The following is a 140490-nucleotide window of genomic DNA, read 5'->3' as shown; positions in this document are numbered from 1 at the left end:
AGATTTACAGTCAAATACTTTGGTTCCCAAATGATGGTCTCTGAAAGGAATTTAAGAAACCTGACATTCACCCATGTTTCCTCCTCCAGCAGGTAAGCACGGCTGCTCAGGGTCCCCCAGGCGCGCGGAAGAAGTGCTCGCTAGAGCACACGCAGAGAAGCACCTAGCAAGCCCGTGACAAATTATGGAGACATAAAACTTCTTAAAGTGCTAAAGCCACAAAAGAAAACCCTATGTTTTAAACTTAAAAAAAAAAAAATAATAAAGCCAGTGTTAAAGAACTTACTAACTGTATTAGCATTATTTAAATAATAATGCTTTTCACACTTATTACAAAAAAACATCAATGAGAATTCAGAAATTGACAAAATGGACTTGTAGGGTTCCAATATGAGTTAGTGCAATTTATAAAGAAACCTGTTATACATGAACTCTATTTTTGTAGTAAGAAAATTCAAATACCTTTACTTCCTAAGGTTCTGGATTCTGGTCATGTACGCACACACACACGCACGCACACACACGCACAGAGGGAACGAAGGCCAACTTTAGACCAGTGAGTTCTTGTCTGTCCCTCACCCGCAAGGACCGCTGGCCCGTAGAGGAAGATACCCCCTGCCTCCAGGAAAGGGCATCTTATTCTGGTCCCCCAGCTTCTACCCTCATCAACACCAATGGCTGCTGTGTGTAGGTACAATCGCCAGTGGTTAGTAAGAGCTGGAGTATATTATTTGTTTGTTTTTAAACACTTACTCATTTTTGAGACAGAGTGTGAGCGGGGGAGGGGCAGAGAGAGAGGGAGACACAATCCGAAGCAGGCTCCAGGCTCTGAGCTGTCGGCACAGAGCCCCATGCGGGGCTCGAACTCACATAAGTAACCGTGAGATCGTGACCTCAGCTGAAATCAGACGCTCACCTGACTGAGCCACCCAGGCGCCCTTGGAGTCTATTTTTAAAAAGGTTGTGAACGATCCACTCCAAAACAGAAAACCAAGAACCACACACATGTCCCCACAAACGCAAAATGACCTCACGGTTGAACCCTTAGTTGTGTATTTTGATAAAAATAACGAACGCACACTAGCCATAACTGGTTTTAAAGGTGAATATTCTATTAGGTTGAAATATTAACTACAAAAAACACACACCATTTGTAACCTCCACTGCTTGCTTTGATAAAGAGGTGTTTCAGGCGGCCCCTCCCGCCCTCTCCCACATGAAGAAAATGGTTCAGCACAGCAAGTTCTCAGATTAACAAAGAATATATTAAAACATCTTACATTCTTTCCACAACTGCATAAAAAAAGGCATCCTGAATACTTACAAGGAATAATGAGCTTTCTACATTTTCAAAAATTAATTCTAATCAGAAAAAACATTTTCAACACTTTTATGAGCTGGAGATGTAACACGGAAAGACCCACTGGTCTCACACCAAGTATCTGCCTGCTGTCTGAGATCGACATTCTTAAATTGAGCAATTCACGTGTCTGTCATTACTCGGCTTCCTAACATTGAAAATAGTCACGTGAGAGGAAGCGTAGTTTACTCTCTGACCACCAAAATAAACTCTTTCTGCCTGACGCTTTGAAGGTACAGTATAAAAAGTAATAGAAAAACCAGAACGGCATTAGAAATGTTTTTGGTTCAAAATTTTATTTGAAATCTTACGCTCCTTGCCTAGACAAAAATGGGAACTAACAAGACAAAACACTGGCAATTTTCAAAGTCTAACAGATACGCGGAGCGTGTATTTAGATCAAAAATATTTTTTACTGATTAACATTATCAAAAAATCTTCAAAAATGTAGCATAGAGGTTCAAGTCCTGGGATACTGAATTTACAATGCCAAGATGATGTGTGCCGTGGAACTGTCACACGTACTCTTAACAGCCAGAAGCAGGGACTACTCTGAGGGAAACTGTCCTTTGAGGAAGTGACAGCTACCAAGGTGCTCCGAATGAGAAACGGCACATTACAAGGGGGACTCATTCAGTGAACAACAATCCATCCTGATGGTTCGCGTAAAAGCCTATGCTTTAGTTTTATCTTTCAAACGCATAGATTTCTTCCAGAAAATATAAAGATGGCAATCGTCGGTAGCTGTGACTTCATTTTATTTTCCTTTCTCCATCAAATTTAACTAAGAACAAAAATAGGAAGCGACCACTCAAAAATACTTTGGGACTTCGGACAGTTTTCCAATGGAAAAGGAAACAAAAAGGCAAAATGTCATACGCAATTCCTCTCATCTACAAGGTCCACTACTGTTGTATAAAAATGCTTGTGTATGGATAAAAAGTTAGGCGTATCTTCCCTCCCGCTGGTCCGGAACGTGGGTGACGAGACCGAGGCCAGAAACCTTCTCTGTGGCAGCGGGATACGGGGAAACACTCAGCAAATTGTTTCTCAGCCACAGTCTCTTTTTTATTTGAAAGAACAGCTTGCAAACAAAATGAATAAACTTGGGAGACTTCATCCGTAGCACTACCTGACAAGGAGCTCTTTTGTAGTTTCAATAGTATTTCCACTTGTTCGTACCTAAGTACCTGCGAGTGAGACAGTTTTCCCTTTGGAAACACCCACTGAATTCGGGTGGCCCCTCCCAAAAGCCTTTTAATTGCAACTCATACAAAATAGGAAAAAGAAGAAAAAAAAAAAAAAAAGGCAGCCCAAACCCCGTGGGCCTTATTAGGTAGCCGAAACTCATTTTGGACCCTTGATCGCGCTTTCACACAGATCCCTGAGACACCAAAAGCAGTGACTCAGAGCAGAATGACTGCACTGAGGACGTCTGACCACAATAAACTCCAACAAATTCTAACAGAAATCCTCAGGAGACAGAGGCAGGAAACCCAACGCTGTAAATACCGCCGTCGAGGGCGCATGGAGGCCGCCGTGTGGGGTTTCCCCGGCTCCCCAGCTCCGGAAGTCGATGCCAACTCCGGGCTCAGGGCCGCCGCACCGCACGGACCCCGGGGCCTGGGATCCACGGGCGTAAACGTGAGTCCCGACCCGATCTGTTACACCAACGTGGTTAAACTCAACATCAGTGAGCGCCTCGTGCCACCTCTGTTTCCTGTCCCAAACGCGCTCGGATTTTCCCTCTGTGGCAGCGATAAGTCAGAGGACGCCGGACGCTTTGTGTGCCCCGCGTGGTCAGAACGGAAAGCCGGATGTGCACACGCAGCCCGGAGCGCCAGCTCTGACCACAACGCCTAGCGCCACTGAAGTTTCTGTAAACTCAGAGGCCTTCTAGAAATCCTGTTTTCATTTCCCAAGTCTCCCGTCCTTAATTATACTAAGTGACCCAAGAGCAAGTTTTGTTACTTTATAAAAATCTAAGTATTACTATTGCTGATTTAAATTCCTCACAACTTTCGTACAAAAGAATGTCTACGTGACCACAAAATACCAAATATTTATTGTTATCAAGTGTCAGGATAACTTATTACAGTTGAGGCTTATCATTGTTTTATTGCTAAAGTATCCTAAGATCTAAGTCAACACTGCAGACTACTCTCCCCTTCCTCCTGATACACTGCGGACTCCAGGACGTGGCTGAGGCTTAACCAGAACTTAGGTGTCTGCTATAATCGAAAGAAATACTTAAGTAGTATTTCACGGGCTGCAAATCAGTAAAAAACCAAAACAACCTCCAGTAAAAGAGTATACTGACACCGTGGAATGAGGAACCATGCAAACAACCGGGATCGATCAGAATTTCAACATTGATGAAGTCCAGTCGTCGTGTGACCGTAAGGTCCAGAGCACGACGTAGTTTAGTTTTTCTAAGCTGAGTAAGGACTTTGCTAATTGATATCGATTTCCCTCGAGCTTCCATTCAAGCGTAACAATTTCCAACCTTTATTATTCCTTCTCTTGAAAAAATATTTTGTTTCTCATGCGCGGCTCACAGTTTGGGTTGAAACCTGGGGACCGCCTCCCCTTCCGTTAAGGGGCCGAAGGGGCCGGCCCTTCAGTTGTGGCTTTGTTCGTGACTCCAAAGACTGAAGGCGGTCTTGAATGTCCTGTGGCACAGTTTACACATGAACTGTCTTTTAAACGTGATTGCCGAGAGGGGCGGGGCGTGGTAGAACAGCGTGTCGGATTCCTGGGGCACAAAGAGCTTCTCGGCGGCGGCCGGCGCGGGGGTCTCGGCCACGCCCGTCGGGCTGTCGGGCTCCAGGGGCTGGATCTTGGGCAGCGGCGGGGGCGGGGGCAGCGGGGGCGGGGACGGCGAGTTTGTGGGGACGGGGCAGGCTTCCGGGTCCTTGTGCGCCGGCTCCTCGGCGGCCTGGGACATGTGGGACTGGAAGTGGCTCCAGAGGCGGAAGTTGGTGCGGAAGGCTTTGTTGCAAACGTGGCAGATGAAGGGCTTCACGGAGCACAGCAGCTCCTGGTGCCGCTCCAGCTGCTTGTGCGCCGTGAACGTCTTGCCGCACTTCTCGCACGGCCACAGGCTGCTGTCCTTGCTGGGGCCCGCGTCCTTGGCGGCCGCGCGGGCCTCGGGCGCCTCCTCCTCGGCCTCCTCGGCGGGCTCCTCCTTGACGTGGATTTTCAGCTGCTTCGAAAGGCTGAGGTCCTCGGGGAGGCAGGAGGAATCCTCGGAGTCGAAGTTCACCTGCTCGGAACAGTCGCTGAACGCGGCGTCGTCCTTGGCGGCCGCCGCGTGGTTGGCTTTCGGAGGCTCGGCCTGGGCCTGGGGCCTGGAGGCGGCGGTCGCGTCGCCGTTGTGGTCCAGGCCGGGCAGGGAGAAGTGCTCGGCCGGCGCCATCGTGTTCTGGTTGTGGACCTCGACCTGGTGCCGCCAGATGCTGAAGGAGGACTTGAAGGTACGCATGCACTCGAGGCACGTCAGCTTCTTGTACTCGCACTTGCCCTCGTGCTCCCGCTTGAGCTCGGGCGAGAAAAACCTAAGGCTGCAGTAGGGGCAAACGGTTGCGTTTCGGCACAGCCGCTCGTGGCTTCCTTGCTCTAGAAGAGAAGAGAGCTTAGCATTACAGAGGCGGCACTGGTAAACCTCCTTGTTCTCTACCGGGCTCTCCAGAGAAACATGCTCCCTGGGCTTAGCAGCTCTAGTGACGCCAACGGGCTTTTCTCCCGGGTGCATCTTTACGTGCTGCTTGAACTGCGAGAGAAAGCGATAGGCCTTTCCGCAGTAAGTGCACACGTACGCTCCTTTGGCTCGGGACCGCAAGTTCCTCTTGATGGCTTGGGCCTGGGAGCTAGTCTGCGCCTGAAAAGCGGGCTTGCTGCGCCTCAGCTTAAAGATCAGGGCCTTCTTAATCTCTCGCTCTCTCACTATGTCAATGAGCTTTCTCTGGAACTTCTCGTCCAGCACGGCGTGTGAGCTAGAGGCCGGCGACGGGTTCCTCACCACGCCGTGCTGGGTCTGGCAGTGCGTCCACACTTTGAAGTTCGTGTGAAAGCGCTTGTGGCAGATGTCGCAAGCATAGGGCTTCTCTGGGTTGTGGTACATGTTAATGTGCCGGTGAAGGCCTGCTGTGGATCTAAAGATCTTAAGGCAATGTTTGCATTTAAACTTTTTGTTTGGTCTCGTTCCCTCCAACTCACCAAATTCCTCTTTATTCAAGTCAGAGTCTGGAAAGTCGGCATCGGGGAGAGGAGGGCTCGAGCCCTCCTCCAAGTTCTGTTCGGACACCGGAGACCCGTGCTCGCCCTCCTTTACCTTCTTAAACGGCAGTCTTCGGTCCGCCTGGAACCTCCTTTTGGCCGGGAGTCTGCTCATGTCTCTTTGGTCGTCTTCGGTCTTCAGGGAGAGGTCTCTCGTGACGGACGACGCGGCCGCCGGGTCTCCCACGGTGACTCGGATGATGTCGGAGGGGTCCGACAGCGGGCTGCGGGGCTCCGTCTTGACGCGCACCTCGGCCACGGCAGGCTCGCCCTCCCTGTCCGTGGACTGAGAGGCGCTGAAGGACCTGAGGCGGTGCGGCTGGGGCGCCGGAGTCCGCTCGTCGAGGGCTGACGCGTCGCCGCACTCTTTCACAGACGGCTTTTGAGACAGAGCACAGAACACGTTGGCGGGCACCTCCCCGGACGCTGCCGAGGGCCCCTGGGAAGGCTTCAGGTCTATGGCGGGCGAATAGACGGGAACCTGGCTGTCCATGGACAGCGAGCGCCTGAGCAGACTCTTCACCAGCGGGCCGCTTCTGTCGATGCCTTGCTTTCCGGAACCAGAGCCGCCGGACGGGACCACCAACCCCAGCTTCGAATAGTACAGCAGGTTCCTGTCTTCGCCCGGGCCGCCTCCTTTGCCGGTTTCCTTCAACACGTAGGGGGTCTCCGACGCGCTTCGAAGAGACAGGACGGGCGGCCGTGGTCTCTTCAAGGCCAGCTCTATGGCTTTTCCTTTGGGCAGCTGGCCGCTCAGACACGGTTTCTCGTCCGTCCCCTCTCTGTCCTGCAGCGGCTTGCCAGGCGGCCCCGCGTTGCTCTTCGCTAAGCTGCTTCTGTGAGGGTCGTCCACAGAGCCGGGACGCTCGAGGGACTTCGCGCAGCCCGCAGGGCCATCTCTGGGCCAAGTCTTTTCGGCTACTGGCGACGCGTGAGGCGCTTCCGCTGGCTTTGGGACGTGGGGCTTCCCGGTGCCGGTCTTGACCGCGAGGCCGGGGGAGGGCCGCGAGGTGTGGCTCAGGTCGGGCTGATTCTGACCGACAGTCTTGCCTTGTGCTTCGTTTCGGCTTTGACACACGATGACACTTCTCTTCTGAGAACTGCTTTCGTCCTCTTCTACGAATATCTTCTTCCTGTTGGGACACGTTGGAAAGGGTGCCTGAGGTGTTTTCGAGACGATGTTCGTCAGAAAGGAAATCCCGAGGCTGTAGCCCAGCTCTTGGACGGCGGCGAGACTGCTTTTCTCGACAAATAAGGACGAAGAATAAATGTAGTTCAAAACATTATCAAAAGCATCGGGTTCACAAAAATCAAGTTGAAATACGGTTTGGGCCTCGTTCTCCTTATTCGTGAACAGACTCTGAAAATATTCGCTGCTGGCAGCCAAGACATTTTTATGAGCTCGAAACTTCTGGTCCCCGACGATCAGCAGCACGTCACACAGCTGCCCTTTGAGGCGCTCCTCGTTGAGCGCACTGAGGAGGGAGATGGCGTGGGCCGGGTTGATGTAATGCAGCAACCCCTCCATCGCGTGGGCTTATCTGAAAGACAAAGCGCAGAATCATCATGAAAAACGTGCCGAAAAGCTCGCCCTGAGACGGAAAGCTCCTCGAGGGCAGGGAACGCTAGCTGTCTTTTCCTAGGGGCCGACACTGCGCAGACCGCAGGCAGACCAAAGCTCTCCCTTAAATGCCACGGGAAACAGAAGCGAACCGGCCTCGTGGCTCCCGGAGACCAGCGATGGCTGAAGCGGAGCACTTTTAGGACCGAAGACCGTACCACCGTCGGAAGGCTGCTGGAACTCGGCAGCTACGCAGAAAGGCACCACTTGAAATTAAAAGTTTGTTACCTAGGGTTCTTCATCCGATGCTTCGTTCTATCCCTTTTACCTCAGAGAGTAAGTATGAAGTTATCAGGACTCCCGAGCCCGTGATTCGGGAAACAAAGTCAGTCTTGCTTTTGGGCATACTTATACACGACGTGAACTGCTACAACTGGGTCGCAAAGGGGTGGCCTTACCAGACCTTTAAAAATGGGCAAGAATCGGGGCGCCTGGGGGGCTCAGTCGGTTGAGCGTCTGACTTCGGCTCAGGTCATGATCTCACGGTTTGTGGGTTTGAGTCCCGCGTCAGGCTCTGTGCTGACGGCTCCCTCTCTCTGCACCTCTCCCCCCGCCTCTGTGTCTCCCTCTCTCTCTGCACCGAACCCACTTGCATTCTGTCTCTCTCTCAAAAATAAACAAACATTAAAAAATATTTTTTAAAAATGGGCAAGAATCTGGGGCGTCTGGGGGGCTCAGCCGGTTAAGCATCCGACTCTTGCTTTCAGCTCAGGTCACGATCCCAGGGTCATGGGATCGGGCCCCACGTCTGGCTCCTTGCCGAGTGTGGAGCCTGCGTAAGATTCCCCCCCTTTCTCCACCCGCCCCTCCCTCACGCGTACGCACGCTCACGCACTCTAAAAAAAGTTTAAAAGGCAAGAATCTGTAAAGAGGTAAAAAAGTCACTTACTGATCACTACCGTATCAGCGCTTAACAATGGTTAGAAATGTTAAACAACAGAAGAGCTTGGGTTCTGTCTTATGTCAAACACCCTACCGGCTCCCGAATACAATTTTCTTATCAAATCACATTTTCGACAGCAGCACAGAGGAAACTCTGGCCTGATCTAAACTTCATTATTACTAATTATAAGTTAAAAGGTCTGGATTCAGATCTCTCTGCAACTCTCTAACAACCTAAAGGTGAGACGAGAAAAGGCCCAGCGGCTGGGCGCGTGTTCGGGCAGAGACACGGGGTGAGAGGCCACCTCCTTCCTGGCGGTCGGCTAGCCCCTCTGAGCACCAGGTCCTTCACGTGAAACATGGGGGACCGTGCCCTTCTTTAGGGCTGTTGCGAAGGTTACGTGAGCTAGCATCTCCTACACGGTAACCATTTAATTCGGTGTCAAAGAAAAGGGCCCATATTTGCACCACCCATGCTCTCGATGAAGGGAAAACCATTTCATACACAGACAACGCAATCAAAGCTGACCCTTCACTTGGGCTTCTGTCACTGTAACACCTCTGTGGTTTGACGGCAGTGTCTTCTGTAAAACAGTTATGATTTACAGATGCTGGCGAGGATGTGGAGAAACGGGAACCCTCCTGCACAGCTGGTGCAGCCGCTCTGGAAACGGTGCGGAGGTTCCCCCCAAAATTAAAAATAGAACTACCCTATGACCCAGCAGTTGCACTGCTAGGAATTGACCCAAGGGATACAGGAGTGCTGAGGCACAGGGGCACATGTACCCCAATGTTTACCGCAGCACTTTCAACAATAGCCAAATCACGGAAAGAGCCCAAATGTCCATCATCTGCCGAATGGATAAAGAAGATGTGGTTTATGCGTACAATGGAATACTACTTGGCAACGAGGAAGAATGAAATCCTGCCGTTTGCAAGAATGTGGACGGAACTGGAAGGAATTATGCTGAGTGAAATAAGTCAGTCGGAGAAGGATATCCTATGTTTTCACTCACATGTGGATCTTGAGAAACTTCACAGAAGAGCACGGGGGAAGGGAAGGGGAAAAAAAAATAGTTACAAACAGAGAGAGAGGGAGGGAGGGAAACTATGAGACTCTTAAATACAGAGAACAAACTGAGGGTTGATGGGGGCTGGGAGAGGGGAAAATGGGCGATGGACATTGAGGAGGGCACTTGCGGGGATGAGCACTGGGTGTTGTATGTAAGCCAATCTGACAATAAGTTATATTCATAAAGATAAATAAATAAATAAACTAGTATGATTTGGGGCACCTGGGTGGCTCAGTAGGTTAAGCGTCCCACTTCGGCTCAGGTCACGATCTCACGGTTCGTGAGTTTGAACTCTACGTCGGGCTCTGTGCTGACAGCTCGGAGCCTGGAGCCTGCTTTGGGTTCTGTGTCTCCCTCTCTCTCTGGCCCTCCCTCGCTCGTGCTCTGTCTCCCTCTCTCTCGAAAGTAAATGAACATTCAAAAAATTAAAAAAAACAGTTAATGCGTTTATTTTTTAATGGATTCAGAGTAAGGCGGATTGTTTGTGACCGTTTCATCATTCTGCAGGGGGCAGGTTGTAAGTGTACCAAACCTGGCACGCAGCACACTGGCAAGTTCTCCTCTGGTTTCAAAGGATCAACCTCTGCCGGTCCACCAGCATGGGGGCTCCTCAGAAGAGCCCACAAAGAGTTCGCTGGGCCCCCAACCTAGACTCAGTGAACACGGCATACAAACTGCTTTACCGCTGTTCTAACCCCCTGATGGTGCTGGCTCAATATAATGGGCTCAGAGATGTGCCTGCTTCCAGAGACGGTGCCGGGTAAGCAGCTTGTCCCCAGACACATGCTTTGGTCAGAGTGTACGGAGTTTCCGTTCATTCCTGCCTTCCAACATTCTGTATCAACGGCAAATTTTAAGTCCTCTATCTGTGACTGCTTGATAGAGACATCTCCCTTCCTCTTTTCTGTTGGCCATTTTAATTTCTTCCCTAATCCTACTGTCATGTCTTAACATCATGCATTTGTTTACACAGACCCTTGTCACCTTTCACAAAGGTCAGCAGAAAAAGAAAGCAACTTGTAATGCCACACTTACCAACCCAGCTATGCAATGACCACGGTCTTTAGCGCTAATAGTTTTTGAGAAACCCAGCTCAGAAAAGCAAGATGCAGCATTAAAAGCACGGACGAGTATTTTTCAAAAGCGTTTCTTAAAATCAATTTAGTGGTTTGACACCAGCAATTAAAAACAGATAAAACGACAGGGACAGAGTAGAAAATGTCCGCGTGGCTCAAACACAGTAAGGCTGCGATCTCCTGACACCTGTGTTTCGGTCTCATGTGCTCACATCCACAGACGTAAGTATGTGCGATGTGCTCCTTCCCGCGAGTCCGGGCCAAGACAGGGCTCCGGGCTGGTCAGTCTCTGGGGCTCAGTTTCCGCCACTGCAAAATAAGGATAACAGCGGCTACCACACCATGCAGTCGTGCAGATTAAAGGAGAAAACGGTGGGGCGCCTGGGTGGCTCGGTCGGTTGAGCGTCCGACTTCGGCTCAGGTCATCATCTCACGGTCCGTGAGTTCGAGCCCCGCGTCAGGCTCTGTGCTGACAGCTCAGAGACTGGAGCCTGTTTCAGATTCTGTGTCTCCCTCTCTCTCTGCCCCTCCCCTGTTCATGCTCTGTCTCTCTCTGTCTCAAAAATAAATAAACGTTAAAAAAAAAAAATTTTTTTTTTAAATAAAGGAGAAAACGGTGCTGCCATTTACGGAGCACCTACAGCACAGTGCAAACTGTGCCAGAGCTCCACAAATCAGTCATTCACTCACTCGACAAAATGCCATCTGAGAAGCTCTGAAGAAGACAAGGAGCCATGGCAATCACCCAGGGAAGGGCAGCGTGAGCGGCACGGGGCGCAAGAGGCTGGAGCAGGGAGCCGCCAACTGCAGGGCTGAGCGAACCGCAGGCAAACTGAGCTTTCTGCCAGAAGTGAAACCGAGAGTCACTCCAAGATTCTGGGCAGAAAAATGACAATGACTTGAGTTATGTTTCAAAAGGATCCCTCTGGCTACATTGTCGAGAAGAGAGCACGGAAAACAGGAAAGGTAGAAGCTGGGAGGCCAGCTGGGAGCCCGAAGCAAGGAGGCAGGGGACAGGTGACGGCAGCCTGGACCAGCTGGCAGCCTGCAGCAGTGACCCAGGGGAGACAGGACGGTGGGGGAGTAGGGTGGTAGCAGGGGAGCCGAGGCAGTTAGTTACTAGGACGTCTAATGGATTGACTGTAGAGGGTGAGAAGGCGAGGAACTAAAGAAAGCTCCACGAATCCGACCAGAACAGCTGGAAGGGTGTCCTTACCGGAGATGAAGTTTGATAGAAAAATTGGCTCGGGTTTTTTCAGGAATTCAGTCTGATTTTCCAAACGTGAGCAGACACCTGTTGCCGAGTGTGCCTTCTACGGGCGCCCCTTCTCGCTCCTCGTTCCCTACGACCTCCTGTGCTTCCTGGGATCACTTCCCAAGCAAACATCCACTCTGCATTCCCGTCTCGGGGTCTGCTCGTGGGGGAATCCAAACTGAGACACCCAGGGATGAAACCACAGGCACAGGCTGAAAGGCTGGGTGAGGATGAAACCACGGGAGACTTCCATGTTCCTGGCCGTGCGGCAACTGCGACCCCACACCGTCCGTCCCCCACCACTGCATGCCACAAACGACGCGGTCCAAAAAAGTGTCCTTCTTTTGCTTTTCTCAAATGATCGTGATCGCTGTTTTTGTTCCAAGTCCCTACTTCTAATCCCTTGAACCACGGGCTCCCATACTCTTTGAGCGAAAACGTTCGGGAATTAGGAAAAAAATAAGTCACTCAGAGTGAGGCCTTAAGAGAAAGAGTCGCTGTCCCCGTAAACTGCTTAAACCATTCATTTGGCTACAGCCGCATTTAGAGCCCCCCACGAGACCACCGGCTCGGAAGGTGGCCGGGCACGCGCAGTCCTGGCACGCAGTGTGGGACGCAGCTGGGCATCTCCCGTCCCACTGCCCTGAGCGCTAATGGACACCCACGAGTGGCTCGGATTCGCGTGCCTGCTCTGCCACACATGGCGTCCACACGGCGTCCACATGTTTACGCCTTAACTGCGTACCTACAGCAACCCTGGGAGGTGGGTACTCGGTTATTTTAGAGACGAGGAAACAGGCCCAGAGGGGCAGTAACTTGGTCCAGGTCACGTGCACAATAAACAGCCGAGCAGGACTCACACCAGGGGACCTGGCTCCAGGGGCCACGCTCTTTAACCCCTACGGCGCTCCTGTCGCTGGTTTCCTCCCTTAATTCCCACACTAACATCTGAGCTGGGCACTGTGCAAACCCCTGTCCTATACAAACGAGGACACGGAGGCACTGAGAAGTCACGCACTGTACCTAAGGTGACTCAGCGAGAAGCAGGGCCAGCTGCGAGTCGGGTCCCAGAGCCTGGACTCCGTCATCACATTACCCGCTTCTCCTAGCCCGGTGCGTGTCCAGGATGTACTGGGCCCGGCGAGACGCGGAGGACGGAGGCCTGAGAAGCGTGGTCCCGTCTGAAAGACTGGTGTGGGACCAGGACAGGTCAGTCCGTCACCACGAGTCCGCATGCTGAGCACCACGCAGGACGGGGGCGGCGGTCCGGACGTGGTGCAGGTGCAGCCGAGAGGGAGGGCAGGGAAGGCATTCTTCAGAACGAGCAGGAGTCAGAAACCTGGGAGGAGTCAGGCAGGACGCGTGAAGGGCATTTCAAGGACAGGAGACAGAGCGCGTGGCTGGAGCACAGGCTGCCCGCAGGGAAGGCGGGTGATGGGGCTGCAGAGGGGAAGGAGGCACGAGGGCCCCGAGGGCTAAACGAAGACCAGTCAAGATCCTAAGAGGAGCCGGATCCCTTCTGTCCTGTCCAGAGGCCCGGGACAAAGCCTTGAGATGTGTGCAGCGCGGGCCCCTCACGGGCCGGCTGAAGACCTTGCTTTTACCTTTGCAATTACTGAAACTCAAGATCGATGGGCCCTTTCCCGGTCTAGCTGCAAACAATTAACAATTTGGATTTTTGTGTTTTAAGGACAGTAGGTATATTTATTCATTTACACCCTGTTTAACAACGTGACTGAAAATATAAAATGCTCCATTAGGAATGCAGGCAAAAGGGGGGTGGAAATCACAGCTGCTGAATTTCCTGAGATGACCCAGCCAGACCCTTTGTGGCTGGTGGGTGTGCGGACTGAACGTCCAAACCCCTTTGCTTTTTCGGCTCTTCAGCCCTCATAAGGCCAGCTTTGCTACTGAACGGACTGCCTCCTCCACAAATCTGCGGGCTCATCAGACTCCAACCTCTCACGTACGTTTTAATTATGAATGACCAGGACCTCGGACTCACCGAAGACAGCGCATCACAAATCTGAAAGCTCTTACGTGTAAATGCACACTGCCACCGCGTCCACCCCCACGCCCTTCCCATGGCTTATCTCCACCTGACTCATCGGTGAAGAGTTCCTGCTATCACTTTAGTCATAGTGAAAACCTGGCGCTCTTGAAAGGAAAGTGGGTGAAATGTGGACGAAAAGAGCCGTTTATGATGGACGGAAAGAGCTGAGTGGAAATCCCCCAAGGAAAACCAGATTCTGAAATAGGGCTGGCTCGCTTACCACTTGGATCCTCGCACACAAAAATCTTCCCAAACTCTGCCTGAACTGTTCCTATTTCATGCGGTTTCCTGCAATTTCAAAATGAGAATCTTTATGCTTAACAATTCATGGAAGTCCCAGCTCCTGGAAAAGACGTTCAAATCAGTTGGGTCTCCAGTCCTGGCTCTGCCACTGATCAGGCATATAACCTGGTCAAGGTCACTTGACCTTCCTGAGTAGTAGCTTCCTTAACCTGTGAAGTGGGGCTAACCCTGCTTACCACGTGGGAGTTTTATGATCAACAGAAGACACAATGTTCGCAAGCTCCCACTGTATGTAGTGCTTCCTACACGGCAAGCAGGCATTTTACTTCCTTCCTCTCTTCCCTTCCTGAATGTACGTGGTCCCGAGTGTTCTAAAGAGTCGCTGGCCTGTTGTCCAATAGCTCACGTTCCCACGGGAGGACAGAGACGTACAAAATTAAACAGGGTGACGGATGCCAACAGTGCTACAAGAACACCGATTTCAGGAAGCACTTAACTTGGCCGGGAGGTGGGAGGGTGGGTGGGCGCACAGTGGGGACATCAGAGAAGACCTGGGACTCACGCTCGACTATCGGAACGGCAAAGGTTCCGTTCTTCCCATTTTTACTACAGATACTTTTCAGAAACACACATCTGATTGCGTCAGGGCTTTAAACCCCTTATGGGGCGGGGAATCCAAGTTCCAACTCCCCAGCATGGCTACAAAGCACTCTGCAACTGAACTGCAGAAAATTATTTCATACCCATACCTCAGATTCCCTAGGTACTAAATGCCACGAGAAGCAGGGATTCGTATCTTAATAGAAATTGATTCAATGCAAATAATTTCCTCTTTATACCAATGTTAGCGGAAGGAATTAAGATCGTTAAGGGGATGGAGGGAAGGTAGATGACTTTGGAAGAGAGCATTCTTGTGACGTGGACAGAAGACAGCAAAGCACAACAAAGCACTGGTATAATGGGCACCAGGAGGTGAATGAGGGGCCCAGGAAGGGAGAGGGAAAGGGACCGAGATAGCCCACTGATTTTCACGTTTTGGAGACTAAAACTCAGGCTGGTGTCAGAGCTAATATACATTACAAATCAAACTCCCTGCTGGACTAGCCCATAAGAGCCTCGGTACCAGTTCTATAGGAAAATGTCTGTTTACACCCACACCCGAACCGAACTCTGGGCGCACAGTCCCTTGGAGCGTTGGGGACCGCTTCCACAGTCCCCACCATTATGGCAGAGAAGAAATGCACGTAACACAAAGCAAACAGAAGAGCAAAGCGTCTACGCTTGACTCTGGAACACGACGAGCACACACGTACCACGCAGCCCCAAACCTTCGCCGCTGGATTTAGGCCTGACTCCCCACGAGATTTTATTACTCGAAGGAGACCAGAAGTGCTCTCAGTTGGCTGTTATCACTCCCTCAGTGACCAGACAGGTGTCAGAAATCCTCCAAAGAGCCTCAGATTGCAGAGCCAGCCTTACTTAATCCGACCCTTCCCGGGCAGGAGTGCCGCTCCCTTGGGGCCCCCGTCACCCTGTTTTCAGTCTCTCGGGGAGGGGCTGGCTCTGGCTGAGGATGTGCTCCCTTCCACAGCACAGCTCCGGCCCGTGCGGGGCACCTCGGTCGGCGAGCAGCCTGTCTGCTTCTGCTTGGGCCTCCTGCTGGAAGAGGCCCGGCCCTGGGTTTGGCTTTGAAGACCCCCCCCCCACCCCGGTGAGTGAGTGTGCTGTGCTGCTCTGTCCCAGCTCACGGGTAGGCACGCAACCAAAGCCAAGCAGATCAGAAACTTTCTGTCTGGAATACGGGCCTGCGAAAACCAATAAAGGCAGCAAATGAGTGGAGAGGATTTAGCGCAGCAGTGACCTAAAAATGCAGTGTGCCAGTGCCCACTATGCCCATTCCAGCCAGTTACCTTCGTTTCCGTACTTCCTGGCCCAATTCTTTAGCTTTTTCTTAAACCTCTGGAGCAATCCTGCATCTTTACAATAAATTCCTTGTTCTACTCAAGCTAGCCTGTCGGTTTCTGTTCTTCTTCTTAAAGGACCCGAACTGATACATTTCCAAGTGTTACTCACTCTTCCTGCCGCACTCTCCAAGTCCATCCTTCACAACCCTGCTGCTGCACGGAGCTTCCTAAAACGAAGCTTCAAGCATCCATCAGGCACACGCGCAGCTAATGCTACTACTAATTTATTTACTGAGCTCTTAGTATGTGCAAGGCGTGTTTAGACAGGCCTGAAATATGGGCGCACACAACAGATGAGGCCTCCGGATTCTAGTGGGGTAAATCAGATAATGAGCAAGGAAACAAATGAAAAAGGTAACTTCAGATTACGCCATAATGTTAGTAAACAGGGGGCCATACCTGGGTGGAGAAACGGGGTTTGGAGAGGGAGTCTAAGAAATGCCTCGTGTGACATTTTAGCTGAGACCTACAAGTTGGGTGAAAATACGTAATGACAAAAACAATGGTTATCCGTGAAAACACAGAAATTTAAAAACACAGACTCTATAGCTCTGTAAATCTGGTTTCAAACCACTTTTTACATTTTCTTTCCCTTCATTTTTCCCGTGTGACAACTTCCTGCTTCAGATGCTGTGTCTCTGAGACAGAACCCGAGTGTCCTGCTTCCTCCACTACCAGATCTGAAATGTCCAAGGCACCCCGTGGAACCTTCCCCCGCATGCGACTCAGCTGAACATTAATCATCTTTCAAAGCTCAGCTCAAGTCCAATCACTCCATTAAGCCTTTGTCATGGGCTGGACTGTGTCCCCCTCTCTGTGCCCCATCACACACTCAAGTCCTGACCCTCAGAACCTCCAAATGCAAGCAGATCTGGAGATACAGTCTTTTTTTTTTTTTTTTATTCTGAGAGAGACAGCATAAGCAGGGGAGGTGGGGGAGGGAGGGAGGGGGGAGAGGGAGGGAGGAGCGGGGTGGGGGGGATCCCAAGCAGGTTCTGAGCTGCCAGCACAGAGACCCATGCGGGGCTTGAACTCAGGAAATTGTGAGATCATGACCTGAGCAGAAATCAAGACTCAGATGCTTAGACGACTGAGCCACCCAGGTGCCCCTGGAGACAGAGTCTTTAAAGGGCTCATCAAGTTTTAGCAAGGACTTTAAGGTGGACCCTAATCCAATCTGACCGGTATCCCTCCAAGGGGAGAGGAGGACAGGAGCACGTGAAGGCAGAGAGAACGTGGCCCTCTACACACCAAGGAGAAAGGCCTCAGGAGAAACCAACGCTGCCCAAACCTTGATCTTGGACTTCTAGGCTCCAGAACTGTGAGGAAATAAATTGCTACTAAGCCCCCCAGTCTGTGGTACTTTGTTTGGCAGCCTTAGCTAAGGAATATACGTTCCTTGACCACTTCGGTTTATGAGCAAATACCTTTCAACTCCTGTATCACAGTCGCACCATTTACATAACGTTTACTTGGTTTGTCTCCCCAACAGAACGGTAAGCTTATGTAAGGACTAAAAACCTATTTAATAGATCCTGATACCCTTCACAATGCCCAACAAAACTCCTTGCACAGGGGCGCCTGGGTGGCGCAGTCGGTTGAGCGTCCGACTTCAGCCAGGTCACGATCTCGCGGTCCGTGAGTTCGAGCCCCGCGTCAGGCTCTGGGCTGATGGCTCGGAGCCTGGAGCCTGTTTCCCATTCTGTGTCTCCCTCTCTCTCTGCCCCTCCCCCATTCATGCTCTGTCTCTCTCTGTCCCAAAAATAAATTAAAAAAAAAAAAAAACAAAAAAAAAAAACTCCTTGCACAATAATATTTGTTGATTTTTCTGTACTCTGACAATCCAACTACAGGCAGGAGTGGAAACTGTGCCTTGTATTTGTTTTCCTAAAGTAAAGCCGGTCCCATCACAGCCTTTTCGAATACTATACAGATTTTCCCGTTGCTTCCTAGATAAAACCCAAACTCCACAGACTGGCATACAAGCTTGTTCATGTTCTGGCCGTACTTTTTCTTTCCACCCCCCTCTGGACACTCCTTACCACCCACCCTACAAACCTGTGCACCCAATTTTCACCACCTGACACACCTTTCCAAGTTCCCTTGGCCAGCCTTCCCAGAAAGATCTCGCTCAAATGTCACGGTCTCTACAAAGCTCCGGTTGCTGTGCCCGTAGCCCGTGGCCCAGTCCTACCTGAACTGCCACAATACTCCATCCACATCTCCTGGGGTTAACACAACTATTTGGAATGATCTGTGTATCCCTAACGCTCAGCACAGGCCTGGCAAGCATCTCCCGGGTAAAGAGAGAAATCCATCCGTACACTCCAGGTTCAAGCCCCGCACCCGCTCACCTTCACTGCTCCAGCATCTGCTAGAGCTTAGCCCGTTGGCAGCCCCGCTTCTCACATGAGCTCTCGGGGCTTGAAGGCCCCCTGGACGAGGGCTGCCAAACCCGCATCTCTGCTCAGACTTGCCCTTGGGCCCACGGGGCTCACTGAATGAACACTTCCATCACCCACGTGCCCGGGGCAGTCCTCACGCCCCCCCACCCTCGCCCCTACCCCACATCTGCTTGTCCTCACACGTTCCTTATTTGGTCAGGTATGCTGACAACCACCAGGTCTCCCAAACAGGAAACCTCTCTCCTCTGCAGCCCATCACCGGGACCTGGCAAACCTCGCTGGTAAACAGCTCTAGAATCAGCTTTGGGGACCACGAGAATTGTCCCTTCAGTCATCCCCCGCTCACCCAGACACTCCCTGGTTACACATCCCCTGCCATAAACACTGTGAAGGTTCCTGAAGGCCTGGGGTTCTATCCTTTCCACTGTTCACCGCACACAATGAAGCCCGTGCCACCTTCAAGAGCGTTGAATGAAATGAATGAAACATGATGTTGCTTTCACGCAGACCAGTGCCCCCATGTCCACTTTCTTCCTGTTCTTTCACACTTAGGAATACTTAAATTTAACGGTAATGACAATTAGACGTTAGAGGTGGAAGAGGTTATTTACTCCAAGCATCAGAGGGGAGAAGAGCTGCCAATGGAAAATCCAAAACGGATCAACCCGCTTTGTCTTTTTTTTTTTTAATTTTTTTTTTTTAACGTTTATTTATTTTTGAGACAGAGAGAGGCAGAGCATGAACAGGAGAGGGGCAGAGAGAGAGGGAGACACAGAATCTGAAACAGGCTCCAGGCTCTGAGCTGTGAGCACAGAGCCCGACGCGGGGCTCGAACTCACGGACCGTGAGATCATGACCTGAGCCGAAGTCGGACGCTTAACCGACCGAGCCACCCAGGCGCCCCCCGCTTTGTCTTTTTAAACGAGGTGCACAGACCACAATGCAGGCCCCTTACTGATGACTCGGGGTCATCATCATGGCAATCACTGGACTATGCTGTAATACAGTGAGGCCCTCAGATGCCAGAGGGGAGCTCCTGCACTACAAGACCCCAGGAGGCTGTACTACGCGGGGGGTCTGATTAACCTCTGCCCTCATGGACCCCCGTCTGGCAATCCCGAGGGAGAACCAGTCTCTGAAAACACCCCACCTCCAAACGTGCCGCTCAAGTGGCATTCTCCAGAACCACGCAGCCCTGTGAAGGGCTCGGGCCGAGGGGCTCCCCCACGCTACAGGCGTCTATAGGGCGCTACTGAACTTGGTCGACCTAAGCGGTCCGGGCGAGAACACACGAAAAGATCACGGGGATTCCCGCCAGCGGAGGTCTCCGGGCCGGGTTCTCCAGAACCGCTGGTCCCAGCCCACCCCCCTCCTCCCCACCGCTTCCGGTCGCAGATTTCGGCCGGGGCCTGTCTCGAGTGGGAAACCACCCGCAACGGAGCAGAAACAGGTCCTCCAGGGGCTCTGGAGGGAAACGAGTGCGCTCCGGGGTCCACGCGTCCGGCAGAGGGCCGGCCAAGGAGGCGGGCTGGGGCGGGGCCGGCCAAGTCCACCCGGGCTACTGGCTGGTTTCGCCTGCGGTCGCCGGGAGGGACCCAGGGGCTACCGGGCGCTGGCCACGGCAGGTGCGGGGTCCCACTGCCCCCAGCTCCCGCGCACACTCGCGCCCCCCGCCCGTCCCCACGCCTGCACGGGACCGCGAGCACGTGCCCTCGGCCCGGAAGGCGTCCCAACCGCTCCGCGCAGGTGCGCGCGCCAGGGCCGGGCACGTCCGGCCCAGGGGGCACCTGGCCGGGCGAGGGAAGACCAGCCGGGGACGGAGCGTGCGCAGTGGCGAGGGCGAGGCCAAGTGCGGGCAAGGAGCATGCGCAGTGTGAAGGCACAATCGGCTACGTGGGAGCCTGGGGCATGCTCGGTGAGAGCCCGGACCCGGCGCACGCGCAGAAGCGCTCGGAACCCGCAACCCGCTGGTGGAGAGAAAAAAGAGGAGAGAAATCACCTCAGAGTTACGTCAGGAAAGGCCGCGTTTTGCGAGGAGGCTGTGGCCTCCCGCGGGGCCCCGCAGTTCTTCTAGGGCGAGGGGCGTGACAGTTACTCACCGGTCTCCAGCCCCGAGGCAGTCGCCGGGCCCCTTTCCGCTCACACTCGGCTCGCGCGCGCCGCAGCCGCCGCTGCCGCTGTGATTCCATCCATCTTGAATTTGACGTCATCCCACACCAGGGATGAGGTCATCGCAGGCAGCGCTCGTCACGTGCGCGGCGCTGTGATTGGGCGGCTGGCCCCGGGGGGCGGGGCGAGGGAGGTGCGCCGCGCCGGGGGCGGGCGAGGGCGGGCCTGACGGGCGCGCCGGGGGCGTCCGCGTCCTTCCGCGCCCCGCGCGCGCCTTCCGCCTGGCGTTCCGCGTCCGCCCGCGCCCTTCGAGCGCCTGCTCCGCGCCGGCCCCGCGGCTTCCTCGGCTCGGGGCGCCGTTCCACTGCGGGCCGCTCTGAGGCTGCGGAGGGAGCGGGAGGCGACTCGCCGCGGTCGGTCGCCTCTTTCGGCCCGCACGGCCCTCGGGGGCCGGTCCTCAGGCCGGGGACGCTGGGCGCGCGGCGTCTCCGTCGGGGCTTCCGCCGCGCCCGCGCTCGGCGGCCTGCGCGGAGGTGCGCGGGGTGCGGGGTTTGCAGAGCTGACCTTGATCGCCCACCTGTGCCCCAGCCGCCGCCCGGGCTGCGCTGCAGGGACCGCCCGGGAGTGAGCGGGGGACGGGCCTCCCGGTCGGTCCTGCGCTAGCGGAGGAGGATGCTGCCCTGGTCGCCAGCTTCACGTGGCTTTTGCTTGTCATTGCGTGGCCACAGACCGCCTGCAGCCCCAGTCGGTATTAAGTGATCGCTCTGCACCTAACTCCGTTCCTCCCAAGTCAGTGCCCATGTCAATTCGTTTTCTTGCACGAATGTTGTAATTGGGAAGCTCACTTCACTCGCAGTCTGGACCAGAAATTTGTTACGACAATTGCCCAACTCTAAACACTAACTCTAAAGAAATGTTCTGTTAGACAAGCTCAAGATCAGTCTGGTGTATTCCCCAAAGCCAGAGGGGAGGAGATTGCAAGGTGGGGGAAGGTTGCCTTCTAAAGCGGTAATGTTAGGACAGACTTAAATTCTGGAATTTAAGTCGTGGTTAATACCAGGGCACCTGGGTGGCTTATTAAGCCTCCGACTTTCGGCTCAGGTCATGATCTCATGGTTCATGAGTTTGAGCCCTGTGGTAGGTTCTGTGCTGGTAGCTCAGTCTAAATCCTGCTTGGGATTCTGTGTCTCTCTCTCTCTCTGCCCCTCCCCTGCTAGCACCCTATCTCTCTCTCTCTCTCACTCTCTCACTCAGACATTAAAATAATATTTTTATGTTTATTTCTTTTATTTTTTTAAATGTTTATTTTAGAGACAGCACAAGTGGGGGAGGGGCAGAGAGAGAGCTGGAGACAAAATCTGCAGCAGGCTCCAGGCTCGAGCTGTCAGCACAGAGCCGGCCTGGAACCCAGAACCATGAGACCATGACCTGAGCTGAGGTCGGACACTCAACCGACTGAGCCATCCAGGCGCCCCTAAAATAATATTTTTAAATAAAAAAAATCATGGTTAATACTTTTAAAATGTCTGTTAATCTTTTAATGTAATTTTTCATCTTTTTATTAAAAAATTTTTAATATTTATTTTTGAGAGAGAGGGACAAGAGTGTGAGCAGCAGAGGGGCAGAGAGAGAGGGAGACACAGAATCCAAAGCAGGCTCCAGGCTCCATGCTGTCAGCCCAGAGCCAGACTCGGGGCTTGAACCCACAGTGAGATCATGACCTGAGCCGAAGTCAGATGCTTAATGACAGAGCCACTCAGGCACCCCTGTAATTTTTTATTTTCAATCTTTAGTTTTTTTAAGATTTTATTTATTTATTTATTTTAACGTTTATTTATTTTTGAGACAGAGAGAGACAGAGCATGAACGGGAGAGGGTCAGAGAGAGGGAGACACAGAATCCGAAACAGGCTCCGGGCTCCGAGCTGTCAGCACAGAGCCCGACGCGGGGCTCGAACTCACGGACCGCGAGATTGTGACCTGAGCCGAAGTCGCCCGGCCGCTCAGCCGACTGAGCCACCCAGGCGCCCCTAAGATTTTATTTTTAAGTAATCTCTACACCCAACTAGAATTTACAACCCAGAGAGCAAGAGTTACACGCTCAACTGACTAAGCCAGCCAGGCACCCCTAATTTCATTTTTTAAGCTTGAGTTGATGCACATGACCCTGGCTGAAATCATTTATGAAATGTTTGAGGAGCATGTGTAACAAATAATCTTGCCTTAGCGTGATAAAAATTAAAAATTTGTTCCATTGTAACAGCTTTATTGCCAGTTATCTTAGTTTTCACTAGTTTTAAGAGGATGCCCTGTCTCAAAGAATGTTGCACCTGAAAATTTTCTCCCACAGCTATTTCAAACCTTTAAGAAGTGTCTGTATTTTGAACCGAATGGGTAGCAGAGCAAAGAGTGGTTTTGGACTTAAAAGAAGGCAGAATACAACAGTGATTGTAGGGCTTTCAAAGGGTCTTGAGTTTTAGGGTCCCCTGGGATTAGTGTGAGCGAGCACACGTAGCTACCCCCGTTTGGCGGTGAGAAAACCAACACCGTGCTAGGTAGCAAGAGCCAGAGCTAGAAGCCAAGTTCTTTGGTTACTGTTCTATTCCAAATACCGAAAGCGATCTCCCTCAGATTACCTTCCACTCTAGCTGCCTCGGGAGGACACGTTTTGGTGCCTGCACCCTAAGCCGTGTGGTCAGGCTCTTGCCCTCACTGCTTCACTGACCCCGGGCTTGACGGACACATCCAGCAGAAACCTCAGTCTGTCAGTTGACCTCCTAGGTTTGTGGCCCTGAACCTGACCCCGTGGTTAACGCTCACCCTCTGTCGACTCGTCACGTCTGTCCCTGGGACAATTAACCCAGGTGCCTGAGCCGGGAAGTGGGGCACCGTGTCCTCTCTTTCCTCAGGTCCAGGGTGCAGCCTATCACCAGATCTGATCCGTCCACCTCCTGAACATTTCTCTGATCACATAATGGCCTCCCACCCCCAATCACTTCTAGATGGCTCTCCCAGCTTCCGGATTTCTCCCTTTTAATCCACCCTCGATTTGCAATCCAAGCGATGTTTTTAAACACCAAAAGGTATTGCGCCACTCCCTTAAATTTTTGATGGCCCTCAGCTGCTCGGAGGCTAACTTTCAAACTCCATAACGTGACCCACGGGAGCACGACCTGGCCCTCCTATAATCCCCTCTCCCCCTCCCCACCCCCCATCCCCACCTCTAAACAAATCAGGCTCCGTCTCTCGCCTCTGGGCATCTCGTGTGTGTCGTCATCTCCCCCTTCCACACCACCCCCAGGCACCTCTAACCTTGAGCTTTTCATCCCGTTGGCTCAGATTACTTCCCGCTCCCTCCCCCGCCCGGGATTCCACCACCTCCGCCCTCACCTCCTCAGCCTCCCTCTGGGTCTGGGGCTCCCTCCGGTGCTCCCACAGCACCTCTGGTGGTTGTTACGTACCACCTGTGTATATTCTAGTGGGTCTGCCTGCTGGGACCCTCTTGGCCCCCAGCAGGCCTCTTCACCTCTGCCTGTCCAGAGCCTAGCACAGTGCCTGGCCTATAGTCGGAGCCCAACGTGTGTGTGTGTGTGTGTGTGTGTGTGTGTGTGTGTGTACACACACACACAACTAAAATATGGATATATATGTATAACTAAAACATATATATCAACTAAAATATATATCAGCCCAACGTGTGTGTGTGTGTGTGTGTACACACACACACAACTAAAATATGGATATATATGTATAACTAAAACATATATATCAACTAAGATATATATCAACTAAGATATATATCAACTAAGGTATATATCAACTAAAATATATATCAACTAAGATATATATCAACTAAGATATATATCAACTAAAATATATATAACTAAAATATATGTGTAACTAAAATATATGTATAACTAAAATATATGTATAACTAATATATACAGCTAAAATACATGTATGACTATATAACTAAAATATATATAACTAAAATATATGTCTAAACTAAAATATAAACTAAAATATATATCAACTAAAATATATACAACTATATATAACCAAAATATATGTATAACTAGTATAACTAAAGTACGTGTATGACTGATATATGTAACTAAAATATATATAACTAAAATATGCATATAACTAAAAATATATAATATATATATAACTAAAGTGTATGTATATCTAATATATATATATAAGTAAAATATATCTGTAACTAAAATATATAGGTAACTAATATATATGTATATGACCAGGCTCCTCTCAGACATCACCGTCCGGAGAGGCCACAGCTACCAGCCATGACAGAGTCCTGCCAGTCTGTCTCTCGGGCGCCCCTTCGGTCTGTCCTCACCTGCCCTCTTGCCGTGCTCCTGGCCGATCGTTGTAGGCGCTGCACCGACGTCCTCAGGTTTGCGCCCTCCCTCCCCAGGCCAGTCCAGGTGAGTCACATTTACGTCTCTAAACGCAGATCGGATGGGTGCAGCCTCGGTGTGGGCACGGCCGACCACGTGGCACACGGGTGGCTTCTGTATGTTCCTCCACTTGGCCGACTGCTCAGCCACACACAGCTGGCTCGCGTACTGGCAGGGATTCCCTTTTCTTTCTCCAGCTGCTGGCAGATCCCTGTCTGTCCTTCAAGAGCCACCCTCCTGCCTCTGTGCTTCAGCCACGCCGCTGGAACATCTATCTATTCTGTTTGTGGCCTGCTGGCAGGCCGTGGGCTCCTCTGATGCCAAAACCGTGTCTGTTAACCCGCGTATTCTCAAAGTTTGGGGCCTGTGTCCTGGGCCGTCTGCTTCCCACGGCCAGGTTTCCCTTAGAAACTGTGTTACGATGGGGGCGCCTGGGTGGCTCAGTCGGTGAAGCATCCGACTTCGGCTCAGGTCACGATGTCACGGTTTGTGGGTTCCAGCCCCTCATCGGGCTCTGTGCTGACCGCTTGGGGCCTGGAGCCCGCTTCGGATTCTGTGTCTCCTTCTCTCTCTGCCCCTCCCCCGCTCATGCTCTGTCTCTCTCTCTCAAAAATAAGTAAACATTAAAAAAAATGTTTTTTAAAAGCATTAAGCCTCTACACATTTGGAAGTGGGAAGTTTCAATCGGCCGCAATTCTCTTAACCATCTGTTGCATTTTGAGCATGCATCTAGAGGTCCAAATCTGCCCAAACTGTAGTTTAAAAAATTAGGTTGGAGGGGCGCCTGGCTGGCTCGGTTGGAAGAGCATAGGAGTCTTGGTCTCAGGGTCATGGGTTCAAGCCCCACGTTGGGTGTGGAGATTACTTAAATAAATAAATACGCTTAAAAGAAACATTAGGTTGGGGTAGAGGGTGACGTATTCATTTCCTATTGTTGCCGTAACAAATTACCACAATCTTGGTGGCTTAAAGCAGCAGACATTTATTGTTCCACGGTGCTGGAGGCCAGAAGTCCCAAATCTGTATGGCTGGGCTGAAATCGTATGCTCTGTCTGGAGGGTCTAGGGGAGAACCCTTGCCTCGCCTCTTCCAGCTTCTGGTGGCTACTGGTGCTCCTCGACTGGGGCCACGTCCCTTCACCCTCTATGGTCACGTTGCCTTCCGTGTGTGTCACCTGTCTTGATTCCCTCTTACAGGGACACTTGCAATGGCATCTAGGGCCCATGGGGGTAATCAAGAATTCTCTCCGTGTCTCGGGGTCTTTAACTTAATCACGTCTGCAGAGACCCCTTTTCCAGAGAAGCTCGAATTGCAGGCTTCCGGGATTAGGACCGGAACTGGTATCTCTGGAGGCTGCCGTTCAATCTGCTACAGGGGAGGGGTCCCGGATACCTGCCGGCAACAGGGGAAGTTCTTTGAAAAGCCCATGACGGAGAAAGAAGAACCAAAGGGAACGTGGCTGGGAAGTGGTCAAGTATCAGGATGCTGCATACACCATGCTTTATGACGGCCCCTGCCCAGCGAACGCTACGTCCAAGCCTCACGTCGGCCCAGAACTGGAGCGAGCCATAGCCGTCTGGTCGACGGGGTGGAAATTGGGCCAGGTGAAGTATCACTCCCATCGGGGGCTCACAGTGGAGGAGCCTCGTCTTTAAACATTGTCATGAAGGGGGCGGGGACGCTGAGCCGAACTTCCTCCCCGACCCGAGGCATCCGTCTGCCATGTGCTCGTCTTTTCTCAAAGGGTCCGCTTGCCTCCTCGCCTCTCTCCTCGCCACACCGGTCCTTGAAGACCTGAGACACCTCAAGGTCCTCCAGGTGGACAGACAACTGTTCCGGCTAGGAAGTGGATTGCATCCACACGGTTTCAAGCAGCCCTTTGCCTTAGGCAGGATTGGGGAAGGACGCGTGAGTGCCGTAGTAATTCTGGACATTGGATTATGAACTGCATACACTAAGGAAACGGATTTGCATGGGGTTTCTTTCTTTTTCTTTTTTTAAGTTTCTTTATTTGTTTTGAGAGAGACAGAGCGCACGCACAAGCGAGAGAGGGGCAGAGTGAAAGGGAGAAGGAGTGGGGCGCCTGGGTGGCTCAGTCGGTTGAGCGTCCGACTTCGGCTCAGGTCACGATCTCACGGTTCGTGAGTTCGAGCCCCGCGTCAGGCTCTGGGCTGATGGCCCGGAGCCTGGAGCCTGCTTCCGATTCTGTGTCTCCCTCTCTCTCTGCCCCTCCCCCGTTCATGCTCTGTCTTTCTCTGTCTCAAAAATAAATAAATGTTAAAAAAAAAAATTAAAAAAAAAAAAAAGGAAGGGAGAAGGAGTGTCTCAAGCAGGCTCTGCACCATCAGCACAGAGCCCGAAGTGGGGCTCAAACTCACAAACCATGAGATCGTGACCCCAGCCGAAATCAGGAGTCGGACGCTTGACTGAACCACCCAGGCGCCCCCAGAAGGGATTTCTTTTGTGCCTTTCTGTAAGTGGCCGTCATGAAAGCTGGTGAGGAATACAGGTCCCTTAAAATCTGCACCATGGGATTCTTTGGGTGAATAAAAATGGATCTACATCCCCAAAGCGTCACACTGGGGTGAAGAATGACAGCCTTTGTTGAACAAGTGTCTGCCCTCCGCTGTGATCTGACCTGCACAGCCACCCTGCTCTCCAGGGATGATAAAGCCGTCCACACCAGGAAAGCGAGGCTCATAGGGCCAGGAGGTGCAGGAGGGGGTTTGGAATCCCGTCCGACAGCTCTGAAAATATTCCAGATGTTTAGGGTAGAACTCCTTAGCTGTTCGGCCCTTTATCTTCTTTTTCACCTAATGGGAAGGGGTGAATCAGGAGCGCAGAGCTTCTGTCAGATGATTTGGGAGGGGAGAAAGGGGTGTGCAGATGGGGAATAATCTGGCGGGCAGCAGGAGGCGGAGGGATTCATACCCCATGGCCTGTGTTCGGTGAGCTACTTATTCCATAAACAGTGAGGTTATGTGGGGTGTGGATCAGATCTGAATCTTGGACGGCCTCCGTTTCTCCCACCCTGCCTCCAGCATTCTGATGTCTGTGCCTGCCATGACCCAGGCATTAGGACTGCAAAGATGAACACTCGATGGTCCCTGCCCTCAAGGAACTGTCATCCTCTCTGGGGAAAGAGACGGGAACCAAGTGGTGAATGCTACGAGACTTGTGTGTGCTCAGGACGGTGAGGGAAGGCGCTTCCGCCTCTCCTGGGGACCCAGATGTCGGATGGGCCTGATGGTGGAGGCAGCTCACCTCCATGGGCCCACGGCTCTTAGGAGGCCTCCTAAGAGCCACGAAGATGAACCTGGAATCAAGCCTTGCCCTACAAGAGCCACACAGCAAGAGGACCCAGCTTTACCCCTGACATTGACTGTGCTGATTCCGGGACAGGCAGGAGGGAGCTGACCGTCATTCTGGATTTGTAGGTGGAGATGCCGCCTTGGGAGAGCAAACAATGAGCTCACCAAAGGGTGTTATAGGCTGGGCCGCCCTTCCCACACAGCAGCTTATTCTGTGTGTCTGTAAGCACACTGGCGTTGCTTCCCACCACGACATTTCAAGACAGCCGGGCACATTTGTCCAACGTGACATCAAGCTTCACGAGGTTCTGTGCATGTCGTGAATACGCGGCTAAAACGTGGACTCCATCTATCTGACCCTGGAGCTATTCTTAAAAGAGTAGAGATGAGGGGCGCCTGGGTGGCTCAGTTAGTTGAGTGACTTCAGCTCAGGTCATGACCTCATGGTTCGTAGGTTCGAGCCCCGCATCGGGCTCTGTGCTGACCGCTCGGAGCCTGGAGCCTGCTCCGGATTCTGTGTCTCCCTCCCTCTCTGCCCCTCCCCTGCTGGTGCTCTCTCTCTCTCTCAAAAACATACACAAATGTTAAAAAAAAAAAAAAAAAGAGTAGAGATATGATTGACCTTTTTGTTGTCTTTTGTTTTTTCAATCTTGGAGACTTTAGAGATTCATCCCTTCTCTTTGGGTAAGAGTCAGCCTTGTTGACCCTGGTTCAGAACATGAGTCACTCTACTGAAAAAGAAATATGAACGTGCATTTAAACTTGATTGGAAAAGTACTTACTGTACTAAATCATCTCCGAGACTCATTTGGATGCTTGGCGTGTTCTGTGCTAGAAACTTGACGCCTGTCAACATCTTAATAAATATTTTCCCCCAAATTTATGTTAAAATATCGAGATTAGAACTAGACTTGGTAAAACGTTACAGAACTAGAGGTTTACTTACGAAGCACTCTGGTAAAAACTGGGTCAAGCGTTTTAATCTGTCAGCTCCATTAGAAAGCAGTCCCCCCTCCCCTCTTAAATGTGACTCAGTTGATTTGGGACACCGCCTGGTTCCCTGATATCTGTGAAATTACTACTTCTAAACATAGATGTCCTGTTCTTTGTAAGCTTTCTTTCTTTCTAAGGTAGGCAAATTATTGTCAGCGTTCTAACACTTTGAAAATGGATGGGTGGTGATGATCAGTGACCAAGAACCATCATGATGTCATCTGAAGTGTGGCCAAGACTGCATATTTAACCCATTTGACATATCATTGGCTATAATAAGCCTATGCTTTTCGAACATTGCTTGAGACTATTCCCAAGAGTTTTGACTTACGAAAATCAACTAAATTTAGAAAATAAGACGTTTGGAGTATGTGATAGGGAGGCCAAAGTGAAAAATTGTTTGGCTGTCCCTCGGAAATCTGATTTCCTTTTCAGATGTAGTTCTCTCCCCTTGTGACCAGTAGGCTGGAGTGATTGGTTTCATCACGATGGCAAGGCTATCAGGGTGATATTATAGTGCCACTGCATTGTCAGCAAGGTAATAGTTATTCTAAAACTCACTGGTGTGCTCTTTCTCCTGGGATTGAAGTTAGCTCATCAGGATTCTGTATTAAAGGGAAGCAGGTGGGGCTCCTGGGTGGCTCAGTCAGTTGAATGTCTGACTTTTGATTTCAGCTCAGGTCGTGATCTCTCGGTTCGTGGGATCGAGCCCCATGTCAGGCTCTGCGCTGCCGACGTAGAGCCTGCTTGGGATTCTCTCTCCCCCTCTTTCTCTCTCTCTGCCCTTCTCACACTCATGCACATCCTCTAAGTAAATAAATAGATAAATAAACATTAAAAAAAAAAAAAAAAGGTGTGTGTGTCCCAAGGCTGGCTTCAGTCAGTCATAAAGAAAAGTCAATCGCAATTATAAAGCAGCTTCAAGATTCCAAACTCAGTGGCATTTCACCATGTGGTTAAACTTGGCTTCTTACACGACAGACAGAGCAGAACAGAAGACAAGCCACACAACAAACAAGATAACAGAGGGTGAGAGGGTGTAGGAAGTTAACGAACCCAACTCGAAATCAGCCTGTGGGCGAGCAGTTGAGATAAGGCCTCTGTCGGTCGGTCGGCGCGGCGCTCGGAGCTCACTGTTTATTATGTCCAAGCAGCGGGGTCTCTGTTCCTGTTGGAGATGAACCAGGCAGAGTCTTTGGCCGCAGCTGCCTTTCTGAGGTGGTCAGACACAGAGGGGTCACGTCCGAGGAGGCTGACGGTTTGCTGCAAAAACCTTCCCTTTTTAAAGGGGTGTCATCAGCCTTGGGCCCCTGCAGGCCTCCCCTGCTCCTGCCGGTTATCAGTTCCGGGGTGTCTCCAGCCGGTGCTGGTCTTGCTACCATACCCCGAACTGCTTGCGTCATTGCTTGACCCAGGCCTCTGCTTGACGTGACTGACTCCATCTTGCTCTCTACAGGTACCCTCACTGCTTCCCCTGTCTTTTACTGGTCAGTAGGTGAGCGGCCTACCTTAAGCTCAGGCGCCAGACAAAAAACCTAAGTGGCCCCCACGACAACAATGTTTTAGGAAAAACCTATTGCTTCAGCATAAACTAGCCTTCAGGATAGCACTGCTCAGATAATGTTTTAAACAGGCCCAAAGATGTACAACAATGTAAAGAGACAGCAAGTAAAACTTGTGCCCGTGACCCGTCATCAAATGGAAGAACAGAAAGCCACAGAGCAAAGCTGAGCTTTTGCTGGAGAATGTTAATTGAAACCAAACGCCTTCAAGTCTGAGGGTTGATATTAATCATACAGTAGAGGAAGAAGCTTCCCTCAATGACTGAGAAACCATGGTTTAATTCTGAAGTTAGGAAAGATACACCGAGAAAGTTCCACGAGGGACAGGGAGTGTGAGGGCAAACTTGAGCCGTGATGGTAAACTTGAGCCGTGGTGGTTCTGCTGAGCCACAGCCACAAATACACACGTGGTGCTTATTTTCGATTTGATTTTTGATTCATTCTTATAAAGGTGGGCGCCGGGAGGCAGACGATTCGAAGCTGAGAGCAGGGGGGCGGGGACCAGTGCCAGCTTTTCAACTTAGTGACCGGGTGACCTCGGCCAAGTCACATCACCTCCGAAACCTGCCGCTTCCTCCTCCCCCCTCACGGTCGGTCGCCTCGGGAATTTCCACCTTCTGAGCTCCCGTAGGTCAGGTGTTAATAGCAAGTGAGATAAAGGTCAAGTGCTTGGCGCTACGTGGCATATGATAGGGATTCAGCAAGAATTAGAGGTTATAGCTATTTCCACTCCTTGCTCAAATAACTGCGTGGCAAATTGAAAGCCGTTCCAGAGAAACATAATCGGGTCTGGAGTAAGCACAGCCAGGAGTGGTCCTGGAGCGGCCGGCCTCGGGGACTTACCGTGATGCACAGGATGGCACCCCATCAGTCTGGGAAGATGCTGTCTGGGACGAGACTGAGTCTGAGCCGAAAAAATAATCCCGCAGATGGAAAGAAAAGGTTATAAAGTTAAGACAGAGGCCCTCCTGTGATGTGACCCACGTGACGATGCACTGATAGAAATAACTTGCTCAAAACTCTCCTATGTTCCCATTTGAAACTAATTATGGCGGTATGAAAGCCAGGGACCGTGAACGCTGGGGCAAACAGAAAGATGCGAAGCAATTCCGCGCACATTTATAATAGTTTAAAAATAGAATGTTGGCAAAGGTTGCTAATTAAAGAGCTACTAAATTTGGGCAAGAGGGAAAGTTGAAAAACGTGTTCTGAGCAAAGCTGTGTTAGGGAGCCCGTTGCAGGATCGACGGAACAGGAGGTTGGCGGCGAGGGCGCGGGGCCAGCCGTGACAAGAGGCCAGCCGCCCGGCTGCCGGTGGCATCCCGGGGAAGGCCCAGCAGCAGGTTTTGTGGGTCAGCAGTGCCCGCAGGAAACACTCCTCTAAGGCATCACCCAGTGAACCCCGTCACTGGCTCACCAAACACCTCCACGTTATTTTTGGTAGTGAAAACCTTACCGAGTTGTAGGAATTATAAAATCGACCATGGGGGAAACACAGATTTGAAAACAAAGTTAATTCTAGATTAGCTTTCAAGAGTTTTGCAATACACTAATGACCCAAATGCTTTTTTTTGTTGTTGTTTGTTTGTTTGTTTTTTATTTGGAGAGAGAGAGGGAGAGAGAGAATCCTAAGCAGGCTCTGCACTGTCAGCACAGAGCCGGATGTGGGGCTCGAACTCATGAACCGTGAGATCCTGACCCTAGCTGAAACCAAGAGTTGGATGCTTAACAGACTGAGCCACCCAGGTGCCCCTGGAGCCCATCTTTCAAAGGCCAGGTTGAGTGTTGCTTTGTAGCCGGGGAGCAGGGGTCCTAAGCAGACCAGCCTGGGTCACTCATTGCTGACAAAACCCAGAGACAGTGAATGAAGAAAGGAAGTTATTTCAGGGAGGCCAGCATGGGGAAGACGGTGGACGAGGGTTTCGAAGACCGTCCCCAAAGTGTGGGAAATACTCCAGGTTTGGGTCAGGAAAAGTGAGGCAAAGGTAGTAGGTCCGTGCAGGTGGGTCAGGTCCGTCACTGTCTTGGGGTCAATCATGCTGGGTCTCCCCAGCTCCCGGTGCTTGTTGCCTGAGGGGGTAGTTGGGGCTCCCACCAGGGGACACTTCGCCCTCAGGGTCTTCTGCCTGAGCCCAGAGACCCACTAGAGAGAAGAATCCAACCAGAAAGTTTGAGGTCAGAATGGAAGCAACCAAGCCCCTTTTCAGCCTTTCCGGTCATTTCAGTGGAACAACCCCTGGGGCCCGGGACAGGCACCTCCTAAGGGTCGGGTGGGAGTGTTGGTTTCCACCCCCATCTCCACCCTGGGGGTGTGGGCTCACACATCTCTGTCACTCACTCACCTCATTTCCCAATTCCCAAACACCAGGCAGGTGGGGACCTGGCCTCAGGTCGGGGCTCTGCTAATATTTGTGGATTGAATGGGGTTCTCTTTTCAATCTTTCAACCCAGCAGACTCTGGGCTTCCTTCTGAGCCTCCTTCCCTTCCACCTGTTGTGGGAGGAAGATCTTTCTCTGCCCTTCAAGGTCCTTGTGGCTGGGCTGAGAGTCAAATTGACACGAGACACGTGAGCAGGAGGAAATCAAATTGAGTTTGGTGCCTACGGGAAATCCACAAAGACGTGGACATTCCAGAGACAGTCAGGCAACAGGAGGCCAGTAGGACGTCCTGAGCCCGGGACGGGGTGGGCTCTGGGGGTCCCGAAGGGGGAGGACGCTAGCAGGAAGGGGAGAGGAGGTGTTTGGAGACAACGTCTGCCCTCCTGTGCAGACCAGTCCCTTGGGTGCAGAGGAGCCTCTGTGAGAGCTCGCTTCCTGCTCGGGCTCTGCCTTCCAGCGCGAATGTAGGCAGTTGTGGGCGAGGTGAGGAACGTTCCCGAATCTGCTGGGCTTCGATTGCTTTCAACTCAAAATAGTCTTCAGGTAAAAGTGCCCCCTCTTGGGGCTGCGTGCCCTGGGCCCCCGCACCCCCAGGCACTCAGAAGAACTATAGGTCTTGCCTGCCCCACCCCCAATGCCCTTTGATTAGCTAAGACAATGTGACTTGTTCTAGCTTCTGGGTTATGAGCAAAAGTGATGTTTGTCACCTCCTGCTTAGGCAACAACTTTATTCAGTAGTTCCACGAACATTTATTGTACATGTGCCAAGTGTAGGGGAACATTGTAAGGGGGGGGAACTGTGCTGGTGGGCCGTGTGCTGGGGGGACACTGTGCTGGGGGGGGGACCTGTGCTGGGGGGACACTGCTGGGGGGGACACTGTGCTGGAGGGGGACACTGTGCTTGGGGGACACTGTACTGGGGGGGACACTGTGCTGGGGGGGACCTGTGCTGGGGGGGACACTGTGCTGGGGGGGACACTGTGCTGGGGGGGACCTGTGCTGGGGGGACACTGTGCCCAGGGGGGAGGGCCCAGTGTTGCCGGGCAACCTGTCCCTGCGCCCCTGCCTCCCCATCCCCAAGCCGGGACTGGCTGGCATGTGAGGTCCAGCGCTGCCACCGGGCACCGCCCCGCTGGCCTCAGATCACGGTCTACCTTGCAGGAGCGCAGAAGAGCTGTCTGGGGGGTGGGGGTGGGGGTGGGAAGCAGAGGTGGGGAAGCACCCGGGAACCATCTGGAACAAGCAGCCTGGGGGTGGAACGTAGGCAGGGTGTGTGGAATTGTGGCAGTGGGTGTTGGTGATATCACTCTGACCTTAGCAGGACGTGCAGGGCTGGGCTGGTGTGGCCTCAGGGCCTACAGGCCGTGTAGCCTCCAGGTAGAGCTGACCTGCGGCCAGGTAGCTCGTGTCCCCTGTCCTCACCTTCTTCTTCCGGGAGCGCCCTCCTCATCCCTCAACACAGCCAGGGCGTCACTGCCTCTGGGGCCTCTGGGGAGCCCTCCTTGACCTCTGCGGACAGAGCTAGGGAGTTTTTCCTTGCTGTTCCTTTGGGATTCCCGTGCATTCCCGGCACAGCCCCGAGAGGCGGGTGCAATGACAGGTGCCTTCTCACCCGTTGCACGCTTCGTCCTGCTCGCAGCCCCAGGGATTAGCCTCGCGCCTGCACACAGTGGGGCTTCATGCTGGCTGAGCGGGCAGGTGGGGCACGAAGAGCAAAGAGGAGGGGTGGGACGTGAGGGTGGAGGGAAGACGGGTGGGGGCAGCATGGGTCCGAATTCCGCCCGGGAGGCCGTCGCGAGCCGTGGTGGCTGCGTGGTCAGAGACGTGGAGGGGACGGGGCGTTCGGCCACGGGTGCAGGGCAGCCGAGAGCGGGTGGGACTGGACAGAGCGGGGAGCTGTCGGGGCTTGGAGGCGCGAGAGGCTGGGCCGGGAGGAGGGAATGGCCGGGAGCGGTACCGTGAGCTCGGGACCGACGGTTCATGGTCCCGCGTGGTGACTGACCCGTGCTCGGTGCTCTCACTGACCGGCCGTCGGGGGAGTGAGCTGCCGTCTCTCCCTAGTCCTCACGCTGTGCCGGGCGGCAGACTCACCAGGAATAACGCCTCCTGCAGAGACCAGTGTGCCGAGAGGATGCTTCTGGAAGCGGAGGCTCAGATGCGGGCACGGAGAAGCCGCACCCGGAGCAAGCACAGAGGCGTGCGGCTCGTTTCCCCGAGGTCCCGGGTCACCGGCCATCTCTGCTTCCCTTGTGCGTGCTTGCGGGTGGCTTTGTCAGGTGCCCCGGTGAGCGGACCCCAGCCTGGCCCTCGGGGAGCCCTGGGGAGACTGCTCTGCTTCCTGCCCACTGGCCCGTAGCACCCCCGAGGGCGCAGCATTCCCAGGGACAGTTGAGCCCTTAGTGGGTGGAATTGTGTCCCCAAACATGTCGACTTCCTAACCCTCTGAACTTGGGAATGAGACCCGATTTGGAAATGGGGTCTTTGCAGACGTAATCGAGATGGGCCATGCTGGAGTGGGGCGGGCCCTAAATCCAGGGACCGGTGTCCCTGTAAGGGGGAGAACACAGAGGCACAGGGGACAGAAGGCCATGTAGTGACAGGGGCAGAGACTGGAGTGAGGTGGCCCCAAGCCGAGGAAAGCCAAGGATTGCCAGCAGCCAGCAGAAGCTGAGAAAGACCCAGAGGATTCTTCTCAAGTCCTCGGAGGGAGCACGGTCCTGCGGCCGCCTCGACTTTGGACTTCTGGCCTCCAGGACTGTGAGACAGGACATCTCTGTGGTGTTAAGCCACCTGACTTGTGGTCGCTTTTTACAGTGGTCCCAGGACATTGATGCAGGCTGTATCACTCAGTGCTTAAGAAGAAGGTTCTGGGTCCAAATTGAGTTCTATCTCGACCCCACCAGGGATGAGCTGTGTGTGTGGCCAGGAGTGACTCACTTAGCCTCTCTGTGCCTGGGTCTCCCCCCGGGTTGTTGAAGGGCCGAGTTAATGAGTCTGACGTATCAGACGGTGGACGGGTGCCAGCATGATGGAAGCACCCCAGGCGTACCAGCGATGGAAGGGGTCATGTTTCAGGATGGAAGTTTCCGTTGTGTTCAGCCCCAGTGCTTGCTCCTGGGGCACAGACTTGTTCTTGTCATTATGACACCTGTACTCACATCCGTAGGACCTCAGAGCAGGCGGCTTAGCCAGCAGCAGTTTACTTCCTCACAGTGTCCAGGCGAGAAAGCCCACAACCCAGCTGTCGGCGGGGCTGTGCTTCCCCTGAAGCCTCGAGGGGAGGGGCCTTCCCGCCTCTCCCAGCTCCCGGGGGGCCAGCAACCCTTGGCTCGTGGCCGTCCCGCTCCAGTCTCTGCCCCTGGCGTCTCCCGGCCTCCCCTCCCCTGTGTCTGTGTCCTCTTGTCATAGGGACACCAGTCACTGGACTGTGGGCACATCCTACTCCAGCATGGCCCCGTCTTAGCTCGATCACGTCTGCCAAGACCCTGTTTCCAGATAAGGTCCCGTCCCCCGGGCATCTGGCTTCGGACTTCAACGTATGTTTTGGGGGAACGCAATCCAAGCCGTGACAAGGTCTCTTACGAAAACTTCTAAACATTGCGGGGAGCATTTTCGTTTCAGACACTTGGGATAACAGGTTTTTAAAACCTGTGTTTCAGAAAGGAGCACGGAGTAGCCACGGAAGCACGTGTTAGAACGGGTGCTGAGGGCCGGCCGCCTCGTGAGGTCCCATGAGTCGCTCGGGAGAGTGAAAGGTTACAGCCGCGCGTGTGTGCGGAGGGACTCCCTTTATTTGACCTACAGGGATTCACTCACCCATCTGTTCCTTCAACAGATACTTGTGACGTTCTTTTGCATCCTGAGACCCGCGCAAGACCACGGAGGGGGTAAGGAGCCGGGCCTCACCCCAGCAGCACCTCCTAGGACTGCCGGTCACATCACACGATGGGGTGCTGTTTGCCCTGCGCTCGCCACACTTTTCACCTGGCGCTGGTCCAGCTCAGCTGTGGCGTGAACTTGTCCTGAGCTTTTTCCTCCTCAAAACCGCCCATCTTTTGCTGCACATCAGGGTGGCTTCCCACCCCCTTGTCCCTGTACCCAGGAGGGGGCTGCACACGATCTGAGCTTCTGTTTACTTCGTGGAAGCAGTGGACCAGACCCCAAGGTTATCGAGCCCTGGAATATGTTAGGGTTCTCCAGGGAAGCAGAATCAACAGGATGTGTGTGTGTGTGCCCGTGCACACACATACACATCTATGAATATTCATATGCATTTACAAGGGGAGAGAGAGAGAAATAATTGTTTTAAGGAATTATCGTACGTAATAATGGGGGCCGGCAAGTCCAGAAAGTTCAGGGTGGGCCGACAGGCTGGGGACCCAGGCAAGAGTTGCAGTTCGAGCCTCCATTTTGTCTTTTGAATTCCCTCTTCTTTGGGAGAAGTCAGTCCGTGTCTCTGAGGCCTTCAACTGATTGAACGAGGCCCACCCACGTCACAGAGAGCAACCCGCCCCACTCAACGTCCCCTGATTCATTGTTAATGTCATCTCAAACATGCCTTCATAGAAACATGTAGAATAACGTTTGACCGGAAGCGGGGTGCCATAGCCCAGCCAAGGTGATGATCGCATACAAAATTTATATGTGATGATGCATCACATAACTATCGCATATGGCCAATCTAGTTTCCAATTTACTTTTATTTAAACAAATCAGTTTTTCTAAGCCTCCAAATTAAAACGGTGTGAAAATGAGAAAAAATAAGACCTCACCATGAGAGCTAATGCGTGGGTTTCTCAGACTCGACGCCTGGAGAGCCGGCCACTGTGCAGGGGCTTGCTAGCCTTTGATGTGACAGTTGTAAGTCTGTCAGAGGCATGCTTATGTCTGCAGTCCCATTTATGTCAAATCGTTGGGCATATCCATTATTCATGCCTTCTTCATTTGTCTTTGCCGTTTTCCTTTTTTCCTGGTGAGGATAAAAATAGAATGGAACTAATGATAACCCTGTAGTTCCTGAGCCCTGCAATGACCCAAAATGCCACGGTGTTAGTGACAGCCAAGCACGAGACACGTCCGTCATTGAGCAGAATGCCCGTGGATCTGAAGCAGAAAGCGTCCGTGCTGTTGACCCTGGGGACCGGATCCTTCCTGGGTGTGGGGGGCTGTCCGTGTGTTTATCAGACACCGGACTAAAGACATGACCAGACATTGCCCCCCGTCCCCTGGCCGAAGGGTGGCAGGGTTGATCTGGCTGCACAGCACTAGCTCAGAGCATCGGGCGTGGGCACCAGCTGCATGGGGGACAAGGGGAGCCCGGGGTGACGACAGGCTGCCGCTAGGAGGCCACACAGACGGTGCACGGAGAAAAGACAAGCACCTTGGCGTAGGGTAGCGGCCGTAGCCAATGCAGACGGGGGCTCAGGAGCCGCGAGGCACGTCGCTCTCATGCCAGGAGCCTACGTGAGGTTCCAGAGCCCCGCTGCGATCCGTTCTGGGTCCAGCTCTTCTCTTCCCATCCAGTGCCGAAGGGTGACCTGGCCGCACGGCCCCAGTTGCCCTCGTGGGTGCATGAACTTGGTTAAGACAGACAAAATCCGGCCACCCGCAAGGGTCCAGCACCAGGCAGGCTTCAGATTCTGGGGAGCACTGCATGTGCCAGCTGCACGGCCACCACGCTTTGTCTCCCACTCAGGGCAGCTTGCAAATACAGAATCGGAGAGGCCCTATATGGAACCTTCCCTACGGTGTGGATCAGAAGACAGCACGTACCTCCCAGGGGACCAACGTGCTCCGAGTACCGGGATCTCTCACGTGAGGAAGCTTCTCAGGGTGCCGCGTGTGTCCTACAGGACCTCAGGGCCCTCCAGGGCGTCATTGGCGGTCCCGTGGAGGAAAATGATGGAGACCAGCACGTTGAGATGCCTCCCGCGTGCCCCCTCCCACCTCACGTTAGCAGCTGGGGCAAGAAAATGCAGAACCTCCATTTCTGAAAGTGTGCTGAGCCGACGCTTCACCAAACGAGAGACACGGACCCCGAATAAACACATGAAAAGATGCTCGACATCGTTAGTCATTAGGGAAAACGGACATTAAAACGATACCGAGATACCGCCACATTCCTGTTAGAACGGCTAACGTGAGAAGCACCAACGATATCAAAGGCCGGCAAGGGTGTGGAGCACCTGGAAGGCTCATCCACAGCTGGCGGGAAGCGGTGCAGCCACGTGGCAAACAGGCGGCCGCTTCTCATGCAGTCACACGGAGGCTTTCCTCTGCGACCCAGCAGCGCCCCTCCCGGCTCTTTACCCGAGACGGAAGAAAACCTCTAGCAGCTTTATCACCCAAACCGGAGACGACCCACATGGTCAGCTGGCACTTGGATGGAGGAGGGTCACGTCCACGCACTGGAACACCGTTCGGCAAAGGAACGGTGTCTGAGCCCGAAAGCATTATGCTAAGCGGAAGAAGCCAGGGGCTGAATGCTACGCACTGTGCGATGCTGCCCTTACGGCGTCCTGGAAAGGGCCAAACCGCAGGGACACAAATCGGGGGTGCTGAGGGTGGGCGGAGGTGGCTGACAGCAAAGGGGCACGGAGGAGCTTTTGAGGAGATGGCGCGCCCCGGGTCTCGATGGTGGTCGTGGTAATGTGGCTCCCGCATTGCCGACAAGGGGGGGGGGGCTGCACACCTAAAAAGGATGCCGTTTTTTTGAGGCGTAATTGACACGTCACCCTCTGTCAGTTGAAGGTGTACAACATGATAATTTGGTTATAAACAGACATGCTTTTATTGCGAGATGAGAACGAATTCATCATCTGTTCCTTTTATCTCAATAAATCCATCTTTTTTATTTTTAAACATTTTTCATTATTTAAAATTTTTAAACGTTTATTTTTAAGAGAGAGAGAGAGAGAGAGAGAGTGTGCACCACTGGGGGAGGGGCAAGGAGAGAGAGAGGATCCCAAGCAGGCTCTGCACTGTCCGGGCAGAGCCTGGCGCGGGGCTTGAACTCATGAACCGTGAGATCCTGACCTGAGTCAAAATCAAGAGTCAGACGCTTCACGGACCGAGCCACCCAGGTGCCCCTCTAAATAAATACGTGTTCAAGAGAAAAAGAAACAATGCAAAAAACAAGCTCTTCTTCAAAAGGGATTGAAAGCTTAAGTTTGCAGTCCTGAATCTCTGAAACCTTGCTGTGCTCCCCCTAGAAAGCTGAGAGGAGGGCAGAATTTCAGAGCGATCCTTTCTGTATCTTTTTAGTTCTGGGTTTTAGGCTTGGGGCATAACCCACAGGCTCTCTTTAATTTTTTTTTTTTTTTTTTAGTGTTTTATTTATTCTTGAGAGAGAGAGAAAGACAGAGCACAAGCAGGGGAGGGCAGAGAGAGAGGGAGACACAGAATCCAAAGCAGGCTCCAGGCTCCCAGCCGTCAGCGCAGAGCCCGACGCGGGGCTCGAACTCACGAACCGTGAGATCACGACCTGAGCCGAGAGATCATGACCTGAGCCGAAGTCGGACGCTTAACCGACTGAGCCACCCAGGCACCCCTACAGGCTTTCTTTAAAACTAAGAGGTGACGAATCTTTTCATGCCTCTCCGTCTTCCTTCACGCAAGGATCATTCTTAAGACTCTCTGCTGAACCTTTAGTACAGGACTCTTTCTTTTTCTACCCACAAAGATATTAGGAAACGGTATTTTTGGCGAGGCTTGCTTACGGAGACTTGTTTTCTCTGGAATATTTCTCTGAGCAGAAATGTGAATGGTGAGATGAGTCGCTGGTTCGGGAGAGTAGTTCTGAAGAGAAGAGTCAAAACTTTGACCGATGCTGCGATATTTATACCCCTTAAAACAAAACGTTACTTGGGATGCTACCTCCATCGGGAGGTCCCCCACGGGCCCCACCACGGAGCCCCCCGCGGTGGGGGTGGGGAGCAAGGTGGCTGTGATTGTGTGTGGGGGTGGGGTGGGGAGGGTGCTGTGCCTGCTGAGTCTCCCCGTGGGTTTGAGTCTTTGCCCACGCTCCTCGACACTGCCCAGCCCCAGCCACACGTGGGAAGAAAGGCCCATCGGGGTCACCCCTCCCCACCAGAGAGGTGCACCTGCTATGGTACTTGAGCCCCCACTGACGCACCCTCGGCACCCAGAGCCCACGGCTGACAGTGGGGCTCGCTCGGTGTTGCTCGTTCCGTGGGCCTGGACGAGGGCGTGACGCTGCGCATCCGCCATTATAAATGGTACAGATCAGGGGTGCCGGGCGGGGGGGCTCCGTTGGTTAAGCGGCCAACTTCAGCTCAGGTCATGATCTCGCAGTTCCCGAGCTCGAGCCCCGCGTCGGACTCTGTGCTCCCGCTCTCTCTGCCCCTCCCCTGCTCGTGCTCTGCCCCTCTCTCTCTCTCGCTCTCAAAAATAAATAAACATTTAAAAAAATGGTACAGACCAGCTTCGCGGCCCGAAAACTCCTCTGTGCTCTGCCTGTTCATCTCGCTGGTCTCCCCAAACCCTAGCAACCACTGATCTTTTTTCCGTCTCCATGGTTTTGCCCTTAGTTTCTCTTCTAAAATAGTGTTTTAGATGGAAGTCACTTGAACCTCGCAGGGAAGCTGGAAGTTACAGGAAGAGCACGAGGTTTCCCATGTGCCCGAGACCCCAGACCCCCTGCCCTGTCTGCTAGAACTTCTGCTACACTGCTCTACACTGCTCTGCATGGGTCCACATATGGATCTGAATTATTCGAGAGTACATTGCATACGTCATGAGCCTTGCTCCAAAATACCTCAGTGCGTATTTCCTAAAAATCAGAATACGCCCTCACAGAAGCCCTGGCTCGGATTCTTGGTGGGGGATCAGTGGAAGGCTCCTACCCCATTGGAGGACATGCGTCTCTCCTTCTCCTTTCTGCTTCTTTCCTCTAGGAACCTCGTTCCATTCCCAACTGCCTCTTCCGGGGTCTGTTCCGGTTCCCTGTTCTGTGCCTCTGACTTCTCACAGTCGGACGGCTCTTCAGCCTGTAGCCCTGCGGAACTGCCCTGTACTGTTGTGTAGTCTGCGTACTGCATAAAGGCTCCAGGGGAAGGGGGCTGCCTCGTTCTGCTCGTGGGCTAGATGCTCACGGAACTGCCTCTGCCCAGAGTGTTGGGTTTTGCTAATCCCTGGTAAGTCATCCTATGGGCCAGATGTGGTCAGTAACAAATTGCTCTAGAAGGTGGGAGTGATCCACAACGTCCAGTGCTGCAGAGTCAAGAGGCCAACTGGGGCGTCTGGTTCAGTCAGTAGAGCATGTGACTCTTGATCTCAGGGTTGTAAGTTCAAGCCCCACGTTGGGCGTGGCTCCGTCGGTTAAGCCTCCAACTTTGGCTCGGGTCATGATCTCGAAGTTCGTGGGTTCCAGCCCCGCATCGGGCTCTGTGCTGACAGCTCAGAGCCTGGAGCTGCTTCCTATTCTGTCTCCCTCTTCCTCTGCCCCTCCCCCGCTTGCACTCTGTCCCTCTCCCTCAAAAATTAATAAAACCATGAAAACAAACAAACAAATAAATAAAATCTTGAAAGAAAGAAAGAAAGAAAGAAAGAAAGAAAGAAAGAAAGAGGCCAGCTAAGAACTGAGCACTGCATGGAAGAATGGGGTTCTCACTGGTGACCTTGAAATTTGTTTTCGGGGACTGATGGGGGTGGCATCCTCATTAAAATTGGCTCAAGAACTCAAGGAAAGAAATTAGGACAGCAAGACTGTGCGCGTGCGCGTGCGCGTGTCTGGGGAAGAGAGAAGGCAGGATGATATCCAGACGATATGTGATGTGAGCGCCAAGGGTTTTGCGGTTTCCGTAGGGGAAAGAGCCTAACTGTTGGGTGATTATTTTTAATATTTTGACAACAACACATGAAAAGCACTTCGCGCTGCGCTCGGCCCACGGAGAGGCTGAGTGAATGTGAGTTGCTATTGTTACAACCACACCAGGAGAAATGTTGGCAGCTCCTTCTTGCCTACACGCAGCAGAGATCAGAGGGGCGTCCCCCGCTCCGCCCCAGGCTTCCCCTCTCTTGCTCATTAACAGCGGGTGGCACGGCTGGTGGCCAGCGAATCTTTCCTTTGGCCCACGGCCATGGCATGTGGCTTTTAGCCTGGAGGAGAGAAGCCTTTGTTCTTCAAGAGCCTCCGAGGTCGGGTTGAGGGAGCAGAGGTCTGAGCACCGGGGCCATCTGAAGAGAATTCTAGTCCTGCTGGGTTAAGGACAGAAAGGGGTCTTCCCGGAAGACTAAGCCAGGGGGCCCGAGAGACGTGGGCGCCCCCCTCCCCCAGTACCGCAGGGTGGTTTGAGTTGAGAGTTGAAACGTTTTGAGAAAATGCCCATAGTCTGTAGAACTTGGACTTCTTCCATGCCTCCGCCTCCACACCCCCCTTCACTTACTGGGCCTGCGGGGTGACCATAAACTCTGGGCACACAGGTGGTGTCGCTCATACGTCTCGCGGCTGAGGCTGTCCTTGGCGACACTCTCTGTTCTCAACCTCTGTTTCCAGACGTGATGGATGTCCTGTGCGCAAGGGTGTGTGGGGCATGACTCCTTGGGTTATTTTTGTCTCCTTATTCATTGTTAAACATCTTTTTACCATTTTAACTGTGCAGACTTAAATCCTTTTTCATATAATAATTGTCTGAGCTCAGACGAGCCAGTGGTGTTACTCATTGCCACCGAAACCCGGGAGGTATTTTTATTCTGTGCTCAGATTGGTTTCTGTGCCTCTTTCCAGGCCCTGTAAGCGCCTTAAGATTTCCATGTATCGGGTCAAGCTGTTCTTTAATCAGCCAGAAATTGCAGGACACGCGTGTTTCTTAGCCTCTTGCAAAGTGAGATAGTGTTTATGGGTTTTTTTGAAGCGTATGAATTTATAAACATTTTAAGAAGAGGCAAGAAAAGAGTCCTCTCTCAATAATACTCTTCGCGTAGCTCACATTTTGCCGAATAACTGTCTGCACATGGCTGAGGAAGACCGACGTGCTGTGAGCTGCACGTCTGGGCCTTTGCTGTGGGCGCGGCGGGGACAGGGCCCCAGTGGGACGTGCCGGCTGTGGGCCTCCTGGGTTCCAAGGGCACGGTTGTATCCCGCAAGGCTGGTTAGCCGATCAGGTCCTCTGGGTTCTCAAGAACAAGTCAGAGGCCTTTGGAGATGGAGAGAGCTTGAGCCCTTCTAGGTTTGCTCAGGTTTCAGACGGGGAGCCCAGTGCATGCGGGTCTGGACAGCGTCGGAGTCAGAAGTTAGGCCTTTGCCTCCAGGACTCTCTGCTCCAAGGATAGGAGAGGCCGGGGAGAGCGCTGCCTGCCTCCGGTCTTCTGGGCAAAGCCCTCTCTGCCCTGCGGTGAGGCCGTTGGTGACAGGTTTGAAGCAGGGACCTTCTCGTGGGAAGGTGATTCAGAGGGAGAGGTCACGAGGCCAGGTCTCGGGGCGTGGGCCAACCCCGTCCAGCACTTGGCTTCTCCCTCTTCCGCTCTGATGTCTTTGCAGACACTGGTCCTGGTGCCACCTGGCCCCAAGCATTTGGCATCAATGAAAGGTCCTACGGATGCTGGAAGCTTCAAGGTCAGGGCTACCTGCACGGAGTGAGTGCTGGTACACGCCTGGTCACCACCGACCAGTCAACGGATGGGGCCGTGGATGCAGAAAGTGAAAAGCGAAAAAGAAAGTCACACCCTGCAATGCTTCTCCCCACCTGCTCTGGCTTTTGCCACCTCCCCCCCCCCCCCATCTACCTTGGGGACAGTGCTATCATCACCAACTACGACTGACTCCCTCCCTAGGTTAGCCACGGAAGTAGAGGAAGAGAAATGCCACGATGGCCGCCTATAGACTTGCTTTTCGACAGGGGACTAAGTGCCCGTGTGAGACTGCTGGAACCCACCCGACACCCACCCTCCCCTTCCTTCTCAGTAACGGGAGTCTGATGGTACTCGGAGTGGCAAGGTACCAGTTAAAGGACTGCCCTTCCAGACTCTTGATTCCCTTGTGATGTTCTGCCAAGAGATATCTGTGGAAATTTGTCTCAGGAGTTCTGGGAAGTCTCCTTCAAAGGGAGGGGGAACTGTTCTCCATCCCCCTGCTTCTTTCTTTCCCTTGCCTGGAATGGGGATGTCATGGCCGGAGCTCCGGCAGCCATCTTGTTTCAAGAGGGGACTTGGAGGAGAGAAGCAGAACGGAAAAAAAGAAGCATGGTGTTCTGATGACCTCATGAGGTTGCCGCATGTGCCCTGGAATGCTGGCTTTCAGACTTCTTCCATGGGCGAGAATCCAACTTTTCTGTTGTCAGATCTTTACTATATTCGGTGGTACCTAATCCTAACCTTTTCTGTGGTTCAAGATCGGATGAAGACTTCTTAATACAGAGGCTAAAAAAAGTACATGAGTATACACTTGGTGACTACAAACACCTTTTCTGTGTTTGTAGGAGAACACAGTTCTCTGTGATCTCTGTGGGATCACAGAACCGTTGAATTATATGGCTCCGGTAAACTCAGATCAGTGGGGCACCCTTCCTTTCCCACATTCACGACATGACTTTTTCACGGTCCCTGAGGGAAAGGGAAGCCCTGGTGAGCAGCCTCAGTTGCCCCACAGAGGAGCCTTTGACACCCAGGCAGCCCCGCGCTCCGCCGAAGCAGTGAGAGAGCTGTTGCCAGGAACGAGAGGTAGCTTTTCCTTTCCTCGCGTTCTGGTTTCTTGGCTTTCTCTCCACTTTAATCCTTGTCGGCATTTCCACATATTTCTCTATAAAATGAGTAACTTTGGAAGTCAGTTGGAGTTTGGCGGTTTGGAGAAGCGAGTGGGGAGAAGGAGGAGAGGCGAGCAGGGCTCACACCACCCCTGCGGGTGGTCCAGGCGCTGACTCCCCACCCACCCCCAGCACGTGCAAGCCCCGGATGGGGTGCGGGGCCAAGGAGAGCCCAAAGGCATCCAGAGGGTTGGCTGTACTGCTCCCCGTGGCGTCGCAGAGGCTCACTGTGTATAACAATGGAAAATCTGGGGGAGGCTGGTGGGGGCTCTTGATTTCTGCTCAGGTCATGATCTCACGGTTTGTGAGTTCGAGCCCTGCTTTGGGCTCTGGGCTGCTGGTGAGAAGTCTGCTTGGGATTCTCTCCCTGCCCCTCCCCCTCACACTCTCTCTCTCTCTCTCTCTCTCTCTCTCTCTCTCTCAAAAATAAATGAATCAACATTAAGAAAAAAAAAAGGAGGGGTGCCTGAGTGGCTCAGTTGGTTGAGTGTCCGACTTCGGCTCAGGTCATGATCTCACGGTTTGTGAGTTCGAGCCCCACATTGGGCTCTGTGCTGAGAGCTCGAAGCCTGAAGTCTGCTTCGGATTCTGTCTCCTTCTCTCTCTGCCCCTCCCCACTTGTGCTCTGTCTCTCTGTCTCTCAAAAACAAATATGTGTTAAAAATTTTTTTAAAAAAAGGAAAATCTGGCCCCGTTCCAAGTGGGAGGGGCCCCTTGGCTTCAAAGAAGGGCAGGGCCAGAGCCGTGAGCCCCATGGGCACTCACTGAAGTGTAGTTGACTCACTTATGGTGTTTGTGGGCAAATTGGATGACTTCTTTCAAAGGGCAGCCTGACCAGGCACAGCTGGGCTTTTCATCCTCAGAGAGGCTCTCCTTCCCAGTCTCTGGGGGTTAACACTCTTCCAGGGCTTCAGGGACCTGGAGGCCAAGTTGATCCAGAGTTTTCCAGGGGATGCTCTGGTCGGGCCATGCCCCAGGGGTGGGGATTTGAGAGGTGAGGTCCAGGGAGGTAGTCCCCGGCCTCAGGTTCTCCTCCGGGGACCCCTGTCTTGGTGGCGGGTGAGCACTGGGGGCTGCCTCTATGTCCAGCCATCCCATCCTGCCCGGAACAAATTAGACCTCACAGCTTGCCCAGCACGGATGCAGGGGAGAAGCTCTCTGCTCTTGGGCGTTCCCGGGACTGGCATAACCTGACAGGTAGGTGCGGTGCCTTCGTGGGAGTGGCTCGCCCCAAACCTGCCTTCCTCTCCCCTGGAGGGCCGCCGGCGTGGGCCTCTGGCCTCGTCGTCCTTGCTTCCTCGTCCTCACCTGCCCTGCTTCAGGCTAACCACCCAGGCCTTCAGTTTGGGAGCTCATTTTAAAACACAGAGTCCTACAGAATGACCAGATGTCGCTGATTTGTGGAGTTCACACGTTTAAAAAAACGAGCGCACAGCCGGCCAGGAGCCTGCCGAGCACCTCCAGAAGCGGCCCCGCCCAAGCCAGTGGGAGTGGAGGCCTCGGGGCCGCAGTTCTGGGCCTCACCCTGGCAGTGATTAGAATCGCCCAGGAGCTTTCCCAAAACCTGATGCCCTGGCCTCGCCCAAGACTAGTCTTCCCCGTGGGCTGCCGGCTCCTGGCAACCCCAGGGCCGGGGCCTCTGCTGGACGGCGGCACAGAGCACGGCCAGGGCAGGTGGGTATTGGGGAACTGTCCCCCTGGCAGTTCCCGGCCCGCCCCTTCCAGCTGCCCAGCCTGTGGGCTGGGGTCTGCAGCCAGGAGCCCCAGGCCCATCTGGGGTCTGCAGTCATGAGTAAGCCTAGGTAAGTCCCTGTCTGAGCCAGGGTCCCCACCTGCACCCCGGGGGACAGGGCCCCTCCCACAGGCAAGTCCTTGTCTGAGCCTGGTCCTCGCCTGTGCCCCAGGCTTACAGGACAGCAGCCAGTGCACGTGAACGTGCAGACCACTTCCGTTGTGAGGCCTGCTCTGGCTTCTGGGTGAATAGCAGGTGCCCTCGGACGGTGGGGTCCCAAGGCCCCCTCCCTCTCTTATGTTCCAGTCTTTGCATGGACCCCCTGGCTCCTGGCAGCACTGGTTTCTTGCAGGAGTCCCCCTTTCCTCTCTCGGGTCTCCGTCCCTGTGGCCGTGCTCCTTCCGGCAGGTGTGGCCGCCTCCCAGCGCACGCCCAAGGCGCCTTGGCGGTTGTCTCTGGTGTCTGCTTTACCACCCCCGTTGACATTTCACATTCCCCGGCACTTAGATTTCCTTGCAAGGTCTTTCCCCAGTCTGCGCCCCTGTCCTGCTGCAGCGGCCAGCCCGTTTTAACTACCCTACTTTTCCACTGATTTCCTTCCAGACTGTTCCGCACCCCCCACTTTCGAATCTCTGGCCCACGTGACTTTGGTTTTTCTCCCTGCGTGGTTCCATCTGTGGGGCTAAAATACCCTAGTGGCTATGACCTGCTGGGTCACTTCATCGATGGTCCTCAGGACCCACTGCCCAAGGGTCTCTGGGGGGCCAGACAGACAAATCCGTGCCACACACGTGCGTGTGTGTGTGCGTGCACGCCCGTGGACGTGTGTGCGTGTCTGTGTGTGCATGTGTGCGTGTTGCAGTCTGTACTTTGCACACCGCGAGCTGTTTCTCCCCTTTCACCTGCCAGCGCTCATTCCCAGTGGGCTGGGTAAGGCAGTTTTCGGCAAGACGAACACCGATCTCCCAGCAAGGGAGCAGAAGAAGTAATACATTGATTTCAGTGGATTTGGCCCAGGAAAAGAAAGCACAAGTGAGAATTTTACATTACTCTGCTCCAAGGGAGGGAAAGATTTGCTCCAAGAATCTTACAATGATAGTGTTTGGGTGTGGGCACTGCACCCGGGAGCATAAATCATGATGTTTTGATTGGGGGGGTTACAAAACCAGTTCTTGAGTTTGCAGACCTTAATACTCTGTCCTGTGGGCCCTCAGGGCCAGTGACACCGGGGTCACGGTCAGGTCTCCTGAGAAGACTGGGTGGGTCTACAGGTGATCTGGACTGATGCCCAGGCCGTCGGTGGCGGGAACAGGGCCCCGTGTGTCCTCTGACCATACACTAAGCAGGGCAATGCTGGCCACAGTTTCCAAGAGCTGCGAGCCTTGGGGTGCTCCATGGGGAGCTGGGGTGCTCCCTGCAGCTCCTGCCTAGGGAGACAGAGAAGTGGTCACCGATGGCACCGCCTGAGCACTGCGTCCATGTGGAAGGGACCCCATCCCTTTGTGAGAAAGCAGAACTCCGGAAGGAGGGGCTGTGGCGCTCTTGTCAACAGCCAAGAGGTAGAGACGTGTACGCGCCCTTCAATGCGTGAGCGGGAGACACAGTGTGGTCTCTCGTACTGTGGAATATCATTCAGCTGGAAAAGGAACGAACAGCGACACCTGCAGCGACGCAGATGGGCCTTGAAAACATTCTGTTAAGTAAAAGAAGCCGGACGCAAAAGGCCCCCCATACCGTGAGATCCCGGCTAGACGAAACGTCCAGAATGGGCAAACCCACAGGGACGGAAAGTAGATTAGTGGTGGCCCAGGGCTGGGGGGCGGAGGGGGGGGTCATGGGGGAGACAGGGAGACAGGGGAGTGGATGGCGGAAGGCTGTCTCTGGGCGTGACGAAAATGTTCTGGAAACGACCGTGATGAGGGTTGCACAACTCTGCAGATGTGCTGGAAAGGATTGAACTTTACACTTCAAATGAGATCCCAGGCATGGGAATGGCTCAGGTGGATTGCCCAAGGCTGACTTGGGAGCCCTCCTGCTTCCTGGACCTGCCCCCTCTTCGTGCCGCTGTTGTATTTCAGAACACGTCACCCCTACTGGTTAGATTCTCGTGCTGCCCTGCGGTCCTGGGACAGTCCGTTGTGATGCCCTTTGGCAACAGCTCTCTCTGGCAGAACTGGGTGGAAAAAGAGGCCCCGGATGATGGCGGGGGGAGGGGGGGCAGGTCAAAGGTCTGCATGGAGCTACGGCCGGGTCCTTGCAACTGAATAAACCAGCAACAGGAGTGTAGACAGGCACAACATCTCAGCATCGAGGCTACTCAGGAGCGCGGATCCACATGCCAGCGGGTTTATCCCGAACTGATGTGCAGCTCGGCCGATCGCGTCAACTCTTGGCATGAATCTCATTCTTTACGTTTGGAGCCACATGTTCTGGACCTCAGAGCATGCAAACGGGTGTCATGGCTCTAAATGCTGGGAGGATTCTAGCCCCTTCCTCACACGGGATATTACTCCCGTCACCATGATGTCTGGAGAGATGACGGCCCAGTGGGTTGAGGCACCCTTCCGGAATGTTTTCTAGGTTGGAAAACAGAGGCTATGTGTTGGCTAAACCACGAGCCATCTGTCAGTTCTATACAGCTCCCCGCCTGCTGTCCCCTTCTGTGACTTTGGTATCAGGCTTCCCTGTCCTTGGGGCTGTGCTCTGGCTGTGATGACGGAGGCCCCTTGGATTTTCCTGCCAAGCCCGCTCTCAGGTCCCCAGTATTAGAGCTGAGGGACACTCCCCCTGCTTTCTCTGTTCCGCTCTCCCCAAAGAGGCCCACATCCTATTCCCTGGAGCCGGTGAATATGTTCCCTTCCATGGCAAAAAGGACTTTGCGTTATGTGATTCAGTTGAGGGTCTCCAGAGGAGAAGATTGTCCTGGATTATCCAGATGGGCCCTAAATGCGATCACGGGGGTCCTTGCAAGGAAAGAGGGAGGGAGGAGGGTGAGGGAAGGAGAAGAGGTGCTGTGCTGCGGGCCTCGAAGATGAAGGGGCCGCGAGCCAAGGACGCCAGGTGCCCCTAACTGCCGGAGAAGACAAAGAAACAGGTTGCCCCCGAGAGCTTCTGGAAGGAATGCGGCCCCACCCACACTCGGATTTTAGACTTCTGACCTCCAGAGCTTTGCGGGACTCGATTGGTGCTGTTTTAATCCACGAAGTTTGTGGTAAGCGTTGTAGAAGCAACAGGAAACGGATGCCTGGTTTTACTACTGGCCAAGCAGGACGCGGGCAAGGCTGAACCGAAGGAGAGCCGTAGCAAATCCTAAGTTACCGGTTCCGGTGGACGCCGGCCTCCCCAGGAGGCGCCTGCCCCGGTCTGTATTCCCCGGCTCGTTCTCTGCCCCTGTGTTCCAGCTTATCCAGGAGTCCCCAGGGCTCACCGAGGGGCCGGCCTTGCCAAACCCCGCCCAGTTTGGAGCTTGGGCCCGGTGACCTTGACCTGACCGCGTGAAGCCCGAGCCGGGGGTGGCCTCACCGCTTCCTCTGACGGGACTCTCACACGTGCAGTGACCCGACCCGACCGCCACCCCCAAGCCCTGTCCTGAGACCCTGGGTTTCCCGCACGCCTTCCCAGGGCGCCGTGGCTCCGGCCCCCCGGCGGCCCACCTGGCCCTCTGGATTTCCCCCTCTGTTGCTTTCGGGCTGTGCCGTGACCTGTGGCTCTGGGTCCCTTCCTCCACATGCCTCAGTCTGTTTGGAGTTTGCTCATCAGCTGCATAAGGAGGCCTGCCGTCTCCTCAGCCAAGGCTCCGCTCTGTCATCGGTCCTAAACTGATGTCTGGGCAGAGCCACCCTCCCTGGTCTGTGGGGGACAGGGCAAGAGCCGAACTCCCCGTCCAGCTGCCTGGAAGCCCCTCCAGCCAGCCCCGCAGGCTCCTGTCCCTTCTCGCTCGGAGCCCACACGTCTAAGAGCGTGTCTCACCCCTGCCGGTGGCTCTGAGTTCTCAGCTCCCGGGAGCACCCAGGTCCCACGAGAGCTGGACGAGGTCCCCCCAGCTCTGGGGGGGGGGGAGGGTGGCAGACCGACCTCAAATCCAACGCGTTCTTGTACCTTTCCCCAGATACTGTGTTGCCTACCGCTCGGTACCAGGAGCTGGGGAGTCTGGGTATCTTGGCCTTCAGGGAGTTGGCGGTCTCATGGAGACGACAGATGATCACCAAATGCGCAATTATACAGATCTCTGATTCTGCCGTGACCGGGGGTCTGATGAAAGCGTCAGGTTGTTTCAAGGAGACGCCCAGTGCTGTCAGAGCCAGAGGCAGCGTCTGGGAGCAAGTGACGTTTAGGCTGAGAGTTGCGAGGGGAGTGGCGGCAAAAGGCTGTGTGTGCGTGACGGTGGATCCCAAGTGTGTTTGAAGGAATGGCGTTCACTCACGCCCTCGTTTATTCACTTGGGAAATGCTTACAGAGCTCCCAGGCGTCAGGCCCGCCACGTGCCACGTGGACACGCTGGCGGCGGTGGCTCGTGTCCAGAGTGGAGGCACGGTATTGTGCGGGCCAGCGTGGCAGCGGGAACAGAGGCCCATCAGAAGAAGACTCGGGAGGCCACATTCCCAGGACTGGAGGCTGACGGAAAGTGCGGGATGAGGGCCTGGGGAGGGTCATGGTGACCCCTGTTTTGCGGGGCATGAACCACCCATGGATTGTGGGGTCCGCGAAGGAAAGCAGAGGGCACAGGGAGGAGGCGAGTTGTAGGGGGCAGAGAAATGCGGTTCCTCCTTGGATGGTGCACACCTGTCCGTGCATGTGGCCCCAGAGGTGGGACGAGGGTTTGTGGGGTGCGGCAGGGGGAAGGCGAGCCTTTCTGGAGAACCCTGGTGGGGTCGTCGGGCAGCAGCAAAGTTCTTTAAACCCACACACAAATGCAGGGGACAGAAGCACGCATGCTCCTCCCTTGGCGGCTGTGGGTGCCCAGCCACATCCTGGGGCCCCTCCCCCCGAGGTGCCTGCCTGCTGGTGGTGGTGTGGGGGGTGGGGAACTCATGAACATACCAGCAGGGTCCTGCTTATGTCTGTGTGCTGACAAGGACGTTCTCTGGTCTCAGGTGTGAGCCTGTCCTGCCCACGGGATGGGCTGAGGACGGTGAGTTGGAGTGACCCCCAACCAGTGGGGACCGTGGTCGGTGGAGAAATGCCTCAGGCCCCTCTTGCCTGCTTGGGACAACTCTGCGGTGTGTCCTCTTTGGTCTCTCAGTGGGGCCCGGGAGGACGGACCTGCCATAAAAGTCCCTGTCTTCCCTCCTCCCCTGTGCTTCCAGGGACCATGACCCAAATCACCTGTTTGCAAGCAGATCCTTGCCTGAGGGTCTGTTGTGAGGAAAGCCAACCTCAGGCATTCGTGAAAGTTCCCCTTGCACACGAGGGTCAGTTATGTCCACTGGGGAAATTGATAAGGGTGTGTTATGTCCATTTCACTGAAAAATTAATGAGGGCATGTGATTTTTTAAAATGGGAAATGTTATCCCGGCAGTAATGCTGTGCGATGCATTTCATTCCGACATAAAGAGTCCAATTTATTCACTGTGGTCGTTGGATGATAACGACGCGTCTGGAGTTAGGTTTTGCGGACACTTAGAAACTTGTTCCTGAATGAATTTGCCCTCTGAAGTTGGTGCAAACTCCGTATGCCCATCTGACGCTGATGGAGCTTGGGGGGAGGAAGGGATCAACCCAGTCCGGATCTGTTTGAGGCGGGGTGACCTTCCCACACGTTCGATCACCGCGTGGAGAGGCCGTCGGCTCGGCTGAGCCTGCACCCAGAGGCAGCTCTCGTCTGGGGCGTGAACACGACCCTTCCCTCTGTTACGCCCCCGCTGGTCTCTCCCGCAGGGTGAGATCTGAAGCGGGTTCCAACACGTAGGGAGCAGCTGCTGTGGGGAAAGCAGGTGCCTCCAAAGGCCCTCTACCCTGGAGCCCGAGGCTGGCAATCCACACGTGTTGGGCCCAAAACATTTTTAATCCGCAGCGGGGGTGAAGTAAGAAGGCGGGTGCTTTTGCCGCGGCCCCGCTCAGAGCCAAGGGCGGGCAGAGCTCTAGTCTTAGCCTTCCTGTCGACACTCCAGGTCGTGCTGTAATTGCAGCCCGATGCAGAATCCACCGTAGGTAGCTGGACAGAACATCGTTGATTGCATTTTGCCTGAAGTGGCCATTGACTGGTGGCTGGTCTGGTAGGCAGCACGTGGGCGCCTGCTGGCCGCCCTGCTGCTCACCTTCCCTGGCGACGGGACAGCAGCTCACCCCTTCCCTTGTGGGGTCCCAGGTGGGTGGGAGGGCGGCGGGAGAGTCAGGGGACAGCAGGTCGTACAAGGCGACAGAGAATCCCAGATCATCCGTTTGTCCTTTTGTTAAGGGCTGATGGCTCCACCCCCCAATGAATATTATTTATTAATAAACAATAAAATTATTTCTGTATTTTAAGAGAGTGTGCTGCCATCGCAGAGCCTGACGTGGGGCTCGAACCACGAGCCACGAGGTCACGACCTGAGCCGAAATCAAGAGTCGGACGCTTAACCGACTGAGCCACCTAAGTGCCTCTGCTGAGGTGCTCTTAACCTGTGTGGTCCCCCGAGTCTGAAGAACAGGGTAGAAACCAGCTTGTGCTGGAGACTGTGTGCTGTGTGGTCTCTGCAGGACGCGAGCCATTGAGGGAGCGGCCTCAGAGGTGCTCTGATTTCCTGGCAACCGGCTTGGCTGCCACCAGGGTATCTCGTGACAACGTTATTAGTATTTCTGACAACATTGAGAACGAAAGTAATAACGAGAAGCACTCACGTTTTATAAGGTCTCCTAACATCCGTGGTTCATGTGATGCCGGGAATGACTGGCTGGGTATCTTTGTCCTCGGTTTGCCCACGATGCAGCTGAGGTCCGTGGACGTGAAGGTAGACGAGGAGGCTGGGCTCTGCCTCAAGTCCTGGTTCGGAGCCCACTTTGGCGACAGTGGCTCTTCTCCCTCGCACTGTGCATGCAGGGAACAGTAGGCATGGGAGCCGACCCGGGGCTCCACCCCCCCCCCCCCCAGTCCTCGGCTGGTCCCCGAGAACCCAGCATCAGGTGGCCGACGTGCAGCCTCGGGGTCCCTCCGCCATTTCATCAAAGGCTCACACAAACCCCCAGCAGGGGACTTGCAGCCCGCCTTGTGCGCCCCATTCCATTTGCCTTCCCAGGCAGCCCGCCTCACCTCAGGGGTCTTCTGGGCATCTTCTTCCAGCCTTGGCTGCCCCCCTGGGTGCCCCTGTGCTGTGGCTTCGACCCCCGGAATAGGTTTCTTTGGGAGCTGGCGTTCCCCAGCATTGGAGGTGTTCATAAGGAAGCTGGATCTCCCAGATTCTGCCATCACACAGATTCTGTGCACCTGCTATGGTCGGAATGTTGGTGTGTCCAACCCCCACCCCCGTTCGTATGTTGAAATCTTAATGCCTGATGTGGTGGTGTGGGGCGCGGGGGCCTCTGGGAGATGATTAGGTCACAAGACCAGAGCCCCCAGAGCACCCTTGGGCCCTCTGCCACCTGAGGACCCCTCGAGAAGCGGCCATTATGAGCCAGGAAGAGGGCTCTCCCCAGACACCGAATCTGCCAGTGCCTTGATCTTGGACTCCCGGCCTCCAGAACCGTGAGAAATGCATGTCTGTTGTTTATAGCTCTCTGGTCTGCAGTGTTTTGTTAGAGCAGCTCGAACTAGACCAAGATAGTACCTGTTTATATCTTCAGCCTGGGGCCCCGCTTGGTGGGAGGGACAAAGAAATTGACCTCGAGAGTTGATAAACCGTGGCAAAAAATGGGGCTATTTCCCCCTCTCGAACTTTGAGGGCCTCTTCTTGGTTACAAGGCCTGGGATTTATGCAAATACACACAGGGCCAGCCTCTCTCTGCCCTCGTCTGCCTGAGCCACCTTCCCGGCTCAGCCCCAGCCCTCTTCCTCTGTTCTGCTCTGTTCCCATCTCTGTCTCATCGACGGGGGACCACCGGGGACGCCAGGGGGCTGGGGTCTGAGCCACGGGACCTTCTCCTGTCTACCTCGGGCCATTTCCAGGTTTCACTGGGCCCTCTGAGGTCTTGGTCCTGCCTGTTTTGGGGTGTGCGTGGGTGCAGGGGGACCCTCAGGGGCTGGCCGGGCAGGGGCCGCGGGAGGGCGCTACGGACGGAGTAAAAGAAACGCCCAGGAAGCAGAACTTCCGTCTTAACTCCTCAGGCTTCCAGGCCCCGGGACTGGCCAGCCGGACACACACCCACCACCTGAAGTTCCCGTAGCTTCTCGAGAAGCAGAGGACCCTAAATGATGCGTCTGCAGGCACAGGGCGACGTCGTGGAATTTCCCACCTTAGGACTTTTGAGACCATGCAGCCTAAGTATCCGTGCTTTGACCACCCTCCCCTCTCCAACCCCGGTGTCCACCTTGGGAAATTCCTCTTTCCTGCACGTCTGCTTCAGAACAGTGAAATCCCCGTGGTCCCCGAGGCCCGCTGACGGGTGCTGGCGTCTGTCGGGAAGCAGCGTGAGCCCCGGGGCCCGGCAGGAGCACAGCCCCGGAGAGGTGGCAGGGCTGGGAACGCAAAGCCAGCTTCGCTGGAGTTGAAAATGGAATCCACGTGCAGCCCGCTCTTCTCGGTAGTGGGGACTCGTGGCAGAGAGCAGGGCACAGGTAAAATAATGGTCTGTTTTGAATGCAGCCTTTACGCCCAGTGACGCCACATTCCCGACGGTATCTGACCCGGGCGAGGATGGCCCTGTCTGTCCTCCGGAACATGTCCAAGGGGACACAGTCAGAAGACGGAGGCGTGGTGGGGGTGAGGGGGGGCGGGGAGGTTGTCGGTTCAGCTCGTGACATGGAGACAGGACAGCGCAAGCCGACTTGTAGGCGGACGGGGACAGTTCCCTGCAACTGTGACTCTTCCTCTCTCTCTGTGTCACCAAGTGCAAAGGAAGAGCCACCGGCCATTTCGGCAGATTCTGGGCAAAGGCCGGGGGTGGGGGTGGGGGGTGGAAATCATCGTCATGAACATTTGTTTTTCAAACAATAAGGCAGGATTTGGGGATTGGCGGCTGACCATCCCGTGTTTATTTGAAGCGTGGTGGAATCTTGAATGCAGCATTTATTCAAAACCTGTCTTGGCGGAAAAAAAAAAAAAAAAATTTGGTTTACCGGGGGCCGCGCTGGGGGAGGGAGAATTCCAGGAAACCAAAACTGGGTTTCGACATCTCTAGTCCAAACAGTTGGGGAACCACTGGTTTCGGCGTCTGTCGGGGACTGCGTGACCTCACTGTGTTGGATGCGGTGTGACCACACAGCCGGATGCTTTGTTCCTTGGGGGAGGAATCCTCTCTATTTCTTTACCCGGAGGGAAGACAGCCATTGCACATCTTAGAATTTAGAAGGTAGGGAAAGCAATTATCGAGATGTAATACCAGACTTTAGGGAATTTATGGTGGTCGACTGGAATTTATTTGAAGACTCTGAATTGATCAGCATTGTCCTCTCTTTTCTGACCAGAGTGCCCTGTCTTGGAGACAGAGACGCCTCGCTGCCTGGCTCCAAAGCCCCCACGACGAAAGCCAGCCGTGAGGTCACCGGCTGGCTGCTCCCAGGGGCAGATTTATGGCCCACGCGGGGACCGCTTAATTCAGATCTGTCACCCGGCTGCATGAGCACACTCACTGATCTCACGCTGATGTTTTCAGCGCACAGGGTGCTGGGTGAGGTCCAGGGAAATGGAGCCGTGAACGCCGTGGCCAGATAGCGGCCGCTCTAGGCTGGGGGTTCAGGAAAACGACCTCACTTGTTTTCTTTCCTCCACGGTGACATTGGGGGGCATCGGCTGCTCTGGCAACTTGCTTGAGGGCGTCCAACACACCTGTTAACTACTTCTCGGATGCCCGATGTCCAAAGGGAGGCGGAGGGATTTTGCGGAGGAATCTCGGCATTCAGACTTGCAATTGACCGTCTCCTTGCTCCCAGGCTGACGTCCTTGGTTAGCACTTCCATGGCCTCGCGTCCCCAGAGCAAGCGTGCCGTGAGCCCCTCGCTTCTCAAACACTCTGTGCACAGGAGACACCTGGAGAAGCCTTGGAAAACCCGCAACAGTTTCAGGAGTCCGGGCAACCGACGAGCTCCCTGCGATGCCACGGCTGCTGGTCCGGGGACCTCACTCTGAGCCGCCAGGCCCTAAACCCCTTGGACTCCAGGAGACTTCTAGAACTGGCTCCTGATACCGTTTCCTCGTGCTGGGAGACACTTCTCTGTGCTCTGACAGGTCAGCATATAGACATAACCGTCCTGGCCCAGATGATCGTGGCGACGTAGGCAGGCCAGGTCTGAGGACCCAGAGGGGACCCCCTACGAGCAGCCAAGAGGGTCTTTCGCTATGTGTAGGACAGAAATCAAATACGACCTGGGAGGGAATGAGAGCAGAGGTTATTGAAGATACAGAGAGAGAGAGAGAGAGAGCGCGAGCAGCTAGAAACAGATGGTCTGGGAGACTCCAGAAAGGAAGAGGAGAGAGAGTCTCTGCTTTGTTTGGGGTCTGGGGTTTTTACTGAGGATGTGGCCTGGTGTGTGTCCTCTTAGGCATCCAGGGACTGGTTAGAACAGGGACAGGAGTCCAGGTGTCCTTCATAAGTCACCTATTCCTCGGGGCCAGGGGTCTTGGCATAGAGATGTCTGACGCCCGTGGTCTGGAACGGGCGTATGATGGCTTCGTCCGGTCCTCCTCGCCCGCCCTTCCTTACATGTCTCTTGCGTTAGAAGACTCTAAAGGAGTCATTAACTCCTCATCCCTCACGAGGAGGATGTACATGATTTGCCTTCTGAGGCATGTGTGAAATGGGGCTGCAGGTCCCAGAAGGATAGAAGGAGGAAAGATTGTTATGGAGTCCTCAGTTTCCCGATCTCAGTAGAACCCCGGATGGAGGGCAGGGTCCTATTTGGAAGGAGGGAAGGAAAGATCGACTGACCCGTCAGCTAGGAAGGCAGGATAGGGGACTGTGACATCCGGAGGCAGGAAGCCACAGAGGGGAAACTGAGACTCAGAAGGCAGAGTGAGGAGCTCTGTGCACAGAAGGTGGAGAACAGCAGGTTCCACCCAGGAAGGGGAGGAGAGGGGTGCTCGGGAAGCTGCGTGGGGAGGACCAGGCCGAGAAGACCTTGCTTCCTTGGGGACCCCCGGGGGGTCCCAATCTGTCACCACTGTACCCAGGGGCTGGCGGCACACGGCAGATTCCCAGCCAAGGCGTCTTGAACAGATGCAGGGAAGCCGGAGCAGGAATATGACACGAGCAGACCCGATCAGCGTGTGAAGCTCGGACCAGCTGGGCGGCGAGCGGGTGCCCGTCATTAGAGGGGGACTCTGTGACTGGTTCTCCTCATGCCGGAGTTCTGCTCCCAAGCAGGGTGATCGTAGGACGCCTGGTGGAGAGAAGGCGTGTGGCGATTGGGCTCAGTGTCTGGGTCTCTGGGTGAGCAATCGTGGTAGGGGGCTTGGTGCAGACGCTGGGGGCTATCGGCTGTGGAGCCCAGGGAACGTACCCCAGCTTTGGGGGGTTGGACGGTACTGGGCTTCGAACCGGGCGGCTGGCCCCTCCTGGGTGTGCGAGTCCAGATACGTGGTCGGAGCTGCTGCTGGGATGGCCCGGGGCACCTGCAGCCTCCCCTGGGGCCTTCATAAACTGGGGCACCATCGTGAGGACGCAGAAAGCTTGTATCGTGGGGTCTAATTCCAGCCTTCGGGAAAAGTGCACAGAATGGCACAGAGAAATTCCTGCACCCTTAGAGTGAGTCAACAGTTGTTAGAACTTTGTCCTATTTGCTTGACATCTTTTCTCTCTGGCATAATCTCTCGATACATAATCTCTACGTATATTTTTTCATATATGTTTCATCTTTGTGTGTGTCTTAGAGATATGGAATAACCTTTGGCTCTTTACATGTCTGTTCATATATATATAGTGTAATCTATACACTATATACAGTATATCTATGCATATCCGGTATGTCTTTTCTTAGATGTTATATAATCTGTCTCTATGTATTTCTCTCTATATTATACATATACAGTATAATCTCTATGCATATATCCATATATATATATATATATATATGTAGAGAGAGAGAGAGAGAGAGAGAGAGGGAAAGAGAGAGAATAATATATGTGTTTATCTTTCCACATGCATAATATGACCTCTGTGCTATGGTCTGAATGTTTCTGTCCTCCCCAGACTCCTATGTTGAAACCTGATGTCCCGTGTGATGGCGTCTGGAGGTGGGGCTGTTGGGAGGTGAGTAGGTCAGAAGGGTGGAGCCCCCCTGAGTGGGATTAGTGCCCAAATGAAAGGGATCTCACAGAGCTCTGTGAGGGAGACACAGTAAGAGGGTGTCCCTGCTGCCTGTGGACCAGGAAGCAGGTTCTCACCAGACGGCCAACCTGCCAGCACCTTAATCTGGTCTCCCAGCCTCCAAAACAGTGCGAGATACATTTGTATTGTTGTTGTTTTTTTTAAGGTTTATTTATTTGGAGAGGAAGAGAGAGAATCCCAAGCAGGCTCCGGGCTGTCAGTTCAGAGCCCGAAGTGGGGCCCGAGCCCATGACCATGAGATCGTGATCTGAGCCAAAATCCGGAGTTGGACGCTCAACGGACTGAGCCACCCAGGCACCCCTACATTTCTATTGTTTGAAGCCAGTCTGTGGTACCCTGTTATGTCAGCCTGAATGGACCAAGACACTCTGTCTCTATATATGTATATATCTGTCTCTGTCTCTGTATATCTCTATGTGTGTATATGTACATGTATATGTATATATATGTATACACACACACACATATGTGTATGTCTCTGTATATCTCTATATATGTATGTATATGTATATATCTGTCCCCGTCTCTGTATATCTCTCTCTCTCTGTGTATATGTATACATATGTCTCTGTCTCTGTATATCTCTCTCTATATGTATATGTATATACATGTCTCTGTCTCTGTATATCTCCATATATGTGTGTATATGTATATCTCTGTCTCTGTATATCTCTTTGTGTGTATATGTATATACATATATACATATGTATATATGTCTCTGTATATCTCTATGTGTATATATGTATATATATGTCTCTATATGTCTCTATATATGTATATTTATGTCTCTGTCTCTGTCTATCTCTCTATATGTATGTGTCTGTATATATATATATATATATATATCTGTATATCTCTCTCTATATGTATATATATGTGTCTCTATCTCTGTGTATCTCTCTATATATGTTATATATGTCTCTGTCTGCATATCTCTCTATATGTACGTATATGTATATATGTCTCTGTCTCTGTATATCTCTATGTATGTATATGTATATATATATATGTCTCTATCTCTGTGTATCTCTCTATATATGTTTATGTTATATATGTCTCTGTATATCTCTCTATATGTATGTATATGTACATATGTCTCTGTCTCTGTATATCACTGTATATGTGTGTATATGTATATGTATGTTTCTGTCTCTATATACATCTTCACATATATTGTAATATGTCTGTCTAGTATCTGTTTTCATTCCCTTACATCACCATCGTACATTCATGAAAATTGGGAGACTTTACTGCAACCTAGTCCCTAATCCTCTGTCCATATTCAAATTTAACGCCCCTTTTTAAAGCTAAATGTGGTTAATATTTAGCATGACTCCCTGACACAGTTGAGTTACCACTTCAACCATCGATGAACTTGCTCAAATAAAAATGGTGGTGGGTAGTCACATGACCAGGAGGACATGAAGGGGCCAGGTTCTCTGTGGCCCTTCCCCCCGTGCATCAGTGCAGCTGGATGTTTGGTCCCTGGTCACTGCCCTCGGGAGTATCCTTCCTGGGACAAATACGGGAGGCTCTTTGCATGTGTCTCCCCCATTGAAAAGATCTGGAAGGTTTGAAAAGCTTGGAAGTAATTACTTGTCCAGAGATTACTTCCTTTGGGGAACAGAAGGACACTTTTGGGGGGAAGATGTAGCCACTGTAAAAATAAAATACAGTAAAAATAAATGTAAAAATATAGTCCTGCAAGTGAGCAGAACTTTCTTGTAGTTTATAAAAGAATGCCCTTTATGGTTACCGTGTTTTCCAGTCCAGGATCCTTTCCAGGAACGTGGCATTCACTTGTCATGACCACAATGATATAGAGGGGGCATTCTTTTAACTTTTCGGTGGAGCATAAAACTAGAACCAGCCGCTGGCATGAACATCTACAGACTTGGAGTCCCCGGCTCCTTTCCCTCAGTCAGCAAACCAAACCCCAAACCACCTGACCTGGGCCAACGGCACATGGCTGGCTGGGAGCAGGGCTGCGAGGGGCTGTTTCCAGGTCTGCAGTGACCAAGCGCTGCCACCCCTGACCCCAGCCTGCCCGGAGTCTGGTATTCCATAGCGCCCGGTTCTCTGCTCCTGAATCTGGTTTCAGACTCTGCTCGTGTGGTAAAAGGCAGAGTTCTGGCCATGCTCTTTGACTGTGAGTTTAATTATAAAATTTGCCCTAGCTGTGAAGGAAGGAAAGCCTCCCAGCTAAATTAAAGTCAGGTTTCTACTGGGTCAGCCTGTCTACCCACAACTGAATAGTAATTCTTTGTCCAGAGTGATTCCGGTCACCCCAACCTCAGAGCCCTTTGTGGGGCTTCATCTCTGCAGACCAGTGCCCGTGAGCCGATGATGGCCCGGCTACTCTGGGCCCTGAGCCAGGGCGGGATTTAGACCAGAGCCTCCTGCTTGACCTCAGGCTAAGAGCTCCCGTGTTGTGGTCCTCCGGCTCAGGATCACGTGCAAGATGGAGACGTGTTTTTAGCCTGCCTTTTAGCTGAGAAAAAAAAAAATTTTTTTTTAGGGGCGCCCGGGTGACTCTGTCGGTTGAACATCCGACTTCGGCTCAGGTCATCATCTCACGGTCTGTGAGTTCGAGCCCCGCATCGGGCTCTGTGCTGATGGCTCAGAGCCTGGAGCCCGCTTCGGATTCTGTGTCTCCCTCTCTCTCTGCCCCTCCCCTGCTCGCGCTCTGTCTCTCTCTCTCAAAAATAAATAAACATTAAAAAAATTGAAAAAGAAACCCTTTTAAAATGCTTATTACACTTTTTACCTCCCAGTAAAATGCCCCAGGTGCTTTGTAGGTAACTAGGAGACACTAGCAAATTAAGTAAGCCTGGCTTGGGTCACCCACTCGATTTTTCGACGGGCGGCCTTACAGGTGGTCCCACCTTCCTAAGTGTGCTTTGAGAGTGGTAATGAAAACAAACATTCCCGCAAGACAAGAAGGACAAGAAGGCGAAGCTCAGCGTGTGGAAGAAGTCAGCTGAGGTGACCCGGCTGGTGAGGGGACCGGAGCCAGGCTGTTTCGGAGGCCGCCTGGGAGGTCGCCATCCCAGAGGTCACCACCTCAGAGGCCAGCATGGTAGGACGTGGGGAAAACCTCTAGCCGGCATCCCTAGTTCTAATTTTCGACTTTCTCTCACATAAATCTGTGCTTCTTCCCCGTGACAGACTTTCAGACTCCTGGCATCGGCCACCACGCCTGCTTCCGTCCTCCCTGGGGGAGCCCTTCCCAAACGCGGGCTCCAGGCCTGCCCTGCCCACCCCTCCCGAGCACGTCCACATCCCACCGGCTTTTACCCGTTTGTATCGCTGTCAGCTAATGAGCGGTGGGTCCGCAGGGAGGATCCGAACTCTAGCTGGTGCCAGCCAGAGTGCAGTGGGCATCCAGGGTGGAGGGGGGACCGTGTGGCAGGCAGCAGAAGGTGGCCAGGGCTGCTGGTGTCGGGGGTGGGGGTGGGGGAGCGAGTGGTGAGGGGCAGTGGGGGTTGTGCGTCCGGGCAGGCAGGAGCACGCTGGGGAGTTTGGGATCAGGGGAGAGGACCCCCAAGAAAGGTCGAGTGAAACCCTAGTTCTTGCCTCACAGCCCTGCCTGGGCATCCCGGCACCACCCTGGATGGCCCACAGGCACAGGTGAAACCACCCAGAATACCACCGGACAGGAAGTCCCATCACTCGGACTTCCTTCCTTCCTTCCTTTCTTTTTTAATGTTTATTTATTTTTGAGAGAGAGAGAGAGGCAGAGAGAAGAGGACAGAGGATCCAAAGCAGGCTCAGTGCTGACAACAGAGAGCTCCATGGGGGGCTCGAACTCATGAACCACGAGATCATGACCTGAGCTGAAGTCACATGCTTAACCGACTGAGCCCCCCAGGTGCGCCCCCGTCACTCGGGAATTTCTGTGTGTGGGGAACCGAGGGTCGAGAGGCCAGATGCAGCCCTGCAAAGGCCTTGCCCCTCCTCGCCTCTCCCTTGTCTCTAGGGTTCCCCGGGGGCGGGGGGGGGGCGGGGAGGGGCAGGTGGTGGGAGGTCTCCTTCCGGTTCCGCCCGCCGACCTTCTTCGCCAAGCTCCACATGAGGCTATGGCAGGTCTGCAGCCTCCAGGCCAGAGCTGGGCCCACTGAGGCCCTTCCTCCCTCCTTCCCTTCCTTCTTCCCCTCCATCCGTGCAAGAGACCGCATTTCCAAGAGGATCAATCGAAGGATCCAAAGGCCATTTTATTGCTACTCTATAAACACTGAGAGAAGGAGGATTTCAAATTATTGTGCATCTCTGGGTCTCAGCTCTGGAAGGAAGGGCGGGAGGCTGTGGCCAAATCCCTTGGTTGCCGGGTGGACCGGCAGGCCCCGTGTGGTGGTGTCGCTGTGGCACGGCAGGGCCTCGCCTGGGATGGCCCTACCCTCCAGGCCACACCGCCCTTCTCTGATCGAGGCTTGCAGCGCGAGGCCAGAGGGACAGGCGCCACCTTGCCCAGCCTCTGCTCCATTGTCAGCGTCCATCCTTCTCAGTTCGGAAACCTTGGGGGCAAATCACTGAAACGATCTGTACTGGTTGTTTCTCACACCCGGAGGCACGATCTTTCCGGAACCAACAGATCTCGGCAGGAGAGGGATTCCCAGTGTTGTGGTTTGCCTGCAGGCGTGCACTTAACCAAGTGTCTACGCGAAGACGTCTCCAGACCCAGAGTAAGCAGACCCGGGCAAGGATCCTGCCTGAGCCCCGCGCGATCCTTTCCTTTCCATTTGTTGCAGCGTCCTGTGGCTGCTGCAGGAAATCACCATAAAATCTGTCGGCCTGAAACAACAGAAATGTATGGTCTCGTGGTTCCAGAGGCCAGAAGTCTGAAATCCAGGATCGGGCAGGGCTGTCTCTCTCTGAGGTCCTGGTGTGTGTGTGTGTGTGTGTGTGTGTGTGTGTGTGTGTGTGTGTGTGTGTGTCTCCTGCCCCTGCCCCTTCCTGCTGCTGGTGTCGGGGGCTGGCACTGGTGGTCTTTGGCTCGTAGACACATCTGTTCAATCTCTGTGTGTTGGGGGGGGGTGTGTGGCATTGGATTCAGGGCTCGTCCTGATCCACGAGGGTCTCATTCTGGAGCCTTAACCTTAATCACATCTGCAAAGACCCTCTTTCCAGAAAGTCACATTCTGCGCTTCTGAGTGGACCTGAATTTGGTGGGGGCGGGGGGATACTAGTCAACCCTCTGCATCTGCTATCCTGGGTTATCCCTTCCTTGTCAGGGCAGCCCCGACCTGTGCAAACCCTCTGCCGAGACACTTACACGAGGCCCACGCTGCGTGTAGCGTTTCTCCGCGACTCATGCCTCAGAGGTGCTGGAAACACAGTGCTATCTTTTTCCTTCTGGGATGGAAAAATGTCGGCCACGGCCCGCCCCCACCCCCGCCAAGGGAGGCATTCCAAGCCGGTCTTTCCGTTTGGACTTTCTCATCGGTCTATCTTTTATTTATACAAGCCCCAAACCACGGAACGCTGCTTGGTAAACACTCAGTTATTTGCTCTGCCAATGCTGGGCTTGCAACCCCAGGCCCTCCCTTCCCCCCGAAAAGCCTCAGCAAAGTCACGGAGCGCCAGTGGACTTGCTTCGTGCATGTTTGAGGTTTGCCGAGAGACCGTTTCTCCCAACCCCGCTTCCAAAAACCCCGTAGCCTTCGGAAAATAGAAGAGGGCTTGGTCATCAGGAAGGAAGTACCCGGTTTTAAGAACCCGTCACCAAACCTTCAGGGTGACTGTGGCCACCTTACTCTCCTGCCCGTTGGAAGGCATCCCCCCGCCTCGGGCCTGAGTCTCCAGTGGAAGGTTCCACACTGTTATGATGTTGTTGCTGTTGGTTTAAATGCCCGCCCGCGGCTTTCCAGCGGATAGTCTTGCTTGCCAGAAAGAACGCCCTTGCGGGGCCGGCCCTGAGTCAGGTTCTCCCCAGGATGGCCCGTCCGCTCGCTTGGAAAACCAGAGCGGCCAGGATGATGAAGTCTGGGGTGCAGACTTCACCCTGTCCTGGGGTGCGGCACTCCGTCTGTCCTTGGTCAGTGATTGTACAGTGGTAGAAAGATGCGCAAGGTAGCGTGGAGGGAGCGGCCGCCCCTGGAAGAACCTGAGATACCTAACAATATTAGATTTCAGTAGATTTCTAAGACCGGTGCACCTCTGAGCATCAGTCTCTCTCACCTGGGAGTGACTTCCCCTTACTCTTGGATTCCCTCGCCAGGAAGCAGGTGCGGAAAACTGCCGAGAAAGGAACTTTCCACTCTGTGATCTCCCGGGATGAGGCGAGGGCGAAGGGGCCTGAGCCCTAACCACCAGAGCAAAGCATTTTCCTGATGGCCCGCATGCCAGAGCGGTTGTGTTTGTCCTGGGAAGCATAGGCTGTCTGTGTATCTAGCGTAAGTTGCTCCTGGAACATAGGGTAGGGAAGGCCACCTCCCTTTTGGTGACCCCCCTAATGTGCCTGACGGCTGACCCAAGGCCATTCAGCCGACAAGCATTTATTGAGTACCTACTGTATGCTAGACAAGGGTCTGGGTACCAGGAAGAGGCAGTCCTGGCCATGATCCCTCCCATGGTGGTCCCCACCGTCTATCAGGGTAGATATCTTTAAAGAATACTCACGCGGGGCGCCTGGGTGGCTCCGTCGGTTAAGCATCCGACTTCGGCTCAGGTCATGATCTCGCGGTTTCAGGGGTTCGAGCCCCACGTCGGGCTCTGTGCTGACAGCTCAGAGCCTGGAGCCTGCTTTGGATTCTGTGTCTCCCTCTCGCTCTGCCCCTCCCCACTCATACTCTGTCTCTCTTTCTCAAAAATAAATATTTATTAAAAAGTTAAAAAAAAAAAGAACCCCCCCCATATAAAGTATAAAGGGGCCAACAACCCAGGGGGAGGAGGGATGGGGCCGGGATGGGGGCGGGAAAGCACAGACAAACTCAGTATTTGAGCTGGGGCCAGTTGGACCAGTATTTTATTTGTCTCCTCGTTGGCCCACCCCTGACCCGATGGCCCCGCTGTCCTCGCTGTCCTCACAAGCGTTAGCCCCCCAGGCCCGGCCCCATTGTGAATCCTGACCTTGGCCTCCCACCTCAGGCCGGCTTGGACCCCAGACCCGGGGCCCGGTGCTCGGCTCTATGCCTGTTACTGTTCAGGTTGTGACGATCTGCTCGGGGCTCCCCCACCCCCACCCCACGACAGCCCTGGCCGTTTCCCTTCTAGGGGCAGCAGTGTCTGGGCCCGGGGCCAGCCCTGCCACTCCTGGCGGACCTCCCTGAGGCCGGCTACCTGAGCCCCGGCCCTGGTTCCCTGTCTGTGTCGTCCGGGTGCTCACGACTGACCCTGTCCTGGCGGCCACACTGTCACCGGTTGCCTCCACCCTGACCAGCTGCTGCCCGGCCCCCTGGCCCTGCCCGGGATGAGCGTTCCCTGCCTGTACCCCTCGTGGGGACCGGCCAGCTCCCCTCTGGGTCCAGCACGGCTAGGCCCTTGCTGCCTGCCGGTCTGTCCCCAGGTGACCTGGGGGAAGGAGTCCGTTTGGCCCGCGGGTCCCCCCCCCCCACAGACAGTGACTGGAGCTGACATTGCACAGCCCTTTCCATGTCCAAGGTCACCTCACAGTCACTCGCGTACTTAGCCTTCTTAAGGAGGGAGGGGGGACGCCGGCCTCGGTGACGCAGCGATGAGGGGTGGCCTGCTGTCTGTTTACAGACGAGGACGCAGCCCAAGGGCCTCCCAAAGCTGCCAGCACGTGAGTGCAGGGTTAGGGTCGGATCTGGATCGGGAGCTGGGCCCCCCTCGCCATGTACCCCGCTGCCCGGGGCTGAAGCCGCCCGCTGCTGAGCCATGACCTCAGACGCAGAGGCTGGAGGTGCGCGGGATTGTGGCCCTGGTGGGGCGCAGGGGTGGGGGTGGCGAGAGCCCCACCTCCTCTGGCGGGTTCACCCAGAGCCGGCCTTTTTTTCACGACAGCGCTCCAGATAAGGCATTCCAGGGCTTAACAGGCCTCGTTATCTGACCCAAATACCTCCCGAAATTAAAGACTACCTCTTCTGACCCGGCCCTGAGGGACACGGAGGCCCCGTCTCATGCCCCTGAGGGGTCAGCACCTTGCGCACAGGTGCAGGGGGTGATGCCTACTCCAGGAGAGGCGTGGGCCTCCAATGCCACGCTACCCCGGGTGACGGCTGGAAGGACGGGGACTCCGGGAGGCCCCGCCCCCTCTGAGCCTCAGGGACCGTCCCCCCCACAGGTTCCTTACAGGAACCGAGGTCCTGGCCCACAGCCTTCGCGGGCCGTGTCCGCTCCCCGCAGGTCTCGGCGTTCATCCGTGGCGACATACCTACCGTGGCAAATGACTGCTTGGGAACCTGTTCAATGTCCGCCTTGGGCATCACACTTTCTGCCGGATCACTCCCGCCAGGAAAGCACCACAAACCAGGGCAAATGTGTTCTTTCCCAGCCTGGAGGCCGGAAGCCCCGAACCCAGGTGTCGCAGGGCCGCGATCGCTTCTGTGGGGCTAGGCTCTTCTCACTGCCATCCCCGCCTCTGCTGTCACACGGCCTTTCCCTCTACAAGGACACAGTCCAGTTGGACTTAGGTCCACCCTAAGCCAGCATAACCTCGTCTTAGCTCAGTTGCATCTGCAAAGGCCCCATTTCACAGGTACCCGGGTGGGCTTGACCATTGCTTCCTGGGGGACGCGGCGTAACCCACAACAGACCGGGAGGCTTTCTGGGTCTGGGTCCTGAGCTCCCGGGGTGTCCCAGAAGGGCGTGGGGACGGCTGGGGCGTGCATGCGTGAACAGGTGAGGAGCTGACTCTGCAAACAGGTTGTCGGTGAAAAGACCCACCATCCAGGGCATCCAGTGATGCGTGCTGCCGATTTGCCTCCCGTGTCCTCGCCTCTCTCGTAGCTTTGATTGTTCTCAACCTCGAACTCTCTGTACCGACAGCACCCCCTCCCCCACTCTCACTTCCTGTTTCCGGCCTCTGGCTGAGCTGAAGCCGGCAGGGCTGGACGTGTCCGAGAGAGAAGGCCTGCGTCTGCCCACGTAAGAAACAGTGACCTCGCCCCGGCCCCACAGCAGCTTCCGGTGTCCCCTGGGGCTGCCGGGGAACCAGGCCCCGAGCTGCTCACAGGGACAGGGGCGTGAGATGGACCCACGGAGGCTGGCAGAGTGTGCTCGTGGTGCCTCGGAGGCTGGCTTTGGCGTTGACCTCGGGCACCTTCTCCTCCAGCCCAGAGGCTCTGAGCGCATCTCTGGCCACTGCTCACAGAACCAGCAAGACCGATGGCATTTGAGGGGCACAGACATCCAGACCTCAACATACACGAAAGGTTTTTCGGGACCGATTGTGCACAGAAAGAAATGCTGTCACACACAGCTGGCGGAGGCTGCGGCTGGCAGAAAGGCGGGGGGCGGGGGTGGGCTGGGACCAGGTTGGGGCCTGAATGCCCCGATGCTGGCCCTTCTGGCACTTTCCCCCCAGGCCCTGCTCCCAAGCCGGGCCGAACCCAGGACCCTCCAGGCAGGATGAAGGCCTCGGGACAAAAACAGCACTCTCTGAAACCACTCACAGTAGATGGTCCAAGAACGAGAGGTTGGGAGAGATTTTGTAAGTGAAAGTGGCGAGGTTTGCAGAGAAGCCTTGCGGGGCAGGCCCAGTGCCCGTGACCCCGTGGGGAGCCGCCCAGATGTGGCTGAGATAACAGATTCCTGCCAGAGGAGGGGAAAGGCGCCTTTCTGGTGGGGTGAAGTCGTTACAGACCCAGTAGATCAAAGGGAGGGATTTTTCCTGGTGTGGTCGGCGAGCTGGGCAGTCAACCACACCGGGAAACGCCTAGCGTCCTCGATCACCTTTGGAGATGTTTCCCGAAGGTTTCCCTGCAGCCCTGCAAAGGGCAGAGACCCCTGAGCCTGGAAGGGGTGGAGACCTGCCCATGTTATTTTAGACTGACGGACACACTTCCTGCAGCGATGATGTGATTACCCGCCCACGGATCCCACGCATGCCGTCTCTTCCCGTTCGCCCCCAAAATCTCTGCCGGAACTGGGGGGCCCACGGGGGCGGGGCAGTGGGGGAGGGGGGCGGTAAGAGGGCCAGGCGGGGGGCGGGGGGCGTGAGGAAAGACGCGGGCAGGGGCGGTTTCTCCTGGAGGCTCAGAGGGAGGGTCCTTCCTCGCTTCGTCCAGTCTCCAAGCGCTGCCACCAGCCTTGGCTTGCAGACCCCTCCCTTCGACCTCTGCCTCTGTCCGTCCACAGCCTCCCTCTCTGTGCGTCTCCCGTTGGCCCCCCTGCTCTTATGAGGACACCCGGTCATCAGATTTAGGACCCACCCTGGATCCAGGAGGACCTCATCCCAGGACCCTTCTGTTAATCGCGTCTGCAAAGACTCTGCCTCCAAGTAGGTTTACATTCACAGGCACCGGGGGTTAGAACGTGGACATATCTTTTTATGCCCCCTCACCGAGGGCACCCCACTTTTATTTCCTTATTGGCAAAGCGTCCAGGGTCTGGACTGGGTCACCGGCTGTCCACCTTGCTGCCCCTTGAAATTCCCCCAGGTGCCTTAAAGAAAGGGGTCCTCTCCCTCCCCCAGAGATGCTGGGCCCCTTTCCTGGGTTGGGAGGTGGGGGCTGGAATTTCTTAAAGAGCTTCCCAATAGTCGACACACTCATCTGGTTTTCACGGGGACTCCGCGGTGTTCGTAGCGAAAGTCCCGCATCCCGAGAGATGCCTCGGTCCCAGGCAGGCCGGGCACCTGGGTGACACTGTCCTTAGGGCGGGCAGGGGTGAAAGCCACAGACTTGACCCACCCCCTGGTGGGGGCCCTCTGCTTCTGAGAATCCTCCCCTCCGCCCCCAGGGGTGGCTTTGCCCCAAGTAGGAGGTGCGTGCGCACAAGGCCTCTCAGAGCCGTAATTAAAGCCGAAATCTTTCCGGAAGCAGGCTGGTGGGCCACAGTGCGGACCACAGGCCACAGGACACCTGCTCCCCGGGCCGCCCGCCCTCCATCCGGCATCCCCGAGTTTCTGGGCGGCTCGTTCTTATTCTGCACTCGTCTTCCTTCCTTCAGACCCTTCCTCATGGAACATCTTTAGAGCACGGCCCAGGGCAGTGACCAGCCACAGCCTCACAATCAAGCTGGGCACCGCAGTGAGGTCAATCGTGGCCAAAGCCACAGTTTCCGGATCCCACTCCCCCAGCACTGACCCCAAACCCCCAAGAGCACTCTGGAGGGTCGTCACAAGGGCAGTGAAGGCTGGCACTTCTCGCGGAGGGGGTCGCTCTGCTGGGATGCCCTCTGCAGAAGCAGCGCCCTCACCTACCTCCCCTGTGTGCCTCCGTGGCACCGGAGCTCCGTGGGGCAGCCTTACTCCCTGGGCCATGGGGATCTTCCCGCCGTAAGGAGAGCATGGCTTCATTCAGGCTTGGACAGAAAGTGTGCATCCTGATCGACAGGACTGGGGTTCTGAGCAGCAGCATCTACGGGATCTGCAACGCTAAACACAAAAGGAAAACATAAGGCAAGGATAAAAAACGCGTGTGTGTTTGCGTGTAGATGCCCGTGGGACGAGGAAGAACACCGCCACAGCAAAAACAAGGGAGGCCCTGAGAACTCTTCAGAAGGCTTTGGGGGCTGTCACGCGGTGGGTGGTGTCATTTTGTTATTGGTTCTCCGGAGGGGTGGGTCCCAGGGAGGCCAGCTTCCCTGCCCTGTCCAGAGCGATTTTCTGGCCGAGCCGCCCCCGCCAGAGGGTCCTCGGGTGTTTGCAAGGATGTCGTTGGGGTCCTCAAGCTCTCACCTGAGTCCCCCCGGCCAAGAAGTTACCTGTGTTTTCAAAAGGCCCCTCCTGGGGACACCACGCCCCCAGGAAACACCATTCTGGGTATTTCCAGAACCTCTGAACCCGACCTTCTTACAGCCTCACTGGGCTCCTCTCCAGCCCTTGACCCTGGAGGTGGCCCCGCCCAGCTCCCCTTAGAGCCGAAGGCTCCTCCCCCCACCCCCAGCGTGGTCCCCGCCAATTGGCAGGGAACAGAGCAGACCCCACGCCGCCCCTGCCCAGAGCCCCCAGTTCCCACAGGGGCCTGACCCTGCAGCCGGGACCCCGGGGAGAGGTTCCACGGCGAGCCCCCACGCCTGCAGGACACCCTGCCACCTGTGTGTCCCCCCGCACTATCGTCCCCCCAGCCCGAGGCCGGGTGAGGCAGGGAGGCACGTTCCACCAGATAGATGGTCATTGTGAAGGCTGCGTGTTGAGCAGGATTCCGGAAAGGGGGCTGTGAGCAATGTCACCCACCCCTCGTGTCACCCCTGCCCTAGACCACTGTGGCGAGCCCCTCTCCCCGGGGCCGCTCACACCATCCCTTGGGACGAGATTGCCGCGTCCTAGGACAGCGCTGGGGGCACATACGTTTTGGCCCGCAGGGTAACGACAGTGGTGATTTTGTGGTGGGGTCTGTCGTTCACAGGACGAGGGACCTCAGAGCCTGAGATGAGAAGGTGCCGGTGAGGTCCGTTCACCCTCTTCCTGCAGCTGGAGAGGGCAGGCGGGGGGCCCAGCTCGGGCGCCGCTCACGTCCTTGGAGACACGTTCCAGGGACAGGAAGCACATCGGCATCCCGTGGGTGTGTGTGCCCGTGTATGAGCGAGCAGGCGTGTGTGTCGGCACGCGCGCGTGCGCACACAAGCGCGAGCGCGTGCAAGCAGGGGGCACGTCTGCACCCGCTCACGTTAGAGTGTGGGTGTGCAAGCACCTGGGAGTGCGTGCGTGCGCACAGGCAACGGGGTGAGCGTGCAAGCACCTGCACTGTACGTGCACACGCGAGTGCGAGCGAGTGTGCACGGGTGTGCGCGCGCGTGAGCTCACGTGAGTGTGAACGTGCCTGTCCACACACATGGATGCGTGCGTGTGTGCGTGTGAACGAGCGTCACACTGCACTAGCAATCCCCCTGAGATCCCTAGTTCTTGGGCCCCGTGTTGGGCAAGATGCCGGGGTTTCCTCGCAGGGGCCTGGGGGCGGGGGCTCTTTGCCCGATGGACACGTGACCAGACCCTTCTCGAAGTCATGGGCGTGACGTCCTGGAGAGACTCCCCTCTCCCCGCCACGTTGCGGTGCGTGGTTATTTTGTCCTCAGAGCGTTTACATGGGAAAGAAGAACGTGGAAAAACCCTGCGGCCGTCATGCAGAAGAACATGCGTAAATAGTAGCTGGAAGGAAATACCTCACTGCGGATGGAGTGAAAAGGCCGCGCGTGGTTTTCTGTTTGTGCGTGTAACAAAAGGAGGGTGAGGGAGGACCCAGCTCGAAACAGACGGTCGCTTTTGAGAGTTTCTTAGAATCACGTGAGTTTTGATACCAAGGGAAAGCACGCTGTGACAACGCTTCGTGGACAATTCCAAATCAGCACGAAGTGCTCAGCCGGAGAGATGTCTTGACCTCGCTCGGCTCTCTTGGGGCCTCCGGCTGGGCGTTCTCCCGGTTGGAACCTTGGCCAGACCGGGAGTGATGTGCGAAGAACTCGGGCTTCAGGATTGAATCTTCCAGTCGCTGGCTGTGTGGCCTCTCTGACCCTCAGTTTCCGTATCTGTGCGATGGGAGGCAAGGGATCCACTGCATAGAGTCGCAGTTCTGAACGTGCGAGAAAATAGCACACAGGACCACTTGCCAGGTTTAGAATGTAAAGGTGTGAGCGCACCTTCCTGTTTTATAGACGCTCTCGTCCGTGACAGCGGTCACGGCTCTCAGAAATAGAAGAATATCGCAAAACAGATTCATCTCACACGTTTAAACGTTCAGGCTTTTTCATTTATCGCTGGTGCTGATTAAATCCCGTCTTTGCTCGACTATTGCGTTATAGCTCCAAGATGTACTCTTTTCGTATTGCAACTTTTTTTTTTTTTTTTTTTAAATCCCAGCGGTTTCTGAGTCAATCCCGACTACCGGCTTTCTGCAGAGGGCACTGCCTTCCAAGACGCTCGCGCTGAGCCCCTCCGCTGCCTGATTGTTTCCACCTCCTCGTTGTTGTTGTTGTCCTGGAATCTGTCCTGTAACCACTAACCGCGCGAACGCGGCCGTCCGTCATCCTGGCGGTTAACCTGCTGAGGATAGGAGGTGTAGCAACGGTGCTGTGGGAGTTGGGCTGGAAGGTCCCTTTCTGGAAGGCCTGGGTTGTGGTGAGAGCGCCAGGGGAATAACACCTCTGAACCCTCCGGCCAAGACGGATCTTGGTTACCTTCCCTGAGAGTCTTCCCAGCGGAACTAGTGAGGTCTTGACCTGGCGCTAACGGGCTCCAGCTTCGGTGCCAACCAGGCAGCGAAAGACGGCCTGACGGACGACGAGGACGGCCTCGCCCATGAGAAAGTACCTCGTGTGAAACTTACATGCCAAACGCACACACCGGGCGTGGCGGCCACCGAGATAAAACCTACGTCGGCCGAAGCCCCATCACCCACTCCATTTTTCACTCCTCTGGCTCTGTCTGCCTCGCGCCCCTGTTCACAGGAGCGAACAGAATTGTGTCCTCGTGGAGATGGCTTTGTGGGGACCGTGCCGACTTTACGCCGTGAGCGGCTGTACCGCCATCTTCGTGGCGAGCCCGCCGGTGTCCGTGTTGGTGCGTCGGGGTGCTCGGTGATGAGTTACGTTCCTGCTCTCCCGTGGTGGCCCACTTTGACGCTTTTCCCTTTTAGATGCTGACCGGGAACGGACGTCTCTGAGACTGCCGCTTCGCGGCCCTCAGATCACCCCCCAGGAAGAGGTCTCTGGGTTCCGGCCTATGAACATTTTTATGGCTTTGATCCGTATTGTCCAGCGGTGTGAAGGACGCTTTGCTGAATCTGATGTACCACTTTGATTTGGTGCTGTTTTCTCCTGCCAGTTTGTGACGATACGGTAAGAGAATACCTTGTGCTTGATGGAGGGAGTCAGATCTGGGTCTGAAATGTGTTTTCTGCGTAACAACGAGATGGGACCTAGCGATGCCGCCTGGCGGTTGGGTACTCACCTTTCCCGAAAGATGCAATCTGTCTGCTGTGAGAATGGGCTGTGCCACGCGGGCCCCCCGAGGGACACGGCCGCGCTGGTGGCGGGTGTTAACAAGCAGGCATAAGGGACCGTTCCCCCGGAGCACGCTCTCTGAAGCCATCGCCACCGCCAGCAGGAACAGAAGGGCCCTTTCTCCAGGCCCCGGTGGCCCAGACCCCTTTGTGTAGCCGCCCAGGAGAGGCCTAGAGCCGCACTGCCTCCGACGACCATGCTCGGGACCCTCGGGCTGGCCCTGCTGGCTCTGGTCAGCACGGTGGGCCCGAGCCAGGCCAGCGGCTTTACAGGTAAGGGCTCTGGGCTCAGCATGGGGGATGCTGGAGGAGCAGAGGGGGGGTGGCAGCTCCCGGGGAGGGGGTCTCGTGAGGGGGCGGCCCCACAAAGACGCATCTGCTTCGAGAGGTGGTGTCGTTTCCATTTGCCAAACTTTCTGGTGGCCACAAAAGAGGCAGTGTGCGTGCCCCCGAGTCAGCTGGGCATCGATGGTGTTTAAATGCAGATTCCAAGTCGGCGGGTCTGGGGTGGGGCCTGGAACTGTGCATTTCTGCTGCGGGTCCGCAGGCCACACTGACGGGTGTGTCCTTAGAGGCTCGGAATCGAAGTCTCCCGAGCCTCGGAGGGTTGGAGTCCCCTACTCGCGGGTAAGGAGAGGGAGACCCAGAGCGGTCAGGCACTCGCCGGAGGCCACCCAGCTGGCAGTGAGCTGAATTGCCACGGGCCCTGGCTTGAACCTTCTTCCCCTGCCAGGCAGGCTCCGGCTTGTGAAGTGGGCTCTCACCGCCAGGTCCCCCCACTTGGGCTCTGCCAGCCCCAGTTTCCTCCTCGGTCCACGAGGGTGCAAAGGGGCCGACCGGACAGCGAGGAGCCCAGCGTTTGCCGGGCACACGTTCCTGCTTGAGGCAGGTCAGGTTTTTGAAGCCCGGGATTTTGGAGCCGTTAGATCGCAAACCTTTGAAATCATTTGCTTTTGAAATCTGTCTTACTCAGCTGGGAATTCACACAGCCTCCACAGTCAACTGCGGCTTAGCACTGGTTTAAAGTTTGTTCTGCCATGAGCAGAATTTTGGGTGGTGATTTCTTTCCCTTGACTTTCCCTGCGGACTGGGTAACGTGTGAAGGCTACAGCTCAGTCGCGGTAAGAGCGGGAGGCTCGAGAAGCTGGAAATGACCGGAGGGACTTCACGAGCCCCTCCCTCACGGTGCCTGTGGGGACCCGGGGCGGGGGGCAGAGGCTCAGTGTCACATTAGGGCTGCTCAGCCACCTGCTGTCATGTGCCACATGCTGCTGTTACAGGCGAAGTTCCATTTACTTACTTCCGGGGGGCACGGATAGTATTTGACCATGGGATGGGGTCACTGGGAGGGCGTGAAACGAGCTCAGAATCACACAACTGGTGTTCGGGGAAGCGGGTGCGAATTCGGATCTTCTGACCCCAGGATGACACTCACTCCAGTGTGATAAGGTTTCCCACCTCTGAGACTAAAACCCGGGACCCCCGACTCCCATGCTGGTGGCTCCTAGAAGGATTTACAGAACAGGGAGGAATTGTTCTAAGGTTTCTCCTCTGGACTCTGCCAAGGAACCAGGATTCAGAGGACCTGGTGTCCCCTGGGAAAGGCAAAAAACAAAACAAAACAAATAGATCCCAAATGCACTTTCGGGGGAGACGTGCGTGTGTGTGTGTGTGTGTGTGCGCGCACTTTTGCGTGCAGGAAGGCTCTGCTGATGCTCAGCTGGGACCTTGTCACGACTGGATGGAGACAGTGGCTCTCTAGAGGCTGGGGAAATGTAACCTTCATTAGTGGTTGGCATCTCCTCTTTGGTTTCAGATGCAAAACAAAATCTAGAGCCACCTTGCCAAATTCTTGGTGCAGGAAGCCTCGGGCTCTGTCTTGCTCGGCACCATCACTCGGTGAGTGGCCTCTCCAGTCCCTCATCCAAGTGACATCCAAGCTCTGGGCCGTCACCTGGCCTGGGAAGCTGGTTTCTGCTGCCCAACCCCAGGTACGAGGGCCTCCCCATTCTTCTCCAAAGCGCGCTGTAACCGATCCCCTTGGGGACAAGCGGCAGCAGGTGATGTCCTTTCCCAGAGGCCCTGCCGCCCGCAGTGTCGACTGGGAGACAGCCCCTTGGCTCACGTGGCTTTGGAGCGGGCTCGCCCTGGGTGCTGGGATTCAGCATTGCGTTCTGCCCAGAGTAAGGCTGCAGGCTCCCTCATCAGCCTGAGCCGGACGGCTGGCTCGGCCCCATTTCTCCCCGGGGGTCACCAGCCCCCGAAGTCTTGCTTTCTGCATGCTCGTGGCATGCTGTGAGGCCAAGGAGGGAGTCTTTCGGGTGCTGTCCTAGTGTTGGTGATGCAGGTTATTTCTACTGCCATCTCGCAGCTGCTCCCAGAAGCCCAGCTTCTCACGGAGGGGTAGACGCTATAATATTGAGCGCCTCCCCTGCGGCTGCACAGTGGCACAAAGCTTAGAGCTCAGAGGTTAAGTAAGTATCTGATTCCTTCCTCCTACACGGAGGGCTCCTGAGGGCAGAGCCCCAGGCTCGCTGCTAAGCGTTAGCTCCCTGGGGTTGCCCCGACACAGCACCACAGTGGAGTCTCAAACAGTAGCGATTTAGTCCCTCCCTGCTCTGGAGGCCAGGAGTCCGAGATCAAGGCGTGCGCAGGGCTGGGTTCTCCGGAGGAATCCGCTCCATTCTCTTCGCCGCTTCCGGGGGTTTTCTGGAGACCCTGGCACCCTTGCTCGGTCGAGGTAGCGCTCCCATCTCTGCCTGCGTCCTCACGTGGCGCCCTCCCGTTTGCGTGTCTGTCTCTGTGTCCAAATTCCCCCTTTTGTGAGGACACCAGTCATCATGGATTGGGGCCACCCTACTGCAGCATAATCTCCTCTTAACTAAATATGTCTGCCAAAACCTATTTCCAGAACTTCAACACATGAATTTCGGAAGGGTGGGTGGGGACACAATTCAGCCCGTAACAGTTCCTGCTACCACAGAGGCTCCGTGGGCACACGGGAGCCCCACGACCCAGGCTGGTGAAGGTAGGGGGTGCCTCGGGGTCTTGAGGACCCCACGATCGTGCAGACGGAGGGACAGGGGCCACGGGCGTCTGTGCGCAGCAAGAGGGCTCCAGGCCAGAGACACAGAGAGCGAGCCGGCAGGTGGATGTCGTCCTCCAGGGGGCGCGGTGCTCTCATCGCCCATCCGCGCTAATTTGCCACCTGTGAACTTCTCACGTGTGCTCGAAGCATCGTTTATTTACTCTTCCGCCCCATGCCAACTGTCGCTGCCATCTGGGCCTGGCGAGGGGCAGCCCTTCATGCATATTTACCGGGGGGAACGGGCGTGCGTGCGTTCCACGTGCGGCATACCCGGGGCTCGTGGAGATTCAGGGGCGATTCAGGACGCTCCAGCCCGCTGAACCAGGGGGCGCGGCGCATGAGCCCCAGAAGCCGGAGCCCCCCACTCCATGTCTTCGGCGTGTGGTCCGCCCCTGGGCTGCAGGAAGCATGGATCGGACCCGGTGGCATCTCCAGGCTCTGCAGAGGGGACTGCTGGGCGTGTAGGTCCCCCTTACGCCTCGTTCCTTCTGCTTCACGCGATTGCCTGGTGGGCAGGCCCGGGGGCTCTGCCGGTGCCCGAGGTCCTGATTCCCTCGCTCTTGCAGAAGTGGAGGACTTATCCAGAACCCCTCCTAGCGAGTTGATTCCCGAATTTTCTCTGTTGTCTCCCTCCATCCCTGCCCTCCTCCCCTCCCCCCCCCCCCCGCAGAAAACGGCCTTTCCTTGCTGAGTTTCCAGCTGTGCAACTACACCGTGACCCGAAACGTCCAGAAAGTGGAGGCCGTCCACACGTCGCACGTGACCTACACTCCCTGCGGCGGGTGGATCCCGTGGAGGAGGTGCCCCAAGACGGTGTACAGAACTCAGTACCTGGCCGTGGACGTCCCCCAGCCCAGGAACGTGACCGACTGCTGTCGGGGTTATGAGCAGCTGGGCCTCTACTGCGTCCCGCGTGAGTCCAGGGTGCCGGCGGGTGGGGGGAGGAGGGAGGGGCGGCTCCCTTGTCCTCTCCCCGGGACTCCTGATGACTCTCAGGATGGTCGCTGTGCACACCGTTAGCCCTGAACCTACTAGGTCCTTCTGGAACAATGGTCCCCAAGCTGAACCTACTAGGTCCTTCTGGAACAATGGTCCCCAAGCTGAACCTACTAGGTCCTTCTGGAACAATGGTCCCCAAGCTGAACCTACTAGGTCCTTCTGGAACAATGGTCCCCAAGCTGAACCTACTAGGTCCTTCTGGAACAGTGGTCCCCAAGCTGAACCTACTAGGTCCTTCTGGAACAGTGGTCCCCAAGCTGAACCTACTAGGTCCTTCTGGAACAGTGGTCCCCAAGCTGAACCTACTAGGTCCTTCTGGAACAGTGGTCCCCAAGCTGAACCTACTAGGTCCTTCTGGAACAGTGGTCCCCAAGCTGAACCTGCTAGGTCCTTCTGGAACAATGGTCCCCAAGCTGAACCTGCTAGGTCCTTCTGGAACAATGGTCCCCAAGCTGGGGCGTGCATCAGGATTGTCTGGATGGCTCGTCCACCCCACAGATTTTGGAACCCGTGGGTCGGGGTGGAGTACAAGTTCCCAGGTGGTACCGATGCTCCCTGGGGACCCCGCTTTGAGAACTTCTGTTTGGGCGCAGTGGCTCTCAGGCCTGCTGCACATCAAAGGCCCCTGGGCAGCTTTAGAAACGCTGATGGCTGGGTCCAGTCCTCAGAGATTGTTATAGAGTTGGTCGGGGCATCGCTGGGGCATTGGAATTTTTTTTTTTAAAGATCTCGATCAATTTGAACACGTAGCTGAGTTTGAGAACCAGCACTGCAAATCTCCTCTATATTGATAGCCAATCTTTTCCTTTTAACTTTTTTCAATGTGTATTTATTTTTAAGAGGGAAAGAGAGAGACAGAGTGTGAGTGGGTGAGGGGCAGAGAGAGAGGGAGACATAGAATCGGAGGCAGTCTCCAAGCTTGGAACCATCAGCACGGAGCCTGATGTGGGGCTCGAACCCATGAACCGTGAGATCATGACCTGAGCCGAAGTCAGACGCTTAACCGGCTGAGCGCCCCCAGGCGTCCCCCGCTTTTTAAAAATTTTTTAACGTTTATTTATTTTTGAGAGAGAGAGAGCAATCTTTTCTTTTTAAAAGTTGCAGTGGAATGCTTTCTTTAACTGAAATCCTAATCCGAGGCTCCATGTGTGAAAGAGACAGAAAGGTCCCCTCGGCCCCTCTCACCCCCTGGGGACCCCAAGTCCTCCTCCTTCCTCAGGGCTGTTGGGAAGATGCTTGGGGCAGTTACCAGGGCGCGCTGTGTGGCTGTGTCCCGGCACTGTCTGAGCCCTCCTGACACGGAGGGAACGTTCCAGAAGACCTCTTCCAGGGGAAAGGATGCAGGTGTGTGTGCATGGGTGGGTGGCGGTGGCTGTTACATTTGAGTCAGTACCAGATCTAAATGAGTTTCTGAGCCTCATAAAGTCTCCCTGGCCCCACCCAGTCAGGGAGGGGAGGTAGGAAGGATGTGGCTCCAGTGAGTTCCGAGGGGCCACCCCAAGGCATGAGGTCTGCCGCCTCCAGCGGGCACCCAGCGGCAGTCTAGGGGGTCTGGGAGGGGCACCCCACGTGACCCACCCCCAGGGCCCATGGCCAGGATGGCAGCGGGCTGGGGCCTGGACGCTGCACCCAGGGGCACCGGCCCCCTCCCCACCCAGGGGCTGTAGGACGTAGTTGGGGCAGCCCTTCCAGAAGGCTGCGTGGGCTTGGCTCCCTGAGTCAGGCCGAGCTCGCCGTTCTCAGGTCGCCCGAAGCAACCCCACGGGCATGGCTGATGCTTGGCCACCATCACCACGCTGCCACCACCAATAAAAACCAGGTGGGGATGTATGACCCCAGGGCCCCCAGCCTGGTGCCACCTGGCTGTTCCCACTGGCGCCCTAAAGAGTCCCCTGGTGTCCTGCCCAGGTGCTGGATCTGGGGAGTCCCTTCCCGTGCAGACACTGGCCCATTTTCTGCTTTCACTGTCTTCCGGGGCCACGTGCACAAAGGGAGACCCGCGGGGAGCACCTCTCTTCCTGGGGGTGGTGGGGGACCCAGTGTGGGTACCTTGGCACGGAGGCTCAGGACCCGGTTAGGTAGCAGGTGGGTGCAGCCCTGCTCTGACCATTTTCACCAGGGAAGGCCACACTCTTCCCACCTGCTCGCTGTTGTAAGATCACTCGACTAGTGAGGTCACCTGTCCGGGGGCCGGAGGAGCCCCCCCCCCCCCCAGCCCCCGTCCTGCTGACTGGTGTTTTCTGTGCGGCTGCTCGCAGAGGGAGGGCTGGCATCCCCTCCCCACCACCTGCTGTCCATCTGTCTTGCCTTCGACAAGCCAGCCCCCAGGAAATGCCTCTCGTGGGACATCAACCCCACTTTTGGAGTCTCGGTGCCTTTAAGTGGGAACTCACCAGGTGTGGAGAGGGCCAGAACATTCTAGTTAGAGAGTCCCACGGGCAGGGCTCTCTGGGAAGCTGCAGGTAATGGCGGGGCTGTGGCGGGGGACACACGGGGAGCGGGACGAGGAGGATTCCCTGCCGGGTTGACCAGCAAACCCTGGGGCGGCGGGTGACAGATTACTCCAGACCCCTGAAGCAGAGAAAGGAAACGGCGAGGGGGCCAAGCGCTCTAGGGGTGACGCCCTGAGCAAAGCTCTTCTCCGGTTTTTGCCGAGAATCTTACCAGTACATTTCAAGGGGTGCAGGGGAAAGGGACGCGCAGTTTCCAAAGCAGGGACAAAGCATACTCCTAAGTGATCCAGGGCAACAGTGCGATCAGGGTAGTGATGTGCAGGCAGCGAGGGGAACGTGACGGGGGCGGTGTATACGTCATAGGAAGGGGGCTGTTTTGCTGCTTTCGATTAAGCATTTACAGGGTGAGAAAACATGTTGCCCCACAGGCTGCTTCCAGCCTTGACCTTTCAAAGGAGACCTGTTTTCCTGGTCTGCTTTGCTGCTTCTCAGCCAGCCAGCCGTCTCCCGGGCTACAAACATTCCCGCCTTAAATCTTAGGCGGCCAGGCTCTATAGGCCTCCACAGTTCCCCTGAGGACTAGAGGCCCCTCAGAGGTGACTGAGTGCAGCTGGGGTCCCCCTGGGCCTTCGAGGCATCATTCCAGCAACAGTGTAGAGAGGAGGCCGTCAGGAGCCTGCAAGGAAGGAGAAGGGGAAGGGGGCCTTCCGTGAGTGTGTCCTTTGTGACAGGCCAGCCGGGCAGATTCCTGGTCACCAATGGCCAGGAGCATTGCCTTTATGCAGAAGGAGTCACAGACGGGGGAGGCAGGTGACTTGACCGAGGTGGCGTGGACATGGGCTTTGGGCTCCCCACCCCCCCGTTAGATTGGAGGAAGGGGCCGTGGTGGTGGTGGTGGGGGTCAACATGGCAGGTGCAGGTGGGGGGGGGGGGGCGGACGCTGAGCTCGGGCCTCTTCCCCAGGAAGGCCCCTGTGTGGTGCCAGGGCCTGGTGCCACCCCGCAGCTGGCTGTGCGAGCACCGTGACCTTCTCCACACTTGCTCGGCTCCTTGGATCAAAGATGGTCCAGAGGTGCCTGGTGACAGGCTGGTTCTTCAGAACAAGTCTCTCTAAGTGACCCGGGAGCCCCGCTGGTTATTTGCACAGAACAAGGCAGGGCCAGTGCCTGTGTTAGCCGGGGGCGGGGGGGAGGGCAGCCTGGGAACTTGGGGAGGACACGCGGGCAGAAGGTAGTTCCCTCCGAGTGCGGGCTGACTTGTATCTTCGCAAAGGGCTGGGAGTCCTACCCCCAGGCCGCGGCAAAACCTCAGACCTGCCTGCTTCTGTCCCCTCCCATCCAGCACCCGACCATCTAGAAAGGGAAGGCAGGTAGAGTACACGGGCGATGTTCCCTTCAGTCTACACGACTTTTCCCGTTATTTCTTTTAAGTCCAGCACCGGGGAGGCAACGATAGGTCCCGCGTGATTTTACTTCCATGCAATTGTTAACACAATTACGACAGTGAATACACGAGCCGCGCAGGAAATCTGGAAACAGAAAAGAACAAAGAGAAATTAGCATTAGCCCACTGCCCACAAATGACCACCGTCAATATTCTCTTGGAGTCTTCATTCGGGGCAGACATTCTAGAAAAGCCTGGTCACCCTGGCTGAGACTTTTCGTACTGTGCTCTTACCGCTTAGCAATGTATCTGGAACATCTGTCCTGTCAATAAGTATTATGCCGCAGCATGACTTAATGGCCACATGGCATTGCCTCATATGGACGGATGTATCAGCACTTACTAAGCAAGCCCCTGCCACTCCACGTCTCGTTGTTTCCAGCTCTTTATTATAAAGAACGCCGTGATGAGTATCATATGCTACAAACAGTGCTGTGGACCGATGCGTGACTCACTCATGATGAATTCCTGGGAGCGTCTCCACCGATGCTCGCCAACTGCAGAGACGGCCCCGGTTCCCGCAGGCTCACGGGAAAGCCCAGGACCCCAGGGGGCCGGGAGCCTCCCCAGGCTGACGACCAGGACCCCTTTGGGGAAGGAGGTCTCCGAGGAAGGAGGCCGGGCGGGACGATTATTCCAGAGCCGATCGGATTCCGAGCCCTGGGGAGAGCTTCAGTGCCGCTGCCCAGACGGAAAGCTCCGGGCTGGCTCGTTGAACTGTAACTAACCCCGGGTTGCCAGGCACTGGACAGTCCTGTTTCATTGTTTGTGTTGAGTTAGTGGAAGGAGAAGCAGATTTTTGACTTTCCCCCAAGTTCGAATTGTTGAGTGTTCTCTTGGGCTCTCAGCAAGCCGTCCAGCTCTGAGGACGGGGGGTGGGGTGGGGGGCAGTGGCAGCCCATTTAAGATGGACTTCAACTTGAAGTCACTTCTGTTGAGATCAGGCAGCCATTTTGGGGAGCCGGTTTTTCTTGGTGGCCCCTATTTTCTTTCCATGTAAATAAACCTCTTAGTTTAGGATAGCTGCAGATTTACAGAGAGGGTGGCAAGACAGTAGACAGATCCCGCACAGCCGCCCCAGCTCCCCTGATGGTAGCGTCTTTCGTTACCATGGTGCATTTGTCCCAACGCAGGAACCAACACTGAGCATCGCTGTTAATTCAACGTCACGCTGTTTTTCGGATTTTGCTTTTTTTAAAAAAAAATTTTTAACGTTTATTTATTTTTGAGAGAGGGAGAGACAGAGACAGAGCACAAGCCGGGGAGGGGCAGAGAGAGAGAGGGAGACACAGAGTCTGAAGCAGGTTCCAGACACAGAACCCGACGCGGGGCTCGAACCCACAAACCGTGAGATCGTAACCTGAGCCGAAGTCGGATGCTTAACTGACTGAGCCACCCAGGCACCCCGGATTTTCCTTTATTTAAATTATTTTTATATTTTTTTTACATTATTTTTGAGAGACAGAGAGACAGAGCACAGCAGAAGAGGAACAGAGAGGGAGGGAGACACAGAATCCGAAGCAGGCTCCGGGCTCCGAGCTGTCAGCACAGAGACGGACGCGGGGCTCGAACTCTCGAGCTGTGAGATCATGACCTGAGCGAAGTCGGACGCCCAACCGACTGAGCCACCCAGGCGCCCCGGATTTTATTTTTTAACCTGATGTCATTTTTCTGTCCCGGGAGCTCATCTTACATTTAATCTCCTGTCTCCTTAGCCTTGAGAGCGTTAGTTTTTACGATGGGACAGAAAACAATGGACTTGAGGTCCTTGAACGGTGGCGCTACAGGGATGCTGTTATTCCCAGCCCAGCGAGGACCTCAGGCTGTGCCACAGGCCCACCCTCCATGCCCCCAAAGCCAGACCCGGCGTGGCAGTGCCTCCAGGACTTTAGACATCAGAACAGCCACTCGGAGCCTGGGAAGCGGCGAGGGAGCCAGGGACAGCGTGGAAAGGAAAATGGTGTTGAGAGCGAACTTCGGGCCCTTGCTCAGCAGCGTGGGTCCGGCAGCAGGCGGCGGCCTGGCTCCGTGAGAAGAGCAAACACAGACTCTCCTCTGGGCAGTTTTGGCTTTCTCTTCCCCTCCTTGGCTGGCACAGCCGCCCCGGGTGATGGGCTCCCACGCAAGGAGGGGCCGCCACCTCCCTTCTGTCCGTGGAGCATCCTGCGGAGACCGCCGGGGAGTCCCGAGGGCTGTCCCTGGGACTGCAGCCCCTCCGGCTTCCCTTCCACGTGGGACCCCACGCGTCTCCCAGGGGCTAACCTTCCCCTTTGCGGAGCCTGGTTACCCGCTGGCCTTCTCTGCTCTCCCTGGAGCCCAGAGGGCCCAGAGCTGCACTTCCAAAGGCCCGGCGGGGTGCAGGGCCTTAGATGAATCCGGGCGGAGCCGGGGGGGCCTGTGTGACAGCAAGGTGACTGGAGCCCTCATCCCCGGGGTGGGAGACAGGAAGGCTGTGATCACACGGGCCTCTCCTCGGACACCTGCACCGGGGTCGCACCTTCCTTGTGCCCCTCCCTGCCGCCCCCAGCCTCCTTGGTCCCCAGCTGCACCTCTGGTGTGCGGCCCCGTGAGCTGTGGCGGGTCCTGCCACAGGAGTGTCCCCAGCACAGCGCCTCCCTTGAGGGCAGCGCCCTGGCTCCACTGGGGTCAGGTTCTCCGCCCTGCTCTTGAGTTTTCTATCATCCTGAGCACCAGCACCTTGACTCCTGGTCAGTCCCCTCGAGCCCCCAGATTCTCCAGGAGTTTCACCACGTCTCATCTTCAAAGGCCCAGCATGTCTCCTCTACTCCTGGGCCGAGTTTCCACAGGTCTATGTGCGTACTGGCCTCCGCCCCCTGGAATCCCAGTGTCCTGGAGGTGGGGACTTGGCCTCCGGCCCACTGCTGGATCCTGGGCACCTAGCCCATGCCCGGCACATAGTAGTTGCTAAGTAAATGTCGAGTGAGTGAGTGAGTGCGTGAGCCACTGGGACAGAGAGCAGCAAGGGGGCCTCTGGAGGGGCGGTGCAGCCCCTGCACTTGGCCTAGAAAGGAGGCCCCCAGGGTGCCAGTGGACACTGCCCTCCTTCCGGGAAAGATGGTTAGACTATGTTAAAGTCAGAGCGAGCGGCCTCGGTGGTTGCTCTGCAGGATGTGGTGAGGCGATGCCCGGCCCAGGACACGGCCCTCGAGTGGGTCACGCTGTGCGTCTCCGGGAACCGCGGGTCGCATCCGGTGCCCGGGGGGGTCCAGACGCCGTGCCCGCTGCCAACGTCACTGATGGCTGATCACTTTCCCTCCAGCCCTGAATCGGTCCAGGGAGTTTGCCTCGAGACCCGGGGTCTGCCCCGCGGTGGGGCCAGGAGCACCCGCCTCGCCGTGCACACTGGACACAGACTGCCCCGGGCTTCAGAAGTGCTGCGTCTCCCCCCGGGGCCACCACTGTGTGGCTCCCGCTCCCCGAGGTAGGGTCGAAGCTCTGGTCTGGGTGAGCCCGCAGCCCTGTGCACGGGCCACGTTCTGCTCCCGGGCAGTGTCTTTGTCCAGATCCGGCCGCTGAAGTCTCAGGCGGGGAGAGCTCACAGGCGCCCCGGGGAGGGAGGATATTCCCGCAAGAGCAGTGACCCCGATCTCCCGAGTGTGCCCGAGGCAGCCCGGGGGCCCGGGACGGTACTCGCCGGCAGCTGGGCTGCGTCCCGGTGCAGAGGCGTAAGGCTGGTGGCAGGTGGCTCCCACAGCACCCCAGGGACCGAGGACGCTGTCGGAGCATTGGTTTCGCGGGTGTGTGGCCCGGCCCTCAGCACGCACCTGTCCGATCTGGAAAGCTCTGCTCTCCCCCGTAGGCTGCCCCCAGGGGAACGGGCTGGTCAAGGCTCAGAACTAGGGAAACATATATAAATAATGGGTACGTGTCGTACGTAACGTATGTCATAGTATCAGTAGAATATGTACTATCTTCGTGTGGTTATGTGGTAACAGGTATACATAGTATAAAATAGTATCAGTGTGTGTGGATTATGCTGTTACACTGCATACATGAGCGTAAATATCACACATACTATATACCGCATACCTAGCGCACGTTGTGTGTAATAATAACCTCCATGGTATACGTAGGATTACGTATATTACAGCGTAAGAGAAGTGAGCTCAGCAGGTGGGGAAAGCGTCCCACACTGTCCCTGGCAGCAGATTTCTTTCTCTGGGGCTCCGTTGGCCCCGGCCTGCCCCCAGGCCTGCGGCTCACCGGCGTGTGCCCTCACGCAGCTCCAGAGAGGGACCCGGTGACCTTCTGGTACGACGTGACCGTCCTGGTGAAAATGGCCTTCAAGGAGCTGGAGGAGGTGGACCCCAGGCTGCTGAATCACATGCGGCTTCTGTACTCCATGGTAGGTGGGGGCACAGAGAGCCTGGTCGGGGCTCCTTTCCAGGGCAGGCGGCCCGGGCTGACACAGGTGGAGACACTGGGTGGGAACCGAGGGTCGCGGAAGGTCCCGCCGGTGACCCTGGAATGGCTGGCTCAGGACCGAATGTGAATTCTTAAGTTTTGTTTTTAAGTTTTTTTTTTTTTTTAACGTTTATTTATTTTTGAGAGAGACAAAGACACAGTGTGAGCGGGGGAGGGGCAGAGAGAGAGGGAGACCCAGAATCCCAAGCAGGCTCCAGGCTCCCAGCTGCCAGCACAGGGCCCGACGCGGGGCTCGAACCCACGAGCCGCGAGATCGTGAGCTGAGCCGAAGTCGGACGCTCAACTGACTGAGTCCCTCAGGCGTCCCCCAATGTGAATTCTTAACTAAAAAAGAGCAGCTTGCAAGACGTATGCATCGTGTGCAATAAAATGCGCACGGGGCGGTGTTCCGAGGGGGGCCCGTTGAAAGGCACCCCCTCGTGGTGCGGGCCGTGGCTGCTACGGAGACATCCACCTGGGGGCCTAGGCTGCACCCCTCCTGCGACTGGGAGTCACGGGGTCAGTGTCAGAGTTGAGTCCCTCTTCGATGTTGAGACCAGCTGGCGGTGGGGGGGGCCCGAGACAGACGGCACCCACACTCCCCTTGCTCCGGGCCGTCCGGTAAAGCAGCGAGGCAGGTGTTCCAAGCCATCGCCTTCACCTGGAAGCCGCCTTGCCTGTCCCAACCGGAAGTGATTTTTGTCTCTTGGTGGCCTGTGGACGGGCTGGGCTGGCCAGTCGGCCGTTCGAAACGTGGCTCAGAAGCCAGACTTCCCGGCGAATCCCGACACGGTACTCATTGCTGTGTGACCTTGGGCAAGTTACCTGACCTCTCTGTGCCTCAGATGCTTCCATTAAATAAGGATCATTATAATCCTACCTGAGACAGGGGGTTTGAGGTTTAAAAAGCACACGTGAGGAGCTTACGGTGGTGCTGATGACGTAGGTTGTGAGCTGTGGTTTTTGGCATTTGGAGTAATGTCCTGAGTCACCCCTTTTCTCTTATGAGTGGGTGCTGCCCCTCCAGGCACACTGTGACCACCTGCGGGGGGACCTGCCTCCCGTGGGCTCCTGGCTGCGGCCAGCACGGGGCTCCCTGATGCAGGGACTCCCGCGAGGCTCGAGCCGGCACCCTGTTCCACCTCCCACGTCACAAGCTGTGTCCCTGCCCCCGTGAGGGGTGTTTCCGGTCTGCCGGGGACCCGGGCTCTCGCGCCCCCCAAACCGCCTCTTGGGTCAACGCTATCTTGGGGTCTGGAGACACGAGGACGGGGAAAGATGAGTTTGTATGAATTGAGGAAAGAGGTCATGACATCTCAAAAACAAAGCAGAAAGTGAGACCCAGACGCGCACGACAGGAGACCGGGGGTTCCCTCCCTCTGGTTCCGCGCCTGATTCGGGGCACGGGTGGGGCTGGGGGGCCTGGGGCCGATGTTTCCCGTGGGGCGGCTGTGACACAGGCGGGGCCCACACAGCACACGCGTCCCCCCGCTCGTTCTGGAGGCCAGGAGGCCGGCACGGAGGTGCGGGCAGGGCTGGCTCCTGCCGAGCACCGTGAGGGAAGGGTCCGTCCCAGGCCCCTCCCTCCCGGGCCTGCAGAGTCCACCTCTGTGTCCAGGACACCGGTCGAACTGGACAAAGGGCCACCCCAATGACCTCGTCATCAGTAATGACATCGGCAATGACCCTATTTCCAGATACGGTCACGTTCCGAGGTTTGGGGGTTAGGACTTCAACACCGGGGTTTTTGAACGGGACACGATTCGAGCCATGACAACCGTGTCATAAAAGTATTTAGGGTCTGGTTTGCAGGACGTCTGCTGGGGTGATGACAGATGTAGAAATGTTGCAAAGGGTCTTTTCTGCAGAGTAGCGTGGTGTGTGTGTGTGTGTGTGTGTGTGTGTGTGTGCATTTGGTCTGCACCCCTCCTGGCCTCAGTCTCCCCGTCTGCCCGATGGGGTGCCCGTCCACTGAGTGACGCTCTGACTCTGGCTCCACAGGTCACCAGTGCCTTGCAGCCGCTGCACCCCTCCGTCCACCACCTGCAGTCGGCCAGTGGGGACCCCTCGACCACGGTGTCGCAGCTGCTGCTGGGCCTGCCGTGGCCGGCGCCCGTGGCCAACGTCTCCGCGACGCTAGACAGCATCGTGCAGCGCGTCTATGAAGTGATCGACATCCGGGTGCGAGGTGCTGCCTTTCCTCTCCTTGGTGGCCGTGGCAGGGGGCGGGGCTGCAGGGATGACAGTCCAGCAGGTGGGGGGTGGTCCGACCTGCGTTCAGCTCATCCTGGCCCAAACCGGGTTTAAACTCCGAGCTCCAAAGTGCGGGTTCCAGGAGGGTTTCGCCCTCGCTCTGCCCTTCCCCCCCGCCTTCCTCCGTGTCTCCCCCACACCGCCCTGGGTCCTAACACCCCAGTGCCGGTCAGCAAATCCCAGAACAGATGAACCCCAACCTGTTCCGTCAGCTCTCGGCTCCCTCACTGTCCCTCTTGCCTTGGGAGGCCCGTCCAGGACAACTGTGCAAAACCGCACTTGGTGAGGCACACAGAGGTGGCCTTGTGTCTGGAAGAGACTGTCTGTATTTCTTCTTGTGTGTGGGAGGGGTCTGTGTCAGGGGTCGGCAAACATTTTCTGGAAAGGGCCACACAGTAAACGTTTTGGGCTGCGGGCCACGTGGCTTCCGTCTCAACGGCTCAGCTCTGCCCCGGTGGCCTGAAAGCAGCCGTGGATGGCATGTGGGCGGAAGGCTGAGCCCCGTGGAATGTTCTTGCCCTCGGGAGGCAGCTGCCCCTGCTGCTCCCCAGCTGCGGGGCGATGGCTGCTCTTGTAGGTGCAGCTTCTGTGACACCGAGGGTCACCCTAAGGGGGGCGCGCCAGGGTCTGGAGGCCGCCGAAAACTCCGGCGATTGCGTTTTACTCCCTTCGATATCCCCAGATGTTCTTGAAGACTGAGCCGAGCCGTGCCGATAGGAGAAGAGCCTGTGTTGTCCGCTCCGACAGGGCCCTCGGTCGCAGACCATGGAAGGCACCTGTAGTGTGCACACAGGGTTTGCGACTCCAGGCCGCGAGATAAGGCACAGAGCAAGGAACTCGGGGCCGTCCCGTAGGGGGTCAGAGAGAGTCCGCTAGAGGACAGTGTGGGGAGAGACTAACGAAGGGGGGCTTGGTCTAGGCTGGACATTCTCCGTACATCTCGTCTAGAGGGAGGCGGACGCCAACACCGAGAGAAGCCGTGATTGGTCAAGAGCGAATAGTCACTCATTTGGCCAAGGGAGTGGGGTGGTGTTCCGCAGGTGACTCGGTGGTTCGTGTTTTCCATCTGGCTTGGGTGGAATGTCAAGTGGCCTCGCTCTGTCCCCCTTTGTCCTGGCTGCTCCGGGATCGAGTGGGTATCCTCGTCTGAGCCGCTGTTCCAGGAGACTGGCCGACGGGAGAGTGGCAGGTGCCTTCTGAATGCCGGAAGCAGTGGCTCCTTTCTGGTCCAGAAAACTGCTCGTGTACGAAGTTTGTCCTTGGGCAGGAGGTGGGACCCCATCACTCATGACCCTTCAGACGACACAGCCCCAAAGCACTTCTCTCAGGCAGCAGCAACCACCTGGGCACATCCATCCATTCATTCATCCATCCATCCATCCATCCATTCATCCATCCTCCAACCATCTATCTATCCTCCATCCATCCACCATCCACCATCTATCCATCATCCACCCCATCCACAATCCATCCATCCATCCATTCACCCATCCATTCACCCATCCATCCATCCATCCATCCATCCATCCATCCACCATCTATCCTCCAACCATCCATTTATCCATTCACCCATCCATCAATCCATCCATCCATCCATCCATCCATCCATTCATCTTCCAACCATCCATTCATCCATTCATCCATCCATCCACCATCCATCCTCCAACCATCCATCCATCCATCTATCCTTCCACCATCCATCCACCATCCATCCATTCATCCATCCTTCCACCATCCATCCATTCATCCATCCATCTCTTCATTCAACCATCCATCCATCCATTCATCCATCCATCCATCCATTTATCTATCCATTATATCCACCATCCATCCATTCATCCATCCATCTATTCATCCATCCATCCATTTACCCATCCATCCATTCATCCATCCATTCATCCACCATCTACCTATCCACCATCCATCCATCCATCCATCCATTCATCCATCCTCCAAACATCCATTCATCCATCCATCCATCCATCCATCCACCATCCATCCACAATCCATTCATCCGTCCATTCATCCATCCACGTATCTGCCATCCATCCTCCAACCGTCCATCCATCCATTCATCCATCCCATCCATCCACCATCCATCCACCATCTATCCACCATCCATCCATCTATTCATCCATCCATCCATCCATCCATCCACCTATTCACCCACCCATCCACCATCCACCATCTATCCATTCATCCATCCGTCTATTCATCCATCCATTCCCATGTGCAACACACTCTAATGAGTGTTTGCTATTTGCCAGGTACTCTTCTAATGGACCCTTCAGTGCCCAAGAGCCCTTGCTGCCTTGGCTCCCATTTCAGTAGGGAAGACAACACAGGTGTGAACAAATACCAAAGGTGGGGAAGTGGTTCAGCTACTGAGACTAAGGAGAGTGGCAGGTGAGATGAAGCCTGCAGGGGGTGGGGGGGGGGTAGGCAGTCTCAGGTGCTGTGGCCAGGGAAGGCCCCTGGACAAGGTGACCTTTAGGCAGAGACCAGAGTGCAGTTGGGGGTAAGCTGGCAAGGAGGATGTGTGACTGAATGATAAACCCCAAAGATGTCTGCATCCTGACTCAGGGCCTGTGATCCTGTCCCTTACCCAGCAGAAGAGACTTTGCAGATAGGATTAGCTAAGGGTCTTGAGGTTCGGGGGGTGATCTTGGATTATTTGTAAGGGCAGAGTCACCACAGGGTCCTTATAAGAGGGGGGCAGAGCCAGGGAGAGGAGATGTTCGAGGGAGACTCCCCTGGATTCTCCAGAGAAACACAACCCTGCCCACCCCCGCATCTTAGACTTCTGACCTCGGAACCTAAGAGTGGATTTCTCTTGTAAGCACCACGTTTGTGCTCATTCATTATAGCAGCCCCGGGAAACTCAGACCCAGGGTGAGGCCAGGCCCCAGCAGAGGCGCGTGCACGGTGGAGTCCAGGAACGTGGAGGTGGTGGGCACGGGGCGCAGTGGAGGGGTTGGGGACAAGGGGGCAAGACCTTGTGCCGGTGTGGTAAGGCCACGCAGATTCTTCAGTCTTTATTCTGGAAACTTGTAGACAGGTACGAGCACAGAGAGGAGTATGATGAAAATGTGCTGTTCCCCTGGGACCCTTTCTGCTCCGTCTCTGTCCCCATCGGCCGCCCACCCCCACCCCTTATCTGGAACCCTCTCTACCACATCACTTCATCTGTCACTGTTCCAGGATGTATCTCTAGGAGATGAGAGTAAGAGATGTTTTTTAATTTTTTTTAAATGTCTTATTTATTTTTGAGAGAGACAGAGTGCACGCAGGGGAGGAACAGAGAGAGAGGGAGACACAGAATCCGAAGCAGGCTCCGAGCTGTCAGCACAGAGCCCAACACGGGGCTCGAACCCACCAACCGTGAGATCATGACCTGAGCCAAAGTCTGACTCTCAACCGACGTAGCCACCCCGGTGCCCCAAGACTGAGAGATTTTAAAAAACACCCAAATACCATCTCATATCATCCTTTAAAAAACCAAAACAAGGGGCGCCTGGGCGGCTCAGTCAGTTAAGCGTCCGACTCTTGATTTCAACTCAGGACATGATCTAACAGTGTGTGGGTTCAAGCCCCGCATCAGGCTCTGTGCTGATGGTGCAGAGCCTGCTTGGGATTCTCTCTCTCCCTCCTCCTCTCTCTGCCTCTCCCCTGCTTATGCTCGCTCGCTGTCTCCCTCAAAAATAAATAAACATTAAAAAAAAAACAAAAACAAAACAGGAGTTCCTTAGTATCATCAAACATCCAGTCTGTTGAGATTTCTGATGCCCCATCATCCTCCCCATCATTTCTTAACAGTCTGTTTGAGGTGCAATCTGGGGTTTCCCCTCCACCTCTCTGGGGTCCACCTCTCTGGTCCCTTTGCCCAGCTGAGTTTCCCGTAAGCTGGGATCTGCCGAGTGGCATCCGGGAGGAGCTGCCACTACCTGTCCCCTCCTCTGAATTTTCTAAACCACAGCTGGTTCTTCCTTTAATGGTGCCCAGATCCCTGAGCATTTGGTGAGGCCAGTGGATCCCTTCACAAAATGTGCCCAGGTGCATCAAATGCACAGATGACGAGGCAAACTGACCATACGGGGACACACTTATCAAAATCTTATGACCCCGAATGGTGACACAGCTGTCCGAAGCCACACTGTCCCCTCCCATCCCTTGGGTCCCCTGTCCATTGCTGGGCGTGGCCGCTCCGTCTCCCCACCGGAAGCCTTCACAGGAGGGGCACGCCTGTGGCCTCTCGTCTCAGAGATTCCCGAGGGAATCAGGTGGTTGTCTACTCTGGAACCACCTCCGTAGAAGACACTTCCCTGTCACCTTCCTTTCCCTGTCTCCCCACTTTCCTGCTCCAGCTTCCCAAAGTAGCTGCTTAGGAGTCCTCATCTCAGGTCCTGCTTCTGGGAGAACCCAAACTGAGTTGGAAGCTCTACACAGCCTCGTGTACTGATTAAATCGTGCAGTTTAACCGTGCTAAACCATCCAGAGGATGCTAGAGAAGCGCCAGACTGTCCTGTGGTAGGCGGCTTCTGTGGTTTCTGTGGGTACCAGAGCCTTGATCGAAGGAACGACTACATTTTATCTACATTCCTGGAGCCCTGATGTCTGCCTATGATCCCCATCCAGGGCACGAACCCCTGATGTAGACGCACCATGGGATTCAGATTCAGGTTTGACCTGTTTTGGCAAGACTCCTTCATACTCCACAGGTGGTGCCCCTTTCTTCCATGATACGTGAGGTCCCGTTCCTATGGCTTCAGGAGCAAGCAGGACATTGCCGTCTGTCCTTGGAGTCAGACCAGACTCTGGAGGGCGCTCAGCGGCAGACGGGACGATATGACTGCACCTGTGTTCAGGCGTGCTCTGCTGTTGGGCAGAGAATAGACCAGAGGGGTCGTGGCAGACCCCAAACCCGGTCTCTCCTTCCTTAGTGACGGCACTTGGAGTGAGCTTTGTGTGGATGTGTGCCCAGCCGCAAAGACCACTTTTCCCTACCTCCTTTGCAGGTAGGGTGGCCCATGACTCACCTTAGCCAATGAGATACAGTGGAAGTTTCCAGGGGGGGTTGGGAAGACTGCCTGAGGGCACTGGCCCTGCTGAGACCAGGGTGGGCCCGGGACTAAGATGGCCAAGGCCGTGTTCACGTGGTGAACACGCGGTGACTTTGAGGATAGACCCTCGGGACGGAGGAGCACAGACAGCGAAGGAGCCCGGGCCTGAGGTGGCTCAGACATTCTCCACGTGAGGGGGACACCTGCGGGCCCAGCCCCGTTCCGTGGGCTTTCCCACCATGTGCAGCGACTGACCCCGCTGTAACTGAGCTGGGCAGGGTGCAAAGCGGGGTACGCGGGAGCAGCGGCTGGCGGGGGACAGCGGGCTTGCTGGGGACACACGTCGGCGGGCGACACCAGGCCTCGCGACCGGGCACGAACTGCAGGCGGGGGCTGGCGGGAGAGGAGGGTGCAGGACGGGCTGTGACGGGCTTGGCACCTTCGCTTTGGACTTGGCCCACCTCACGAGGTCCCGTTCTTCCTCCCAGAACCTGATTTGTTACTTTAACAGCTTGTACCTACGGAGGAAGGGCAAATGCTGGTGTCGGTGTCCCAGCAACTGTTTCTGTCTTCTTGGTCACTGCCAGGTTTTTGGCGCTGTTTAAATCCTGCCGTCAGTGCGGTTTTGTTCCTGGCTTCCCTCACTCACCATCCTGTCACGGAGAGTCTTCCAGGATGCAAACCGGTCTTCACGAGTATGGTTTCCGATGGCTGGGTAACAGAGCGGTCCCCTCGTACGCGGTTTCGCTTTCCACGGTGTCACTTACCCGCGGTCTGAAAGCCGACGAAGTTCCTTCCGATGTCATGTCGGCACGTAGCCTGGATACGTGGGTATCTTGTCACAATGCCCATCAGCGCAGGAAGGGTGAGTTCCGGGAAGTAAGATATTTTGAGAGAGAGAGGCCACGTTCACGTAACTTTCGTCACAGAATATTGTTATGATTCTATTTTGTTGTTACTGTCGCTAATCTCTCCCCGTGCCTGATTTATAAGTTGAGTTTTATCACAGGGACGTATGCAGGAGAGCACAGAGTATGTGAGAGGGTGCGGTGCCACCCGTGGCTCAGGCATCCACTGGGGCTCTTGAGATGTCCCCCCCGCGGAGAAGCGGGGACCCCTGTGATCACCTTCCGCAGCAATGACATGAGGTTCTGTGCAATCTTCCTCATGGGGGGGCACTTAGTTTGCTCCCAACATTCTTCTCTGCAGACCAGAACTTCCACTGACTCTGCAAAGTGGTTAAGGAGAGTGTTCTTATCACTGAGCATGAATTGATTGGCAATGTAATTCAATGCCTTTCCCCTTTAAAGGAGCATCACAGTGAGGTCCCTCCCTTTGCTCATAATAATAACACGGCCAAGAGCTGCTTAGCACTTAACTCACCCTGGTTTTGTAATAAGCTCCTTATGGTCTCACCTCGGTTAACCTGTAGAGCGCCCCCAGGAGGCACCTGCCCCTATCACACTTACTTTCAGAAGAGAAAGTCCAGGTAAAGGAAGGTGACCGTTGGCACAAGGTCCCAAAGCTGGTTCTCACGGACAACCCGGTCCCCGTCCGTCACCCGAGGCGACCTTTCCTAGCAGTGTTCTGGCTGGAGGACACCTCTCCGATTTTGAATGATCTGTTCCTGACCCAGAGCCGCCACGGGGCATCCCGCGGGCCGTGTCCCCGTGTGTAGGGTCAGGAGTGGACCAGCACTCTAGGGTGGTGGGATTTTTCTTTGCTGATGCAGAGCCGGACTGGGGTGATAATTGAAGGTTTTTATTTACTGACTCTTCCCGCTCTGCTGTGGGTAAGGGGCAGAGGCTGTGAGCCCCCGCTGGGGAGGGGGCTGGTCCCCAGCACCCCTCAAGGAGCGGGCGGTGTGCATTCCTCTCCCACTAGAATGTTCCATCTCGCGGCAGGTGAAATCCCACGGGGCCGGGAGGCTCGTTTCCTGGTCACTGCCAGTGCATCCCTGTACTTGGCAAACAGTAGGCACTCAGCAAGTGTTTATTAGCGGTGACTATTCCTCGGGTCCCCGGGTGGTAAAAAAAAAATGCACCTGCCAGCCTCACTTCCGGCCACAAAACGCTCCTCTGCTGTGCTTCCTGACTTTGGGGTCTGATTCGACATCAGCACCACCCTCCACGCGCAAATGTGCCCGCTAAGCCTCGCACAGAGCCTCCCGCAGACCATCCTCTGTCTCCTGTACTGTGGCCTCCGGGGCAGGATCCTGTCCTTCGGCGAGCACAGAAGGTTGGAATACAGTCACCGAAAATCCTCTGGCTAGTAACCTGAAAAGACAGCAGACCCGACTCACCGTGAGGGATGCCGTCAGCCAGACTCTGCCAGGCTGTTCGACGCCGTGGGCGACAAGATTCCCTCGAGATCAAGGGCCGCTCGAGAGCGAAACACAAGTGGGAAAAACTCTGCACCGCCCTGACCTCACTTCTCGCAGGGCAGGAGAGACACAGGCGGCATTTCCAGACCAGGAAGGCGGAGTGAATCCCAACTGCACATCGCTCAGGGAAGCGGCATATGTTTTCCATTTAGACACTGATATAAATGAGCAGTCTACTGGAATGGTTTGGAAGCACAGACCCGTGGAAAATACAGCACGAATCCCCGATGCTGTTCCTGTGAAATTAGTCATCCAGTGAGTGACGCGATGGGCGGCTGGATTCTTGCACAAAGCAAGAGCCGTCAGAAGTAACCTCGCGGTGCCTGCTTCTCTTGCGGGAACATGATCTGTTTTCGGGATCAGGTGGAACTGTATTCAGGGTCTCCCTAACTCCCTCCCACACTGTCTCCTTCCCAGCTGGCGCCTCACAGCTGTTGCGCTCCATGAAGAAACGTCTCGCCAACCTGTGGCCTGGCCAGCGCAGGGCTGCTGGCTGGAGAGGCGGCCGGGGCTGGCGAGAAGCAGCCTTTCAGGTTCACGGACGCCAGCGTTCCTCGTTGGCGGCCAGGCTTCCGATAACCGGGCGCTCAGCATCTTGGCTGGAGTCCTCCGCATTTCCACCTTCACAGGGTGACACCTTTTCAGGTGGCAAGCTGGCAGGCTGGAGGGAAAAGAGGAACAGAGGCGGACCCGGGAGATCACGGGAAAGGGGGCGTTCCCGGTAGCCCCTGATCTGCTTCTCCAGAGATGGGTCAGGGTTGCCCAGAAGAAACGCGGTTCCAGACCCGGGGACGCAGGGAATCTGCTGTGTCACCGAGACAAATGTCAGGTTCCGGATCTGGCTCACGGCTGTAGGATGGTGAAGACGTGAGGGCAACGGTACCCTCGGATCACGCAGAGTCAAGAATTGGGCATTATGTTCTGGGGCCACGTTTTCAGAGGAGCGTTGGAAAGCTCTAGGGCGATGGGAAGGTGTCCTGCTAGTGAGGGACAAGAACCCAAGTTGTTGGGAAGACAGAGGGAGGGGGTAGAAGGACCGTTTCCATTTGAAACGGCTCCGGGTCTGTCCTAGGGAGGTGCGATCAGCCTTCGACTGTGAGATGTGCAGCAAAGCATGTAGGAAGCTTCCCATAAGCAGCACTGTCCAGCCGGCAGTGGCCTGGAAAGCGGTTTAAGAAGAGGCCACCTCCTGGATGGCTGTGGCAAAGAGCCACAGACGAGGTGCCTAAAACCACAGCCACTGACCCTCTCACGCACCTGGCGGACCTGGAGGACGGGAGTCTGGTGATGGCATTCGGGGTCAGCCCTGGTGATCCAGGATAATCTCATCTCGAGATCCTCAACTTGCTCCTACCTACAAAGACCCTTTTCCCAAAGAAGGTGGCATTTCTAGGTTCTGGGGATTAGGACCTGCTGTCCTGGGAGGTCACTATGCAGTATAGCACCCAGGTGGGATAGACAGCAAGTGACTTTGTCGTTACTTGTTGGACAGTGTTGCCGTTGACTGCCTCCTTGACCTTTCCGGGCCTCAGTTGTGTCCTCTGTAGCATGGGATCCTAGTAGAGCCATCATGTAACGTTGTTGGAAGGACTAAACGGGAAAACCTGCCTGGTGCCCACGGCACTCGGCAAACGTTGGCTGTACCCGCATCACTGACAGCTCGCACGGCGGCATGAACGGTGTCATGGGAGAGGGAGCTCAGAGCTCCCTGTGAGTCCCCACGGTCCAAGTCCCTGGAATGGGGCCACGCTGGCTCGGTCATTTGGGCACGCGTGTCTGGCACGCCAGTGGGCTTTAATTCAGCGTCGTTTCCATCAGTGTCGGTGGTGATGCCGAGCGTGCAGTGATGTTGGATGAACGTCGAATCACGCGAAGTTACCGCGGTAGTTGGTCAAAAATGGTTCAATGTGGACAAGTGCGAATAGCTCCGGGTGTTCGATGGGAGAAAGAGCCACGTGAGTGCTTGGTGGTGGCGTTCCTTACCCTCGGGGGAGGGGGGGCTCCTCAGGCCCCCAGACTCTCTCAGCGGCGGGAATGTTGGGCCCACGGCAGCACGGAAGCTTTCACAGCATTCAAAACGGCCGGGTCGGCAGCTTCTTGGCCCAGGGACCTAGGGACCGACTGCATCTTAACTGAAGAGTGACTGAATCTCCAGCCAGCCCGGTACCTTCTAGACTCTTCCCGTGCCCCATTCATCAGGTCATTTCACAGATGTAGCGACAGCCTTTTTCATTTTTTAAAAATTTTATTAAAACTTTTTTTTTAATGTTTGTTTATTTTAGAGAGAGACAAAGAGCCCAAGCAGGGGAGGGGCAGGGAGAGGGAGACACAGAATCCGAAGCAGGCTCCAGGCTCTGAGCTGTCAGCACAGTCGTGTGGCCTGCCTACGTGGAAACATTGTGCTTTGAGCGGATTTGGGGAGAAGGCTTGGTAGCCCTTCCTTGCTTTTCCCACGACCCCTTTGTTGCTGAGGGGCAGGCTGACCGCCACGTGGTTGTTGGAAGGTTGGGGGCGTCTTTTTGATTTCAGGGTTCCAGTGGCGGGGAGGTGGGGGTGAGACCCACAGTCTCAGGCCCCAAGACCTGGCCGCCCCTCGGCCAAATCACGTCTTCCTTTTCTTGCCACAAAAGACGGCATCGGGAAGGATGCGAAACTGCGTCCCTGTCCGTTTGCGTGAGAAACGCACAGAAAAATACTGGACAATTCAGTAAAAAAGACACTCCCATCCTAGCAGAGTCACCAGGAACAGTGAGGAGTGAGATGGGCACCGGTCGTGGGCGAGAATGACGGCGGAGGAAGGGCTGGGCTCACCTGGCATGAGCGTCCAGTGGTTTATATCCACCTGCCCGGGGGCCCCGTGGGGGCTCAGTGGGGAAGCACACTCACACAGGGCTCTGTGATTTCAGGACACGGCAAGGCTGGGCGAAGGACAAGAGTGGGGCATGAAACTTGATTCTGAGCCTCCTGGCAGCCGAGGCAAAACAGGCTGAATTGTACCAGCGTTTATGTTTGACTGAGAGGAGGCATACGCATTTGTCCAGAAAGACAGGACTTTGTCATGCTATTGGAAAGCATGTGTCCTATGAATCCTTATGTGAGGGGCTTGGGGGAACGTCAGACACTTTTTAATTATTTTTTCTTTACTTTGGATTTTCAAAGATTTTTTTAAAAGCCTTCATGGCTTGTTTTCTATAGAACTCAAATTCTGATGTAAAAATTATGGTGACTAGACCAAGGGCCGTCTACTTTTTACAGAATTCCTATTTCCCAAAGAGAGACTGACTTCTGTTTGAGTATTCAAACAGGTCTTGGTTGTTATGTTAGAGTACTGCTCCCTGAAGCGGGGATTTCGACAGGGACACGCGAGGAGCCCCGGCCTGACTCGTGACTCTGGCTTCCCTCCGAGCCAAAGCTTCCGAGTGATGAGCGATCCCGGCGGAGGTCCTTGGGCAGATGACCACAAGCGAGTGAATCAGAACACTGGGGCCCTGTGACTTGGGGTCGAGATCACATTTACAAACATAGCACAGAAATGGCACACCCCATGTGTGCTCATCTGCTCAGGCAGCCCGAACAGAGCACCACAGCCTGGGCGGCTTAAACGACAGAAACCCATTCGCTCCCAGTCCAGGAGACTGAAGTCCCCGATCCAGGCGTGGGCAGGGCTGGCCTCTCCTGAGGCCTCTCTCCTGGGTGTGCAGACGCCGTCCCCTCCCGTGTCCTCACCTGGTGGTCCCTCTGTGTGTGTCTGTCCTGATCTCTTCCCATAGGGACACCGGTCAGATTGGAGTAGGGCCACCCTCGCGGCCTCACTTTAAATCACCTCTTTAAAGACCCGATCTCCAAACACAGTCACATTCGGAGGTGCTGGGGGTTAGGGCTCCAAGGGATGAATTTGGGGAGGACACAGTTCATCCCCTGACGCACCATTGTGGCCACAATGCAAACACTTGGGTTGCATTTGTGTTGGTTCTTGTGAATAACGCTGCAGTGAACATGGGGGGGCGGGTGCCGGTGTCTCCCGGAAAGTGTGGTTTCTTTGCTCTGAATACACGCCCAGAAGCGTGGGGTAGATCTATTTTTAACTTTTTGAGGCACCCGCATCCCGTCCCCGCCGTGGGCTCACCACACCCCCACCAGCGGCGCACGTCCGCATCGGCGAGCGCGTTCTCTCTCGTCCTTCTGATAACTGGCCACGCTGACAGGCGTGAGCTCGTGTCTGCGTGTGGTTTTGATTTGCATTTCCTGATGGTCAGTGACGCTGAGCATCTTGTCTTGTCACGTGTCTGTTGGCCGTGCGGACGTCTTCTTCGGAGATCCTCTGCCCACATTTTAACTGGACTCTGGGGGGCGTTTTTGCTGCCGAGTTGTAGACGTCCTCGCTACGCCTTGGATGTTGGCCCCTTCTCGGACACGTGACTTGCGAACATTTCCTCCCGTCCTGCGGGCTGATGGTTCCCCTTGCTGTGCAGAAGGGTTTTATCTTGGCCTGACGGAGTCCCACTGCTGGCTTTTCGCCTTTTCGTTGCTTCTCTGGTGTCGCCTCATCTTCCTCGTTCTCTTCTTCCACAGACTGCCCTCCCATCCGGGACTACATGACCCTCAACGTCACCAGCAGCAGCTTTCGGGTGTCTTGGCATTTACATTCTCCCTGGCCCCGCACTTTCCACGTGCAGGTGTACAAGGGGGAGGAGCTCCTCCGGAGCGCCAGGACCGCGGGGAGGAGCCTGGAGGTGGCGGGGCTGGAGGCCGGAGAGCTCTACGGGGTGCGGACCGGCTACCAGGGGTGCGGGGCCAACGTCACCGCCACACTGGCCGTCAGAACCGGTAAGGGCACGTGTGCGCGCTCCGCCTGCTACCTGTGGTCTCCCCTCGCGCCCCTACGTCACATCTCGTCCGGGGGGCTCGCTCTCCCACCTGCAGTGAGGAGGGTCCACGGGGCGCCCCGCGTTCAGGTTGGAAGGACTGAGAAAGCAGAGAGCGGGGCAGAAAGTGTAACACAGCAGAAAGGGTAGAGATTCGCACGCGCTGAGAGACTTCCGCGCACCGAGTTCTCGGGGCTGAGTCTGTGACTCCCCCAAACCGCAGCTCACGTCACCTGAAAGCCTCATGGCGCTGCCTCGCTTCCCCCGCGACGCACTCGAAAAGCTACCGTGGTGCCCGCTACGTGGGTGCCGTGAAGGGGTTTTCTTGCACCTAAACCAACATGTTATAGGTACGAGCTGGGGATTCAGTTCCAACAGGGCAGCTGGCGTGGCCCGGGGGGTGGGGGGGGCTCTGCAGGTGGCCGACTTCACCCCACCTCGTGACTTGATGCCCCCTGGCCGGGCCAGGCGGCCCCTGGGTGGGGCAGGCCCCGGTCACGTCGGTGGCGGGAGCCGTGTCCTAGGCGGCCGCTGGCTGCGGACGTGGGTGCCGGGGAGGGTAAAGCTCCCTGACACGGACACAGCTGCACACAAGACGCAGCGGGGGCCTGTCCCGTGCGGGGCTTAGCGCCAGTGACGGTGGCGGTGGGCGAACGAGGGACGGAATGAGCAGGCCTCTGATGACATCGGCCTCTACCCTTTAAAAGCTCTATTGAGTTAGTTCGGCCGCGTCAGGAGCCCCTTGGGAGGTGGTGGGCATTCTCGCGGAGAATGCAGACTCCCCGGGCGCAGGTGGGCACTGACCTTCCAGGAGGCGGTGTGCCGTGGGCAGAGTTGAGGCTGACGTCACAGGGACACCTGTTTCCTCTGAAGATGGGCGAAGGTCCAGAGTGGCACGGCGCACAACGCGGGTGACATTTCCGGGGCCCTCGTGGTGTGTGCACGCAGTGGTGGTAAACGGCCCCTGCGACCCGAGCTCGCTAGCTGGGGAGGGGAGAGGCTGCTAGGTGAGCGGACACGCGGCGACACAGCGGGCTCGGCCGCCGACCTCGGTTTTACGCTCAGGAAAGGAAGAGCTGGGTGTCACCCAGTCCCACCTTACTCCCCCAGCTTTTCTTGTGTCCGAAGGACAGGTGCCTCCCTCGCAGGTGACCACCCCTGCTGCTTGGCCTGGGGCAGAGTGTGCTTTTACGTGGGAATTTCGGGGCACAGACCTGGAAGGCCCCGGGCGGATGGGGCGCATTGGTCACATTAGTGCTGGGGCCCCGGGTGGGTCCGGCGTGAGGACCTGGCTGGCTGGCTGTGTGCGTGTGATCGGGCTGGGAAAGTGGCAGCCATGGGGGGTGATGGATGACCACAGGGGCCTTCAGACCCTATGTGTGCCGGCTGAGAGCCTTCCCGAGCAAGGGCATGCCTCTGCCCCTGTCCCGCCCGTCCCTGCCCTGGTGTAGAAGTGTGTGTGTGTGTGTGTGTGTGTGTGTGTGTGTGTGTGTGTGTGTGTGTGTCAGGCGGCTCCTGCCCTCCAGCACAGAAGTAAACCACCCTTACATCACGTCCCCCAACGCGGCTCCCCGATCCAGCAGCTTCTCTCTATCCTCCAACAAACGTCCCCTCAAAAGAAGAGGCTTCCTGGGAAGCGGTGCCAGCAAAGCACGTGACTTTTGATGGCCAGCCTCCGCTACCCTGTCCCCCGCTGTTGCAGATGCCCGGGTATTCCAAGTCACCGTCAGGGTCCTCAACCGCAACGTGACGGGGGCCCTTCTCAACCGCAGCAGCACCGAGTTCCGGGACTTTTCTCGACAACTGCTCCACGAGGTAAAGCCAAAGTGCCACCACGGTGGCCCATGGTGGGCGGAGGGGGCGTCTGGGCGAGCCTCCCGCGTGCACCCGCCCCCACGCCGAGCCCCTTCTCTGCGACGGCGCCACAAGGGCGCGTCCCCCCAGCCCAGATCCCACGGTGATTACCCACGTGCTCCCCGCATGTGGGGCACTCAATCTAGATTTGGGGCCAAAGCGTCTCGGAAGACCGTGCTTTGATTCAGACGGGCTCTGTCACGTGATGCTGCAGCCGGGCTTTCTGTGGAACCTTCCATCCGGGGGACCTGGGCATCTGCCTCCCGCTCCGGGGCGCCTTCGCTCGAAAGGCCTGTAGCGGGGGTGCCCGTACCCATCCCTCTCCGTGGCTAACCGGAGCCATCAGCCCGCGGCCGGGGAGAGCCAGGCCAGCGGGGACCCGACTGGGGAGCGAAGCAACTTGCTGAACCGTCCAGAACCATGGATGGGCTGAGATTTTCCCTTTCCTGCAGACCGATGACTTAGCCCGTTTCTGTCGGGAGGCGCCGGTCGAAGACGCGGGATTCACAGCGCGGCAGGCAGCGTGAGCCTCAGGCTGCTGCCAGTTCCCTCTGGCCCACGAGTCCCACGGGGGTGACACGGAGGGGCCGGGGGGGGGGGGGACACACACACAGCGGTCTGCATCTCAGCTGGGCGGCCCCGAGCTTAGGGAAACGGGATCCTGTAAGGGGCCGAAATCCACCTAAACGTTGCTCCAAGGAGAGAGACACAATCTTCACGGGATCAGACATGAACAAGTCTGCCCTTTGCTCTGGAGGGACCGCTGTCTCCTCCTACGCTGTTCATCCTACAGACGTCTTGGAAAGAGACCCTGCAGCTGAAGGGCAGTTAGCAGTTTGTGCTTGCAGGACGTGTAGACGTGGGATGGACGGAAGGAGGGTCCACATTCTCCTGCCTGGAAACCCTCTCGTGTGTGCAGGCACGGTGTGGGGGGGCGCGGGGCAAGGCTGGTGTCTCCCTTGCTCGGCACGCTGGCCTCGGCACCTGGTTGCCTGTGTGTCTCCTGGTGGATGCAGCCAGCGAGGGGGGCAGCTCCAAATGGCCATGGGATCGTCCCTCCGGGGTCCCTCCTGTCAGTCAGTCTGTCCGTCCACTCCCAGGGTCTGTGTGTCACACACCAGTTTTCGGGTGTGCACACAGAGCGGATGGGGCATCTCATGCTCCAGATGGGGACCCCGATTGCAGTGGTTTTCGCGGACTCGCACAAGGCCGACGGGGCCCGGCCCGGCCCGGCCGTCCCTGGGGAGGCCCAGCTGGGGTGCAGGGCGCTGGGGTGCCTCGGCTTGCCCCAAGGGGCTGGTTTGTGGGCACCGCCTCTTGGTCGTGAAGGGGACGCGTGGATTCTGTTCACCATCCGTCGGTCACCCGGGCCCCGATGAACGGTTTTCTAAGACGCTAACGGAGGCCTCTGCTCTATGTGAGTGCCTGTCGCCTCTTCTCGGCCAGGTTGAAAACTCCTTCCCGCCAGCCGTCTCCGACCTGCACAGGAGAGGGAAGCTGAGGACACAGATGGTCTCTCTCCAGGCTGGAAGCGTGGTGGCGACGCTCAGGCTGACCGTGCAGGACCCCGAGTTCCCAGTGGGGGTCTCCACGCTGGCCCCCATGCTCCCGCCTCTGCTGGCCAGCACCGTGTTCCAGATTGATCCGCGGGGGACGCTCGTGCAAGGTCAGTTCTCCTCCACGCCCGAGCCTGCCGCCGGGGCACCCCAAAGCCCTGGCCCTCTAAAAGGTGGATCGAGTACGTGAAATGTGAATCCTCATTCTGAGTCTCTCCGTGGGATCGGGGAGCCTACCCGCGTCTCACATCTCCTTATTCCGGGTGGGACGGGGACCCCAGAGCCCCTGCAGCTCACTGCCACGGATGGCCAGAACACAGGGTGGGTCTGGGCTGGAGGACCCTCGAGGGCAAGGGCACCGGGGGCTGACTGTGTGTCAGGCCCCAGCACCACTGCGGCCGGGCCACCTGCTAACGTAGGCGTCTATATCTATTTCATTGGCCCAAACGTAATGTAATGTCACTTCATGTTGCCTTGAGGCAGGAAGTCACAGATCAGGGCAGGGGAGAGACCTGGAGACAGAGGGGTGGGGTGGGGGAGAGGCAGGGAGGAGAGACAGAGGCAGAAATAGAGGTACAGATGAGAGAGGCAGACTGAGACACAGAGATACAGAAGCAGAGACATAGGCAGAGAGACAGAGACAGAGACATAGAGACAGAGACATGAAGAGAGACACAGAGAGACAGAAATAGAGACAGAGGGACAGAGATATACAGAGACAGAGACATAGAGACAGAGACATGAAGAGAGACACAGAAGAGGGACAGAGATATACAGAGACAGAGACATAGAGACAGAGACATGAAGAGAGACAGACAGAAATAGAGACAGAGACAGAGGGACAGAGATATACAGAGACAGAGACATAGATAGAGACAGAGACATGAAGAGAAGCACAAAGAGACCGAGAGACAGAGACAGACAGAGATATACAGAGACAGAGACTTAGAGACAGAGACATAGAGACACAGAGAGACAGAGACACAGAGACAGAGATATACAGAGACAGAGATTTAGATAGAGACAGAGACATGAAGAGAGACACAGAGAGACAGAAATAGAGACAGAGGGACAGAGATATACAGAGACAGAGACATAGATAGAGACAGAGACATGAAGAGAGACACAGAGAGACTGAGAGACAGAGACAGAGATATACAGAGAGACTTAGATGGAGACAGAGACATGAAGAGAGACACAGAGAGAGAGAGACACAGAGACAGAGATATACAGAGACAGAGACTTAGAGACAGAGACATAAAGAGAGACACAGAGAGACAGAGACACAGAGACAGAGATATACAGAGACAGAGACTTAGATGGAGACAGAGACATGAAGAGAGACAGAGACAGAGACACAGAGACAGAGACATACAGAGACAGAGACTTAGATGGAGACAGAGACATGAAGAGAGACACAGAGAGACAGAGACACAGAGACAGAGACATACAGAGACAGAGACTTAGATAGAGACAGAGACATAAAGAGAGACACAGAGAGACGGAGACACAGAGACAGACAGAGACAGAGAGGCGGAGAGAGCCAGCCGACATGTAAGGAAGGTCTGGCCGTTTGAGCCCAGGGACGAGGCTCCCTGCAGGGAGAGCGGCTCTAGGCTCAATGTCCGGGAGCCTGTCAGGGGCTCCGTCCGCGGAACGGGCGTCCGAGAGCCAGCTCTGTCCTCTGCTCTGAGCTCGGTGGCATTCTGGCTTGCTGTTCCAACCGCCCTCCCACCCAAGGATGCAGGGAAGGCCGTGGGACTGTCACATCTGAAGTCACACCTGGGAAGCGTCCGCCTGCTCAGCCTGGGGTGGGCTCGTCACGCCCCCCTCAGGGACAGAGACGGCAGGTGTCCTCTGCACCCGGCGGGCCTCACCTGGGCTCCGGGGGCTCAGTGCAGGGAGGCACAGGGTGCCCTGCGGGTGGGTCCTCAGGGTGCACCCTGGGGACCCGTCTGAGACCAGAGCGGAGCCGTCTGCAGGCGGCCCAGCCAGCCCTCGTGGGCTACTTGCCAGCTCTGTCCCTGTGCACCAGGCGTCAGGCTCTGCCAGCTCTCTGCCAGTGTGCTGAACGGTGGCCCCCAAAGACAGGTCCCCCGAGAACTTCAGACCTTGTCTGGGAGGAGGGTCTTTGCAGATCAGGTAAGGCTCTGCCATCATCCCGGATCGGGGAGGCCCTAAATCAGAAGACACAGAAGAAGAGAGAACCAGAGACACAGGGGGAAGGCCACGCGGAGGCAGAGGCTAGAGCCAAGGAGCCCGCGGAGCCGCAGGAGCTGGAAGAACCAGGGAGGACCCTCCCCCAGAGCCCCGAGGGGCTGAGGCCCTGCCCCCCTTGATTCTGGACTTCGGCCTGGCCTCTCGCAGTGACAGGGAATGAACTTTGTGGCCTCCGGCCAGCTGGAGCACCTCACAGAAGTGTTGTAGAGGAGGAAGAGGCACCCCCACTGCTAATATTCTAGGGTTCTCAGCAGGTCGTGTTATGTGTCCCGCCCTGCAGCCTTCCTGCCCGACAGCGGCTGTTTGCTTAACCCTGGACCCTGAGCGGTGGCTGTGGGGGGTCCCCCTTCCGCCCAGCCACGAGGAGGCCTCTGCTGTTTATCTGGGGGGGGGGCTCCCGGCCCCGTGGAGGCTCCTCCGACCCAGTGACCGCTGGCTTCTGTCAGGAGAGCCTGCGGGCAGCCCCCACTCCGAGAGGCGGCCCCGCGGCCGGGGGACCGGGAAGGGTATTCACTCTCACTGCCCACGACACCAGCAAGCTGGCCCCAGCACAGCGAGCTCCCGTCCCCTCTGCTCACACAGAGACGCTTTTCTCGGTGCCCTCGGAGCATTCCTGCGTGACTCGGGGGCTCTTGCCCGCCATGAGTCAACGCGTCCCAACGACTCGGTGGGGGGAGGTGGGGGACGGGCTGGCAGGGTCAGGGCGCAGCCCCCGCAGGAGAGATGGGACCCGGCGGGACCTGGCAGCCTGTTCTTGGGTCTCTCCGACCCACTGCTGGGGGGCCAGCTCAAGCGGGAGTCCCAGCTCGGCACAGGGGCTGTCCCCTCCTCTGGGGACACCCTCTGCCCAGCTGCAAGGCCAGCCCCCGCCCTCCCCCTCCCCCCCCCCCCCGCCTCCCACTCAGCCGGCTGGTCCGGAAGGTGCAGACACCACCGGCAGCTCTCCCTGTGGACCTGCCTCCTCCCTCTGAACTGCACAGCTGCCCGGCCTGGGGCTTTGCTACAGGACCAAATGAAGCTGCCCCGGCCTTGCTCTGGGCTCGCTTATGAGCTGCGCGCTGGGGAGGTCAGGTGACTCACCACGACTGAAAAGAGCCACCGGGTGCTCAGTGGTTGGAACCCGGGTCTCAACCGGGACCTCTGCTCTCCGCCGGGCCCCGCCGCCTGGCCAGCCTGGGCTCCACCCCAGGCCTCCAGCTCCCCGTGAAACTCCGGGAGCTGCCTGCAGGCTGGGGGTGGGGGGGGGGGGTCGGGCGAGCTCCAGGAAAACCCGCGGGCCCGGCCCCGGGGCCCTGTCTGCCGAGGAGCCCCGGCCAGGGTGGAGGGGTAGCTGTTGCATCAGCTGACGAGCCCGCGGGTCTAGCCCGGATCGGGTGCTTCCGCTTTCGGCTCTAGAGAATCCCATGCAGAAGGACCTCGTGACCGGCCTTGACACGCACGCGCCTTACCGCCCGGGTCACCCCTGGCAGGTACCCCGGCACCTTCCTCCTCAAGAGACAACTCTGCTCAGGGCCACCTGCTCCCCTGGGGCCGGGAGGGACAGGCAGTGATCTGAGGGCTGGGTTCTGGGGTGTGGGAAACCTGTGCCCCTCCTTCCCCCGACCCCCCCCCCCTCACCCCCAGCCTGGAATACAGCTTGAGATGTTTATTGCTTGAGGTTTACCATGAGTATCACATACGGTGCTTTATCCTCAGTCACATGTCAAATGCATGAGACCAGCAGGTGTTTCCTTAGAGCAAGAATGAGTGGGGGTAGCAGGCCTGGGGGTGGGGGAAGGACGACCGGAAGAGGAGGTCGGAGAGGACGGGGAGGGAAGGGAATGTGGTCCCCACGAACCTTGTTTCACAGTCTGGCCGATGCTGGTCCTGGAAAGTGCCGGACTGTGTTGGGCGTGGTGGGCGGGCAAGCACTGGGGGACCCCGGGGTGGGGGGGGGACTGACACACTTACCTAGCACTCTTCCTTGCTCAGCTCAGAAGCTGAGGTGACATGGTGTCTTTGGGATTCTTAGAGTGGTTTCCCAGACTGGGGAGGAGCGTGCCAAGGCCGTGTCACCGAAAGTTCAGGTCGCACTTAGCCGGACTCCTGGCTCGCTCAGTTCTCTTTGTTAAAGTACTAAAACATGAGACGATGTTGGCACATCAGAGAGAAGGGAAGGCGCCCTGCGTTTTGGGGTCTGGCGACAAAGAATGCACGAGAGAGGAATATAGCCACACCGGTGGGTGCCAACTCAGCCCCGCCAGCCGTGAAGGTCGGAGCAAGCAGATGCTGAGCCTGCGGTCTTGGTTCGGGGACAGGCTTCTGGGGAGGGATCTGAGGACGGCCTGCCTCTGGGGCCGCTGGATGCCCAGGGCACTTCCCCTCCCCCGGTTGGCTGCAGACGTGGTTGAGCAGATCCCTGTTCTGTTTCCTAAGTGCCCGAGGGCCACTTCTCACGAGCTCTGTCCTGTTCCTCTCCCGCCCGGCAGATTGGGACGAGTGTGCAGACAGCCGGGGGCACGACTGCTCACCCGCTGCCCAGTGCATCAACATCGAGGGCTCCTACACCTGTCGGTGCCGGACGGCCAGGGACGCCAACCCTTCCCGCGCGGGCCGGGCCTGTGAGGGTGCGCCCCACCCCCTCCCCCAGCATTTCTGGGCCACACCCTCGCCCCCGGGGACCTGATATCCCACGTCCTTTCTAACGTCCGCTGGCCTCTGTCCCGCATTCTTTCCTTAGTCATGTCCCATCCAGCAGGCTGATGTCAGTGACCAGCACCAAGCCCCACCCTGAGCACAGATCCAGAGAAATTGCCCCCTTTTCCCAAAGGCCCCCTGGGTGCGGGAACCAAGCCCTGCACTTAGGCCCTGGCTGTGCAGCCACCAGGTGGAGCCCCTCTCCTGGTGTCTCAGAGCCTCATTTATCAGATGGATAGGCCCTGCCTCACCCTCTGAAAGCACGCGGGAGGCCGTGGACACGGGCCCCCCTAAATACTCATAATGCCATAATCCCCAACGAGACTGCCTGTGTCCCCACTTGGGGCCCGCCTGGGAGGCTCTCGCTTGTGGGTGGCATCTGGTGGGTTTTGTTTAGGTGTTTTAGGACCAGGTGTCTCCTCTCAGAGTGGATGTGTCTCAGCAGGTGACGTGGTGAGCCCCACGGGAGGGGTGCTGGCTCCAGCAACAAGTGTTATGGCCCCAGCTCTCAGCACAGAGACAGCAGCCTTTGGCCCAGAGATGTCTGCCTTGTGGCCCAGCCCTGGGCACCCGGGGGGCACCCCTGCAGCAAATCAGGCCCAGACCCCGGGGCCCCCACCCAGGAGAGGGGGCAGCGGCCCGGTCGGGAAGGACAAGAACAGCACGAGGCAAGGCCTGGAGGAGGGAGCACCCAGCAGGGCCCCAGGCCTGGTGACAGGCCGGTGGCCAGCCAGCACGGCTCCTGGGACAACCCACAGCTCCCCTTCTGGGCCCACGAATGGCTCGCTGAGCACCCCTGGGTGGTTATCAAGAGACTCGAGCACGGAGCGGCCCCTCTGGCCCAGTCCTACCGAGGGCCCCACAGGCCACATCGTCTGGCACGCCAGCCTCCCTACTGGGGACACAGCACCAGCAGCTCTGGACCCCACAAGGCCACAGAACTTGGTCCCCCGACCCTCCGGCTCCCCGGACCTTCCCTCGGCCCCCACCCCTGAGTCTCTGAAGCTTCCAGCCTGTGGTGAGTGCCTGGGATCGTATGTCCTGGGGACACGTGGCCTGAGGCCTGAACACACTGGGAAAGAGTTGAGCTCCAGTTGGCAAAGCCTCATGCAGACGTTGAGTCAAAGTCCTGTGAGAAATACCCAGGTAGATTGCTCGTGGTAGGCAGGGCTGGGCCAAGTGGGATACCGTGCAGCCCGGTCCCCGGTGGCAACTTCTGGGCTTGTTAGGACAGCAACCTTTCTCCAGAGTTCTCTCCTCCCTGTTCCCAAGCCTCCCTGTCTCACCCAAGGCTGGAGCAGGAAGTCGAGCCCTGAGGCGGGGGGGTGGGGACCCTGTACCACGTGCTCTGCCTGCAAGAGGGGACTTTGTAGGACTTCCCTGGGCTGGCATTCCCCCCCCCCACCCCCCCAGGAGGCCCTCTTGTGTCCCCAGGCCGTGTGCTTGATTTTAGCGTTTGGTGAGGCTTCTCCTGTCCTGTCTCCTTGGAACATCGGATTGATTTTAATCTTCTCCGTGTTTCCATCCACTTCCCAGTTCCCGTCCCCATCGAGAGGGTCACGGTGTCCAACGTGAGCAGCACCAGCTTTCACGTGGCGTGGGCGGCGGATCTCACCCCGCACCCCACCTTCCGGCTCACCCTGACCTCCCCGCGGAGCCCCGCGGTGCACCTGGAGACCCGAGACGCAAGCCTGACGCTGTCGGGCCTGGAGCCTGGCGTCCTGCACCTGGTGGAGATAGCGGCCAAAGCTTGCGGGAACGGAAGCGCCAGGGCCCGCCTGAAAGTCAGGACAGGTGGGTGATGGGTTTCAGAAACGCTTGTCCCCACTTGTTCTTAAAGGGAGGGGAAAAGTACGAGAATGGCTTTTAGTGGGTTGGGGTCCGACAGAGCTGGATGCGTTGGGGAGCGGCTGGGTCTCTGCCCTCTTATCAGCCTGGCTCAGCTCGCACGGGGCTGGCTGTCAAAAGTCAGCGGGGAGGCAGGTGGCGTCCTCGCGGGTCCGCGGCAGGAAAATGCACGCGGCGCTTCTGGACTGAGCGTTGTGCACTCGCTCTGATGTCCCCGCTCTCAGAGGGCCTGCACTCGGCTTCCGGGGAGGACAGGTGGACGGTGGGACGTCAGACCGTCGGACAGCTCGTCTGTCGGCCCTGGTGCTCGTGACAGTTACGTGTTCAGATAAATCTTGTGTTTCCTCCTTCCTACCGGATGTTTTCCCGAAAGTCTAACTTGCCCGAACAGCCGAGGGCCGGCCTGACATTGCAGATGGGTCCCCAGATCTTGGGCGGCTGTCCAAGAGCAGACGGCCGTGTGCCCCGAGGTGGGGTGCACAGCCCTTGGGGGTGTCAGAGCTTCTGTCTGCATACCTTGAAGTACCGATTAACCAAGGACCAGGGGGTGAGAGCGGAGACGGTGTGCGGGGATGCCCTCAGGCAGGCTCGTGGCGAGCTGGAGAAGGGGTGGTCGGTGCCTCTGAGAGCCAGTGCGGGGCTTTCCGCGTCAACGTGGCCTCTGCAGGTCTCACCTGCTGGCAGGAGAGGCCACCTGTGGGCGTGTGACCCATGCTGGGGGTGGGTCCACATCCCTTCTCACCCGTAGGCTCATCCGTCCCGCTTCCCGGGCTTTTCCACCAGGCTGCGTTCTCCAGCTGCCGTGTCCGGACCGGTGGCCCTCAGGCACGGCGACGGGAGTGATCCCCAGGGCGTGGTTTTGGGGGTCATCCAGCAGTGTGTCCTGGGATGGCTTTGGGGTTTGTGGGGGCAGGGGAACCTTGGCCTTTCCCTCCACTGCCCGGAAGGCTAGGCACGGAGCAAGAACCCCACAGGCATCGGGTGGAGGACTGACGAGGTGGCTGCTGGTGCAGGCAGTATTCTCAGACCACGTTCTCGTCCCGCAGCCTCCGGAGGCCCCGCGTGGAGGGAGCAGACTCACATGGAACAGACCAGCGCAAAAGCAGGGGCTGCCCTTAACGTGCGGAGAAACAGCGCTCTAGGGGAGGAAGGAGAGGGTCAGGACCCCTGGCCCTCTGTCCCGAGTTGTGGGCGCTGAGCAGAGGCGGGGCGAGGCCACCCTCTGTCCTGGCTTCTCCGGGACGCCCAGTTGTGCACCTGTGGCCCCGGAATGAATAGGGACTTCTTGCGCTGTCAAAGTAGTGCCTACCGTTGAGTGACCTGGACACCCGTGCACAGAGAGAGAGGAGAGTGGCAGGGGCTGGCCTGGTTCTGCAGCCTCCGGAAGCTCCTCTCTCTGCGCCCAGGCTGCGTGCCGGCACCCTCTGCGGCGGGCTGGGCTGTGTCTGTGCACGCAGGGCACTGATATTCTTTCGGCCGACATGACAGTGCCATTATCAGGACGTGTCACCTAATACATCACCTAACGCGTTTACCGTTACCTACTGCATTACCGCTCCAGACGTGTTTATTCTCTGTCCCGCAGCGGCCCAGAAGCTCAGAGGGAAAGTCAGAATAGCCAACGTCAGGTACGAGGAGCCCTTCCGGAACGCAAGCAGCAGGGAGTATCAGGACTTCCTAGAGCTGTTCTTCGGGGTGGTAAGTTGGCGAAGCCAGTCTCTGTTTCCTTTTGGGATGTGCGGGAGGGAGGGGGGCAGGATCTCAGTCCCAGTCGAGCAGGACTTGTGCTTGTAGGGGCCTGGGACCCTCATTTCTGAAGGAAGCTGGGCGTCTGGCTCCAGCGTGGCGCCTGGCGTCCCGGGGTCTATCGTTAGATGCTGAGTAGCTGCCTCTGCTGCCTCCTTGCTTCAGAAAGAGAGAGACAGAGAGAGAGAGAGAAAGCAAGCACAGAGCATAGGGAAGGGGCAGAGAGAGAGAATCCCAAGCGGGGCGCGATCCCGCGACCCCGGGATCATGACCCTAGCCGAAATCAAGAGTCGGACACTAAGTGAGCCACTCAGGCGCCCCACAAAGAAAATTTTAAAAAATTGAGATCTATTTCACAGATCCTAAAATGCACACTTTAAAAGTGCTTACCGTGGGAGCAAGTGACCCACAGTGTAGGGTGTAGATTCGGAAGTGATATTCCCTCGGGGCGCCTGGGTGGCTCAGTCGGTTAAGTGTCTGACTTCGGCTCACGTCGTGATCTCATGGTCTGTGGGTTCGAGCCCCGCGTCGGGCTCTGTGCTGCCAGCTCGGAGCCTGGAGCCCGCTTCGGATTCTGTGTCTCCCTCTCTCTCTCTGCTCCTCCCCTGCTCGTGCTCTGTCTCTCAAAAATAAATAAATGTTAAAAATTAAAAAAAAAAAAAGTGCCTAGTGCAATGGTTTGGATTTTATTTGTGAAATTGTACCACCGTCACCGCTGTCTAATTCCGGAACGTTTCCATCACCCCCAAAAGACGCCCCTCTCCCATTCTCGGTGACTCTCCACACCCCCCGCCCCTGCAACCACTAATGTGCTCTCCGTCCCTGTGGGTTTGCCTGCCGTGGGCATCTCACGTGCGCGGAATCATGCGATACGTGACCTTTTGTGCCTGGCTCATCTCCCTGAGCGCGTCTTCAGGGTTCGGCAGTGGCTCACCGCTCTTTATGGCCGGATAACGCTCCAGCGAGCGCAGAGGCCACGTTTCGGTCTCTGATGCACACTGGGTTGGGTTCACTCTCTGGCTGAAATGACTCCTGCTCTGCTACTATGTTTCCTGATCTTTCTGAGGCTTCCCCTGTCGTCCCACTGACATCCCTAGAGACGGCGTATTGTTACAATTCAGTCTGGGTGGCCGTCTCCGTGTTCTCTCTGCTGGCGCTTAGATGCCCCTTTGAGGAGAAGAGAACGCGCTTGTCATGGTCTCACCGTCTTGCTTACACCTCGTCCCTTTCAGCTTTTCCTGACTCTGGGGTTTAAGCAGAGCGGCGCCACCTCCAGGCCGAGCGTGCTAACGTGCTAGCCCCCTGGCTCGCTAACTGATTCTGCTCTCCCCTCACGGCATCGCTGGCCTGGAAAATGGGTCTCCCGCCTCCGGGAAGTGTCCCACTGGGACTCCTTGGGACCTGGGGTTCTGCCTTATTTATCCTGGGGTCCCCAGCTCTCGGCCCAGTGCGTGGACTCGAGAGTTGTTGATGGCTCCATTCACCCTCTTCTGTAGGTTCTGTGATTGTGACACACGACACTAAGCCCCAGCCCCGACCACCAGTCCTCAGGTGGTCCCTTGAGGCAGCCCCTTTTCCACTCACGTGTCTGGAGTAACCTTTCCTCTTCAAACCATTCCTCGCCTATTTCTGGGGGCCGTTGTTGGTTTGTCTAGAATTTCAGGATAGCCAGTAATGGTGCGGCTTATCATGTACGTAGGACTTTCGGACCAACTTTGGGAGGTTGTGGGTTAACACGACGCCTCGTTCCTTGTCACTTCTTAGCAAGGGGGCCCGGAGCTTTGCTTTGAGACCGGTCGGAAATGCAACCCAAAGTGACTTTAAGCCAAGCTTGTGACTGATCCCTCTCTGGACATCCCAGACAGAAAGAGAGAGAAAGAGAGGGAGAGAGAGAGAGAGAGTCAGTCATTCCAGTGGTTATGATGGTGCCCAAGTGACAGCAGGGTGACAGCACGTTTGTTCACGTTGGCTGTCCCCCGCTGGGAAGTGAACCCACGAGCCTGTGCCTTGGGCCACCACACCCGGCAGGCTCTGGATGAGGTCAAACCCTGGAAGTGCACTTTTCCAGAAGGCTGGCGTTCTACGGACTGTCTACAGCCGTCATGAGGCGGTGTGCATCTCTGGGTGTTTGGACTGTGAGGGGCTAGGACAGAACGCCACAGCCTGAGGCATCGTGGCAGCATCAGCAGTAAAAGGATTGTTCTAGAAAACACAGTGAGAGAGACGCCCCCCCCCCCCGCCCTCCCACGACCACTTGTCTGGCCTGCGCCTTCCATGGCTCTGAGCTGAGGAGAGCAGGTTCTAAATGCCGTCATGAGCCCCCCATGAGTGACGTGCCCCCCGGGGTGGGGCTTGTGCGTCTCGTCCACACTGGCCAGCAGACGTGCTCTGGGGGAGCGGGGCACTTCTTGGGGCTCAGGACCCACAGGCACTGGTGCTGGACCTGGGACACAGCTCGCTTCACCAGACCAGGCCCAGAACTCACCTTTGGCTTGGACCAGTCTGCTGCCGGCCAGAATCCCAGGAGGTGCCCCCCCCGCCCCCCGCCGCCGGGGACAGGCACCTGCTTCCTCCCGGCGCGTGGCCCCTTACCTGTGCGGTTTCTCTAAAGGTGCGGGATTCCTTGCCGGCCGCCATGCTTCGGCACGTGGACGCCGGTGGGGTCCAGATGGAGGTGACCCGCGTCGCCAACGGCAGCGTCGTGGTGGAGTTTAACCTGCTGATCATCGCAGACGTCGATGTCCTCGAGGTGTCTGCCGCGTTCCTCGTCGCCCTCCGGAACGCCTCTCTGCTGGAGGTGGTCGGCGAGGACACCTTCATACAAGGTAGGCGGAGGCCGGGCCCCCCGGTCACTCACCGTGTTCCGGAAGCGAGGTGGGGAGAGCCCAGCACGTGGGTCTCTTCGGGGTCCCCCTGCAGGAGATGCCCAGTGTGGAACACACAGGCCCCTCGTCTGTCTTATGGCTACTGTGCTATTTCTGGAGGTTTAAGGGCTCAAAACATCCTCGGGTGAAGCCGTGCGTGCAGCTGTCCAGAGACGCTGCTCCCTTCCTGGGCTGCGTCCCCCCCTGGGCCTCCTGGGCCACCCACATCACTGGGCCGGGGGCAGACGCGTCCCTCTCTGCAGCCACACTTCCTCCCAAGAACAGTTTCCAAGGAGATCCTGGTAAAAATAAATGCAAAGGAAAGCAGGGAGAAAAGGCAATTTAGATTCTCTTCTCTAAATCGTATTAGTGGGCTTGAGCTGTCGTAACCAAACGCGGCGATGGAGAACCTTAAACACAGAAGTGTATGTTCTCACAGTTCTGGAGGCTGGATGTCCGGGGTAGATTTCCAGGGGGAGGGGGGCTCTCCCTGACATGGGGACAGCCACCTTCTGCCTCCGCCCTCCCGTGGCCTTTCCCTTACACCTGCAGAGGGGGTGCCTGGCGCCTCTTCTTACAGGAACATCAGTCCCATTGGATTGGCCTCCGTAATGGCCTCACTTGGCCTCAGTTACCTCCTAAACACCCCACCTGCAAATACGGTCACATTAGGGGTTGGGGCTCCCGTGTACGCATTTCGGGGATGCAATTCCGTTCGTGGCGCACAGCGTACTTGAAAATAAACAACAAAAACTTACATGTACAAAAACAACCAGAGATAATATGAATCTTTTTCTGGTTTTGGGAATAAGAAGGGTTTTCTAAGTTTCAAAACAGAAGGCAAACCAAGCCCCCCAGGGGGAAAGGCCGACAGGGGCGACTCCATAAAAATGTGAATGTTTTAGGGGTGCCTGGGTGGCTCAGTTGGCTAAGCGTCCGACTTCGGCTCAGGTCACGATCTCGCGGTCCGTGAGTTCGAGCCCCGCGTCGGGCTCTGCGCGGACGGCTCGGAGCCTGGAGCCTGCTTCGGATTCTCTCTCTCCCTCTCTCTCCGCCCCTCTCCTGCCTGCTCGCGCGCTCTCTCTCGAAATAAATAAGTAAACTTAAAAAAAGAAAAGGAAAAGATTGGAAGTGGTCGACAGCCCCGTAACAGGGGAGATATTAAGTGTCTTATGGCACACCCAGGCCATGGACTTTGATGCGGTTATTAAAAGCGAGGCGTGTTGAGACAGAAAACATTCCTGAAATAAGGGTTGGGGAAGGAAGCGGGACTCCCATGTAGATGTAAAGCACGGCCCGAGCTGCGTCGCAGTCTGTGTTTTAAAGGGCCCAAGGACATAGGTCACCGTGAGAACTCTGTTGTATGTGGGAGGTGGCCTTAGGTGCGGATTGTACCCATTTTCTGCAGTAAACCCGTGTCGCTGTGAACAAACTGAGTGACAGAGCCTAGAGACCGGAGCGAGCCAGTGGGCTGAGTGCCTTCCCCGGGGATGGCTCGCTGTGGGCGCGCCTGGGCCCGAGACGAGGGGCCGGGGGCCTGTGGTCTTGTCTCTGCGGCCCCTCTCGGCCCCGGGACCAGGACCCCTCCTTCTGGAGCAGCCCCAGCAGACGTCCTGACACCAGCTCGTGTCCCCATCCTGGCTGAGAAGTGGGTGCCACCCTGTCCCCCGAGCCCCCCAGAACCGTCCACCTACGGTGTCATTCAGTGATTTTCAGCTCTGCTGGCCGAGACGCACGTCCCCCCACAAGGCGTGCGTAACAGCGGGCACAGAAGCGCCCCTCCCCCGCGGCCCTCGAGCCCCGTGACAGTGTCTGTCTTGCTTCTGATGTCGCGCAGATTACGACGAATGTGACAGCCAGGAGCACGACTGTGAGCCGGGCGCGTCCTGCCACAACACCCTGGGCTCCTACACCTGCACCTGCACGGGAGGAGCCCCCCGCTTCCCTGTGGAATTTTCGGGAAGATCCTGTGACGGTGAGAGTCTCACAATCCCTTCTCCTGAGATACCGTCGGGTAATCTGTTCTTTGAAGGACTTTCGTCGGCAAAGCGTTTCTTTTCCAGACGAGGTCGGCAGGTTTTTCCGTCCTGGACGAGTTTTCTAACGTGTGCGTCTGTGTGCACACGCGTGTATGTGCACACGTATGTGTCCCTTCACATTCTCCATGCGTCTCCAGCCTCGCATCTCCCAGGTGCCCGTGATGGGAAAATACGTTCATTACAGTGAGGCCCGCCACGTTCTCTCGGGTTCTAAATGACGACCACACAGAGCACGCAGCCCGTGTGATAAGCAGCACGGGAGAAGTGCCTCTCCTGGGGCCCTCCTCCCACCCGCTACTTTTCCCGTTAAATGGGGCCTCAGGAGATTCAGCGCTGACGCTGAGGTGACCCCTGCCAGCCAGGGATCCGTGGTCAAGTGGTGCAAGACAGACGTTTATGCGAGTAAACACTTGTCACCGGAGACAGGATGTGCTCTGCTGGAGGTAGAAGCAGGGGGCTCACGGGGACTGAGTTCCTGTGGCCCCACGAGTGCGGTCAGGGAGGGCTTCCCGGAAGAGGTGTCTTAGAGCCAGTCTGAAAGGACAGCAGCACTGCACCGGGCAGCGAGGGCTGCAGTGGGGCGGGGTTAGGGTTAGGGTTAGCTGCGGCGCGCGCCCCTGCAGGGAGGTGGTGGGAGAGGGCAGGACGCCGGCTGCCAAGAGGCGGGTGAGGCCGGTCGAGAAGGCATGAACGCCACGAGCCGGGGTTTGGGCTGCATGTTGGAGATCAGGGACCTCGGTGAGGGGGCAGAGCAGTGGGTGAGCCCCACCTCGGGATAAGAGAAGGCAGGTGCCAGGGTGGCGGGCCCGGGAGGGAGCCCCCGGACAACCCTGAATATCTTTACAAACATCCAACACGCAACAGGGGCCTGTGTGGGGCTGCGGCCGGGACGCGTGGTCCACGTGTCCGCTGCTGTCCCCGTCTGTCCCTCCGTGCGGGCCTCACGGGCCAGGGGTCGGGTGGCTGTCCCTGAACACAGAGCCACCCTTGGTTCCACCTCCTTGTGCCTTGCAGGTGACTCTCCCGGAAGCACAACCCAGGCTCCCGGCCCCCCTCTGGCCGCTGGCCCCGAGCAGGCCCCCACCCCGGCGGGAACCGCGGCTGCCATGGCACCAGGTGCCGGCCCGGGTCCCCGGGGCCTGCCCTCGCGACTGAACCTGACCGAGGCGGTCAGGGTGCTCTGCGACATTGAGAAGGTGGCCATCGCCGTCCAGAGGCGCTTCCTGCAGCAGGAGTCCATCCCCGAGTCCTCCCTGTACCTGGGACACCCATCCTGTAACGTGAGCGACCACAACAGCACGCACGTGCTCCTGGTGGCCGGGTGGAGCGAGTGCGGGACCGTCGTGCAAAGTGTAAGGGCTGGGCGGCCAGGGTGGGGCGGGGGGCTGGGTGTGGGGGCCGGGACAGAGAGCGTTCGCACCATATGGGGGAGGGACCAGGGAAGGCTGTGCACCCCAAGGTCTCTGACTCTAAGCGGGGGGACCCAACAAAGGGGGACAGGGCAAGTCTTCACCAGGGACCAGACTGTGCCCTGGAATCAGGAGGGAGTTTTGGGCTCTCGCCCTGTGAGATTCTGGTGCAAAGGGCCTGGGGTGGGCTTCAGGGTTTGAAGGATGCTCCCAGTGATGCTGGAGCATAGCAGATAGAGAGCCGGTGGGAGACAGAAAAGGCAGGAAAGCTGCGTGTGTTAACGTGAGTGTCCAGGTGTGCCAGTGTGTGAGAACACGTGTGTGTGTGTAGGCGTGTGTGATTGTGAATGTGTGTATGTGCGTGAGTGTGCACACCGGGCAGGTGGCCCGGTGTGATCAGAACGATCCGGCCAGAGGGACTGTGGTCCTACCGGGATTCGTCTTTACCGCAGTCTTTTACGGCCGCGGGGTCGTCCCTCTACCGGCACAAAGAGGCTCCCGGTCAGGGGGTGGGGCCGCCCAGCTGGAGGCCACTCTGGGCCCATGTGAGCCTCTCTGGTCTGCTGCACCCCCCCCAGTTTAACCGATGGGACTGGGAGGTTCGGCAAGGTCAATGGGGGGGCGTCAAGGTCAAGGTTGCCCTGCCTCCGGGGACCAGCCCTACATCATCCGTGACTCTGCCTTTCCAGGGGCCTTCAGGGGTACAAGGAAGGCAGAGGCCTTCAGATGCTTCTGGCTGGAGCCTGGGCCTTGCTCCCCAGTGGGGACACCTGGGCCCCGGGCACTTGTAGGAGCTGAGCTTGTTCATGGTGCCGAGGGCCACAGGCCCGGGGAGGCGATACCAGCAGGCAACATCCTGCTGGGCAGGAGGCACAGAGGTGGAGAGTGGGTCCGGGGGCTGTCCCCGGGGAGGGAGGCAGGGGCTCCAGAGGCTGGTGAGGTACACGGCGGGAGACTTCTCGGGGGAGAGTCTGGGCCAGAGGAGAGATGGGGCACGGGTGGAGATGGCGGTGAGGTGTGGGCCTGCCCGGGGCCAGGCGCTGGGGCTGCGGGGTCAGCGTAGATGTGTTAGGTGGCCGGGCAGCTGTGGGGTCAGTGAGCACTTAGACCTGTGGGGGCCGGGCAGCTGCAGGGTCATCGTGGACACTTGGTGGACCAGGTGCTGGGGCTGCGAGGTCAGTGTGGACCCGTGGGGGCCGGGCAGCTGTGGGGTCAGCGGGCACGTGGATGTGTGGGAGCCCAGGCAGAGCAGTGCCCCTGCACACTAAGCCTGCTTGTGCGTCCACCCTCCCTGGGGGTCCTCAGACCCCCTCTGGGTTGAAGGAGCAACCAGGACATTCCGGGGACCGCAGAGCCTTTGTCGGCCCCCCTCCAGCCCTCCAGCCAGCACAGCCTAAACATAACCGTGGGGCTTTACTTCTCGAGGATCCCCGACGGTCGCGTGGAGGTACCCGACAGGGAGACGGGGTAGCAGCTCCTTGGCGCCTGAGCCCCAGAGTCTGTGGGCACGGGCTGGAGGGTGGGCAAGGGCACAGCCGCCCTCAAGGTCTCGGGTCCAAGTTCGCGCACCGCAGGCTTGCAGAACAGGAGGGAACGATGCTGAAAGTAACGTGGTCAGCGCAGCCAGGCAGGCTGTTGGGGCGGAGTCTCCTGCCGATGGGCGGGGCCCCGGGGGCGGGGCTGCGCAGACTCTCCGCCTGCCCTGTTCTGAGCCGGGCAGGCACCTGCTACAGCCGGTCCACTCAGTAGGGCTCGGCCCGTTCAGAGCAGAGGGGATTCATCTCTGATAATCATCCCAGCCCTGGAAGCCACAAAAGTTCTTGATGTTTCTTGACGTTTGTCGACAACTAAAATTTCCTCGAGGACTTACTTATACGAGTACAATGGAGTATGTACAGTTAGCCGTCTGCCTCCTGGTTTTGGTTAAGCAGTTTAAGAATTCAAGCCTCTGGTTAAACAATTTTTTTAATGTTTATTTTGAGAGGGAGAGAGAGACAGAGAGACAGAGACAGAGCACGAGCAAGGGAGGGACAGAGAGAGAGGGAGACACAGAATCCCAAGCAGGCTCCAGGCTCTGAGCTGTCAGCACAGAGCCCGATGCAGGGCCCGAACTCGTGAACCGTGAGATCGTGACCTGAGCCGAAGTTGTATGCTTAACTGAGCCCCTCGGGCACCCCAGGAAGTTTAAACTTTATTGAGCTCCTGGGTTTTTGGAAGAAGTTCAATTTAAGGCCTCCCTGCTAAGTTTGATGCACTGTATACAGATCATACAGAGAGGGCCCTGAAGAGACATGAATTGATCTACACCCCAGAAGATTCGGCAGCGTCCAGAATCATCTTCATAAACACTTCTAAAGTTCTTGTAGAGATAGCAGGGGGCTGTCCAGGTTGTCTGTGGCTCTTTTCAAAGCGATTTTGTTAAGTTTATTTATTTTATGTATTTATTATTTTTTTAATGTTTCTTTTTGAGAGAGAGAGAGACAGAGTATGAGCAGGCAAGGGGTAGGGAGAGAGGGAGACACAGGATCTGAAGCGGGCTCCAGGCTCTGAGCTGTCAGCACAGAGCCCGACGCAGGGCTTGAACTCACGGACCTTGAGATCATGAGCTGAGCTGAAGTCAAATGCTTCACTGACTCAGCACTCAGGCGCCCCTATTTATTTATTTTGAGACAGAGAGAGAGTGTAAGGGAGGGACACAGAGGGAGAGAATCGCAAGCAGGCTCCACACTATCAGTGCAGGGCTCAAACCCGGGAACTGTGAGATCATGACTTGACTGAGCCACCCAGGTGCCCCACAAAGTAATTTTCAAAGGCACCTTATGTATGCCATTGGGAGCAGACACTCCGGACTGGGCGCCTGGAGCACAGTCCTTCAGAGACTTGATGTTGCGTCGTTACGACACTTCACGTACTGAAAGAGTTTCTGCTTCTTAGCTGGAAAAAGCCACAGGGCCCACAGGCATCATGTAGATAAATTCTCCACAATACAGAGATAGAGATACGAGCACACCCGGAGACGGGTATTAACGAAAAGTGTTTCAATGCTTCCATTTTGGATACTTCAGGGAAGAACTGAGGCAGGTTTGTTCTCAGAAGCAGAAGCAGGGGCGCCTGGGTGGCTCAGTCGGTTAAGCGTCCGACTTCGGCTCCGGTCACGATCTCGCGGTCCGTGGGTTCGAGCCCCGCGTCGGGCTCTGGGCTGACGGCTCGGAGCCTGGAGCCTGCTTCCGATTCTGTGTCTCCCTCTCTCTTTGCCCCTCCCCTGTTCATGCTCGGTCTCTCTCTGTCTCAAAAATAAATAAACGTTTAAAAAAAAAGAGAGAGAAGCAGTGGCATCACAAGTCTCTACTAAGGAAGGTGAACTCCAAGAATCAGGGTGGTTTTCAAAAACTCTAATTTCACCATTTATATAAAAACCCAGAGAGACCAGTCATTTCCAGTAGGTTCCAACATAAGCTAACGACCCTTTGCTGCAGTCAGCTTACCGGTGTCTGCCCTGCTGTGTTTCATACGTGAAATTACACATGCTGTAGTTTCTCATAAAGCAGTAGGTAAGAAGTCGATGTAGGGGCTGGAGAAGCAAAAGAACATTCAAAACGTCTTCCCTGCGGTGACTTTCAGCCCAGGACCATCTGAAAACAGCCACTTCCCCGGTTGGCCACTGGATTCCGTGTCTCCGTCGGATTCATGGGTGCCATTAGTGCTGCTGGGCTCTGAATTTCTATTTTCGCCCCACGCTGCCCTGGAAGCCTTACTGTGGCCCGATGCCCTGTTGTGCGGCTCACAGGGGCTCTGCCCCGCTGCCCGCGCTGGGTGGATGTGTGCTCCCGTGGACGCTCATCAGCACGTCCTCATCAGCCTAAATTTAAGCCCCACCCCTTGCTCCCCCCACGTGGATGGTCCGGCTTGTCTGTTTCACACAGATGCCCTTGTCTCTTGGCTACTTCTAAACGGCTAAGGCCGGTGACTTTAGCGGAAGCCGGACGGCACCCGCCCCTCCGCATCAACCACGAACAACCCGCAGCTGTCCTTGGCTGGCGCCGGGCCCCGTGCTGATGACGACGTAGGAGGTCTCCGTGCGGGGCTGCCGATCTTGGAGAGCCCACCACCGTGCCGGTCAAACTCCAAGCCACGAGCCAGCAAAGCGCTGGGGACAAATGTAACTTGGGGCGTCCTGCCAAAGGAAGACTTGGTTCGGCTTCAGTACAACGATGGTGGTTTTCCCAGAAAGATCTGCCCGACTCAGATGCTCCGGCTCTGTTTTGGGCGCTGGAGAAATCCTGGAACTCTCGTGCGCCAGGGAAGGTGCATCTCCGTGCACTGGCGCGCTGCCGTCTGGAGGGTCTGTCCTGCCAAACTTCAAAAGACAAGCCACTAGTCTTCACGCTTTGTCCTCGGGCTTCCCTTCCCCGGGCACGAACCTGGTCAGCGTTTTCCCTGGGGGCTCGGGTGGAGAGCGTGCTCACACTCCCGGAGTCCCCGACACGATGACGTTCACTCTCTGGAGCTGGTCCTCTGGCCCCTGGGCTCCCGGTCGTCTCCCCACCCCCACCCCCGCGTGATGGCCCCCGGAGAGGATGCCGGTGGTCTCGTGCAGACTTTAACCAATTGATTTTAGCTCCATTTCTTCAGGGAGCACATCGTGCCCTGATTTTCAGAAACGTGCTTGGGGGTTATTTGGGGGAGGAATCCGATCTATTATTTGGGGTATCGGCTGACCCGGCTTGTCTCTGGTTCTCTTCCAGTGAGGAACATGGGCATAGGACGCAGGCTAAACCAGGGGTCGGGACGTCACGCTCTCTTTGGCATTCGATGTTAGGAAGAGATTGTCGGGTTTTCTTGTTTTGGGGACAAGCGTTAGAGAAGAACCAGCCCTCCCCCAGCACTCCCGAGCCACCAGTCTGCAGTCGTGTTGGGGGGCCTGCTGGGGTCCAGGAGCGCACTGACACCCTGTTTGTGTTCAGAACGTGACGAATACGGTGGTGAGGACCACCCTGAGGAACGACCTGTCCCCTGAGGGCATCATCCACCATCTGAAGATCCTGAGCCCCATCCACTGTGCCTTCCAGAACGACCTCCTGACATCGTCAGGCTACACCCCAGAATGGGGGTGAGTGGAGAGGTCTCTCCCCACCCCTCTCCAGCTCACTGTCCGCTCTAGCGCCTTTACTTTGGGTTTCTTTAGGATTTTTAAAAAATGTTTATTTATTTTTGAGAGACAGAGACAGAGTGTGAGCAGGGAAGGGTCAGAGAGAGAGAGGGAGACACAGCATTCAAAGCAGGCTCCAGGCTCTGAGCTGTCAGCACAGAGCCCAACACGGGACTCGAACTCATGGACTGTGAGGTCATGACCTGAGCCGAAGTCGGACACCCAAACGACTGAGCCATCCAGGTGCCCCAACTTTGGGTTCCTTTAGGATTTTAGTCACTTGGGGATCCTTTTGTGAGACTGAATATAGAAACGGACAGTGGCCAGGACTTGGCTCGTAACCCCCAGGTCCCCTAATACTTGTCCTCACTTCCAACTTAAGACCAACCAAAGAAAGCCAGATACGCACCCTCGCCAATCCCGTAGGACACTCCAGTCCTGGTGAGCCCACCCACGGCTTCCCCATGACACGCCTGGGGCGCCTGGGGCCTCCCTTTCCCTCTCTGAGGATGCCCCTCCCCTGTCTGTCCTTGAGTCTCCTCCAAACTCAAGTTGGGGGGTGACACACGGCTCCAGCCAGCTCAGAATCGGTAGCCTTGCCTGTTCTCATCTGGGCGGTCTTCCTTTATTTCCATACTTCTTTGGAGTTGCTTTTTGGGGAGCAATGGGAAGCGGTGGGGTCACAGGAGCGCACCTCCTGAAACCACTCGCTCTTGCAGGGTCTATACCATCATCGAGGACCTCCATGGTGCTGGCAGTTTTGTCACCGAGATGCGGTTGTTTATTGGGGACTCCCCTATACCTCGAAATTATAGTGTGTCTGCCAGTGATGATGTCAAGATCGAGGTGGGGCTCTATAAACAGAAGAGCAACCTCAAGGTGGTCCTGACCGAGTGCTGGGCGACACCATCCAGCAACGCCAGGGACCCGGTCATGTTTGGCTTCATCAACAACAGGCAGGTGTCGGGTGTGGGCTGCCTCCCAGACACGCACGGATATGGGGGCTGCGTCCCTAGGGGACCGGAGGGTGGCGGTCCTCGCCTCCCATGGGTGATGGCAGACACGGTGTGTGCAGTCAGAGGTACTGCTGGGAAGCTCATCTGGGACGGGGATGGGAGGCCGGCTCCTCACTAATGAGCCACGTTCCTTCCTTCCCAGCTGCCCCATCCCCAACACACACACGAACGTGATCAAGAACGGGGACTCCAGCAAGGCCCAGTTTAAGCTGAAAATCTTCTCCTTCATCAACAACTCCATCGTCTACCTGCACTGCAGGCTTCGTATTTGCATGGACTCCCCTGGAAGCACGTGCAAAATAGTAGGTGTTTTACTTCTCTAACCTTGTGTCTGACTTGTGTCCCTGATCACCCTGAGGAGGGCCACTCTGTTATCTGAAGCCCAGGCTTTGGGCGGCTCTGGGGCCCGACCTCTTGGAGCAGACTCTGCACAAGGTGTGAAATGAGGCGTGGATGGCAGGCAGCCCGTGGGCAGAGGACTCTGCAGCTAGCTGGCTAAGCTACATCCTTCCAGATGTCATACCACATGTTGGCCATCCCATCCCATTCCAATTCCTATCCCATTTCCATTCCTATCCCATTCCATCCCATCCCATCCCCATCCCATCCCATCCCATCCCTATCCCATTGCATCCCATCCCATCCCTATCCCATCCCATCCCATCCCATCCCCATCCCATCCCTATTCCATCCCATCCCATCCCATCCCCATCCCATCCCATCCCATCCCTATTCCATCCCATCCCATCCCATCCCCATCCCATCCCATCCCATCCCTATTCCATCCCATTCCATTCCATCCCATCCCAATCCATCCCCCATCCCATCCCCATCCCATCCCATCCCATCCCATTCCCCATCCCATCCCCATCCCATCCCATCCCATCCCATCCCATCCCATCCCATCCCTATTCCATCCCATCCCATCCCATCCCATCCCATCCCATCCCATCCCCCATCCCATCCCCATCCCATCCCATCCCATCCCATCCCATCCCATCCCCCATCCCATCCCCATCCCATCCCATCCCATCCCTATTCCATCCCATCCCATCCCATCCCCCATCCCATCCCATCCCATCCCTATTCCATCCCATCCCATCCCATCCATTCCTGGCCATGATGCAGTGGTGCTTCTCCTCCAGGTGCTTTAATGCATATTCAGGTGTAAAAACTTTGCTTTAATTCAGTATTATTTTTAGTAACACTGAGGGAACACTACTGAATCCCAGCCACTGTGATATTTAATAAGAGGGTTTTTTTTTATTTTCATGTGCACGAATTTGGGATAATGAATAATTTTACATTCCCATTTCCGTAGACCTTTGAATGTGAAATATGCTTTGCAGTCCTGAGTTTTGAGAGCCCTTGTTCACACCACAGACAAGGATGTGAGCTCACTGTCACATGCGGTCTGCTCCCAGGACAGTAGAGAGAACTCTGCTGGCCTTGTGTTCAGGGGCTGTGTGTTTGCCTCATCTCTGGGCGATGGGCTTGTTTCTGTGCTGCTCACAGAACCCCTATAGTCCCCCTCCCCACCCCCAGGTCACCAGCCTCCGAGGATCCACGGGACACGCATAGGAGAAGAAACCCAAGGAACATCAATTTTGTTGATGTCACTTTTTCACACACAGTAGATCTTCCAGAAAAAAGGGTTGAAAGGGACACAGACCCCTGGATGACTGCCAGCTAGGGGCGTGCATGACCCTGCACCAGGCTCCAAGAGCCCCTCAGACATACTAAGAGTATTCATAGCCACAACCACCCCTGTAAGGAGGGGCTGGTTCTCAGATTCTTGATAATATGGCTTCACGCCTTCCTTTCCCAGCTTTCCTAGGAGAGGCATTGACTGCTTTTCTGTGGCCGCAGCTGTAGCTGAGACATCAGGAGTGCATTCTCTCACAGCCTGGAGGTGGGAAGTCCAAGATCAGCCTTGGGGCAGGGCTGGCTCCCCCTCAGGCCGCGAGGGAGAGTCATTCCAGGCTCTCCCCTTGGGGTGCAGACCCGGCTTCTCCCTGTGTGTTCATATCTTCCCTCTGTGCATGTCTGTGTCTGTGTCCAACGTCCCCTTTTCCCAAGGACACAGTCATGTTGGACTAGGTATGCACCCTAATGACCTCACCTTCTCCTCATCTGCAAAGACCCTATTTCCAAATAAGGTCACAGGCACAGGTACCAGGGGCTAGGGAGTCAACATCTTTTAGAGGGGCAGAATGCAGCCCATAGCAGGTGTATTCTAAGAAGGTTCCACTGTGTCCCTGAACCTTCATGCAAGGCAGAGGCATTGAAAGGAGCAGGCGGTTGCAGCTGGCCATGGCCATGGAGAACGCCAAAATGACTCAGCACCGACAGAGGGCCTGAGGGGCCGAGGGGCCAGGGCTTGGAGGCGCAGCGGGCTGCTCTCTTGAACCTCGATTCCTCCTGTGATCCAGGTGGTCCAGGCCCCCAGGTCCCTCCCCTGTCTGAGCTCACCCACCCTCGACTTGCTGTCTCCAGCCAGATAGAATGTACGGATCAGGGTACCACCCCGACGGTCAGGACTTGTCTCCGAACTCAGTAGTTCTGCTCGACTAACTCGAAGTTTCTTTTCTTTCAAAACAACAGAATTGCAATGACGTCAAGTCCCCGAGAAGCAGCGAGGCATCCACCATACATCAGACATCCTGGGGACCCCTCGTCCGGTCTGAAGGTTAGTTGGTGACTTGGTTTAGACAGTCCTGAGTCCCATCTCACCAGCGTGGGAGCCACGACTCCGCCCTCCCGGGAGCCAGAGCACCTGGGATGTTTGGCAGCAGACTCGGGATCAGGGGACGTAACAGCTGCTGGCCGCTGAGAGCAACTTCCCCGGGTTGCATTGAGTCCATCACCTGCAGAGTGTGGCCGGGAGGGAGGGGCCATTGTCATACCCACGTTGCAGAAGAAAAGGCTGGGGCTTCAGGATGTCAGCGCACCCTTAGATAAAGCAGTATTTCGAGCCATGTGTTTATGTTGGATAAACACACCGAAGGGGTTGTTGGGCCACAGGAACTCAGGTGATGCCTAAGCTGTTTATTCTGGGCTTGCCTAACTCGGAAGATGCAAAAATAAAAAAATGACATCGCTTTCTCTCTTGGTATAAAACTTCTACAAGCCAATTACATTCCATGTCATTTCAAAGGCTGCCATCATTTTTCCAGGAAGACGTTTTATTTCCTTTGAGATTGATTTCATTGTTTTTTCAAAAAAAAAAAATTGGTTGGGGGAAATGGCGTGCTTTGGGTACGAAGACAGAAATGGCTAGCTGTCCCCTAATATCTGTTCGCCCCTTCATCATAATAGAACCCCACCCCCACCCCCCAACCCACCCCGTTTTTAGCTGGCTGCCGGGAATGAAAACCGTAATTCCCAGTCAACCTGGCTGTTGAGTGGGACCCTATGAGTAAGTTCTGGCCAATGAAATGCAAATGGAGGTCAAGTGCCAGCTCCCCAGGGGCTCAGGCCATTGTTTTCCCCTTTCTTCATCATCCCCCTTCTCAGACCCCAGGGGAGGGCCATGGGGACAGGAGCTAGAAGGAGCCCCATTTTCAAGGACACCTTACAACAAGGCAGCCAGGTCAGGCCAGACCTCCGACCTCCAAGTTTTGTGCCAGAAAGACATAAACTTCCATGTTCTTTGTCACTGCTATTTGGCTTTTTCTCCCGTTTGCAGCTAAATGTAATCCTAGTCGATTTTCCTTTTTTGTTGCTTTTTTCCCTACTTGGATGGCCCTCCTTGCCTCTCCATATTTTCCTGCACAAGAACTTCTGGGCTTTGGATGCGGGATGTGAGCCGGGGTCCGAATGCTGATCAGGGCTTAGGAAGAAAGATGAGGGAGTAAGAGAAGGGCCAGCGATTCTCAACTGTTGGTTCTCATCCAAGTATTTGTGAAATTTAAAAGACCCCAGGTTTGGGGGCACATCCTAGGCCTACTAACTCGGAGTTTCTGGAGCTGGGCTCCGGGCTCTGGTGTCTGCACTGGTCATCAGGCAGCTGAAGGGCCCATCCTGGGACCACATGCTTCTCCTACCCCCTCCTCATTTCTTTTTTTTTTTTTTTTCAATTTTTTTTAACGTTTATTTATTTTTGAGACAGAGAGAGACAGAGCATGAATGGGGGAGGGTCAGAGAGAGAGAGAGACACAGAATCTGAAACAGGCTCCAGGCTCTGAGCTGTCAGCACAGGGCCCGACGCGGGGCTCGAACTCACGGACCATGAGATCATGACCTGAGCCGAAGTCGGACGCTTAACCGACCAAGCCACCCAGGCCCCCCCCCCTCCTCATTTCTTAACCTGCTGAGGAGAACTGGTTGACCAGGAGCCCTAATATGAAAGACAATATGTGTGAATTGCATTCTCGTTTATAGAAATGGGATTCCTATTTATTCACAGATATTATAGATAATGTCAAAACTACTGGAGTGGAAAAAGCACTGGGCTTGGAGTCAGGAGACCTGAGTTTAAATATGGACTCTCATGCTTCTAGTTGTGTGGTCTTGGGAAAATTCCTGAGTCTTCTGGATCCTATCCATCCAACCATTATTTCTCCATCCATCCACCCGCCTATCCACCCATCCACCCACCCACCATCCATCCATCTATCCACCCATCCATCCTTCCATCCAACCATCCAGCCATCCATCCTTCCATCCATCCATCCACCCACCATCCATCCATCCACCCACCATCCATCCATCCACCCATCCATCCTTCCATCCATCCTTCCATCCATCCATCCATCCATCCATCCACTTACCATCCATCCACCCATCATCCATCCATCCACCCACCCACCATCCATCCATCTATCCACCCATCCATCCTTCCATCCATCCAGCCAGCCATCCAGCCATCCATCCATCCACTTACCATCCATCCACCCATCATCCATCCATCCATCCACCCACCATCCATCCATCTATCCACCCATCCATCCTTCCATCCATCCATCCAGCCAGCCAGCCAGCCAGCCATCCTTCCATCCATCCATCCATCCATCTGCTTACCATCCATCCACCCATCATCCATCCATCCATCCATCCATCCACCCACTTATTCATTATTCCATCTATGTGGCAGGCATATATCCCTACTATGTGTCCAGCACTCTCCTTTTTTTCTGCAGCATGGGCATACTACATTGTGCCTCATTTCCCTCATCTATAAAATGAGAACAGTACTAATTTCTACTTCATATAGTGCCTTGTCCATAGAAATTACTGGATAAGTGCTAGTTGTTATCATTTGTAGCCAGTAGAGCACCAACTGACAACCATTGCACAGAACACCAAATATAATGAGGGTATAAATTGTCAGGCTCAAAAACAAGGATCATTCCTTTGGTGCATCGTTCTTTCTCATTGTCTTATTAGCTCTTGTGTGCTCCATAATTGTGCCATATAAATGTACAGAAAAGTCATTTAGAAACATGGAATCTCCCAGTTGGTGGAAACTTTGCATTTTAATTGTGTATATGAACAGAAATACTGTTGGAGACTGCAGGGGTGGGATAGACTGGCAGACAAATCTCTTTGGGATTGCCCCCCTCCCACCCTGTGCCCACACTCTGTCCCCTGACTGTGCACCCACGCTCTGCCCCCCGCCACCCCCGTGTTAGTTTTCTGGGGCTGGGGCCACAGGACACTAAGTGCCACAGACTGAGCACCTCATGGTTCTGGAGACCAGAAGTTCAAGATCAAGGTGTCAACAGGTCTGGGTCCCGCTAGGGCAGTGAGGGAGAATCTATCTCTGGCTCTCCCAGCTTCTGGCATTTGCTGCTGTGGCTCTCCTTGGCTGGCAGGATCTTGTTACCAGAGCTCTGCCTCTGTCCTCACGTGGGGTTCCCCTGGTGCCTCTGTGTCCTCACATGGCCGTCCTACAAGGACATGGGTCCTATTGGGTCAGAGCCTCTCCTGCTTCAGCACCGGTTAGGAGTCCCTCACTGATTACATTTGCAAGGACCATCACGTTCTGTGGTAGTGGGGGTCAGGACCTCAGTATATCTTTCTGGAGGATGCACGTAGCACTGCGCATTGGTGAGACTGAGGAGGAATCCGTGGGCATCGTTCCGGAAGGTGTGCTGCCAAGACATCTTATGTTAGCATCGCAATATTCTAATTTCCTTCCGGGAACTCTTCCGTGGCCATTTGCTTCGCGAGATCACTCATTAGTCCTCCCTCGCTAGAGATGCTTTGTACAAAGAGGGAGAGAAAGTTGACGTGATGTCTGTCGGATGCACAAGTGTCCCGGAAGGAAGGGTCCAGAATCATCATTGAGGCTGCCCGGAAGTGAGGAGCTGGGGGTTCCCTACATGTGCTTAGAGGCTGTCCATCACTTTCCCACAGCAGGGGCTGTGTCCCCGTCACCGAAGCGTTGATCACTCAGTGTCTTTGCAAAACGACTGTTTGTGTGGGTTACCCCAAGTGACCGTGGCAACCGTCCTGCCCGCGGTGCAGGCTTCTCAAGCCATCCTGGTGAAGGGCCAGTGCTTTATTAAGAGATTGACAGGTGGTCCGACTGTGGGCCCCGCATGCAACTCCCGCCACGTGACCGGTCTCTCCTGGGCAGGTAGACACCCCCTCCCATGGGGAGGGTCATGTCTTGCTCTCCATTTTGTGTAGACTGGTAACCACTGCGGGGCCACAGCAACCGGTGGACCGTGCTGGCCTGTGGACCCCACCTAGAGCAGCTCTGGGCCGGTGGGTCAGGTGGGAGCGTTCGGCTGCAGGTGACGGAAACCCGGGGAAACAGGCAGCGAGCAAACAGGTTCATTTGTCTCCGGAGGCTGCATCCGGGCTCCGCCCTGGGCTCCACTGTGAGCGGGGTCTACCTCTCTCCCGCTGCAACATCCTCAGTGTGGTCCCCCTGCTCGGGCTAGCACCGCGGCCCCTCACGGAGGACGGGAGGAGGCCAGGTGCCCCTTATAGCACCCGCAGAGGCCGGGTCTAGGGGCCAGCCCTGCAGCTGTCGGGGAACTGGCCGTCCGGTGTCTGGGCGCCTTGGGAGGTTACGCGGCTCCAGCACGTGCCCCCAGGATCCTCGTCCAGCGCGCCCCTCCCTCTGGAGGATATGACTGCCTCTGTCCCAGGCAGCCAGGAGGGGTCCCCAATGCCACTGTCGGACCACTTTGCATACCTGTGCTATGCCCTGGAGACCCAGAGTGACATCTACCTCGGCAACCGCTCAGGAGACAGGCTCTCGGGTGTCCCTTGTCACCCAGGTGGACACCCCCGATGCAGGGGGACTGGACGGAGGTGAACGTGGTGCAGGGGTGGCTTTGGCTCCTGCTGCAGGTGCCCTGTCGTGGGTCCCACTCACTCTCGCTGTGCTCCACGCACCCCGACTTCCTCACGGGGGTGAGCAGTTCTCTCCCCTGGGGGTGGGGACGGCTGGTGGCCCCGCACCGATTAGGAGTCCCTCCCCGTCCCCTTCCTTCAGAGCCGGGCACCAGTCTGCTTTCTGCCTCTGGTTTTGCCCCTCCTGGATAGTTCTATAGACAGGGTCATACTGTGTGCCATCCCTTGTGACTCTCCCCTTTCGCTAGGCATGATGTTTTGAGGTTCCTTCATGTTGAAGCACCCGTTGGGACTTTGCTCCTTTCTATGGCCAGACAATATTCCATTGTGTGGATGGACCACATTTGTTTATCCATTCATCCTTTTTTTTTAATGTTTATTTATTTTTGAGAGAGAGAGAGACAGAGTGTGAGTGGGGGAGGGGCAGAGAGAGAGGGAGACACAGAATCGGAAGCAGGCTCCAGGCTCTCAGCTGTTAGCACAGAGCCCGACGCGGGGCTCGAACCCACGGACCGCGAGATCATGACCTGAGCCGAAGTCCCACACTTAACCGGCTGAGCCGCCCAGGCGCCCCTATCCACTCATCCTTTGATGAATGCTTGGCTTGTTTCCGCCCTTGGGTTGTTGTGAATAATGCTGCTATGAACATGGGTGCCTGAGTATTCGAGTCCCCATTTCCAACTTTTTTGGGTCCGTGCTTTCCTGTGTTTTTACTGGCCCTCGGGGTCCAGGGAAGGCCCGCGCCCCTCTCCAGCGCCCGGCCGGGTCTCCACGCGCAGCCGAGCTCTCAGCCTCCCCGCACCGTGGGCCCTGTCGCTCCCCAGGGGGCTAGGAGTGATCCAGAACGCCGGGCGGGCTGAGCTGTCCTGGCTGACGCCTGCTTTCTCAGGCTTGGGACACCTGCTTTGTCCCCTTCGGAAACCCACACGTACACGGGCCCGTGCGGAGCCTCGCAGCACGGTGCTCCGGGTCAGTCAGATCCAGATAACAAGGTCACCGAGCGGCGGACTCCGTGGCGAGCTCGCTCCATCGCCAATCCGTCCTAAGCCCTCCGGTCCACCCTGACCGTGAGGTCGCAGGGCTGGGGCCACAGGTGATGCATGGCCCACGGGGACGCGTCCCTCCCGGTCTGGGCGGACCTCACAGCTGTATCCGTCTCGTTCCCTGCAGGTGAGCGTCCAGGCGCGGAGCCGGGCCTGGGAGCCGGTTACCTGGTCCTCATCGTGGTGGCCATCTTCGCCGTGGTGACCGGGGCAGCTGCCCTTGTCCTCGTGCACTACCAGAGAATGACAGGCAAATACAGCTTCAGAGCCGGGCCGGACGACTTCGGCTACCAGGTGTTCTCTGGGTAGGCGGTCCCGGCGGGCCCGCAGGTGGGTGAACAGCCACGCGCCTCCGATGCGCGCGTCCTACCCTCGCCACTGGCGGAGACGACACGGCGTGTGCTGGGGGCTTTGGAGAACGGCGGGTGGCCGGTGGCACGTTCCGTGCCCCTTAGCGGAAAGCCCCCGAAGCTGCAGGAGGGGAAGCGGGCCATCGGTTGTCCAGGTCAGGTTCTGTCCATTTGCACAAGGGCAGGCCTCGCGGAGCCCCCGGGGGGTGCGGCGAGACGAGAGCCGGCCCCGGTGCCCCTCCGAGGCCAGCCCTGTGCCCCCCGCTCCCGGGCGGCCCCAGGTGAGGCCCCGAGCCCCTGGTGCCTTGGTTTCTTCGTTTTTCCTCCTCTGTAGCAGGGCCGGGTGATGGCGGTACCACGCGCACAGAGGGCAGGAAGCTGGTGAGGACAGGCAGACCCCTGGCGTCCTCTGGCACCTTGAGTGCTGAGTGAATCCGCGACTCCTCTCTGTCCCGTGTCCCCACAGCCTTGCCCTCGCCACGAACTGTGCCTCGTGTCCCGGATGATGTGATGGGCACACGCCTCTGCCTTGCCGTGTCCTCTCCGTGATTTTAAGTACCTGCACCCCCGAGCGTGAAGTGGCTCTTTTGAGCCATGACGGTCACGGGTGCCTGGACCTCCTTCTGGGCCCGAATACAGCTCATCACAGACGGGTGACGCTCGTTCCGGTGGAGCGCCGTTTTCTTAGCGCACGCCTGTAGCGGGGAGCGCCCAGGCCTGTGATTTCTGTAAAGGCTTTGAGATTTAGAGAGAAAAAATCACAGGCCACGTTTGGCAGCTGTCGTTTGCTGCCTCCAAACACGGTTGGACTCCTTGTGGTTACAGACGGGACGGTGGCCTGAGATCGGCTCTGGGCCCTGGGGCTGCCCCAAGGCGTCCTGGGTACCACCCTTCACCGGCACCCCTTAGCCACACCCCCTACCTGTACTCCTCACCTGCTCCCCTCCCCTGCTCCCCTCCCTGCACCCTTCCCCTACGCCCCTCCCCTGCGCCCAGTCCCCTGCGTGTCTCTGGCCCCTCTGGCCTGCCAGGGAGCTCCCTCCCCTGACAGGAGTTAAGGACTCGGGAGGTGGCCCCGAACCAGGATTTCAGGTTGTCACTTCACCTCTCCTAGCAGGGGACATTCACTCCTGTCTCACTCTCTCCCTCACAAACCCCATCACGTGAGAAGAGCCCACTCCGTAGGAATTTCCAGTGGGAAAATGGCAGATTCCCCGGTGGGACTGACTTGCCCAGGGCCACACCGAGTCCCCCGGTGCTGGGGGACGTCCCACAGGGAATCTCAGCTCCCCCTGACCCCCGGCCTCGGTCCTGCCTCGGCCCTGGCCTCCCTGCCGGGCACAGTGTGTGATGCCTGGCTTGGGACGGCCGCACCAACACGTCCTCATCGTCCCCCCGCTGGCTGGCCAGGGGATGCTTTTCTGCCCTTTCAGTGCTCGGGGCCCTGATCCTTCCGACAGCAGACAGCTTCCCCCCAGACTCAGTGGGGTTTTCTGTCCGCTCACTCCCCAGACTTGGGCTGCGTTCTCCCCACGCCCTTAGCAACCCCATAGCTCATCAGGGTCTCTTTCTCTCCCCTCTCAAGCAGGCTCTTGGGGAAGGACCCTGTTTCTTACCGATATTAGCAAATACCCAGGAGTGCTGAGCGTGTGGGTGCGTGAGAACCCTTCCTAAACGCTGTAAACAAGTTAACTCCCTCAGGTTCCCGACAACCGCGTGAGGCTGTGTTATTACCACTTACACAGCTGGGGACCTGGGGCAGGCAGGGGAAGGAATGTCCTGGGAATGTAACTAGGAAGGGACAGAGCTGGGATTCGGGTCTGGGGTCCATTCTTTTAGCCGCAGAGCTCCAGTGACTTAGACTGGCGTGCACGTGACTGGCACGTGTTTAGAATGAGGCCCCTTGGCTTTTCCTTTCGTTGGAGACCCGGAGAAGTTGTATTTTAGCAATTATCTAAGAAATCCACAATTCTCTCCGTGGGGCTCCACGGTGCCCAGCAGCGGAGGGAGCAGTGTTGTGGTCCGAAGGAAGAGCCCTCCTGGGGCCCTGAAGCCCCTGGGGACGCAGGTGCTGCCCCCACTGGTCAGGGCTCTCTGCCACCCCGAGGGCCCCGGCATGTGGGTGACTGGCAGTGGTTCAGGTTCAACGACACTGGATTATAACTAAGACTCCTTAGCACGGCGCCTTCTAGTCTCTCTCTGGTTTGGGGCCCACGCAGTTTGAGTCATGGAGACCCTTCTGCTTACTGACCCATTGCGTCCTGTCCCCCATCAGGGGACACTGTCGTGTAGACATGCCCCTGTCTCCTCAGGCTCTTCCCCAGCCAAGGCCGCCTTCCCCACATTCAGCTCTTTATTCTCTTGAGATAAGACTTTGAACCAACCCAGCAAAGTGTGGTTGATAGGAGCTCCACCCTTGAAATGAGGAAATCGGGCCCAGAGAGCTCAAGTGAACCCTCTGAGTCACACAGCGGAGGCCAGATTAGCACACGTCCCCCACGGGGCGACGTCCCTTTCCGCGTGACTTCGTCTTCGTGAGAGGAGCTCCAGGAGCTGGTTTGGCAGGGACACCGCAGGGATCACGCCTCTGCTTTGCCGCGGCCCCTTTGCTCCAGGACCTGATAGCAGATGTGTACATTATCTAAGTTCTTGGAACCACTGCAGTTCAGATGGGCAGAGTAAGACCGGGGCCAGCACACGAGGCCAGTCACCTCCCTGGATAGAGTTCCAAGGGAACTTCAGTGAATCTTACTGAATACTTACCACGTGAATCCCAACGAGGATGCCGTTTGTCCTGCTCAGTTTCTGAGGACATCTGGTATGTGGGGGCAAGGTGACTCTGGATGTCCTCCCCACCTAAAATGAAAAAACACCGGAGGGAAAATTGGCCTCTCATCCTTTCTTATTCTCCCGTGGCTTCTGTTTCCCAAGTGAAGGACATCTCTGACTGGGTCTCGAGTTCCTGCAAAAACGTGCTCTTTGAAAAACATCAAACAAACTGTCCCCACCAGGCTGGCGCTCGGCGCGGCCCTCGGCACCGGGAGCCCCGAGTCTCAGTGTGTCCTCCGCAGACAGGACAATGGCACAAAGGCCCCGAGGGTGTGGTCGTCCGGCTCAGGTGTCCAGGCCACTATGTGCTGACATTCACCGGAGCCCCATTCACCGGAGACCAGTCCAGCCGCCATGGTCCCCGTTCCTCTGTGCCTTCTGGGAGCCGCTGCCTTTTTATTCGGGCACGATCTCTCACCATCCAGTGAGCGTAGAAGTCCTGTCCTCGGGGTGATGGTCACCCTACACTACCCAGGCTCGGGGGGGTATTCCTGCATGAACCTCTCCTTTCCGGCGTGCGCACTGACCCTGGTCACCTCCTTCTCCATGCAGGTGGCTGTGAATCAACCTCGGTTCTTAATCCATGAAGCATCGACGGAAACCTGCTCTGTCCCACATCCAGAGCTTGGATGAGTCCCGGGGGTGCTGAAAACACAGCCTCTGACTGACCCAGGAGACCCGTCGTCTGTGTAGGTCCCAGATAAGCAATGCCCACCAGGCGGATGTAAGAGCTTTTGGAGTAGGAGGTGGGGTGAGGGGTATGCCCCAGGCGTGGGGATCTTCAAACGAGCTTGGATCCAGCCTTGCCATCGCCCAGATCACCTCCACAGCCCCCAGAGCCCCCAGACTCTTTACCCTCCTAACTGGCTCAAGTGGTCCTTTCTGGTTTTGCTCACCACTGACATCTGTCACCTGCCACCCATCCCCCCATCCACTCAGCCACGTAGCTACCCATCCATTCAGCCATCCGTTCATCCAACGCTCCGTCCAACGCTTCATCCATCACATTCATCCAATGTGAAATATATATATTTCACATTTTCAAAGATATTTGACGGTGCACTTGGAGTTCTTTTAACAATAGGTCAGTCATAAATGCACCGCTAATGTTATTTTTAGTGGACATGTATGCTCTTTAACGTCTGCCTTTCCAGGACATTGTTTTTATTTACACAACAGGGACTCAAAAGACACTCCATTAATATGAAAATCTTTATAAGTAGAAATAACATCATATACATACACATACTCACTATTTTATATTTTTTCCAAGTATTTTCACAGCCATTTAAAAATATAATTTTACCCCAGGAGAGGTACTATTTATCCATTGCACAATGGGAAAGCAGAGAAGAAATGGGTGAGTCATTTTCATATGGCCACAAAATGAATTAATAAGGAACTGGGTGTAGAATCTAACTTTTTATCTTAGAATGTTCTCCATTACACCATACTGACGGATCGTGCTTTTTTACTTTATGTGAAACAAATTGAATTGTATTCGCTAGCTAACACCTGAAAGCATCGCGTTTTTCCTCGATGAACTTAGAATTACAATGTGGTCATGGTCTTTAATTCATGAGATTACTTTGTTGAATGTAACTAATTGGAGATTAATTTTGCTGAGTGTAACTAACAGCGATTCATATCTGGAGAATGCGAGTGTTTTGATTTAGTGGATATTCTCAAGAGTCGGTAAAGCATTACAATATGTGGCTAACATTCCAACATGTGGCTAAACTGATTTTGCGCAAGTAGAATAAATCGCATGTGACATTGAACTGTGACCGTGCCGTTTGCTCTGTTTGGTTCAGTCGCCTCCCAGGCTTACCCGGCATCACTGAGTCCACGGTGCTGTGCTGGGCACTCTGGGGACACCGGGAACGTGTCTGAGCCCATTTGTTGTGATATTGACTCGGTACCTGTCACTCGCCTGCCTTGAAAAGAGGCAATAAACGTTTCAGTCAATCCAGGTTTCAAGACCCGTGACTGGGTGGCTCACAAGCCTCCCACATGACTATGTTCACTTTACAGCCAAGGAAATGGAGACATCACGTGACCCTCCCGCAGTCAGCTAGGAAGTTGGGTCCTGGCGTTAGACCCAAGCCTGTCTGGTTGAAAGGTCGCCGCTCCTGCTCTGCTCCTGCCGCAGGCTGCGGTGGGACCTGAGCGTGACCACGAACGTTCTCCCCTTGTCCATCTGATTGTTGCAACAACCCTACGAGTTACGAGTCCCCGGTCCCGTTTTACGGACAAGCAAACGGAGGCTAAAATTTTAAACCACCGCTCCAAGCAGCTCACAGTGGAAACCCAGATCTTCTCCCTCCTAGTTCAGGCTCTTTCTGCTGCCCCGGAGAAGACTTAGTTGGTTCACCGGTGAGGCATGGGAGCCTTCGAGGTCCTGAGAACTGAGTCCCTCTGAGCCGTGGAGAGAACACCCAGGAGCTCGGCAAGGTGGGGGGCTTCGATCGGCTCAGGCTCTGGGTCCCTAGCAGTTCTCACATCGAGACACCACCTGCAGCCCCACGTTCTTCCCAGCCCGGGATCCAGGCTGTGATGCCCTCTCTGCGCTCAAGGGTCAGGCGAGGTGAGAACCACCTGTATGTCCTGTGCACCCTCTACCCGACCTGCAATGCCTCATACCGGCCACTAGATGGCGCTGCAGACCAGGGCGGGAGG

General features: G+C 56.1%; 2 protein-coding genes and 1 long non-coding RNA gene across 8 annotated transcripts; 2 read left to right on the top strand and 1 right to left on the bottom strand.

The window, feature by feature from the left end:
• Nucleotides 1–926: 926 nt before the first annotated feature.
• ZBTB21 (zinc finger and BTB domain containing 21) lies at nt 927–20392 on the bottom strand. Of its 6 annotated transcripts, XM_042999281.1 has the most exons (4): nt 14078–14318; nt 13819–13886; nt 12642–12884; nt 927–7179 (listed from the first exon to the last, which is right to left on the bottom strand). In XM_042999281.1, the coding sequence occupies exon 4, from the start codon at nt 7164–7166 to the stop codon at nt 3981–3983; it is 3186 nt and encodes a 1061-aa protein (XP_042855215.1). In that variant the 5' UTR covers nt 7167–7179; nt 12642–12884; nt 13819–13886; nt 14078–14318; the 3' UTR covers nt 927–3980. The 6 variants fall into 6 exon arrangements, with proteins under 6 accessions (XP_042855215.1, XP_042855219.1, XP_042855214.1 ...); XM_042999285.1 differs by having other exon boundaries at nt 927–4978; nt 5579–7179; nt 12642–14318; XM_042999280.1 differs by lacking the exons at nt 12642–12884; nt 13819–13886; nt 14078–14318 and adding an exon at nt 20310–20392.
• Nucleotides 20393–20750: 358 nt separating this feature from the next.
• On the top strand, nt 20751–39780 carry LOC122230655. The gene is made up of 3 exons (XR_006207680.1): nt 20751–21108; nt 24581–24766; nt 36820–39780. It is a non-coding gene; the product is annotated as an uncharacterized LOC122230655 (long non-coding RNA).
• A 34017-nt stretch (nt 39781–73797) lies between these two features.
• On the top strand, nt 73798–139629 carry UMODL1 (uromodulin like 1). The gene is made up of 23 exons (XM_042956677.1): nt 73798–74490; nt 74567–74768; nt 75034–75205; nt 78691–78933; nt 86196–86357; nt 87160–87281; nt 89342–89528; nt 101609–101863; nt 103604–103716; nt 105202–105421; nt 110000–110137; nt 110653–111225; nt 111744–112001; nt 113641–113753; nt 116413–116626; nt 118503–118640; nt 119719–120056; nt 125078–125223; nt 125982–126218; nt 126421–126580; nt 128883–128967; nt 134760–134962; nt 138364–139629. The coding sequence occupies exons 3-22, from the start codon at nt 75130–75132 to the stop codon at nt 134939–134941; spliced, it is 3960 nt and encodes a 1319-aa protein (XP_042812611.1). The 5' UTR covers nt 73798–74490; nt 74567–74768; nt 75034–75129; the 3' UTR covers nt 134942–134962; nt 138364–139629.
• The last annotated feature ends 861 nt before the right edge of the window (nt 139630–140490 follow it).

This window comes from Panthera tigris, chromosome C2, assembly GCF_018350195.1.
Source record: "Panthera tigris isolate Pti1 chromosome C2, P.tigris_Pti1_mat1.1, whole genome shotgun sequence".
Taxonomy (NCBI): Eukaryota; Metazoa; Chordata; class Mammalia; order Carnivora; family Felidae; genus Panthera; species Panthera tigris.
Note: the sequence above shows the minus strand (reverse complement) of the source record. Positions and strands in the feature narration are given on the sequence as shown.

Bases quoted from the DNA above. Each gene is read 5' to 3' on its own strand.
- ZBTB21 (XM_042999280.1), bottom strand. From the start codon at position 7,166: ATGGAGGGGTTGCTGCATTACATCAACCCGGCCCACGCCATCTCCCTC.
- UMODL1 (XM_042956677.1), top strand. From the start codon at position 75,130: ATGCTCGGGACCCTCGGGCTGGCCCTGCTGGCTCTGGTCAGCACGGTG. The intron at 86,358-87,159 runs GTAGGGTCGAAG...GCCCTCACGCAG, and splicing joins TGTGGCTCCCGCTCCCCGAG to CTCCAGAGAGGGACCCGGTG. The intron at 103,717-105,201 runs GTAAAGCCAAAG...CTTCTCGGCCAG, and splicing joins CTCGACAACTGCTCCACGAG to GTTGAAAACTCCTTCCCGCC.